This window comes from Halichoerus grypus, chromosome 7, assembly GCF_964656455.1.
Source record: "Halichoerus grypus chromosome 7, mHalGry1.hap1.1, whole genome shotgun sequence".
Lineage (NCBI taxonomy): Eukaryota > Metazoa > Chordata > Mammalia > Carnivora > Phocidae > Halichoerus > Halichoerus grypus.
In genome coordinates, this window is record NC_135718.1 from 115706701 (window position 1) to 115850879 (window position 144179).

The following is a 144179-nucleotide window of genomic DNA, read 5'->3' on the forward strand; positions in this document are numbered from 1 at the left end:
GTATTTTTCCTAATATTCAATTAACCACACCTTGTCATTTCTACCTAAGTATTTTTTCTTATCCGTCTTCTCTCCACACCTATAGCCATCTCTTATTTGGGACTATACTACCCTCTTAGGCAATATGAGATGTAAGGAAACTTGCTTTTTAAAGAAAACTCAAATTCCAGATCTCAGCGTAAAGACCTCATGGCCTCCCAGTTTTGTCTCTTACCATTCACCTTGCCCTTGGGGATCCCCCACTAATAATCCTTGCTTCTACAAGAAGTAGAAGTGCCAGTATCCCATGGCATCAGTCCTCTACCTTAAATTACTCATAGCACTACTGAATTGAGGTTGAAGTAGTTATATAGCTTTAGAAAAAGGCTCAGGAATAACAGGAAAAAGCAAGTAAAGTACTAAGATGCAACTTCCCTATTTTAGCTAGCTAGGTAGTGTGTGCAGTTTTTACTCAACAAGTATTTGAGCAGGCTGTGGTTACCACTGTGCATATACTGATGACAGTCTCTTGCTCTCAAGAGGCATACGGTAGTGCAGTGAGCTAACTGCTCTGTCAGGGGGAATATACGATGAATGAGAGCATAAAAAAGAGGCACCTAAATCAGTATTGGGGGAAGGAGACTAGTGAAGGTTTCAGTGAAGTTCTGCCTAAAAAACTGAGCCCTGAAGAAAAAACAAGTAAGAATTAGCAAAGCATAAAATTGGGGAAAGGGAGAGGGCAGGAAAGGAGGAAATATTCCAGACGTGTCTAAGAATGGGCAAAAGACAAGGGTACAATATGTAAATGGTGAGAGGTTTCTGCCTATTTATGCTCAGGTGCAGGCTATCTTCCCTACAATCCCCAAGAGCCTGCCTGCAAGCAAACCAGGACTTCTCTGAACCTAGGCCAAAGAGAGAAAGATATTCAAGGCAGGAGTTTCCTTTTAGTCGATGGCAACCTTCTCGGCTTGTTTTCCAGCTCAGGACTCACATCTTCTTTCCAGGTGGCTAATGCCAGTAGAATCCTCTGTAAGATCTTACTCTATGACACTCTATGACCTTGATAGAGACAGTATAGCAGAACAGTCCATTATCTGTTCAATAGGACATAAAGGCCACTTTCCAAAGACCTAAGATCAAAGGGAAACTGGATTTTGTATCTTTAGGCATTAACTAATGGCATGAACTATGCAAACAAGTTACAGTTCTCTTCATAGAATGAAAATCAAGTTTACTTCCAACCCTTCTTTTGAGAATTGGAGGTTTAGAAAACTTCCCTAAAGATAATATAAGAAAGTCATCAAAGGAAGGGAAGCAAATTAAGTTTCTAGAAATCTGTAAGACCAGTACTGTGTTGTGGTTTTCCCTGGGCCAGTGTTGCCACCCAAAGTCACAATGTGCCTGATTTCTAGAAACCCTAGCTCCTATTTTCAAGCTGATGACTTATTAAATTTTCCCTTCCAAAAGGGTAATAACATAAACCAAAAATAGAATGTTTTAGGCAGCATCAAAAATACAGACGTTCTCAGGGTGCCTGGGTGGCTCAGTCGGTTAAGCGTCCAATTCTTAATCTCAGCTCAGGTCTTGATCTCAGGGTTCTGAGTTCAAGCCTGACATTGGGCTCCACACTGGGCATGGAGTCTAGTTAATGAATAGATAAGTACATACATAAATACATACATACATACATAAATTAAGTATAGATAGACAGATGTTCTTGAGCATGCATTCTCAGTGGCAACAAATACTGGTTCTTGGAGGGCAAAAAATCTTACTCTTCTTATGTATAAAGGACAAAAATATAGTCCATAAACAGATATATAGTATATGTGTGGTATTAGAATTTCAAGGGGGTAGACAATTAGTAAAAAAATTATCTAAAAAGGCTCTTTAGCAAGGTGAGAAGGAAAAATTTGAGAAACACTGCTGTAGATACTTTTGCCAAGTCAGGAAAACCTAAGTTAATTCCAATATAGTGGTAATTCAAATACCAGCATGAAACAGAAAACCATGGTGATTATATCTTTAAACAATGTATTTGTGAATGGCTCCAGTCCTTTGGCCTTTGTTTCTCTTAGCAGAAGTTACTAAAATTGGGGGCGCCTGGGTGGCTCAGTCGGTTAAGCGTCTGCCTTCGGCTCAGGTCATGATCCCAGGGTCCTGGGATCAAGCCCCGCATCGGGCTCCCAGCTCCACGGGAAGCCTGCTTCTCCCTCTCCCACTCCCCCTGCTTGTGTTCCCTCTCTCACTGTCTCTCTCTCTCTGTGTCAAATAAATAAATAAAATCTTAAAAAAAAAAAAAAAAAGAAGTTACTAAAATTGTTCAAGTGTAAAGAAAACTCTAGGATTAACTGGAAAAAAAAAAAGGTTTATGAATCATTAAGTTCACAACAGAGTACAAACCAAGAAAGTAAATTTATTTAAATTACTAAAATAGCTTCTAAAGTCATTTACAGATCAGCTGCTACAATTATTTTTTCCTGAAAGATATAAGTAACATTAATTTCTTTAAAATTATTTTGGTCAGCGAAACATTTAATAAAAACATTTGTTTCTCCATATAATATATGTGTATAAAATAAGCCTTTTCAAAAACTCTTGTTTTAGAATCCTCTATAAATCAGATGGCCTGACTTGTGACAGTCAGGAGCAAATTTCAATAAAGGGTATAAATTTATGAACAGTGGTTGTTCTAGTTGGAAGAAACCAGACCACACTCCACTACCAGGCATGGGATCCTCAAAAGGTAAAGCGTAAAGCCAATGACTGCCTCTCTTATTCTAAAAACAGTATTTTCATTTAAAAACAAAACATGGTAGATCCAGAATCTTAAGATTTTAAGAAAAACAACGCAGGCGACAGATTTTGAGAAAGCTCAGTTACAGAAGCAAAGTGACACCTGAAATGCAACAGTAGTACAGGAATGCACAATAGTACATTTCAACATTCTTCACATATGGTCAAGTTCATTTCCTTTTGGCTTGAGGCACTCTTAATAAAATTTATCACATGCATAGTAAATCTTTACATTTGTCATAAGAGTGTCATTAAAGGACTTAAGACTGCACGCAGAAAACCAAATCCTTCTTCGACAGTCCAGGACAGACAGTCCTGGCTGACTGATGGTTTACCAATTCCTGCAACTATATTTTCTGAATTCAAAACAAAGGCTTCAGGATATGTCCAAAATAAAATGCTCTGAATTGACCACACCCTTCAGAGTCAAATGAACAAATACGCTAAACCTTGTAATATACATGCTTCAAAATCCTTGGGAGGACCAAAAATTTCTTAAAGGAAAAAAAGGACATGTGAAAAACAAACCCCAACAGAATTCACTGAGCATGGAGTTCATATGGCTATGCCTGAGTGACCTAAGTCTCAGTGGCTTATTTTAAATTTCATCTTGAAGACTTTTTTTCCCCCTTTCCTTCCTTATTCCACAATTTCTCTTTTCCCTAGCCCCCTTCTCCTGCCCTCCAAAAACAAAGAAAAAAAAAAAATCCAAACACACACTCAGGTGACCTTTCATTACTCTTATTCCTATGAGGGGAAGCTGACTAAGGAACTCGCACCTAAATGATGTAAAAGAGAACAAAATGGGAAAACCCACAGTTGCATTTAGAGAGCTGCCTTACTAATAGCAAACTCTGAAAAATCTAACTTAAAAAATTGAGAGGATTCATAGGAAGGAGCCCAATCCCCCCCAACCTGGTCTGGTCATACCATAGCAATAATGTTTCAACCCCGAATCTAAACAGATCCTCTATGGGACTGCATATAATTTATAGTCCTCAGAGATCATTAACACAGATCTCAATGGAAACAGGGAAATGATTCTCTCAAGTAACAGATACTTAGGTTGAATAAATGATTTAGATGTTCTATGTTTAGATAAGAACTTAATTTCCTTTAAAAAGAAACCAGTTCTTTCAAAAAGAGCTCTGAATCCCGTCTCTGGCTAGAAAGTCTGAAAAATTCTGAGAACTTGAGACATGATTTTGTCGTCTGTCACCCTTTATAAGCAGATGCCACTTTTCAGGGCATTTTCAGGTTGGACAGGCAGGACCAAGTGAGAAATACGGCTCCAGAGCCCGCTCAATTTGTCTGGGTCCATATGTTTGCTGGAGTTGGGTGTGTCAGAGTTGATGAACTTGACTTTGAGGAAATCTCTCACTTTTTCTTCAATTTCCTTTAGGCCTAGACTGGTTCCCAGTGTCTCTTCCTCCAACAATACAGTCAGGACTAAGGCTACGTCTTTGAAGGCTGCATTTTCATGGTCACAATATTTATAGAAGATCAAAGTAGAGCCTGCAGGCAGGGACTCAAAGCGGTGTACCACAGCAGCATTCTGGCCATTGTTGAATCCATTGCTCAGTTCCTGATCTACCTCTTGTTTGACAATATCGCTGTCTTGAGTAGCTTTGCCCGCCCCATCAATCCGGATGGCACGGACGCTCCGGAAAGAAGAGTAGGCGTCAGCAATTTGTTCGCTCAGACACCTGAGCGCTTCTTCAGCATCCCGAGCAGCGGCGAGCAGCAAGATAGCAGGCTGAGGCCGAGGTTGGGAGCTATTAAGATGTTTTTCCAGGAATGTAAGGCTCCTTTTCCACAGCTTCTCATCTTGACTTTGATACTTAGTCATTAGTTGTCTCATCTGGTTCTGGAACTCTTGAACAGCAGTGGTTTCTACCTCAGGATTGCGAGGGAACAAAAAACTCCCAACAGCCAATGAAACTATGAGAACAGATAGCCACCACCACCTCTTGATAAAAGATGCACTTTTGGGTTGTCCAGTCACTTCTGCTCAGGACAAAAAGAAAAAAAAAAAAGACAGATTCAAATACCATTTTCTTAGATTCAAGGACAAGTGACTTTTAAAATCAGTATTAATCTTCACAAACATTAGATAAAAGAGGAAGGAATTTAAAGAATGGAGCTGGTAATTTACTTTCTTAAAGAAATGTTCATCACATGTATTTAAGAAAATCTCACACCCATAGGTTTTAGGTGTATTATAAGTATGCATGTGTCTCTTCAATGTCAAAATGATAAAAAGCCTTAGAGGAAAAAGTAGAATTCAAAGATATGAAGTGGCATAAGCAAGTCAGAAATAATATAATTTATAAAGCAAAACTATTATTACTACTGCTAATATTTGGGAGGCAAGCAATAATAAAAGTCACTTGATAAAATATTTTTAAATTTAGACACTGAGAATTCATACAGCTTATTATCCAAGGTGGAATGTTTCTGAAGTATGTAAAGGGATTGAAAAAGGATGCACTGTAAGTTGAACATCTTCCATATATTATAATAGCTAACTGTCCCTTTAATTGCACTGATGCCCACCTTTTGTGGAATGCAAGTTAATACCAGTAAAATTGAGTATGCATTTCATCCCTAATTATTATTAGCAATAATGATACCAATTTACATTTACCTAGTGCTTTTCAGTTTATAAGCACGTTGTCACATACCACTTCATTTAATAGGATAGCAACAATAATACTTTTACACCTTCTATTTTATTTGTACTATGGACCTTTTAGAGCAATAGTTCTCAAAGTGTAATTGCTGGGTACCTCAGGATCCTTCCAAGAGGGTCCTTGAGGTTAAAGCTAGTCTCTTAACACTAGGATGTTATCTAACTTCTCCCAGCATGTTGACATTTGCATTGATGGTGCAAAGCCACAGTGGGAAAAACAAATGATACCTTAGCATGGACCACAGGGCAGTGCTAATGTAGTCTTTGTATTCACAGCCATGCATTTAAGGCTATCAGTGAAACTGTTTCATAAAGCAGTTAAAATTATTCACCTTATTAAAATTCAACCCTTGAGTACAAATCCAGTAGAGTATATGAAGAACTGAGAAATATACATAAAGCACTTCTGATACCTAGCACAGTACAGTTTTCTCAAGGAAAGGAATTTTGTGCAACTCAGTTGAGCTGAACTAGTACTTTTAAGAACAAGTGACAAACTATGGTTAGACTTGAGTATTTGGCAGACATTTTCTTGAAAATGAACAAAGTGAGTCTGTGTTTCTAGGAAAACAACTGACAATATTTGTTGCCAATTATAAAATTCACGGTTTAAAGTGAAAATTAGGATTGTGGAAATACTGTATCTGCCACTATAAGCTTGACAGCTCCTGAATCCTTAAAGACTTTTTGTCTTGAGATTAGTGGTGATATTAACAAATGTGATCTTTTTATACTGTATTAGAAATGTGTCAAAATTTGGAAGATCTACATAACTTAGTGAACCTTTATTTTCCAAATGATCAGTGCATGATATTCCATTCAAAGTACAAGAAAGACCAATGGATTTGAATGTAATAGAACAAAAAAGTTCATTAATTTGGTTTCAGATCTCACATTTTAAGTAACTTGTTGAGTTTTGGACAGTATCAAAAGAGAATATCCAAAATTATCTTTAGACTATTAAAAAAATCTATATTATCTGTATAAAGCTGGATTTTTGTATATACTACAACCAAAACAATATATTGTAACAGATTGAATACAGAAGCAGATGCGAATCCAGCTCTATTTTATTAAGCCAGACATTAAAGAGATTAGAAAATATAAGTAATTTGTTACTATTCTTACTAAATTTTTAAAAAATAAATAGGTATTTTTAAAATGTTTCAATTTTAATTTCTAGGTAAACATGGATAGGTATAGCCCATATTAAAAAAAAAAAAACAACGCTCTTTTAGGTACTAATTTTGCTAGTAGAAAGTGGTATTGAGACCAAAGTGAGAGTCACTGTGAAGTTATTTTCTTAGTACTCATTTGGGATAATAAACAGGCTTAGAGAATTAAAAAAGCTTGCTGCAAGGCTGTAACAGAAGGTTAAGTGGTCCAATCTAATCTAAATACAGGTCTGTGGACTCTAAAACCCACAGTAAACATATTACATCATGCTATGTGCCATCTTTCTTTTGACTCAGCAAGGTTCACCTGGTTATTGGTATTAGTAGTTCTGCTTATTAACTTTTACTTTTGGTCTTACGGCTAATTAAGCGAAGGGGAAAACCAGATGTTGTTTCATACAGTTTGTCCTTAAAGAATTTCACTGCTAGTAAAATATATACTTTTTCCTCTTAAGTGCTTAAAATACAATTTTTCAAATGGCATTGTTTATTTGTGGTCAAAAAAATTTAAAACAATTATGAATGACCAATTTTAGAAACTCACTTAATAAAAACTGAACAGACAAACTTACGTTGGCTGGAGGTTGATGGAGACCAGTTTCCAAGCTCTGATTTCTGACTGCTGTCATCTAATGATAGGAGTAATAAAGACTATCAATTTATGGTTCATAATTTAAGTATTTCCAACAGAGAAAGAAAATACAAATTCCACCAAGAGAATATAAGGCAGAAATCAGCCAGAAATAGAAGAAAAAGTAAAAGATCTAAGTGCCCATTAGACTGACAGCTCCTTGTGACTTAAGAGTTATTTCTTTCATAATTATTCACAGCATGCCATGGGGTCTAGTATAAAGCATACTCTTAATACATTTGTTTTGTGAGAAAGCCTTAAAGTATTTGACCCAAATTATTTAATGGAACTAGTGAAACTTACGGCACAAAGTTAAGAGAAGAAAATAAGCACAACTAAAAGAAAAGAAAACATGTTATACCATCGGAAAAACTGCCATATATTGAACTCTTGCTTGGTGATGATGCTGTAAGAAGGAAAAAAGGACAAAATATGGATTATGGATTACAGAGCTACCTGGCTAAGGGGTTTTAAGGTAAAATGCAATGTTAATCCTATTCTCTACCTCAGACTGATACAAATATTTACTCTGGTGCCTCTGATCATTTCAAATATCAGTAATATTTTTTAAATTATATTAAAAACTCTTCACCATTTTTATTAATAGACAATTCTGTTTTATTTAGGTTTGTGGTTAAACCACAGATTTCAAAAATAATTTTCTCTCATGAATCCACCAAATCTCTATTTCTATCATTATTTTAGCAAACAAAAACTATCCTAACTCTTTACTTTTCCCGTTCATCCTTCTTGGCATGACCACAGATTTTACTATAAAAGAAAGAAGAAATGGAAGGACAGGGTTCAGAAGGTGGAGAGGCTGAATTACTAATTCGTATGACCTACTTTTACCAATTCTGCCATCTATTATTTGCCTGGAGTTTTATAACTTATGTATCTATAAATGACCTTCCTGGTGTTTAGCAAGAGCTTTCATTTGAGAAACACTGGACTAAACTAGAGGTATAAAATTAGCACTGCTAAGATATAAAAATAGTCTTATTTTTGGTCATATGACAAAAAAAACCTCAAATGAAACAAAATGACATCAACCTTCATTCTAAAGGCATACTGTTTTATAATTACTGCTTTAGCCTAGGAAATTACATTATTTAGAAACTTCTAAGTTAGGTCACCAAAGTTAACATGTATATTACTAAAACAAACAAATTCCATCAAATGATGTTTATCTTGAATACTTTACTCTATGGTTGCAAAGATCAAATGAAATAATATATGATATTATAATAATACATAACTATAATAATATAAAACTATAATATGGTAGTTATTATATATAAAGATCAAATGAGGTAATTTTTTATACTATATCTAACTACAATATATAACTATAATAATATATACTATACTTATATAACATTAGTTATACACTTATTATGTAACAAATGTAATATTTACATAACTCAGAAAACATTTTAAATTTTAAAATTAAATTAAGAAAATAATCCCATTTACAATAGTATCAAAAAGAATAAGATATTTAGGAATAAACTTAACCAAGGAGGTGAAAACCTTGTACACTGAAAACTATAAAACACCAATAAAAAATTAAAGCAGACACAACTAAATGGAAAGATACCCACATTCGTGGACTGGAGAATTAATATTCTTATAATGTCTATACTATCCAAAGCCATCTACAGATTCAGTACAATCCCAATCAAAACTCCAATGGCATTTTTTACAGAAATAGAAAACAATCCTAAAATTTGTATGGAAACACAGATTCCGTAAGATTCCAAATAGTCAAAGAAATTTTGAATAAGAAGAACAAAGCTGGGGGCATCACACTTCCTGACTTCAAAATACTTTATAAAGCTAGAGTAATCAAAACAGTATGGTACTGGCATAAAAAAAGACATAGAGACCAAGAGAAGAGAACAGAGTTCAGAAATAAATCCATGGAGATACGGTCAGCTGATCTCTAACAAGGGTACCAAGAAAAAACAATGGGGAAAGGACAGTATCCTGAATAAATGGTGCTGGGAAAACTGGATATCCACAAGCAAAAAAATGAAATTGGACTCAGACCATACACAAAAAAATCAAAATGGATTAAAGACATAAACATAAGAACCAAAAGTATAGGGGGCGCCTTGATGGCTCAGTTGAGGAGCATGTGACAACTGATTTTGGGGTCGTGAGTTCGAGCCCCATGTTGGGTGTGGAGATTACTTAAATAAATAAAACTAAAAAAAAAAAAAAAAAAGAACCCAAACCATAAAACTCCCAGAAAAAAAAACAGGGAAAAAGCTTCCTGATATTGGTCTTGGCAATGATTTCCCATATATGACACCAAAAACATAGGCAACAAAAGCAAAAATAGACCATGGGATTATAGCACACTTAAAAAACATGATGAGCTACATGATCAAAATCATAGTAAGATTCACCTCACACCTCTTAAGATGGCTATTATCCAAAAAACCAGAGCAAGTTATGTACAGAGGATGTAGAGAAAAGGGAACCCTTGTACACTGTAGGTAGGAATTTAAATTGCTATAGCCACTATGGAAAAGAGTATGAAGGCTCCTCAGAAACTGAAGAATGAAACTACCATATGATCCAGCAATCCCACTTTTGGATATATACCCAAAGGAAATGAAATTAAGATCTTGAAGAGATATCCGTGTGCCCATGTTCACTGCAGTAATATTCACAACAGCCAAGACATGGAAGCAACCTAAATGTCCAGTGATGGACGAATGGATAAAAAAATGTAGCATATACAGTTAATCCTTGAACAATATAGGTTTGAACTGTGCAGGTCCACTTATATGTGGATTTTTTTAAAAAAAGATTTTATTTATTTATTTGAAAGAGAGAGACAGCAACAGAGAGCACAAGCAGGGAGGAGAGGGAGAAGCAGGCTCCCTGCTGAGTAGGGAGCCCAATGTGGGGCTGGATCCCAGGACTCTGGGATCATGACCTGAGCCCAAGGCGACGCTTAACTGACTGAGCCACCCAGGCGCCCCATATGTGAATTTTTAAAAATAAATACATTGGAAAATTTTTAAAGATTTGCAACAATTTGAAAAAACTCAGTCGAACTGCATAGCCTAGAAATATTTTAAAATATTAAGAAAAAGTTAGATATTTCATGAATGCATAAAATATATATAGATACTATTTTATCATTTGCTACCATAAAATACACACAAACTACAAAAAGTTAAAATTTATCAGAATTTACGCACAGACTGTACATGGTACCATTTGCAACTGAAAGAAATGTAAACAAACATAAAGATGCAGTATTAAATAATAATTGCATAAAATTAATGGTAGTACATACTTTAATAATGCCATAGTTGTTACAGAAAGAGCCATCAAACCCAAAACAATAATTCCTGCTGGAGAAAACTGTCCAGATGTGTATGACCTCACAGGATTTACAAAACAGCCAATCAAAGAAATCATGAAAGAGATCATGATTATGGCAAAAAAGGTAGGGGATGAAGGGTTTCAAGATATGGATCTTAGATTTCAAGATATACTAAAAAGCTGTAGTAATCAAAACAGTATGGTACTGACACGAAAACAGACATATAGATCAACAGAACAGAATAAAAAGCCTGGAAATAAACTCATGATTATATAGTCAATCTTCGACAAAGGAGGCAAGAATATGCAATGGGAAAAAGTCTCTTCAACAAACAGTGTTGGGAAAACTGGACAGCTACATGCAAAAGAATAAAACTGGACCACTTTCTTATACCATATACAAAAATAAGTTCAAAATGAATTAAGGACCTAAATGTAAGAGCTGACACCATAAAAATCCTAAGAAAGAGCACAGGCAGTAACGTCTCTGACATCAGCCGTAGCAACATTTTTTCTAGATAGGTCTCCTGAGGCAAGGGAAACAAAAGCAAAAATAAATTATTGGGACTCCACCAAAATAAAAAGCTTCTGCACAGCAAAGGAAATCATTAACAAACTAAAAGACAAACTAAAAGACAGAATAAGGGAAAATATTTGCAAATGACATATTTGATAAAGGATTAGTATCCAAAATAGAGAAAGAACTTCTACAACTCAACACACAAAAACAAATAATCCAACTAAAAATGGGAGAATGACCTAGATATTTCTATAAAGAAGACACACAGATGGCAAACAGACACATGAAAAGATGCTCAGTATCACTCATCACTAAGAAAATGCAAATCAAAACCACAGTGAGGTATTACTTCACACCTGTCAGAATGGTGAAAATAAAAAACACAAGAAGCAAGTGTTGGCACAGATGTGGAGAAAAATAATCCTCACTGAACTGATGGTAGGAATGCAAACTGGTGCAGCCACTGTGGAAAACAGTATGGAGGTTCCTCCAAAAATTAAAAATAGAACTACCCTATGATCCAGTAATTCCACCATTGGGTATTTACCCAATGAATATGAAAACACTAATTTGAAAAGATACACGTACCCCTATGTTTATTGCAGCGTTATTTACAATAGCCAAATTATGGAAGCAATCTAAGTGTCCACTGATAGATGAAATGGATAAAGAAGATGTGGTATATATGTGTGTGTGTGTATGTGTGTAAAAGAATGAAATCTTGCCATCTGCACAACATGGATGAATCTAGAGGGTGCAATGCTAAGTGAAATAAATAAGTCAGTCGGAGAAAGACAAGTACCATATGACTTCACTCATATGTGGAATTTAACAAAGAAAGCAAACAAAGAAAAAAGAACAAACAAAAAACCAGACTCTTAAATATAGAGAACTGATGGTTACCAGAGGGGAGGTGGGTGGGGGGATGGGTGAAATAGGTGAAGGGGATTAAGAGCACACTTATTGTGATAAGCTCTGAGTAATTGCTGAGTCACTATACTGTACATGTGAAACTAATATCACACTGTATGTTAATTATACTGGAATTAAAAAAAAAAAAGATAACGAATCTTAGAGAAACTTTAGAGCAAATAGACCCAGCAGAAGAATTAAAAGACCATGACTTGATTGAGATGAGTGCTCCCAAACTGAGGAAGAAGGCAGAAGACCTAGAAGAAGTGCCAGAAAACAAACCGACATTAGATAATCTGGCAAGAAGGGTTCCAATTATTCAAGACTGCCTTCTACTTCTTTTACGACATGGACCCTTTTATGATAGAGGCACTGAAACTAAAGAAAATGGTGGAATAAAGTTGGTACCATATAGACACATTTTTCGAGACATGAGAAGGCAACAAAGTCAGACAGAAATTACGTTATTTTGGAATGTGCCTGCCTCCCCTTCCACATTCTCCACCTTTTCAGCCTCTGCCACCCTTAAGACAGCAAGACCAACCCTCCCTCTTCCTCCTCAGCCTACTCAATACAAAGAAGATGAGGTTGAAGACCTTTATGATGATGCACTTCCACCTAATGAACAGTAAATAACCATCATGCTGTACAGTTAAGGAGCTTATCTGTTGGATGTGTATGAGTGTCTTTGTGTGAAAATCTAATTAACTGTCTGGCAAGAACTGTAGGAGATGTTTTTGTGTCATCATCGTCTCCTAAGTACTCACTGTGTAGAACATTGTGTACAAGACTTGTATGGAAGAGGATAGCCTATCCTTATATAGGCATAAGATGAGTGATACTTAACATAAAATTAATAATGTCAGTTTTCTTACTATTTCATTACTTTGCTTTCAAGGAAATAGGATACTGTATACCTCTCTCTCTAGTAACTGGAGAAACTGCCTATTGGCCTATCTTCACAGGTAAAAATTTTTTTTAAGTAACAATGTTTCCAATACTGTATTATGAATATGACTGTAATACTTACTGCATGCTATAGAAATGTTATAATGATCCATTTATTAGTGTATAGGTTAGGCTACTATGAAGCAATCAATTACACTAGGCTACCATAAAACAACCATACTGCTGCTTCTTCATTATCAATTTATGAATCATTATACCTGTAAATAAATACAAATTTCTTTTTCATATTATCTTCTCATTTTTAATGGTTAGTGTCAATAATACATATAAAATCTACAATGTTTTGCATCATATAAGACAATAGAGTTGTAGGTTCTGACAGACAATTCATTTTATGAGGAATCTAAAATAGTCAAATTCATAGAAGCAGAGAGTAGAATGGTGGTTGCTGGGGGAAGGGGAAAATGAGGAGGTATTAAAGGGCACAAAGTTTCGGTTATACAAGATGAGTAAGTCCTAGAAATCTCTGTAAAGCCTAGTACCTATAGTTAACAATACTGTACTGTATATTTAAAAATTTGCCAAGAGGGTAGATCTTATATTAAGTGCTCTTATCATACACACACATAATAATAAATGAAGAGGGTGGGAGGAAACTTTTGGAGGTGATATGCTTATGGCATAGTTTCCCACACGGTCATGCTTTCCAGATGTATACTTATCTCCAAGCACATTGAGTTGTATACATTAAATGCATGCCAACCATACTTTAATAAAATGACTAAAAAAGTTATTATATGAGGATGGCAAGTAGAGGAACCTGCAGTGAAAGAGCATGTGAAACATAATACAATTGTCTTAGAAAAAACAATCCATCAAGATAATGTTTATCTTGAATATTTTACTCCACGGTTGCAAAGTTCAAATGAGATAATATATGAAAATTCTGTTAAGTGCTCTTCTATGATGATTTTAATGATGAAGGATAGCTAAGTAAGTTATTATATAACATGTAATATTTATAAAATTCACAGAACACAAACTTAGCAAGGTATCTACTGCTCCGGCAGAGCATTCTCTAAGATAATCTCTACCCCTCTTATTAAAAATATTATTAGAAATAGAGACAGAAATTCCTCAAAAACACACATACAAAAGATAAAACTCAAGATTTTCCAGTTTGAAGACTACGATAACAATCAATCACTCTATAAAAGTCAAGAGCAGAGGGCATGAATCTTTCAGAGTAGTTATTATTGATTACTACACAATATATTGTTAACAATAAACACTAGTAATTATTCATTTGTTATTTAGACTTAAGCTAATTAGAATAACTTAATTATAGGCACTATTGTCTCTACTTTAAAGGTAAGAAAATTGAGGTTCACAAAGGTTAAGTAGCTTTACCAGTATCACTCAATTACTAAGTAGGAGAGGTTGGGACTGGAGCTCTAACTCCAAATTCTCTTTCGTGTCTCTGCACTACTTTTAGAGATAGGTTCCAAAGCATATGTATTGATGAAGCACTGACTCAGAGGTCTGACCTCTCCATAGAAACTCTTCCCTATTCTCATCGTTTTATCCCCTGGGAAATAGGAAATATAAAGACAGTGGTACCATCTTCCCCTAAAGGTTAGGACACAGGCAGAAACCCAAACTGGGACCTGTCTACCCAGGAAACTGGTGCTAACATGGGATAACAATAAGGATCTAAAATTCCAGGTTCTTGAACACCTAAATCTAAAAATTAATTTTTTCTCACTAAAGCAGGCAGAAATGTAAACTTAATGAAATATGAAATTCAGAATGCTAAGCGACCAATTTTTTTTAAATGATCTTGGATTGAAAAGGAATCTGTAAGGCTGTATGACAATCACTGCAGTCTTGCACTTTTTTTTTTTTTTTAAAGATTTTATTTATTTGACAGAGAGAGAGATAGCGAGAGCAGGAACACAAGCAGGGGGAGTGGGAGAGGGAGAAGCAGGCTTCCCGCCAAGCAGGGAGCCCGATGCAGGGCTCGATCCCAGGACCCTGGGATCATGACCTGAGCCGAAGGCAGACGCTTAACGACTGAGCCACCCAGGCGCCCCTGCAGTCTTGCACTTTTATTGAAAATATTTTCTTCGTGTTCACTGTTCTTATCTTAAAGTCCTCATGTGGTTAAAGGTCTAAAAAATTCTGTTATCTGCACCTTACTGCACAAACTTCTGGTATATAATTTCTATATAACTCTCAAAACTACATATGGTAGATGGCTACTAATCAGTATACCCGTTGTTTAAGCCATAATAATTGCACTAAGTTAAGACAAAGTAGGGATGCAAAAAGATAAAGTACTAAGACTTAGCTATCAATTTAGCAACTAAAAAGATCTATTTCTACATTCCAATCAGATCTTTAATATAATTATTTTCCCTTCTGCATTGCATTTGCACAGTGTCTTATCAGAGGAAATAAAAATTATACAAACATTTTTTGGTAACAATGTGTACTACACTTCACTTACTTGGAAGAAATGTATCTGTTATAAATTACCCAGAATATATAGTTAAGAACTAAGAAACAACATAACAAGTCCCTGAGATTTACATAGTGTATATACTTAAACTCATCCATTTTTACTTCTAAGAGTATATATCTCAGATCTATAAAGTAAGTCTTAATTTTTTTTTTTTTTTTTAGAGAAAGAGAGAGAGGGAGGGAGAGAGGGGGGGCGGGGAGGAGCAGAGGGAGAGAGAGAAGCAGGCTCCACACCCAGCATGGAGCCTGACGTGGGGCTTCATCTCACAACCCTGAGATCATGCCCTGAGCCGAACAGTCAGACACTTAACGAGCCACTTAGGTGCCCCATAGGTTTTAATTTTTGATACTTGCTATAAACACAACCCTAGTAAGCTAAATAACGAATATTTGCCTTCCTAATTATAATAGGTCAGAAAGAGCAAACTGTAAGAAGAAATGGTTTTCTGATAGCAAGGTACATACAACAATAAGGAATGACAGTCAACAATAAAGCAAGGACAGAATGTTATTTCAGTTTTAGACAGCTGAAGAACTCACATGTGGGATAAAACTTCACTAGTGGGAAAGAATGAATTGTGACCATCACTACTTTGCTGATGGAAAAACAAAGCCACAGAGGTTTGTTTACCACAAGGTAATCTTGTCCTATTACAGTTCATCATTTCCTTTTCTTTTCTTTTTTTGTTAAGATTTTATTTTTAAGTAATCTCTACATCCAACACGGGGCTTGATCTCACAACCCCGAGATCAAGAGTCACACACTCTACCGACTGAGCCAGCCAGGCACCCCCCTATAGTTAAGTCATTTCTTGAGCAAGAGATATGTGATGGGGATTTTTATATTATCTAAATAAAAGTAAGGGAGTACCTAATGACTTTGAGATTTATTGTGGTTAGATGAATAAAGAAGGGATAAAAGGTTAAGGGTGACTTAGTTTTTTTTTTAAAACAGTCAAGATTTAATGTGGACACAACTACAGAAATTATGACAGACACTGAATTCAAAGCATGATTATTTCATCACATCTATCTATGGTATTTCTCAAATTCTGTGACATTTAATCCACCCTAAACCTAAACATGAATATACTACTTGTAGGTTTCAACCTTTATTACTTAATATAATAGGCAGGCAGAGTTGCTCTAAGTGGTTATTTAAATAAAAGTAAACAAAATCCGCTACAAATAAAAAACAGGTGCTGTCAAGAGAGTAGAATTTCATGATCATGTACAGACTGGACTGCTGCTAGATAGAGCTGACAATTTGTTAAGTCTAGACCCACCATCCGCAGGCTTTCTCACACCACTATTTACACTTTACATCCAGACCATCTCCTGCTCCTCCAAGCAGCTGGAAATAACTAGTAATCATAGCTGTTCTTTATTAATGAAATTACAGTCTAAATGTCTATCTGAAGAACTAAATATTTTTGTATGTTGAACAATAAAGAAAAACAGCAAATAAACTTAAAATTACCTCAATAATAGGTAGAGATTTATCAACTTACTTTGCATCCTAGCCCTTGTTCTTGTGGTTTGTTCAAACCATTCCTGAGGTTTTTTTTGATATCCCGAGCCTGAAGCAAATACATATATCAAAATATCATTTCACATACTTTGAAAATGTATACCATACAAATTTACAAGGTAAATTTATCAGAAAGGCAAAACAAATTTGGGGAGGAAAACAACAAAAGCAACAGGTTCAGAAGTAAAAGATAATGTTAAAGGATCATACCAGGGAAGGATGAACCACTACTTACAGCAAAATAGGCAGCAAATAAATATATAATCACCTAATAGACAAAACTATGTACAAGTCCTTTGTTCTGGTCTGAGAATGACTGAATTCAGTAATATTTGAACTTGATTTCAATATTAAGAAGAAAAAAGTTAACCTTTTTTTTTTTTTAAAGATTTTATTTATTCACTTGAGACACAGAGATAACAGAGAGAGAGCGAGAGAGAGAGAGAGCATGAGCAGGGAGAGAGGCAGAGGGAGAGGGAGAAGCAGGCTCCCCGCTGAGCCAGGAGCCTGACGCGGGCCTCGATCCCAGGACCCCAGGATCACGACCAGAGCCGAAGGCAGACACCCAACCATTTGAGCCACCCAGGCGCCCATTTATTCTTGTAAATAAGTTACTTTAGGTAAAATAGTCCTAAACACATTTCCACATCACAGAATAATTACACATTTGGTACCAATGTGTGGTGGGATTAAAAGGCAAAGAGGGTAAAATAACTTGAAACCCTATTCAAAGCCAAATTTGACAAAGTCAGAATTACTTGACTGATAAAAGAACAGACAACCAACCACTTACTTAGCACAGAAGGTTGCTTCTCAAGAGTTATGAAGTCTCGACCTAAAACAGAAAACAAAGATAAGGTCATACAATGCTTGGAAATAAGAACAGTGAAGATATTGCATAGATATTCTACTTGTATAATATGGATACTATAAACCAAAAAAATCCCCACAAAAATCAAACCCTTCTTTCATCAGTCCCAAACATGCGATATATCCATTTTTTTCCCTTTTCTAAACTTTCAAAGTATTCAAGAATTGGATAATAATAAGTCAACTTTAGGATCAATACCATCAAAATAATGGCTGCATGTACTGAATGCTTACCAGGTATGAAGTATAATTTTACTTAATTCTCAAACTTTATGTGGTTGATATACCATTATTCCTATTTACAAATCAGGACACTGAAACTGATCATTTTCCCAAGATTACATATCTAAAGGTAGTAGGGCTGAGATACAAACCCAGGCAGTCCACATATGTTAATATATAGTATGTAAGCAATGTGGGCATTGCAAAGTAGTTACGAAGAGAAAGATGCTATTTTTTGTTTTGGGATGGTATCTAACAACTGTAAAATGATACAATGGGATGATGAGAAATGTATTTCAAACAATTATAACAAAGTAAATTTCCAAATCTGCCCTAAAGAAATGAGTTATTTCTACCCATTGCTACAAGAATCACTGTAAATTTTTCCATTTTTTTTCTGCATACAAATGCAATATATGCTAGCTGTAAACGAAATAAAACATTCTAGAAATGTACAACTTAAAAATTCATAAATATTTATTAAGTGCCTACTATGTGCAGGAATACCATGGTGAATAAGACATATGAATATTCTTTTAGATTTGTTTTCAGTCTATACCAACAAAATACTTAAAAAAAAATAGACACATGCTTTTTAAAATGTCTTTCATCATTGATTTTAAGAAGTACTTTTTATTTTTTTTTAAAAGATTTTATTTGACAGAGAGAGACACAGTGAGAGAGGGAACACAAGCAGGGGGAGTGGGAGACAGAGAAGCAGGCTTCCGGTTGAGCAGGGAGCCCGACACGGGGCTTGATCCCAGGACCCTGGGATCATGACCTGAGCTGAAGGCAGACACTTAACGACTGAGCCACCCAGGCACCTCTAGAAGTACTTTTTTTTTTTTTTTTAAAGATTTTTATTTATTTATTGAGAGAGATAGTGATAGAGAGAGAGCATGAGAGGGGGAGAGTCAGAGGGAGAAGCAGACTCCCCGCTGAGCAGGGAGCCCGATGCGGGACTCGATCCCGGGACTCCAGGATCATGACCTGAGCCGAAGGCAGTCGCTTAAACAACTGAGCCACCCAGGCGCCCTAGAAGTACTTTTTTTTTTTAAGATTTATTTATTTGAGAGCGTGTGTACATGTGAGGGGGCAGGGAGGGAGTGGCGTGGGAGGGGGGAGGGCAGAAGGGATGGAGGGGGAGAGGGAGAGGGAAAGAATCTCAAACAAACTCTGTGCTGAGTGCAGAGCCCAACACGGGGCTCAATCCCACAACCCTGAGATGATGACCTGAGCTGAAACCAACATCAGACCCTTAACCAACTGAGCCACCCAGGCACCCCAAGAAGTACTTTTTAAAAAACACCTCTGACCTAGGTCTGTATCTTATAATCAAGGATATGTCATAGTTTAACTGGATGGTTTATCTTTCTCAGTGACACATAAAATAATGGCATCTTAGATTTAAGGATATATATCTTGATCACCTATTCATTAGTATACAAAGTACTAATTTTTCATAACTAAAAAGTATTCCACTGTATGCATGTAGCATAATTTATATAGGGAGATACTTTTAAGAGCTTCCAAAAATCAAAGATGTAGAATAACAAAGGGCAAAGATATAAGATGATTCAGCAAGTAATTTTCCACTTAGTGGAAAATTAGTCTTAGTGGGTTTTGTTTTATTGCAGTTTTAAGTTCAAACCCAGAACCTTCTAAAAACTAAATATATATAAAGTGAAATAAAGTGGAATTCTATAAACAGTAATTACAAAACAGATTTCTAAAGACTTTTTCCTTAAAAACAGTCTCATGGGATGCCTGGGTGGCTAGTCAGTTTAAGTGTCTGCCTTTGGCTCAGGTCATGATCCCAGGGTCCTGGAATCGAGCCCTGAATCGGGCTCCCTGCTCAGCAGGGGAGTCTGCTTCTCCCTCTCCCTCTGCCTGCCGCTCCCCCTGCTTGTGCTGTCTCTCTCTCTGTCAAATAAAGAAATAAAATCTTTATAAATAAATAAGTAAATAAATAAATACAGTCTCGTATTTCAAAAAAGGTGATGTGGAAAGAAAAATAAGTCCTTGAAGATTTTATATACAAGGATATTTTAGGTTGATTAATAACTAACTCAAAGTCTGGGACTTGGTTTAAAAATGGAAAAGAAAAAACAGATCATTTCTGCTTAACCTAAGAAATACATATCCACTGTAGATAATCTGCAAAATACAGAAGAAAAGGAAAAGAAAAATGTCACCAGTTATTCTACCATCCTCAACAAATCGTTATTAGCATTTTAGTATATTACTTTCCAATCTTTTCTTTTGTTAAAATTGCTCAACACATTGTGAAAATTTTCAAGATTGTAAGCGAGGTTCTAAGATTTTTATATACCTACCACCTAGCTTATCATTAACTTTTTACTATACCTTGGTTTATTACTTATTCAACCTTCCAAACTTTTGCAATAGAGCTCAAATCATACTACATATAAAATTTTATATTCTTATTAGAAAATGTCCATATAAGTACGTTCAAACTACATTAGTTAAATTAAACTAAAACAGTCAACAAATTTATATGGGAAGCAAGGACATTCAACAAGTCACGGAATGCAGATTCTTGTTTTTTAAAATAAAATTCAAGCTTGAGTACAGAGCTGAAGCAAATTCAAGACGCTGGGTGAGTTTTTTAGCATTCACTAGACCTCTTTTTCAACACTTCATGTTAAACTGGAAAAGAGGATCTTCAAAAATAAAAACATTTAACCACACATACAGGTAGATTTTTAAGAGTTGAAGACATGGTTTTACTTACTTCGTGATGACTGCCAAAATGATTCTGGATATTGAGCTGATGATCTGGGGGTTTGATCTAAAAAAACAACAAAAATAAATATAGTACACTGTAAAGTATATTATACTTTTTAAATGCATATTTTATAAGAGAACAATGAGTAATCAAAGGAGCAAAGATATTCAGTAATACCCCAGGGAATTCAACACTTGGGCTCACAATTTATTTTTAAAAAGTTTCTAAAGAGTCATGTTGTATTTAAAAAATTAACTAATTATCTCTTTCCTTAACCACTTCCTAAAGAAAAAGATGTAAGATATAGAACATGGCATGAGGTAAGGGAGATAATAAAAAGCTTTGAGTTGGGGAACATTTTGAAAGTTTATAATGGATCTTCTTGAAATCATTAATACCCATTTTGCCTCATTAATACCCATTTTGCCTCAAATTTTTCTTGTAAGTGGCCAATACATTACATATTTTAGTCTACTCTCTTTAAAATCTTGTTTTCATATAAAAATGGAAATCATACCTAAACCTGTTCAAAAGCGATCAGAAGCAGGAGCATTTGACATATTCAGGGTGGTTTGCTACCGTATTCCCATTACTAAAAAAATTTGAGCATCTATCTCCCAAACATTTACATGTATTACCGAAATAATGTATTAACTAATGTGTTGCATTTATTATAAAATAAAAATAGACATTTTAAATGAAATAAAATACAAATATACATGAGATTCTAGTATTTTCTTCCTGCACTCCAATGGATCTTTGTTTTGTTTTTATTTAAATTCTAGTTAGTTAACATATGGTATAATATTAGTTTCAGATGTACAATTAAGTTATTTAACATTTCCACACAATCCCTGGTGCTCATCACAGTAAGTGCACTCCTTAATCCCCATCACCTGTTTCACCCATTCCAACCGCCCCCCCGCACCTCCCCTCTGGTCAGTTTGTTCTCTACAGTTAAGAGTCTGTTTCTTGGTTTGCCTCTCTCTCTCTCTTTTTATCCCCTTTGCTCATTTGTTTATTCTTGTACCTCTTCGGTGATAATAGCCCAGAAAATAATCTAGGGAGATCTGTAGTCTTAATATGCTCCCCTTTTTGTTCTTTAGCTAGAGTTCTCTTCTGCATGTGGGTCTGTGCTTCATTAAGAATTTATTAGAGTTCTAAAGGGATCACAGAGCCTGCGGTTTATGTAGTTTTGAAGAGCTATATGCTAGTGGCAATGGCATCAAATTACTGGCTATATGAATGGCTTAATCCGTCTCTAATTTTTAGAGCTTTGTGTATACACATACCAAAACTAATAAGAACACTTAATTTAAGTGTTTACTACGTGACAGGTACTTTCTAGGTGCTTGCACATGTGAATTAATTTAACCTCTTAACAACCCAGATGAGGAAACTGAGGAACACAGAAGTTAAACAATGGCCTGAGGGCACCAACCTAGTAGTGGAGGAGTGGAAGGAACCCAGGGATTCTGGCTCCAGAGCCCATGTTCTTAACCACTATGCTAGAATGGTGCATATCTCCTTTGGGATTTCTGTATCAAGAAAGAATGGGGGAAAATGAGGAAGGTTGGGAAATATAGAGAATACCAAATGCCCATAAACCAGCTTATGAGCTTATTTTTAAAATGGAATGATGAGGTAAAACTGGAATTACGGAAATTCTCAAAAGGTGGTGAGGGAAAGTGGAGAATTACTCTTTCAGAGGACTAAAATACAAATTATTCATTATTTACAGAGTTTACAAATTGGTTCAGCACTCTCTTAAGCCTCAATTGGTATTTTTTTTCTCTTCAGTCAATTCTTTCCTTTAATAAAACACAAATTCATGTGAACAATCATAAACTATTATTATTGACCTGGTTGAATTTGAACAATCCAGAGATAAAAGCAATTACCTAGGTATATTAAAACTTCATGTATCATATGATCTCACTGATATGAGGAATTCTTAATCTCAGGAAACTGAGGGTTGCTGGAGTGGGGGGGGTGGGAGGGATGGGGTGGCTGGGTGATAGACACTGGGGAGGGTATGTGCTATGGTGAGCGCTCTGAATTGTGTAAGACTATTGAATCACAGACTTGTACTTCTGAAACAAATAATACATTATATGTTAAAAAAAAAAAGATAGTAGGAAGGGAAAAATGAAGGGTGGGAAATCGGAGGGGGAGACGAACCATAAGAGACTATGGACTCTGAGAAACAAACTGAGGGTTCTAGAGGGGCGGAGTGTGGGTGGCTGGGTTAGCCTGGTGATGGGTATTAAAGAGGGTACATATTGAATGGAGCACTGGGTGTTATACGCAAACAATGGATCATGGAACACTACATCAAAAACTAATGATGTAATGTATGGTGATTAACACGACATAATAAAATAAAACTAAAAACAAAAACAAAAACAAAACTTCCTAAAAGCTAACTAACATTCCTGATAGTGTAATGAGTACCACTGCCAATGAGATCAGTTTCTCCAAAACATTTTTAAAATTTTTTAACGATTTTATTTGAGAGGGAGAGAGCAAGGGCGTGCATACACACATACACACACACATACACACACACACACACACACACACGCATAAGTACACAAGAGGAGGGAGGGGCAGAGGGACAGGGACAATAGACTCCCTGCTAAGAGGGGAACCCAACATGGGGCTCAATTCCAGGACCCTGGATCATGACCACAGCCTAAGTTAGATGCTTAACTGACTGAACCACCCAGGCGTCCCTCTCTACAATGTTTTTTTAAAAAACTATTTCTTTTGAGCACAAAAAATATCTTCTATTTCATCAATATCAAAGTAGGCTAAAAAGTGACTTATTTGTTTAGATGTTACATGGCACTACATTACTGATTAGATGCACACATGAAATCAATAATTTTAATAAATATTAAAAAGTACACAACTTTTTAAAAAGTAGTTTTTATAAAATACTTTGAAGTATTTTTTTAAAAAGCAGATTCACAAATACCTTTATATTTTAACTAAAAAGACAGCTCCTAAAATACAGTCATATGTATATAAAGCAATGTTACCTCCAGAATCAAGAGAATCCCCGGATATGACCTTAACCGTAGTGATATCACTGTCAGAGCTGTCTTGATCATCCTGTTCAGTTTCTCCTAAAAAGAAGTAAATAATACACTAGTATAGTCTTTATTCTAATGCTCTAAAGATCTAGAAAAATAAGTAATTCAACATTAAAATGAAGCTTCTCTAAATATCAGATACAGAATTGCTATTTATTATGCTTACTATTCTGGATCACAAATTTTCATATAAGCTAAAATCGAGCACATTAATGTTCTCTGAGGTACATAATTATATCTCAAATATTCAGAGTAGTATCTACACGATGATATTCTGATTATATTTACTGTAGAGTCAGAGAGTAAGCAAATGAGCATTAAATAGTGGAAAAATTCTACCTTATGGGAGGAACTACATACAGTCAGTGTGCAAATTCAGACAAGATTAGTATGTGCACACACATGTGTTTACATATGTCCATCTGTGTTTCTGAAAGGGGGATGTACACATACACCCATAACAAACATTTCAGTATGCAGGTAACCTTAGATTATGGTGGGTTCTAAAATGGATTAAATTTTACTGTACTATTCACAGACTGATTTTGAAAAAATGATTATTTTAATACCATAGTCATAGGTCAGCATATGCCAGAACCTTTTTTTTTACTAACTTTGCTTAAAATTAATAACTCAGAAAAAAGATGCTTAAAATGCATATAAAGACTATCATTGCTCACACTATCCTATTTTACTGGCCCATCAGATAAGCATGGATTTTTTTCTTTTTTTGTGAAGAAAAATACACGATTTTCTGCTCTCCAATACCTGTCAAAATTGCACCTCATGTTAATGGGGGAAAAAAAGATTTAGAATATTTTAAAAGAAAATACCTCCTTCAGAAAAATTGACCTTCTGTTGGACACCGGTGGCTTCTAGAAAAGAAAAGCAGACATGTCATACATAGTATCAGAAGCTAAAGCTCAGGAATAAACAAGAGCATATAATTTAGGAAAGTGAACATAAAGACAGACCAACTAAGCTTTTTTTTCTATTAAATCTTAAAAATATATATATTATATCCCTCTAGGTTATTTCAGAAATAAGTCTGATACAAACTAGAATCAGGAAGAGTTTATTTTTCCTTTAGCCGCAGGTCCATTTGTACTCTAAATGTACCCTGTTTGCAGAAAACATTAAATTCTCCGTTGACAAATATTCCAGTCCCTATAAAGGTTAACTGTATTCTCGTTCTCCTATTTGCCAGATTCCCTACACTCTCTTAAGAAACCCACCATCCTGGCAGAACTGATGAACCAGTTCTTTTATTGCACTGATACATCCAAAAAGGAAGAAAGAGGGAAAGAAACTGTCTAGCTCCAGCAAGTTCATGAACACCACTATTTCTCAGAGCCAGAGAATTTGGACAAAGATAAATGAGAAAATGTATCAAACAAATTTTAAATGTAGGGCTATTCTGAAAGATTTTTATTAAAGGGAGATAAACCCAAATGTGGCATTGCATAATTGGGCTAAAACATTGCTGAGTGATCATTTGAGAAGTAGCATGAATCAGACTGCTCACAAAGCTGAAATCTGTTTCTTTTTAGCTTTTCCTTCTAATGATTTTAATCCCTATTTGCTTTTCAAAAGGGAAAACCACTGTGGAAGGCAAGTGCCAACACATTATATGGTGAATTTGGGAATCTTTTCTTCAGATCAGTTTAATAATATTAATATAACACTAGTCAAACTACTCCTACTACAATAGTGGCAAGTGTAAATCAACATGTAAATATTTTTGCCAGTATTTTTGGTAGAAGAAAAAAACTAACCGTAACTACACATACTATGTACTCTTAAAAAGCTAGAATCTGGTATATTATATTGCATTTTAATCTAGGATCTTTAGGGAGACTGTCTTTTCAATTTTCTTTTCCAAGCAGAAAAATGGAAAGTCAAACTTGCCTTAGTGCTATTCTCTTAAAATTTTTTCATAAATACTTCCATTCATACAAAAAGATATCATTCCCCTTTTGGAGTTTTCTAAGCACGTAACTATTATTGTACTTGTCTTTTGTACAGCAGTTTACATTCTTTATTCATATAACTAATCTCATAGCACGCAAACAAAAGATGTTTTCTTAAGAATCAATGGTTACAGGGTGCCTGGGTGGCTCAGATGGTTAAACGTCTGCCTTCGGCTCAGGTCATGATCCCAGGGTCCTGGGATCGAGCCCCACATGGGGCTCCTGACTCAGCGGGGAGCCTGCTTCTCCCTCTGCCTCTCCCCCTGCTCATGCTCTCTCTCTGTATCTCTGTGTCTCAAATGAATAAAATAAAATCTTTAAAAAAAAAGAAGAATCAATGGTTACGCCTTAAGTCGTTATCTTAAAAACAGTTAAGCCCTTGATATTTGCATGCTGCTAGTTTTCAAAAAAAACCTTCATGTCTGCAATCTGATTCCCATAACGTCATAAGGAAATACTCTCCTAGGTAAGGCTCATTGATATTAAGTGACTTTTCTAAGGGTGTCTGAACAAATGATGAAAAAAGGACCTGAACACAAGCTCTTTTGATTTCTAGTCTACTACCCATCTACCACTGCATCAGTCTCATTTATAATGGCGTAATTACTTTTTTAATTAATTCTTTTTAAAGAGCAGTTTAAATTCACAGCAAAATTGAGGGGAAGGCAGATAGATTTCCTATATGGTCCCTGTCCTACACGTGGCCTAGCCTCCTCCATTATCAACATCTCTCACCAGTGTTCTATTTGTTGAAAAGTGGTGTCATTGATGGATCTATATTTACACATCACCCAAAGACCCTAATTTACATTACAATTCACTCTTGGTGTTGCATATTCTGTGGGTTTAGACAAATGTACAATGACATGTACCCATCATTATGGTATCATACAGAGTATTTTTATGCCCTAAAAAATCCTCTGTGCTCTATCCTATTCATCCTTCCCCTACCACCACCACCACCACCAAATCCTTGATGACCACTATCTTTTTACTGTCTCAATAGGTTTGCCTTTTCCAGAATGTCATATAGGTTCCTGCATGTCTTTTCATGGCTTGATAGCTCATTTCTTTTTAGCACTGAATAATACTCCGTTGTCTGGATGTGCCAGTTTATTTATCCATTCACCTACTGAAAGACATGTTGGTTGCTTCCAAGTTTTGGCAATTATGAATAAAGCTGCTATTAATGTGTGTGCAGGTTTTTTTTTTTGTAAACATTAAGTTTTCAACTCCTTTGGGTAAATATCAAGGAGTGTAATTGCTGGATCATATAGTAAGAATGTGGTTAGTTTTGTAAGAAATTATCCAACTGTCTTCAAAGTGTACCATTTTACATGCCCACTAACAATGAATGACTTCCTCTTGTTCCACATTCTTGTTAGCATTTGGTGCTGCCAGTCTTCTGGATTTTGGCTATTCTAATAGGTATGTAGTGGTATCTTGTTTTAAACTGCATTTCCCTGATGACATTTAATGTAGACCATCTTTTCATATGCTTATTTGCCATCTGTGTATCTGTTGTTGAGGTGTCAATGTTAAGTCTTTGGCTCATTTTTCAATCGGGTTGTTTTCTTATTGTTGAGTTCTAAGAGTTCTTTGTATATTTGGATAACCGTCCTTTATTAGATGTGTCATTTGCAAGTATTTGCTCTCAGTCTGTGGCTTGTGTTATTCTCTCGTCATTGTCTTTTGCAGAGCAGAAGTTTTTAACTTCAGTGAAGTTCAGCTTACCAATTCTTCCATGGGTTGTGTTTTTGGTTTATATCTAAAGAGGCATCACCACATCCAAAGTCCTCTAGGTTTTCTCCTGGTATCTTCCAGTTGTTTTCTAGTTTTTTAAAATTTATATTTAAGTCTGTGATACATTTTAATTTTTGCAAAGAGTTTAAGGTCTGTGTCTACATTCATTTTTTTACCTGTAGATCCAGTTGTTCCAGCACTCTTTAATAAAGACTCTCTTTGCCTCTATTCTATTGCCTTCACTCCTCTGTCAAAGATCAGCTGACTACACGTGGGTCTATTTATGAGTTCTCTATTCTATTCTATTGATCTATTTGTCTACTGTTTCACCAATACCACACTGTCTCGATTACTGGAGGTTGAGCCCTCCTACTTTGTTCTTTAATACTGTGCTGGCTATTCTGGATCTTTCAACTCTCTATATAAACTTAATCATTTTTTCAATATCTGCAAAATAAGCTGTTGGGATTTTCATTGGGAATGCACTGAATCTATAGATTAAGTTGAAAAGAACTGACACCTTGACAACACTGAGTCGTCCTATCCATAAATGAGGAATCTCCCTCCTTTTTTTAAGTAAATTCTTTGATTTTATTCATCAGTTTTGTAGTTTTTCTCATACAGATTTTGTACATAACTTCTTAGATTTATACCTAAGTATTTCATTTGGGGAAGGGATGCTATTGTAAATTGTATTGTTTTTTATTTCAAATTTCTCTTGTTCATTGCTGGTATGTACAACAGTGATTAGCTTTGGTATATTAAACTTGCATCCTGTAACCTTGCTATAATTGCTTATTAGTTCCTATTTTTTATCCATTCTTTTAGATTTCTACACTGATGATCATGTTACCAGTGAACAGTTTTATTTTTTCTTCCCAACCTGTATACCTTTTGTTTCCTTTTGTCTTACGGCATTAGCTAGAACTTCCAGCACAATGTTGATAAGGAATGGTGAGCAGGGCCATCTCTGCCTAAATATGGATTTAGGTTCCTTTATGTCTTTTCATAGCTTGATAGCTTATTTATTTTTAGCAGTGATACTAATACAAAAGCTTCCAGTTTCTCACTATTATGAGGTTAGCTGTTAAGATTTTTTGTAGTCTTATAAAGTTGAGAATGATCCCCTCTATTCCTAGTTTACTGATAGAGTCTTTATCATGAATGGGTGGTGGATTCTGTCACATGCTTTTTCTGCATCTATCAACATGATCATGTGACTTTTCTTTTTTAGTTAGTTGATGTGATAGATTTTCAAATGTTGAACCAGCCTTGCGTACCTGGGACAAATCCTACTTGGTTCTAGTGTGCCTTTTTTTTTCTTAAGGTTTAAAAAAAATTTTTAAGTGATCTTTACACCCAATGTGGAGCTCGAATTCACAATCCCTAGATCAAGGTCCCATGCTCTACTGACTGTGCCAGCCAGGTGCCCCTAATTCTTTTTGTAGTTTGGATTCATTTTGCTGGTATTTTGTGGAAGACTGTTGCATCTATGTTCATAAGATATTGATCTGTAGTTTTGTTTTCTTGTATTTGTCTGGTTTTGGTGTTAGGGGAATGCTGGCTTCACAGAATGAGTTGGGAAGTATTTCCTCTGCTTCTATCTATAGTAATTTGTGTCGTTTTTTTCTTAGTTTCTCTTTTTTCTTTTTTCCTTGGTTAGCCTGGCTAAAGGCTTTACCTTTGAAAGATAATTTTGCAAGGTACAGAATTCTAGCTTGGTCATTTTTTTTTTTTTATCTCAACACTTAAAATCATTCACTCCACTCTCTTCTTGCTTGTATGGTTTCTGAAGAAAAGTTGGATGTCATTCTTATCTTTGTTCCTTTATAGGTCAGGTGTTTTCTTCCTCTAGCTTCTTTCAGGTTTTATCTTTGATTTTCTGTAGTTTGAAAATGATAAACACCCACGTGTATTTTTTTTAGCATTTATTCTGCTTGGTGTTCTCTGAGCTTCCTGAATCTGTGATTTGGTGTCTGACATTAACTTGGGGAAATTCTTAATCATTATTGTTTCAAGTATTTCTTCTGTTCCTTTTTTCTTCTTTTGGCACTCTGATTATGTGTGTTACACATTTTATAGCTGTATAGTCCTTGGATGTTTTTTTTTTAGTCCTTGTTTCTTCTGCTTTTTGGTTGAGAATTCTAGTTTTTAAAATTAAGGTATAACTGACACATAACATTGTGTAAGTTTGTATACAACATGCTGACTTGATACATTTATATACTGCATTACCACCACCACAGTGTTAGTTAACACCTCTAACACATCACATTATCATTTGAGAATTCTATCGATACGCCCTCTAGCACAGTCCAATCTAGTATGTCCATCAAAGGCAGGCTTCATTTCTATTAGAGTGTTTGTTTTTGTTTTTATTTTTAATCTCTAGCATTTCTTTCTGATTCTTTGGATTTCTTTATTTCTGTTTACATTGTCCATCTGTGCATGCTGTCTACTTTATCCGTTAGAATCTCTAACATATTAATCATAGTTGTTTTAAATTTCTGGTCTTGTAACTCCAACATTCCTGCCATATCTGGTTCTGATGTTGGCTGTCTCTTCAAATTGTTTTTTGCCTTTTGGTATCTTTTTCTTTTGAGAGAGAGAGAACAAATGCATGCACACACACACGTGAGGGGAAGAGGGAGAGAGACAATCTTAAGCAGGCTCCATGCCCAGCGCAGAGCCTGACACAGGGCTCCTCCATCTCACGACCCTGAGATTATGACCTGAGCCGAAATCAGGAACCCCGCCTTTTGGTATGTCTTGATACCAAATCTTAATCTCAAGATTATGTCCTGATGGCTGAACATGATGTACTGGGTAAAAGAACTGCTGTAAACAGGCCTTTAGTAATGTGGTGATGAGGTCTGAGGGGAAGGAAAGGGCTCCATAGTCCTATAATTCTTAGTTTTTCAGTGACTTTATGCCTCTGAACTGTGAACTTTGGTTCTCAATGTTTTTCTTTCCTCCTTAGGTGGCACAGGATGTCTAGAGTGGCCCAAAGTAGGGTATTTCCTTCCCCTAGCTCAGCTGGGCTCTGATAATACTCCAGTAGGTCAGGCTCTGGTTAACTAGACTGCCCTGAAGGCAGGCCTTGTTAAGAACAGAGTGCTCTGACATATTTCAAAATGATTCCTTTCCCCTCTCCCTGCCAAAGCATGACGGGATTTTTCTCTGATATATACTACGGGGATTTGGCTGAGCTCCTGGAGGTAAATCTCACGGTACAGTGAGGGCCCCATGAGACTGGGTCTCCTTGGCATTTTTCACTCTCAGACTTCTCCACATGGAGCCTCCTGCAATTCATCAGTTACAGCTCAGGTTTTTCTACCCCAGAACTGGTACCTGCAGAAATCTCCACTTTTGAGTCAGCTCTTGAGAAGCCATGATATCCTGTATTTGTCTCTCTACTCTGGGAGGCAGGGGTTTGCCCTGTGTTCTCTCCTTTCTCACAGATCCAAAAAGAGCTTTTGATTTTTCAGTTGTGTTTATTTGTTGTTAGGTTGGTGTGGTGACTTCCAAGCTTCTTACATGTGGAATGGGAGGGAAACCAGAAATCTCTCTCAATAATTTTTTTAATAAATTGATGAAGAAAAGACAGAGGGGCTGAACTCTTCTGAGGTTCCAACAAACAATAACTTCTAAGGGTAACTCATTTACAACAGCAGCTTTGCTAAAGTCACATTTATATTAGGGCATTATGTTTTATATAATTTAAAAATTACTTGGTATAGCAAAACTTAAGGCCGAATTGATTTTAGAATCTATATACTCCTTCATTGAGCTACCAGTAAAAAAAAAATGAATAGTGTAGTTATCCCTCTCTTTTTGATCCTAATTTATTTCCGCATACTTTTTAAACTCCAGGTCAATTTGTTCAGAGCCAATTCACCTAATAATCAATCCCTCATATAAAGGTGGCCTAAAATTCAGTTTCTTTTGTCTTGTTTATGTATGTATTGTCTAATTAGCCTGGGAGAGAATTTAAGAATTATTTTTTTAATCAACTTATATAAGGGAGCTCCCCATTTATTTTTTATACCATTATTTTTGAAGTATTCACTATTTCATGGATTTTATCTATTTTTGAACACTTTTAAAGATTTGATTCTAGTCTTTAAGTCCTTTCTTTAGAATTTTATGTTTCTAACAATATTTATCAATAGTATTCAAGACATGAACAGTAACTTGTTAAACAAGGTTGTCTTGATGATATCACTAATATCATTGTGCCTATGCATAATCCAATGATATCTTATGAATTAGATGTTCTAATAATAAATCCTATAGGTTTATTTGATTTTATAATAACCATCATTGTATCAGTCTACCCACTGTCTTGCCTATATTTACAATTTTTTAAAACATGATTTTCATTTTAGTAAATGAAGGTCAAGAATTCCAAATCTACTATTAGAATGTCATCCTAAAAGTTATTTAACATATCTCAGAGTCACAGCTAATCAGAGACTGTTGTCTCTAATGCAGAAGAGTTTAATTTCTCATATTGCACAGACTCTAAAGATAAATAGTGATGTCTATTACAAGACATTTACAAGTACCTGCAAATCTCTTTCCCCGTTCTGCTTGCTACTCATTCTTCAAAATTCAGGTCAAATGCCATTTCCTCCATGAAACCTTCCCAACCTCTCCTGCAGCATGGGGCACTTCTCCTCCAGGCTATCACATACACATACCACCATTTCAACACTTACAACATTACAATAATTTTTCTAACTTGTTTTTCTTTTCCATTAGATCATGTACTATAAGAGCTACAGAAAAAAAAAGTCATAGCTCTTTATGGTTCTAGCATTTAGGCCAGTCACTGATATATATATATATAGAAGGTTGTTAAAAATAAATGTTTGTTTAATAAATGAATAGATTTTTATATCACAGAATAAAGATTTTTAAGTTAAGGCTTTCATTAATATTTCTCATACCATGACAACATTACTTAACCACTCAAGAGTGTGAAATTAGTGCTTAATAATTAGGTTTCATGCAAGGTTTTAAACATTCCGGTTTCATCTTTTCAACCTAAGCTGCAAAGAATGTATAAATACTTAAATACAATCTGATTATGAATCAGCAGGATCTAGGACTATATGAAAGTTTTAATTCCATTTCCCTCTTTTGTATTCATCTTCCTTTATTTTAAACTCCTTGGCTTCTACATGTAGAAGGTTAAAACACTTATTTTTTAAAAAGGTATTATTCTTCCCCATGCTTATGCAGAAGCTTTGAGAAATTAAATTCTTATTTGGAGCAGTAATACCCTTCATTTTTAAAGAAAGTTAAAATATTATAAAGCTATGGCAAAGCAGAGAGAATAGGCTGGGTCAGAGTACATCCGCCCACAGCTGGGGACATCCCTGGCTGAGGGGGGTAGAGCTTGGGCCTGGGGCTGGCAGCTTCACCACCCAGGGTCCCCAGGACTCACCATTCCCCCCCCCACTAGTGTCCCCCAGATTCACTGTGAGAACACAGCACAGGTCTTAGTCCGGACATTCTGGCCACTGACCTCACCTACTACCTGGTCTGCAAAGGGATGCCATTCCACCAGGACCACAAGATCTCCAAGAAGGCAGTGTTCATGGCCATGACCAAGGGGGTCGCCCTCAACCAGTTATCGCTGAAGGAGCTACGCGCCATCAGCCCCGTTCGTGGGCGACACGAGCGGCCCGTGGTACTACAGACACGGCATGGAGCAGTACGCTGCCCTGAGGGCAGAGTGGGCTCCAGCGTCGACTGGAGATCAGCCAGGTGCGAGCACTGCTGCGGGCCCAGCGAGCCTAGAGCCCTTCCCACCCTGATTCCAAATAAAGTGGGTCCAAGAGGAAAAAATAATTATAAAAGCTGTGGCATTTAGTAGCTAAATGGCAATAATTAAAGGAGCTGTGAAGGAGGTACTGCTTTTCCAATAATCTCAACCAATTAGGAAAAGGTACTTTCAGAAGTCCTAGGAACTTGTTTGTTGTAAGAACAGATCACTTACAACCATCTCTCCTGGTGGAAACCAACCACTAATTGTATCACTTTCTTTTGCCTGGTTACAGAGTTTAAGGAAAATACAAAGTTCCAGGTATATCTTTATTATAGAGTCTCTATTCCGAGAGACTTATTGAGTGCTGGTGTGAGAAGTGAAGGATATTCAAGGAAATAAAACTCTGCTTATTTTGTGCTCTTGTCTGGGGACAAAGATAGGAAGATTTCGTAAATGAGATTCTGGTGCTTTCTCAAAGAGAAGACTAGATAGAATATAGAAGTCATCTTGCCTCCTGTCTTCTTGTGCTGTCCATACAGGCTAATGTGGAGTGCTACAATAAATCTACGTCCAGGCAAGTGTTTAACTCTCTGAATTTACTCTTAGAACAAACAAATGTCACTTTGAGTAATTTGTGGTCTTTATTCCTGCCACTGGTATAAACCAGGGATTGGTAAACTTTTTCTATACAGGGCCAAATAGTAAATATTTGAGACTTTGCCAGCCACATGAGGTCTCTTTTCTTAGCTCATAGGCTGTATAAAAACAGGATTGCGGGTCAGATTTTACTCAGAGGCCGACTCCCCAAATAGATACCTTTAAGAGCGGTACCTGTCAGATTATTCAATGCCAATCACGCTTTTGAGAAGAGTTAGAATGGGGTTGCAGGAAGGAGCGTGTAAAGAATAGTTTGGGGATATCAATAATATTCAAGCTCCATGAATAGCCACTTTTAATACTCTAAGAAGGTACTAACATTACTATAAAAAAGAATGAGAGGATGCCATTCTCTATTAATCCTGTAGAAATTTTTCTTTAAACAGGAAAGCAGTTTTTAAAAAGTTGGTTCTTATTATAAAGTACTTATAAAAATAATTTCTAAATCTACAATAGGAAGTAAAAGTACTGGATTATTTCAGCTCCAACTTCTCTTCCAATTAAGAGACTGTAACTTAAAAACATTTTTTTTTTAAGTTTTTAAATAGAACACTTGAGAAACTCTGGTGGGTATGAGTACACATGATGAGTTGCATACCGCAAGGAACATTTTCAGTACCCAGACACTAAATCCTGAAGTCTCTAAGAAATCAGCCTGAACTTAAGTGAAAGATGAATTTCAAAGAAGTTGCAACATTAAAAAAAAAAAAAAAAAAAAAGGAAGCTTCCTTCCTTTTGACTCATCTCTAAATTTAGAAAAATACTGTAACTTAAAACTAAGTCCAACCACAATCAATGTAGGTTCATTCTTGGTATCTCATGTCCTACACCCAGGCAAACACTGGAAAGCATTTAAACCAATTCAACAAACATGGCAAAGGACACTGAACTTACTATGAAAAACATCTAGAATTTACTTTCTAAATCAAGAAAAAATGTGAACATGTAAGTTGAGATCCCCTTTTCTCTCAGCAGTGTGAATTTAACGAAGTCTAATTAATAAAAATTAAAATGTATTTCTTATTACACATTCATATACAAATTTAAATAACATGACAAAAGACATAATTTCAGATAGAATAAAAACCAGGGCGATTAAGAAAGATCATGGCCATAGGGACAGTGTCCCACAAGCTGAGATAATGAACAAAGTAATATTCTCAAGCCCATGACTAAATGTGTATATTCCTGTATTCTGATAATCAAAACCCTCAAGAAGAACCTATAAGAATTAGAGATAAACAAACCTAATTCACTCATTTTAGTATTTCCATTTGTTTTGTATGCCGAATCTGCAAGAGAGATAGCAAGAAAATGATTAGAGCTTAAAAGGAAATGCATCATATGGTTCTTTTTACCACAAGTTCATCATCAAAACCTTAACAGATCTTTATCATTATAATACTTAAAATAACAGTTATCCATCCATCAAAAAAACCCATCCTAATTCTTTCTTAAAGAAAAGGACTGAGGAGTAGAAACCTAATGTGAAGATAAATAAGGTTCTTTTTTAGTTTCCATGAGAAAGCACCCCTAATAAACTCTGAAAATGAAGCAGGAGTAGACTGCTTGGAATGACTTTACTAGTTTTCTTTTATAGTCATGAAATCAACTTAAGGGCAACATTTTTTAGAGGTTTTAGTCAAAAAGAAATATAAATGAGGCAGAAAAATTTTATAGCCCTGAGCTATTAAAGCCTCAGTCTTGGTTTTTTTAGTAGCATTATGCTGGGAACAATAAAAAGTCCCTGATCCTAGTTTAAAATCATCATGCTAACAAAAAGAATCACAGCAACATATAAGAACAGCCTCCTAGAATGAAGAAGCCCTTTATATATGTATACGGAAAGATGTGTTAATATATTAAATAGAAATAAAAACAGACAATAGGAAGGTGCAGAAAAGAGTGTTTATTGGGCTAACATTTGTGTTAAGAAGGGAGGAAAATATTTATACATGAATTTCCTTGTATCTCCATAAAATATCTCTAAAAAAATATCTAAGAAACTGAAAACATTGGTTGCCTCTGATGAGGAGACTGCGTAAAGGACAGAGAGGGCAGGGAGACTTTTCATTGTATACTTATAATAACTTTTAAATTCTGAACCATATGAATACATGTGCTAACCTATTTAAAAATAAAACTGTGTTTATAAAACAGTTAAACCAAGAGACAAAACAATCTCTTACCAGATCTTGGACTTCTTAGAGGGGGTCTACACAGGCTGATTATAGGATCTTCACTCACCACTAATATAGGAAAACATTTTTAAAAATATGAAATGAACAAATAAACAAGTAAACAATAAACAAATAAACAAGTAAACATATAAATTATTGTTGTCTCCAAAACAGAACAGATAGTGAGGGAATGATTTCCATTTCAGTGAAAATGATCAGGCACTATATGAATGGATGTTGACAAAGGGATATCTGCACTGATAGAAACTTTGAGTAGATGACTTCCCTAAATCTTTCAGCTCTTAAGATTTTATGAAATATCTACCTTAGTTGCTAGTACTTCACACATCAGGTATTTAAAACTTAAAGAATTACCTTTAAAAATAAATCTTGTACATGTTCATAATCCCATCATTACAACTTCCTTCTTTTCCTCTTCTGCATTCCCACCCTTTTCAGATTTAGTTAAAACCTAAAGCTCAACTTAATCTATAGACATCAATTACTGTTTCAGTTCCATCTTTTAAGAAGCATTTCCTGTATGCTCTATGATCTACATAACCTTATATAAAATACTTGAAAGAGTACCAAAGAGAGGTATTAGAGAATAAAATAGCAAGTACCCTTCTTTTGTAGCAATCTTTGTCCCTTGCCTGCTTTTACTCGCCACTGCACCCCCAGCATCTAGCATGGGGACTGGCATAAAGTAGGTGCTCGATAAATATCTGGAGAATGAATGAATGCTCCAAAGAATCAAATGTTCAGCAGCCAAAGAATCAAATGTTTGTGACAAAATAGTAGGCATTAAAAAATAATTATCTATGATTATTTAGCTAGGAACCACAACTATTAGAACAAAAATATCTATTTAACTATAGGAAAAATAAATGAAATTCTCCTAATATATTTCATTTTGTAAATTAGCTTCATGATTTCCAGAAAAGAATGAATCTGATCACAGAACAGTCATATTAAGTATACATGGACTGAACTGAATGAACAACCCAATGGCTATTTTAATGTGAAAATGATTCAATTCTGGAACTTCGAACAATAAGAAAAGTTCAAACTGTATCCCTCTTCTAAGCTAATCAACATTTAACATGACTTACAAAAACAGGATGACAAATGATGTAGTTGTCTTTATTAGGTTGTTTTAGAAGGTGGCCCCTTGGTTTAGGTCTTTATTTTTTAAAGATTTATTTATTTATCTGAGAGAGAGAGACCATGCGTGCAAGTGAGGGAAAGGACAGAAGAAGAGAAGCTTTAAGCAGACTCCCCACTGAGCAGGGAGCCCTATTTGGGGCTCGATCTTATCACCCAAGAGATCATGACCCAAGGTGAAACCAAGAGTTGGACGCTTGACTGAGCCACCCAGGCGCCCCTCAAAGTATTTTTCTAAGAGAGTTTATAATCTTTTTTTTTTTAATTAATTTATTTATTTGACAGTGAGAGAGATAGCGACAGCAGGAACACAAGCAGGGGGAGTGGGAGAGGGAGAAGCAGGCTTCCTGCTGAGCACGGAGCCTGACGAGGGGCTCGATCCTAGGACCCTGGGATCATGACCTGAGCCGAAGGCAGACGCTTAACGACTGAGCCACCCAGGCGCCCCGAAGAGAGTTCATAATCTTAACACAGTAATATAGGCATTAAATATAAAGGGTGTGTTTATCTGGAACTAAACTTGAACTTTATTCTAAATTGAGAACAGAATAAGTCAAATTATAAAGCATAACCTTTTTTTTTTTAAGATTTATTTGAGAGTGAGAGAGGAAGAGAGAGTGTGTGCGCAGGTGCATGCACAGGAGGAGGAGCAGAGGGAGAGAGTCTCAAGCAGACTCCATGTTGAGCAGCGAGCCCAATGTGGGGCTCGATCCCAGGACCCTGAGATCATGACCTGAGCTGAAATCAAGAGTCTGACGCTTAAATGACTGAGACATCCAGGCACCCCAAAGCATAATCTTATCAGAAGCAATGGATAAGGAAACAAGTCAAGATATGAGTTTAAAAAAAAAAAAGTCAGGGATGGTCAGTTTCATAGTTACCATTATTTACGGTTGTGGGACTTTCCTAATATCAAAAAAAGCAAACTGAAAATAAATGGAACTAAAAACTAAAGGATACTAAGCATTAATAACTGAACTAAATCCTTTCCCCTGCTTTTCAAAATAGTTTAAACGGTTTTTAAAACTCAAGTAGACTATCAATGTAGCCTACTTCTATGTTACATTGATACTAAGATACAAATATTTCTACACTTTAACATCTCTGAAATTGGGATGCATCATACCATCTATGGCATATTACAGTTTAGTTGGCAGCATTTCTTCTTTCTAGGTGGTACATAAAACAATGATGGTAGATCTTACAACTGATGACATTTTAGATTTGATGAAACACTGACCATATCATGTCATGATTTTACTATCCAGACTACTTAATTCATTTTATTTTATTTTGTTTATTTTTTTTAAGTAGGCACCATGCCCAAAATGGGGCTTGAATTCATGACCCTGAGATCAAGAGTCCCATGCTTTACTGCTGAGCCAGCCAGGTGCCTGCCACTTAATCCATTTTAAACGGAAAGTAGTGTGATAATCATGCATACCACACTTAACGAACTTCACTGAGTATCTAATTATTACACAGGAGAGTGACAATGAGGTGCTTGGGGAAAATGAAAAGGCTTTGGAGAAGACAAACCTGGGTATGAATTTTGGTTCCATCATATATCATGTAATCGTAGGGAAGAGTCTTAGCTTCTCTGAGTTCCAGTTTCCTCACCTATAAAATGGGTACATCTATCCTGCAGAGTTATGTGAATGAATGACCATACACAAAGTGGCAGGTAATTAGTAGTTACTGAAGTATCCATCCCATCTTTTCTTGACATATGCCTATATGGCTTAATCCAATAAACAATCTATAGAGAAGATTCACTGAGCCTCTGAGTAAGTTATGATTTGGGACCCTTGATGAACCAAGCTATTATGCGTACATAAAAAAAAGTTGGCAGATAAGGCAAAAAACAAAATCACTTTTCTTACCTGGAGTTTCTTGTGTTCTCTGGATAGTTTTCTTTGGGACTGTTTGGCTTAAAACAGTTTGTGAAGCTGGTTCATCCTCTAAAGAACAGACATGACTTTTGTCAAAATTCAGAATATATGACATGGGTACAGATTATGCACCTTAACAGCAATATACAAGCAGAAACGCAAGTAATTCATTTCTTTAGAAATGTGTAATTAGATCTACCAAAACCTAGGAATTTGGGTATAACTACTCAAGGCAATATAAAAAATAAACTACTCACCTTTGATGCTTTACAATAAAAGTATATTAATTTAGAAATTTAAAAGATGGGCCAGAGTTTCAGAAATGATGTGGAAGAAAGCAGAAGTGTGAAAAATGTTTAGAACCTTACAGATTTACTAAAATAGAAATAAATTCTTTATGTATTAAAAAAAAGTTAGCTTATATAACTGCACTAGGCTCTGTGGCAGAGTCAATACAATGTAACCTATTTATTGCCTACCATGTGCAAAGAGGTCTTCAGATATAGGAGATAACTAACTTCACCAAGATGATGGGATCTTTGTCTTTAGGAAGTTTCTAATCTTAAAAGAGATAAAACTAAGTGGGCTAAACTGTCTTGAGTAGCTACAGCCAACAGCAACTTACATCTCTTTAACATAGTTTTCAAAATCAACGCATCTTCAAATGTGTCAGCACTTCATGTGTCAGCAGGTACAAGCGTTGCCTATTACTCTGCTCTGAGCTGAAAATCCACCTCTTCATACCTATCAATGGGCTACCACTAACTGTGTAATCCCATTGTGATTAAAACCCCCGGATTTTTAGCTCATAGGTGCCTTACATGGGGCTAACACGAAACTTTACCTGTGACTCAGTGTTAGATGAGGGAGGAGGAGGAGGATGGGAGAGGATGGCTTAAGGGAGTTGCTTCACCTGTGACTTACCTAAAACTATACACTCGCTTTGCCAATATCCTCTCGGCCCATTTAGTGGAAAACTAATTAAGAATCTCGTTTTGTCGAGCTACTTAACCAATGAGATCACACGGAGGCGAAGTTTTACAGAGACCACCCTACTTGAGAAAGAGCTCAAGTTTATCAGGCATTAGGGATCCTCAAGCTCAGGATAACTGCCTTACCCCACCTCAGTGTAAGTATTTGGGTGGGGTCTCCAGTCAACTCACCAACGAAGCTCTCTCTCGAAACGCCCACTCACCAAATTTCCCCTCCCTCTCCCCCGACCTGGGTGGCGATGTAAAAGGACTGGAAGGTTACATTGGAACCGTAACTCTCAGCCGGGGTCTTCTGGCCTCCGAGAGTTAGAGGAAATGGAAGTGGCTTTGGTAGCAACATCCGCAGGACAGAGGGAACCGAAGTGAAACCGAGCCTGAAGTGTTTCCCTGTCCCGCCAGCCACCCAACTCGCCACCCCCTCCCCGTGAAGGCCTGCAGAAAGAGGCAATTCGGAGCCCCTTGGGTCGATGCCCAGGGATGCGCAGAGCTCCCCGCTAGGGTCGCTCCGCCCGACCGCCTTTCCAGCCCTCCCGCCTCGGGTCGAGGCGGGCCCGGCGTAGGGGCGCCAGTCCATCCACGCCGCGGAGCCACCCGAGCCCGGGCGCGGATGAGCTGGGCGGGGATGAGCTGCGCGGGGACGCACGCCCGCCCGGCACGCGCAACACTCCGCTTGCGCCCGCGCGCTGCGCTCGTTCCCCGACTCACCGCTGAGACTGTTACCTCCGGCGGCCTCACCTTCAGGGGAATGAGAGTCCCGTAACCCTCTCCTGGTCGTAACCGGAGACGGCTGGAGCAGGGGCTGGTGTGACTGCTGCTGCTGCTGCTGCTGCAGGCGGGTAGTCCTTCGTGTGTTCATCTCCTCGGCTCCCTGGAGTCGCGGCTGCCTCCGCTGCCGAGACCGAAGGTAGTAGGCGCTTTCCCTCACTTCCTCTTTCGCAGAATCAGGCCGGAACTCTTCTAGCGGGACTCGTCTTCTCGCCGGGGACTTTTCTTTGGCCATTCGGGGCTCGAAGTCGCCGTACACTTCTGGCGGTTCTTCTGAGAACCTCACTTCCCGCCGGCCGTGGCGCGACGGCGAAGGAGTCCCGTACGCAGGCGCGTCACTGCCGCCGCCATTTTGAGGGGCGAGCCGGCGCTTTCCTTCCCGTAGGGGGGCCCGGGGTGTGACGTACATCCCCCATCCTTCCCTCCATCCTTCTCTCCCCGGCTCCGCCCGCCGCCCGTCCCCCGCCATGGTTGTTGACGTAGCTTGAGTCGATCGCGAAGGTGGTTTTGGGGTCCTTAGATTCTCCTGCCGTTGCTGGCGACGACTCTTCGGGGTGTTGGGCGGTGGTCGCGGCGGTCAGGGAGGCAGTTGAGAGTCGCCGGGGCCGCCGCCTGCGTCGTCGCTGCTGTGCTGCAAACCCGCCTCTGGGCCCATGGTGTGTCCTGAGGGCTGTGGGAGAGGCAGTGCCTCTGCCGGGTCAGCTGTTGCGGGTCACTCCCGCCTCCTGGCTGAAGGCACCAAAGAGGAGGAGAAGAGGGAGGACGACGTCGCTGTCCTTGGCCTTGGGGGAAGGAGGGAGGGAGGGGACGACGGAGAAGGGACCATTGGCTGGGCAGATTGCTTTTTCTAAACCGAGCTGCTTGTGGCAACTGTTGCCCGCACGCAGGAGACGCCGGTCCTGGCCCCCGGTTCCGAGTCTCTTGGAAAGGCCGAGCGAAAGTCGGTTGGAGAAGTTTCTTTCCTCGCCCCCAGGCTGTTGCGCAGTTTTCCTGGAACCTTTTTGATCGACTGCTAGCTTAGCCATGCCTTTCTGAGTGTTTCTAGTAGGAGTGATGGTTTAAAGATACTTCTGCAAGTGCCATCTTTTCTTGGAAAAATTTTTAGTTTTAAGGTCCTTATGAACGCAGCCAGTTTTAATTTTTAAGTCACCTGTTGAGAGTGCAAAATCGTATCTACAGACACACACTCGGGTGGATTTACATTTGCAGAATTTATGCAAACAGTCATTCCTGGCTTTCGTATAAAAACTCTCACTTCAGAAACCTTACTAGTGCTGTGTTACGGACTTTGAGAAATAAGCAAATACTTTGATTAAATAAGAGCAATGTAATTTAACTTGTGATCCATTATTTTGATTTTGATTTTGGGTATGATTTGATCTACTGAATTTTACTTAGGGTTCCCTGCCTTTAGTTTACCGAATAAGAAAACATGGGTAGGGCGCCTGGGTGGCTCAGATGGTTAAGCATCTGCCTTCGGCTAAGGTCATAATCTCAGGGTCCTGGAATCGAGTTCCACATTGGGCTTCCTGCTCCTTGGGGAGCCTGCTTCTCCCTCTGCACCGCCCCCCCCCCCCCCGTCTCTCATGAATAAATAAAATCTTTAAAAAACAAAAAAAGAAAACATGGTAAGAGCTATTTGTTTCACCTCTCTATACCATATTTACAGATGTGGCTAATCTGCAGTTATTTAGCCAAATTTAGACATGGAGAAGGTCAATATTTGGGAGAAAGATTAATATTTACCTCAAATATACACATTTGTCTTTTTTTTTTTTTCCAGATTTTATTTCTTTGACAGAGACACAGCGAGAGAGGGAACACAAGCGGGGGGAGTGGGAGAGGGAGAAGCAGGCTTCCCGCTGACCAGGGAGCCCTGTATGGGGCTTGATCCCGGCAGTCTGGGATCATGATCTGAGCCCAAGGCAGACGCTTTAAGGACTGAGCCACCCAGGTGCCCCCACACTTGTCTTCTTGAAGGGCTTTCTAGAATTGATTTTAGTGAGTAGATTTAAGAAATTGTAATTTTGGGAACCAACTACAATGAATGATTCTGAAAACTTTGAAGATGTTTATTTCAGGTATTTAAAATCATCTTAGAATGTTTTTCTGCGACTCATTTGCTTAAACTGGGCAAAAATTTCAATTTAATGAAATCTTCAGGTGTCTTTTTTTTTTTTTTAAAGATTTTATTTATTTGACAGAGAGAGACACAGCGAGAGAGGGAACACAAGCAGGGGGAGTGGGAGAGGGAGAAGCAGGTTTCCCGCGGAGCAGGGAGCCCTATGTGGGGCTCGATCCCAGGACCCTGGGATCACGACCTGAGCCGAAGGCAGACGCTTAACGACTGAGCCACCCAGGCGCCCCAAGAAATCTTCAGGTGTCTTATGTTTTCACTAATAGTTCATAAATTTGGCCGCAGACACAATTACATGCTTTAGAGTCACCCAGATTTTAGCCTGTCAGGAGCTTAGTTTTTGTTTATAATATACAACATAGCCAAAGAAACTGGAGGAAGAGTGACAAAGGAGATGCTACTAATTTTTTAATTTTTCATTTTAAGGGAAAATTAAAAGCGTATTCTCCTTTGCCAGCTTGGGTTAAATGATACAGTGTTTGGAAAATTTGTGGGACTTAATTCTTCTCTGATAAAATGCTGAAAAGATTGATACTTGGTAATATCTGGCTTTGATTTTATTTAAATAATGATTTCTCTATAAGGTGCCTATTGCTCATTATTAACATAATAAAAGTTTCATAATGTAATTATTTAAAGGATATAAAACTATAGTATTAGTATACAAAGTTCATGTTATGAACATTAATGCATATTTAAGTACCTCTTTAAAACATTTACCTGTACAGTTTTTTGGGTTTTGTTTTTTTTTTAAGATTTTTTATTTTTTTGACCGAGAGAGACACAGTGAGAGAGGGAACACAAGCAGGGGGAGCGGGAGAGGGAGAAGCAGGCTTCCCGCCGAGCAGGGAGCCCGAAGCAGGGCTCGATCCCAGGACCCTGGGATCATGACCTGAGCCGAAGGCAGACGCTTAACGACTGAGCCACCCACGTGCCCCACCAGTACAGTTTCCATGTAGAAACTTGGACACAGACTTTTAAACTTAGGTTTGGGGACTTATTAAAAAAAGAAAGGACAAGAAGTTCTATATATTAGATGATCTTCATATTATTGAATAATCAGTACTGTGTTATACAAAATCCTTGTAAAGGCTTAGGAAAGAAACTAATGGCTTTGGCTTTCCAAAGAAACAAATCAGGAATCTTAAAATCAGAGGCGCATAGTAGCTTTAACACATATATTTGCTTAGGATTTTCCCTCTTTTGTCTAGGTAATAAGAATACATATTCCTAGCTCTGCCATACCTGTCTCCCACATCTAGCAACCTTACAAATAACTTTCGTCACTAACTGTGAGGTAAAGCTAAACTCTTGTCAAACCAGATTTTCTACTGTAGATGTTTTCCAAACTACAAGGGTGGCCCAAAAGAGGTGACATTAGAGGCAGTAGATTCATAGCCAATAGTATAAGGGACTTGCTGGGTCACCAATACCAAGAAGGGGCATGAGCTCTGGATGTTAGACAATTCGGGAATTTGAGATATATAGAGGAATTCAGTGGATCACGAGAGAAGACAGGTAAGAGAAGAAATGATTATAAGAAGGAATTTAATTCATATATTTATCAAACATCTGTGTTGCCACAGCATAGATGTTTGATAAATGTATGGATTAAATTAATGTGTATTCTTTACCTTTAGGGAATTTGCCATTTATTAGGGGAAAGATATACACAAAAAATTATAATTCAGATTAAATAACTGGCATCAATTTATATACCTAGCTGTTATCCCTAGGTCTAGAAATCCAGTGTCAACAACACTGGATTTCTAAAGTAGCTATTCTAAAGGAAACATTTTATTTTAAAATAACGTAATTTTTGTACATGAGTTTGTTTAGGGTAAGCAGAAATCCATTTATTTACTGAGAAGGCATCTATCAATTCTTTGTGCATACATTTCTGGTCAGGTAGGGAAAGAACTTTATATCTTAGTAGAAAGGCAACCTTGTTATTAATAAGTTAAAGATAATTAAAATATTAAGAGAAAGTAAAGAAATAGTAGCTAACTCCATTTATTCCCCATTCTCATGAGTGATAGGAAAAATATTTTAAAGACTGTTAATACAAATAAAAGCGTCTAGCTAGAAATGTTATACTGAACTTTAAAAAAGTTAAATTCAACAAAGTGAATGGGATATAATATTCTTCCACTTATTCTTTGTTGAATTAGAAATTGCAGTCAATTATTAAGCATCTAGGAGTGTTCCCAAATTCTGTGATTTCTGCAGAAAGAATGAGAAGATGAAGGCACCAAAAATCACCACTACATGAAGAATCATTAACCAAATAAATATTTGAGCTTCTGCTATGTACTAGACAAACCCTGTTCTAGGTGCTGAGGATATAGCAGTGATAGAATAGACCAAAATACAACCGTCCCTGCCTTGGAATTTACATTCTATGGGAGTCAGATAAAAATCAAAGTAAGTAAAATAGTGTATTGGTCAGAAATGTTACAGAAAAAATGAGGAAAGGAAAAGTGAGCTTTAAGAGGGATTTCTTCTGTGTTGTTTTGTGTTGGTGTTGGTCAGGAACAGGAATTTTAGACTTACTTGATTGCCTATGACCGATCATGTGTTCTAGGGTAAATTCCTTGCCCTCTCTCAATCTTCACATTTATAGAATTAATCAAAATAATAGCTATTTTTAATTCATCATTTACTACTATCATTTAGCAGATACCCTTACGTTCATTAATCAGCACGTTTACTCACAATAACCTTATGAGGTATGTAAGAGCCTTGCTCCCATTTGACGCGAGCAAACTGAGGTTTGGATTAAGCAACTCGTTTGGGGACACACACGTAGTAGAAGTAGAGGCTGAGTTCCAAGTCACGTCTGACTGGGGCGTGCTATTACTGGGTAGTGCCCCTCACTGAGTTGGTTCCACGGGTTCCAGCTGTAAATTTGTAAGTGCTAGAGTTGGTGGTTGTCTTGCAGTGGTGCGTACCTTCCTGTGGGTCTGCAGGGGAACTGGACCCGGGCGCTTCTGCTGCGCGTACTTACCACGCCCCTCGCCTGGGCTCTGGCGGGTGGGTGGGGAGTAGAGGGAGGGGAGTGTGCACTGGGAAGGAGGAGGGGTGGGCCGACTACCAGTCCCAGCATTCCGCGGGCTCCTCCCCTCCCCACGGAGGTCGTATCACGTGGACAGGGACTGGGACGACATTCTGATCGGCCGCGTCCGAGGAGGGGTGCAGCCCGCGTCGTGGAGCAGAAAGAACACCCGAGGGGCTCCCCTGACGTTGACAGTTGACGGTTTAAGACCCTGCTAGAATTTGTAAGTAGATAAAATATATATACAACTTTTCCATGTGCTAATATTTGCTCAGATATCTTCTTTGGAAAGATTTTTCCAAAATGATTCCTCCCCACCCCCACCTCCCTACCGCAAAAAACCTTAAACGGAACAGTTTGGGGGCATATTTTTGTTTTGGAGTAAAAAGAGAAATCAAATCCTATAAACATTAAACAGATTAAGGTGGGAATAAATGTTTGGTTTGGACTTTGAGACGAGCAGCAGAATTCCTATAAGGCTCAAAATATAAACGGGTAATCGGCCAGTGTAGGTGGCGATTACTCCCTTTACCTGCGTGCCTAACAGGATCTCGTTATTCGTCTTCTTTATCCTTATAAAATAGTACTCTACCCCCACCTTTTTTAGCCTTAATGGTGCTAAAAAGGGCTAAGTTTGAAGTTTTGGTAAGACCCTACAATTATTACTTTGTTTACATATTATATATATATTCTCAGTTGCATTTCATACCCGTTGTGAAAGTTTACCTCTTTTTCCTTCAAGAAAGTGTATAGTACTCTATCAGTAGTGCTTGTTAGACTTTCTACATAGATACAGGAGTTATCTTAATCTAATTCTACATACTGCTTTTGTTTCAGTTTTACTTGTCTCTAGGTTTTAGAACATTTTATTTTGGATCTGTATGAGAAATCCTTGTCTCTCTTTTTTTAACGAATTGGGGCTGTGGTGGGGGGCGGGGAAAAGAATTAGGGCCGTGGAATCTATCCATATTTATCAGTTTCATTTTTTAAAGCACATGATTAGCCTATATATGGCCAGTGGAAAATCATTTAATGAAAAAAGGAACTTCATGGTAGAAGAACTAAGAATGTTCTTGGAAGTACCTGTGTGGATTACAACAGTTTGAAGACTGACATTTGCTATGGAAACTTCAAGTGAGATCCTCTCCTCAGTAATTTTTATTACGTTGAAGGCAGAGTCCACAACTTGATTACCACTTTTACTGCTTGTTCATCACATAATGATGAGTGACTCACTTAAGCTCTGTTTCATTTATCTTCCTTACCAGCATAGAGAAAATACTCGCCTGAGAGCCGAGTAACTTACAAATTTAGCTAATAATATTGAGGATTTGGGGGTATTTTTTTTTTTTTAAGATTTTATTTATTTATTCACCAGAGAGAGAGAGAGAGGCAGAGGGAGAAGCAGGCTGCCAAAGAGCAGGGAGCCCGATATGGGACTCGATCCTAGGACCCTGGGATCATGACCTGAGCCGAAGGCAGGCGCTTAACCATCTGAGCCACCCAGGCGCCCGATTTGGGGGTATTTTAATAATGTATTGTGTTTTGTATGTAATTTGTTTTTGCCTAAGAAGTTATTTTAAACTGTATACCATGGAAATCCACGTTCCTCTGAAGTGCCACTTAAATTTCCTGAAGGGAAGTTTGCTCAGAGAGGCCTTATCTGCTTTCTGTTTCTCATTTTGTATATGGAATTTAATTGTGTTAAGGGGCGCCTGGGTGTCTCAGTTGTTGAGAATCAGCCTTCGGCTCAGGTCATGATCCCAGGGTCCTGGGATTGAGCCCCACATCTGGCCCCCTGCTCCGCGGAAGCCTGCTTCTCCCTCTCCCACTCCCCCTGCTTGTGTTCTCTCTTCTCGCTGTCTCTCTCTCTCTCTCTGTCAAATAAATAAATAAAATCTTAAAAAAAAAGAAGAATTTGTGTTAAAATTTTGTTAGTATTCTACATCTTATGGCTACTATTGTGTCCCAGAAGACGTAAGTCCACATAGTGACCATACTTTAAGTTTTGCACAGCAAATCAAGCTTTTTGTGAATAAAGATGATGGCCTCAACATTCGTCATGAGTATAGAGTTTGGAGTCAGAGCTGAGTTTGAATTCCTGTTCTGTCACTGTGTGACTTGGGCAGTCTGCTGTATTGTTCTGAGCTCCTTTTCTCATCTGCGAAGTGGAGAGTCATAGGGTTATTTGGAGTATTAAATGGGACAGTTTAAGAACTCAATAGATGGGAACTGTTAATACTAATTGGGCTAGGGGCGCCTGGGTGGCTCAGTCGTTAAGCGTCTGCCTTCGGCTCAAGTCATGATCCCAGCGTCCTGGGATCAAGCCCCGCATCGGGCTCTCTGCTCCACGGGAGGCCTGCTTCTCCCTCCCCACTCCCCCTGCTTGTGTTCCTGCTCTCCGCTCTCTCTCTCTGTCAAATAAATAAAATCTTAAAAACAAAAACAAAAAAACCTAAAAAAAAATACTAATTATGCTACTTTGCTCTTTACTAACACTAAAGGAGTTGGTCCATGATTTTGATAATCAAAATAGAAAGGAAGAAAATTCACCTATAATTTCAACAGATCAAAATTTTTTTTAAATGTACTCATTTAGCCCTTGACTGTAGGTATACATAATGTAAATGTAATAACCTTTTTGCAAAAAGTCAAAAATTTAAAAGATTGGTTTGTTAATTTCTGAGAGTTTTGTTTTGATTATATAAATAGAGCTGTCTGGGTCTGCCTTTATTCTGATCTACTAGTGAAGAACCAGCAGAACTTTCCTTTAGCACAGTTTCCACTTGCTCTCCCCATTCCAAAAAATAAAACCTCTAGTGGCACTGTTATTTAGTAGTTCAAATAATAATAGTTTTTGAGGGCTTCTTTTGTGCCCTCATAGTGGCAAGTGTAGCACGTTCTCTCTTTAACCCTCACAGTGCCTCTTTTATCTAGGTAGCGTTATTCCTTTTTGTGGTTAAGAAAACGAAGGCATAGAGACGAGTTCACCAACAACTGCTCAGGCCCAGGCAGTCTGACTTTAGAGGACAGTGCTGCAAGGGATTTATCTTTGCAGCTTCAGTGTATGGTTGTTAGGTCATATATGTAGGCAGGAATTGATCCTGGAGGCTGAACTTACAACTTCTTTGTATAAAAGTATAACAGTATCTGTAACTACTGTAACCACTTCAAAAAAATTTTTATAGGAAAATAGTGAAGAATAGGGAAGTATTGACTGAACAGATGAGGCATTCACCTATAGTTTTATTAGTTGTGTCAGTGAAAGTATGATTTATATACAAGATGAGTTATTAAAGTTTTCTTTTTTTATTAAACATAGGGTCTACAGTGAAGGAAAACTTCTTCAAAGCAGTGTTTCTCAAACTTTATAGTGAAGCCTTAGAATCATTTGACAAATCTCTTAAAACATAGCCTGCACCAGCCTCTCAAAAGATTCTGGTTAAAGGAGGTCTGGGGTCGGGCCCAAGAATTTGCATCTCTAATACGCTCCAAGATGACGCTAATGATTTCCAGCTAATGAGTTTAGTAGACAAATATTAGTGGTGGCTCTCTAGATTGTTGGTTTGACAGTGAAACTTTGGTTTTTAAGCACTATCCTTTGCTAAAAGGACCGAGGAAATTTTTTGAAACATAGTTGACTCCAGAGCTGAAGCAGGGAGCCTGGAACATCTTGCAGTGCTTGAAATTAAGGAAATGCTCAAAAAAGTTTAGGGGCTTGTTGAAAGGACACAGGAACCAACTTGAAGGAGCTTCTAATGGCCAAAGTTGGAACAATTTGAGCAACAGAATGAATAATGGTAGTATTGGATTTTAAGGCATGGAACAAAGTAAGTATCCATTTGAATGGATATAGTCTAATAAACAAATGGAAGAAGGGACAACTCTTACTGAAGAAGTCCAGTGAATGAATGAAAAGCAAGAAGTAGAAAATCATCAGACAAACAGCACTGTAGTAATTATTGCAGACAAAATCCAACTGTAATGCTAGCGGATGGAAGTTTGAGGAAAATCAGGGTATTTGCATGGTTTGAAAATATCTCTTCTAAGATAATTGTTAGCTGCAAAGGAAAAATAGTAACTTCGCAGTGGAGATACCATATTAACCCAATGATTGAAGTTAACATCACCTGTAGTAGGACATGGACATCATGAACTCAGTGATATGATGCAGTTAGAAGGATACAACGTCATTTCTGTGGTGTTATTCCTGCCAAAAATGCAATCTGGTTATTTTTCTGATCATGAGAAAACATTATACAAACCCAGATTGAGGATCATTCTACAAAATAAGTGACCATTACTTTCCAGAAGTGTCAAGGTCACAAAGACTAAGTAAGTTCACAAAAGACAAAAGAAACTGTAAAGACTAAGAGACTGTCAACAGTTTAGAGATTCAGGAGAATTAACAACTAAATGCAATATGAGATCCCAGATTGGATCTGGAATAGAAAAAGGACATTAATGGAGAAACTGGTGAAATTTGAAGTCTGTAGTTTAGCTCTGATTTGTACCAATGTTTCTTTTTTTTTTTCTAAGATTTTATTTATGAGAGAAAATAATACTGGCATTTTTTTTTTCAAGATTTTATTTATTTATTTGACAGAGACATAGCGAGAGAAGGAATACAAGCAGAGGGAGTGGGAGAGGGAGAAGCAGGCTTCTCTGAGCAGGGAGCCCAATGCGGGGCTCGATCCCAGGACCCTGGGACCGTGACCCGAGCTGAAGGCAGACGCTTAATGACTAAGCCACCCAGGCACCCCAATTCTGGCATATTATGACATAAATGTGGTGCAGAGGAGGGGGCAAGACTTAGAAACTTAGTTTTAAATACAGCTACAAATAGCTGTGTATTAACCTTAAAGGTTTTACTGCTGGTGTTTGAAATTGAAACTGTAGATAGACTTTGAACCATGACTTTTGGTCCATTAGAGCAAGGTCAATTGAACTGTACGAATAAATGTCTAAAGCAGTTGTTCCCTTTTAGGGTATGCTAGCAGTCCACACATACACCTGTTTTGTCTGTCCGTTCCTGGAGTGAGAGGGGAACATTCAGCAGCTGTTTCCTAACTCAGGATCATTTTTTTTTGTTTGGCTCGTGTGTTCTTCATAAGAGGGAACAGTATATGTGGTAAGTCATGCTGAAGATTGTTATCCATATGTCTTCTCTAACTGATTTCAAGACTACCAAATTAGAAGTAGTTCCTCACAAAATAGTCTGAAGACTTTCTAAGGAGCATTTATTTTCATAGTATATTTTTAACAAAATTATTTTAGATTATGTGAATTTAAAAAGAAGGTTCCTGTTTATCCCCATGCTCCTGAATTTCCTCTCATATAAATTCCAAACTACTTAACAAAATACGAAACTTGAATGGTTTGACTTTGTGTATGAAACTTATCAGAGAAATTGTCTCATAAAAAAATAGGTATTTTTGATTATTGGTTAACCTTAGAATATAATACTCCATGGAAGAAAATAATTAAAATGGGAACTCACAGTTTAAAGCATTTATACTTTTTCTGTGCGTCTGTCTTCTGATTTTATATATTATATGAGGAGTTAGCAGAGGCTGAATTCTAAGGGATATGTTTGCCTGGAGAAGTCACCCCAATCCTGACTCAGTCTGAGACTTACATTATCCTACCATAAAAAGAACAAGAGAATTTTTGTCTGTCAAAGGCAGATTTGAGCTTGCTTACTAACATCCATTCAGGAAATAGCAAAGAATGTAGAATCAGGATATTTAGAGAAGATAATTATTTAATATGTATTAAGCTGCCATTATTAGTAGATACAAATTGCAGTGGATTAGAGTTGCATTTTCATTTTGCAGTTAAAGTGCTGTTTTCTAAATTTTCTCCTAAGTTTCAGGAAGAATCTTAAATTTACTGTAGTTCTTACACAAAAACCTGATTTATGTTTTCCTTTTGTAAAGCATTTGTGCAGTAGAGAAACTCTTTAAACTTTCGTTTTTACCCACTGTTGGCAGGTTCAGAGGTTTGAAAACGTTGCTTCTTCTGTGGGCCTTCCAGAATTTCCTAGGAACTCTACATGCAGTCTTTTAGTATCTATCTGAAGGCCTTTAGCCTTTACCCAAAGCATCGCTTCCAATCTGGATTCCCTGGACATCTGGAAGTCCTGTAAGATTTTTCTCTCTGTATCCGTAGTACTTGGCATTGAGCCAACTACGCAGTGGCTCAATGGTCCTACCAACTAAATGGTTGGTTTTCTCAGTAATGTAAACAATTATGTTTAATGATCAATAGAGAAATGGTGGTTCTCAAGGTATTTTCAGCATTTCTACAAGCCTAACAGTAATCATATATTTACTTTAAATCAACTGCTTTTAACATAAGCTGACAACAACTTAAGAAACAAATCCAGAATATCTAAATCTTTCCAACTTTATGATAGAGGCATTTTGAATATTTACCTGTAATTTAAAATAGTGAAAATTTCTAAACCAGGGCTAGTAACAATAATTATCTTTCTTTCTTAGTTTTGATTGGCAGATTGACATTGGCAGACGTCTGATTAATAAAAATGAGAAAATGAAATTATTACAAGAATGCTGGTTGTTTAGACATCCTTCCAAAATGAGATCTGAGGAGGGGTGTGCTGGGATAAAAATTACATTTGGTAGTAAAATGATTAGGAACCATTAACAACCTAATGGTTTTGGGGAGTCTAAAAGTATTCTCTTTCCAGAAAAAAGCACAACTGTACATAAAAAATCTCGATGTAATTTCAGGGGATTCAGGACTCCCTAAACCTATCCTAGATCTTTTTCTGTGGTTGTGGAAAATTGTGGTAGGTGATTTTCTCAGTATATACACACCACTGAAGAGTAGCAAACAGCTTGTGAAGGGGCTTTTTAAAGCTTTTAACTGTTGCTGTTTCAAAAAGGCGGTATCTTTAGTAGCTAAGAGTACAGGGTCTGGAACCATTCTGCCTGGATTCAGATACTGATTTCTCTGCAGTGACCTGTGACCTTCGCAAGTTGCTCAACCTCTCTGTTTCCTTAACTATAAAATTGATTATTGTAAGGATTACATGAGTTAATACATGTAAAGTACTTAGAACTGGTAGTGGTACTTGATGTTAGTTATTGTTAGTAAGCATAATTATCTCACAGACAAAGGATTACTGTGGAATACCTGGCCACGTGAGGTTCTCTGGGCTACTGCTTACTTGGAGGAAGGGTTCCTTTTTCTAATTTAGCACAAAGGCACCATGTGAAATAAAATCCTTGCACACAGATGCAGGCCTTGATGGGAATATGCCTAGATAAACTTTCTTTTCCATACCAGCATTAGGTAGGCTTCTTTTATTTTTATTTTTTTAAGATTTTATTTATTAGAGCGAGAGAGCGAGCGAGCACGCACAAGCAGGGGGAACAGCAGGCAGAGGCAGAGGGAGAAGCAGGCTCCCCGAGGAGCAGGGAGCCCGATGCAGGACTCGATCCGAGGGCCCTGGGATCATGACCTGAGCCGAAGGCAGATGCTTAACCGACTGAACCACCCAGGCGCCCCAGGCTTCTTTGATTTCTATGAAGAGATAGTTGCTTACAATTTTATGAGAAAAATGAAGATCTATATCCTTCCTTTTAAAAAAAAAAAAAAAAAAAAGATTTTATTTATTTGAGAGAGGGAGGGAGCACAACCGGGGGAGGGGGGTGTCAGAGGGAGAGGAGAAGCAGGCTCCCCACTGAGCAGGAAGCGCAATGCGGGGCTCCATCCCAGGACCCTGGGATCATGACCTGAGCTGAAGGCAGACGCTTACCCGACTGAGTCACCCAGGCATCCCGATCTATTTCTTCTGTAGTCTCTTTTTTTCCTCCATATATTAGTCATCCTCTGGGCAAAGTAACTACTGCTGCTCCTCTTGGCCACAAAGTGGAATTTTGGTTTTGCTAAACCTGTTTTTCTAGCCCATTGCTATTTCCACTCTACTCTTTTTTAAAATTATAACATATTGAATAGAGATTTTGTAAGCTGTTAGGACTTAGGATACAGTGAACCTTGTACCTCCACTGAGTTAAAAAAATTTTTTGTTTTTTTAGATTTTTTAAATTTAAATTCAATTAACTAACTTATAGTGTATTATTAGTTTCAGAGGTAGAGTTTAGTGACTCATCAGTCTTATATAACACCAGTGCTCATTGTATTGTGTGCTCTCCTAAATGTCGCATCACCCAGTTACCCCATCAGCCCACCTCCCAAAATTATTATCTTTGAAATAGTTTGTATGCCCTCCCCAATCATATCCCCTTTCTTCTCCCATCAAAGGTAATGGTCATCCTTGTGCTTATCTTTCTTTTCTTTATAGTTTTATTGAATATTCCTAAATAATATATTAAAACTCTATATAAATGGAGACTGTATAAGTGTGTGTGTGTGGAAGGGGACGTTCCACTTTTTATTTTTTTAGCTTAATATTCTTGAGTTTCATCTGTGTCTGTATGTGCAATATTCCATTGTACAGCCATAATGACGGTTTTTTCCCCACCACTATAGTAAAGCAAATATCTCAATAAAGGGAGTCAAGTCAATTTTTTGGTTTCCAGTGCATAAAAGCTATATTTACACTATACTATAGTGCATTAATCGTGCAATAGCATTATGTTTTTTAAAAATGTATATACTCTAATTAAAAAATAACTTATTGCTAAAAAAAATGCTAACCATTATTTGAGCTTTTAGTGAGTCATAATCTTTTTGCTGGTAGAGGGTCTTAGCTCGATGTTGATGGCTGCTGATGGCCGGGATGGCTGTGGCGATTTCCTAAAATAAGACAACAGTGAAGTTTGCTGCATCAGTTGAGCCTTCCTTTCATGAATGATTTCTCTGTAGCATGTGATCCTGTTTGATAGCATTTTACCCACAGTAGAACTTCATTTAAAATTGGAGTCAGTCCTCTTAAACCCTGCCACTGCTTTATCAACAGTTATATAATACTCTAATTTTCTGTTGTCATTTCAACAGTCTCCACAGCGTCTTCACCAGGAATAAATTCCATCTCAAGAAACTACTTTCTTTGCTCATCCAAAAGAACCAATTCCACATCATTTAGGTTTTATTATGAGATTACAGCAATTCACTCAAATCTTCAGATTTGACTCTTAATTCTAGTTCTCTGGCGATTTCCACCACATCGGCAGTTACTTGCTCCACGGAAGTCTTGAAACCCCTCAGTCATCTATAAAGATTGGAATCAGTTTCTTCCAGAATCCTGTTAATGTTGATTTTAGCCTTTCCCCGTGAATCAGGAATGTTCTTAATAGCATCTAAAATGGTGACTCATTTCCAGAAAGTTTTCAATTTACTTAGCCCAGATCCATCAGAGGAATCATTCTCTATGGCAGTCATAGCCATATTTCTGAAATAATAAGACTTGAAAGTCTAAATTACTCCTTGATTCGTGGGCTGCAGAATGAGCATTGTGTTAGCAGGCACAAAAGCAACATTAATCTCATTGTACATCTTCCTCAGAGCCCTTGGGTGACCAGGTGCATTGTCAGTGAGCAGTAATATTCTGAAAGAAATCTCTTTTTGAGCAATAGGTCTCAACAGTGGGCTTAAAATATTCAGTAAACCATGTTGTAAACAGATGTGCTGTCATTCAGGGTTTGTTTTTCCATTTAGAGAGCACAGGCAGAGTAGATTTAGCATCATTCTTAAGGACCCTAGGATTTTTGGAATGGTCAGTGTACAACGGCTTCAACTTCAACCTCTAACAAGAGTTGGCCTGTCCTTTGAAGCCAGGCATTGATTTCTCCTCTCTAGCTCTGAAAGTCCCAGATGGCATCTTCTTCCAATAGAAGGCTGCTGTAATCTACATTGCAAATTTGCTGTTAGTGTAACCACCTTCATTAGGGAAGTTAGCTAGATCTTCCGGATAACTTGCTGCAGCTTCTCCATCAGCACTTGCTGCTTCACCTTGCACTGTTATGTTATGGAGACGGCTTCTTTCTTTAACCTCATGAACCAACCTCTGCTGGCTTCAGACTTCTGCTGCTGCTTCCTCACGTCTCTCAGACTGCATAGAATTCAAGAGAGTGAGGATTTTGCTCTGGATTAGGCTTAGGCTTAAGGGAATGTTGTGGCTGGTTTGATCTTCATTCCAGACCATCCGTATCAGCAGTAAGGCTGTTTCACTTTTTATCATTTGTGTGTTCACTGGAGCAGCACTTTTAATTTCCCTCAAGAACTTTTCCTTCACATTCACAACTCAGCTATTTGGTATAAGAGGCCTTGTTTTCAGCCTGTCAGCTTTGGACATGCCTTTTGCACTATGCGTAATCATTTCTAGCTTTTGATTTAAAGTGAGAGGCGTGCAGCCCTTCCTCTCACTTGAACATTTCGGGGCCATCGTGGGGTTATTAATTGGCCTAATTTCAGTATTGTTGTGTCTCCGAATAGGGAGGCCCGGGGAGAGGGCAAGAGACGGAGGAACAGCCAGTCAGTGGGGCAGTCAGAACACACACAACATTCATCACGTTCACTGTCTTACATGGGCATGGTCGCAGACACCCTAAAACAGTAACAGTCGGGACATCAAAGATCACTGATCATAGATTACCATGGAAAATATAATTAATAATGGCAAAGTTTGAAATACTGTGAGAATTTCCAAAATGTAACACAGAGACACAAAGCGAGCAAATGCTGTTGGAAAAATGGTGCCAACAGACTTGCTTGATGCGGGGTGGCCACAAGCCTTCAGTTTTTAAAAATGCAGTATCTGAGGGGCACCTGGGTGGCTCAGTTGGTTAAGCGTCTGCCTTCGGCTCAGGTCATGGTCCCAGGGTCCTGGGATCGAGCCCTGCATCGGGCTCCCTGCTTGGCGGGAAGCCTGCTTCTCCCTCTCCCACTCCCCCTGCTTGTGTTCCCTCTCTCGCTGTCTCTCTCTGTCAAATAAATAAATAAAATCTTTAAAAAAAAAAAAATGCAGTATCTGAGAAGCATAGTAAAGGAAAGTGCAATAAAACGAGGTATGCCTGTACCTCGATTTATTTATCCATTTTACTGTTCGTGGCCATTTTTCCTGTTTGGTTATTGCATGCAGTACTACCATGAATATTTTCATTCATGTGTTTAAGCACAAATGTGCAAATTTTCTAGGGTATATACTTAAGAGTGGAATTACCGAGTTGTAGGAAACGCATATCTTTAGCTTTACTAGGTAATGCCAAATTAATTCCAAAAGTGGTTGTACTAATTTATGCTTCTATGGTATAAGGATTCAAATTACTTTTTGTTCTTTTGTTTATTGGGCATGTACAGCAGTAAATAAAGACAAAAAACCTTGTTCTCAAGGAGTGTATATTTTTATAGAAACAAATAGCTAGAATATTTAATATATCAAAATGGAAAATGTAAAGCAAGAAGGGGATGTTATCTTGGCTGCTGTTGGATCCATATGGGGATTAGAGATTAAGGCGATGAAGTACAACCAGGAAGCCCTGGGCTTGGTTTAGTGGTCACCATAAACAGAGCTACAGGTATGATGAGATTGGTCGGTCCTGATTCTTTCAAGCCAAAATGGTAGTGAAGCTATGAGTGGGGCAGGGGGGCAGTGAAGTTTGAGAATCATGCTGGGAGCATTTTCAGGAGGCCCTCTTTACTCATTTATTAGTGGTAAGGCTATCCTCCTGAGCGAGGAGGCTGGTGGATAAGTAATCTTATTCTGAGCACTTAGTGCTTTGGGGTCCCCTTTTGATTCTTGCCCATGGTGGTTTAGGAGGACCAGGGGAGGGGCTGTCTTGTCTGAAACATAAGGAACACTAAAGTTCTCTTAATTCGGGAATACTTGGAGCTCTAATGCTTTGTTGACTGTTGAAGTTGGAGAAATGAAGGTTGGGGGAGGGTGGATTTATTCTGAGTATTTGGAGCTTTAGGGCTCTGACACTGCCTGGGGGTGGTGGGGTGGTTTTGCCTAGAGTATATACAACCCCAGTTTCCAAACTTGTTAATTTTTGCCAGTCTGGTGGATGTGAAATAGTATCTTGTTGTGATTTCAATTGCATATCTCCTTCTCACTCTAAAAACCCCAAATTCTTTATCTCTTCAATGTTATACTTAGCCGTATAACTTTATTATTAACTTTTATGTTGAACCCCATGGTTGTGTGGGTTTTATTCATTATCTGTTCCATGTACTAAACATGCAAGATTTCCTAATTCAACAACTGAAACTTTTGTGGTGGCTCTTGTCAGTAGACGCTCAGGGAAATCTGTCATGCCCTGTATTGTCACTACAAAGGTTACTGAGTCAGGAACCCTGCCATACCTTCTGTTAACTTTGCCTGAGGAGCTGAGTTGGTAGCCCACACCCGTACAGTGTTACCTAACCTCAAAAAGTACTTCAGTGTACCGTCACTGACCTGTCGCCCCTCATCCTGGGCTCTCAGAATAGGAGCCCTGTGTTTGCAGCACTGTCAGAGGCTCTTCGGTTGCCTTTTAAACTTGCCATTTTATTTTTTATTTTTTTTTTTTTTTTTAAAGATTTTTTATTTATTTATTTGACAGAGAGAGACATAGCGAGAGCAGGAACACAAGCAGGGGGAGTGGGAGAGGGAGAAGCAGGCTTCCTCCGAGCAGGGAGCCCGATGTGGGACTCGATCCCAGGACCCTGGGATCATGACCTGAGCCAAAGGCAGACGCTTAACGACTGAGCCACCCAGGCGCCCTAAACTTGCCATTTTAAAATCTGAGAATCACAGCTGCTGTTGACAGTCTGTAAGGAAAATGCTTTGTCTGACCACAACTAAGGCTGTCACTCCTCTGCTTTTCAGGCCAAATCTTTATACAGTTCTAGCACTCACGCCTTCCCCAGTGTTTCTACGTGCTCTCACAGGATCAAGCCTCAGATTTCACAAAGAGAACACTGGAGAAAAGCAAGGTATATGTCGTATTCTGATATGTAGCACTTCCTCGGTGGCTATGTAGTTGTTCATACATCCTAGGACCCCACCTTTTTTACTTGTTATATTTAGTGTTGTGAAGGAGTATAAAAATGATAGTATCTGCAAATTCCAACTGATTTCTAAATATTTTCCAAGAATTGCTCAGAACTATTGCTCAAGACTATACCTTACTTGCTTTCTTAAACATGTAATGTGCATAAACCTATTAAGATAGATGTGGATAATGAGATATGCCCCTCTTGGTTTCTTTTTCAGCCTTCAAAAGGATTTCCTCCCAACTTCCTAGAGTTAGCTATTAAGATTTCCTGATGATTTTGTAATCCATTTTCCTGGATGGATTAAAGTCTGTTATAGAAAAGCTGTCACCATTGTTAATGTTATCCCACACATTACAGGAATACCATATATGGTACCCATTTCACAGAAAAGATACACGGGAAATCTCAGAGTTTTACTAGATTAAACATGATGATACAGACTTTACTATTACTAGAGTGCAGAAGGAGTTAGAAAAAAGAAACATAATCCTAAAAATATTAAGCTAGTACAAAAATTTTTTTAAAGATTTTTATGAGCAGGGAGAGGGAGAAGCAGATTCTCCGCTGAGCAGGGTTTCCGACGTGGGGCTCGATCCCGGGACCCTGGGATCATGATCTGAGCTGAAGGCAGAGGCTTAACTGACTGAGCCGTCCAGGCGTCCCAAGCTAGTATGAATCTTAAGTGAACCAAAACCCTTCCTAGTGCCCAAAATAAGCATAAGAATAACTCCCAATGGATAAATTGGTGTGATCCCCTATGAAATTGTCATAAAGAGACCCACAAGACAATTTTCATCCACCTTGACTGGCCCAAATGATTTCCAAGTGCATGTTTCTAATATTGTGAGCAACTCAAAGCCTATATGAGTCGTCTGAAGTTTTATCATTTACAGGTGTGTGAAGCATTCCCAGACGCTTCAACCAACTCAGCATCGACTACTTCTCTGTGACTGGGTCTTGATTAAGGTCCTCCCAAGAAAGACTTCATTGGATCCACGCTCAAGAGGACTCTACTAGGTTTTCCTGACCCCTTACATCATTGTAAAGTGCCAAGGCCTTAAGACTTGGGTACGTGTATTACAACGGCGAGTGCCAGCGCCCACAAAAGACCCATTGGACCTGTCAGCTCCTTTGTTTCACCAAGCAGACATAATAACTTACCAGCAAAGCAGAGTAAGCCACGTGCCTCTGCATGACACCACCAGCTGATAACACACAAGAAAAATAACCAATTTAGACTAGAGCCCTATCTTTTCTTGAGAAGCTGGGATTTGAAGGAGCTATTCTGAGATCTGTGCTGCTAGTGAGTGACTGATAACATTATAGACTGGATCGGTCCCTGAGTTCAGAGACTGAGTTGCAATTGAGTGAAAAATAGACAACGACATCTTGAAGAATTGCACGGAGGTGCAAGCCAAATTTAACTCTGGTCGCCAAGTATTGTTGGTTGGACTGAGAAATTGCTAAACCAGACCTGTAATAGGACTGGTTATTTGGGTATCTCTCTTTGTCATTGTTGCCTTTTACTGTTACATTGCTTTCTGTGTTATCTCTCTAAGCCCAGATGTTCTCAGATAATTCACATTGCCCGGACTGTGGACAACAGTGGTTCCCTAGTTTAGAACTAGGCCATTGGTTGTACCAAACTGAACTTGTTGAAAATGAGTGTTACCAAGTATTCTTAGACCGTATTAACAGAGCGGATTATTGCCCTGAGTGTTACCCTGATAATCCTGCTAATAGAAGCCTTGTTCTTCCTTGGTCTTTCCCACTTGAGTGGGCGCCCCAAAATCTTACTAGATGGACCTTTGAAAAAGCTTGCCACCCGTTTCTTCTGGGTCCTCCACTGGTTAGAAAAAGGATACACGACTCTAGAGTAGCTGGCTTTAACCCTGCATTGCAATTAATCTTGACCAGAACAGACAAAACCTTGAACAAAAAACTTGGCCAAAACAAGTAACTTCTTAAACAGTCAAAATTATGGAGACTCTAGAGTTTGTACTAGTAGCTCAAGGAAGACTGGGAAAATGAATCCTTTCTAAATCTGATCTGGACTGTCACTGCCTTGGGGAATTGCTTAAATTGTTGGATCTGCTCCCATCGGCTACACATACTTTGTTCAGCATGAATTTAATCAGTATTCCAGTCAGACTGTTCATCTAGAACCAGTCTAATCTACGTTCCCTATGTTTTGGAATTAGCTTACCCGTCCTAAGAAGCTCCACAGCCTTATTACGGATGTATGACAGGATAGTCCTGGAGGAGAGGCCCTGTACTCTGTGTACCATAATGATACTTTTAGTGATAACTTTTGTGGGAAAGCATCTTTGTAGCTGGATTATAGATTATTCCAGTAAAACAGCTAGATAGTTTAGTAAGAAACTGCATTGTTCTCCATTCCACCTCTTACACGTTAACCAGTGGTAATATCTACACAGGATACACACAAACATGCAGAAATGCCACTATCTTTACTTGACTCTACATAGCAAAGGCTGTCCTGTTTTTGTGGTGACTGAATTTCGAATGTCCTCCTCTGGAAATGGAAAAGTACTTATACTATGAGATACGTGACAAAAGGAGTTACCAAGCTTGACTCCATAGACACTATGCAGAAGCATCTTTCTGAGAACTAACAGTGTCTTGCTGGACATTGACCACATTCTGGCCTTCACCTGTTGATGAGAATCATGGAACTAGAGTAAAGGAGAAACTTAGAAAAATCTGCTGAAAACATCTCAGAGGCCATTGCACAATTTTTAAATTCCACTTAAGATACTAGATAATCCAGTGCTTGTGTAGCAGCTGAACAATGTTCCTAAGGTCCCAGGCTCTTCTGTTCTTCCCCACTGGGATCCTTATCGTGGTGGCTTTTTGTCCTCATAGTTGTTTCTTCAGTGAGTATAGTGTGGCTGTTACTGTTCCAGATATTTCATTCCCAATCAAAGGCTGGAAATACGAAGCAAAAGCTTTTTCCTTTCAAGTCTGTGTCTTTTATTTGGGAAAAAAGTCTTTCTCAAAAGTGCCTCACAGATTTCTTCTTACATCTCCTTAGAAGGTACTGGTTCACAAGCCTGGGAAGCCCAGCAAAGGGGAAGGGGGTTAGCAGTGCCTGGGTAGGGCCCATTGTCTCCCTAATAAAATCATGGCTCTTTTAGGAAGGGAGAAGGGGGGAATGAATAGCTGTTGGTATACAACAAATCATGCCTGCCACATGTTGTGAAACCTAAGTTATTTGTTCGTCTGTATAAAGGATGTACCCCAGAGATCTACCCTGTGTCTGCCTTATGTCTGTCACAATGGAAGTTCTCTCCTGTTACATTGCTGAATAAACTGTGTGGACTGCTAAATTGAGTGAAGACTAGTTAGTTAATCATTGACCCTTGGTTAAGAACTCCCTTTACTGTCCTAAAGCTCTTTCTGCAAAGTGAAAATTTACTTAGAGCTATTGCTTTTGATCACTATTATTGGTCCCTAAATTTTTTCAAACACATACTGACAAACACTCTACATACATGCAATTTTAAGTATCAGCAAAATGTTTTAACCAAAGATTGTTTTAACCAGTTTCTCCTTTAAATAGTTAAGAAAAAGTAAATGGATTTGTACTGTTGATTTCCAAATCAGTACCTGGATGAGCTTGTCAGAACATGCACATTTCTTGATCTTAGAAAAATTTTGATTCCTTAGGTTGCTCACAGGCCCCGGGAATCTGCATTTCTAAGTAGTGGTGCAGGAGATTCTTAACGCAGGTGCTCTGTGGATACTTTGAGAAGTACAATAGCAGCACCTCCATGGTGTTTAATTACCTGGCTTCAAAGGATGGGAACTGAGTAGTCATAATACCGCAAGGTAGTGATAGTTATTTACTTTGCTAGTGCCATATGAAGAGGTTTCATGTCAGACTGCAGGTAGGTCACTATGGATATTTCAGATTATAACTCAGTCACATTTTTCTCATTAAAAAAATCAGGACTGTTGTAGTTCTGTGTGGTGTCATTATACGCTTTGTGAGTATATGGGCAGGAGAAAGGAATCAAAAGTATTACCTTAAGTATTACATTAAGAATACTTTGCCTTCAAACATGGTTATATTATCACATACCTGTTATATGGTCAGCTCTCAGAAATAACATGTGGCAGAGTTCATAAAATTGAGCAAAGAAGAAAATTTAGAGAACTTTGTAGCTCTTCAGCTTAAGTCTTCTTAATAAGATTTTACTTGGTTTAAATATTCTAGAATGCTCCAATTCATAATTATGAATAGTGAATTATAAAGTATAAATATATTCCTAAAATTTAAGTCTCACAACAAATGATCTGGAGGGTTATCCCCTACTTTAGATTGTGTGAGCCATATTAATCATCTTTATACTGTGGCAGAGTTGATACTATTATATATATTGGTGGCCATTTTTAAAATGATTGTTAAAACTACTTCCAGTTATTTTATGGCAGACCTGGGAGTAGAAGGTTAAGAGACACATGCTGGGGTAGCCTGGGAAGGAAATAATCTGCTAAAGAGGAGGCTCTCCTGGGTTGGGGGTGACTGAGTTATGATTCATCTCTAAGTGATAGGAGAAACAAGCCCAGGCAAGCAGGCAGGCATAAAAGAATTCCATGGAATCCAAAGAGTATGTGGCAATCAGCATGATACACTTACCTGTAAGAGTGAGATGAGCCATACCCCTTCTGTTTCTTCAGTCTTCCCTGACAGCCCTGGATTCTCCATGGAATCCTGAGAACACAGCTTGAAAACTGCTTAGTATACAGGAAAAATAATGGCATTGCAGCCAGCTGACCTGTGTTTGTCTTCAAATTCTGGTACTATTAGATGACTTTGGGCATTTTAACCTCTCTCTATCCAGTTTCTTTATCTGTCACAAAGGTAGTGCAGTAATAACCTATCTCATCCTGTGTGGGGTTTGAATGTGATAATATATGCCAATCATATGGCACATATTAAGTCTTTAGGACTAGAAAAGGTACAGGAGAACGAGGCAGAAGTTAGAACTAGGAATAAGAGTTTTAGTTTTAGGGGATTAAAGCCAATTGTTAGAGCTTGATGCTGAATTATCGAAAACTTAAGTCCCTTCCAATGAAGGACCAGATTAATCTTGGTACTGAGGTTGAGTCTGTAGTTGAGTTGAGTCAAATGGTCTTAGGTGTAAAGATTAAGAAATCTACAGGGATGCATGACCCCAAGCAGGTCCTTGTCACATTTTTTAGGCCCATTTACAGTCATAATGGTGGTAGGTGTAATTGCTGTGTGATTTACTATCTCACCTGAGACTTTCCACAACACCAAAATAAGCAGTTTGAGAAAAGTTGAAGGTTAGGTTATGTGTAGATTCAACCAGGTCATATGTGCTAGAGTCACAATTGAAAACTACATACAGGTCGCTTTGTAGTATGTTTACTATAGGTGGTTTTTTTGTTTGTTTTTTGTTTTTGTTTTTTTTAGTGTCATGGTTAAAAGCTTGGGTCCCACGGTCAGATTGAGTTCCAATCCCGACTCTGCCTTTACTAGTTGTGTGTTTTTGAGTAAGGTTCTTAACCTCTTGTGTATGTCAGTTTCCTTGTCTGTAAAATAGTAAGAATATTAATGGTTCAGACATAAGACGATTGTGAAGATTAAATGAGTTAATACATAAAGTGCTTTGGATGCTGCTTGGCATAAACAAGGCAATAAATGTTACCTATTATTTTTGTTGTGTATGTTTTGTATGTTGTCTCTATAGCAGACTTATAAATTGCTTGAGGGCCAGGATACCTGCTTTTTATCCCTAGAGTCTAAATTGACACCATTCACTAAAATAAAAGTGTTTAAAAATAGAAAAAAGATATATGTACTTACTGGGCTCTGACTGCCATACATTTGTCATGATGGCATTTATATCTAAATTACCATCTTGGATTGACTTGATTCTGTTTTGTCCTTAGCTGCTAAACTTCTGATTCCCTCCCTCTCTCTCTCTCTCTTTTTTTTAAATTCACCGCTTAGGGGTGCGTGGGTGGCTCAGTTGGTTCAGCGTCTGACTCTTCGTTTGGCTCAGGTCACGATCTCAGAATCGTGAGATCGAGCCCAACGTTGGGATTCTCTCTCTCCCTCCCCCGCTTATGCTCACTCATGCTCACTCTTGCTCTCCCTCTTTCTAAAATAAATAAATAAATAAAATCCTTAAAAAAAATGATCACTTAGTGTTGCAGATTCCAGTGCTTCCTGGTACCTGCCCCTTCTCTCTTCCCCAGGTCTCCTCTGGGTCTCCGCCTCCTCCCTCCCTCCTACCTGGTCCCCATGGTGAGACCAGAGGTTTTCAGGATGAGCAGAGGTTGGGTGAAGTCCTGCTGTTCTCCCAGCCCTGATTTTGTTCTCAGGGACAGCTTTTTCGTGTCCTGTCTCCTCCCAGCTGGTTGTGACAAAATGCATGGGAGGCTGTGGTTGGAGTGTGCCCCTGTAACAGAAATGCATTGCTTGTGAGCTCAAAGAGTTAGCATTGCAGGCCCTTGCCTTTTGATTCTTACTTTCCCTCACAGAGGCTGATACCTTTTATTACTCATTTTAGAAAGTATTAACTACATCAAACATATAGAAAAGTCCAGAGAATAACATTCACCAGGTACCCAGATCTAAAATATATTAACGTTTTGCTACATTTGCCTCAGTTTTTTTTTTTTTAAGATACTTGACAGAGTTGGAACCCATTCTTGTCCTCATCCTCTTCCTGTCCTTCCATCAGCAGAAGCAAGCACCAAATGGAAGTTGATGTGTATCCTTTCTGCTCATGTGTTTGATTTTTTTATTTTACATGTATTTAAACAATGGTACAGAGCAATAAAAGAGAATTGACTGCTTCCGAAATGTTATTACTCAGTAACGTATCAGTAACATTTGTACATAAAGATGTAATATGCACCAATTTGTAGAGTTTCCCTTATGACACTTCATTTTGTATGTTGGGAGTCTGCTAAACTTGGTTGTATTGCTGCCGTGCAAAGGTCTGGCAGCGTACCAATCAGCGAACACATACCAAGTTGTCAAAGCATTACCATTGGTACAGTGAGATGGAACAGAAAGGATGCATCTTAAAAGAGCACGAGGTAATCACATTGGCAGAGGAAGTAGGCAAATTTGTGTCCCTCTTTAGAAAAGTCCCAGGATGTGGAGATGAAGGAAGGCATCCCTCAGAGTACCATCTGTTGCATTCTCATATACTGTTAAAGTAAAATGACACAAGTTTTGCTGCAGGGTCCTAGGGAAGTGCAAATAGCTGCCAGTAGTGATGAGGCTGTGTTTTACTTGAAGTGGCAAAATGAATCTTAACCTCCATAAATGGGGCACTGAAAACCAACATTTCACAATTAAACTTGTAAGGGGTTTGCTGAAAGTAAATATCTTTAGTGCCATATGAAGCACATGGGTCTTCATCAGTTCCTTTGTGCAAAAGATACCATCAAAGGGATCTTTTTTTGGACATGATTATGGAACGGTTTTTCCTACAGTTGCAAAACGTCTCCAGCGTTCCCATTTTCCATCAGGATGAGGCTCTGCCTCACTTCCATTAATCAGTCCAGAGGTTCCTAATGCACACATTTCCTCGTATGGATTGGACACTGCTCAAAAGGTTGACCTGCTTTGGGAATAGTGGCCTCAAGATCTCCCAGCTGCCCCACCATGTGACTTCTTGTGAGGATGTGTCAAGAACCTCCGTGTTTATACCACTTCTTCCCTGTAGCCTTGAGGGAATACCATTTCAGCTATGAACAGTGATATGTTACAAAGGGCCTGAATGAAATGGGCTGCAGGAATGTGTGCCTCCTGACAAGAAAGGTATATACTGAGCATTTAATAGAGAAAGATCTGTGATGGTTTCTTTTGTTTTAATTGCCATATCTAATATTACATTGTAAGAATATACCACAGTTTTTTAAAATCCACTTCCTTATTAACGGACATATAGGTGGTTTTCTCATTTGTTCCTCATTTTAAGCAATGCTGCCACGAACATCGGTGAGCACTTGAGGGAAAGTTTCTCTAAGGCATATATCTAAAAGTGCAATTGACTATTTGTAGAACATGCACATCTTAACTTTACCATATATTGCCATATTGCTCTCCAAAGTTGTAGTAACAGTTTACCTCATTGCCAGTAGGATTTAAGAACTCTGTATATCCAAATCCTCACCAACACCTGGTATTGCCCGACTTGTAAATTTTTGCCAATAGATGGTTGTAAAACACTGTTGTATGTCATCATTAATTTGTCTTGCATTTCCTTGGCCACTCTTCTTTTTGATTCATAAGAACGTTAGGTTTCCTTTTGTTTTAACAATTTGTTAAAACTGTTCAACTCTTTTGCCCACTTATTTTTTCATAGCATTATCTGTCTTTTAGGAGTCTTTATGTATTCTGGATATTAATCCCCTGCTGATTATACGTGTTGCTGATATTTTTCTAGTCAGTGAATTTATGTTTTAACTTTGATTTTGATGATTTGTATAGAAATTAATATTTAAAATGTGATCAAATTTGTCAAATTTTCCCTTTATGGTTTGTGTATTTTATATCTTGTTTAAGAAAACCTTGAGATTATAAAGATATTCAATATTTTCTTCTAAAAATTCAAAATTTTTCTCTTTACACTTAGGTCTTTAATCTGGAATTGATTTTTGTGTCGGGTGACAGGTTGAAATCTAATTTTTTATTCCCATTTAAATTGTCACTTGTCCTCAAACTACTCATTAATCCATTCTTTCCCTCTTGTCGCTTACCCAGTTTCCTTTATGTATGTGTGCGTGTATTTCCTTCTCTCTCTTCTCTATATTCTCTTTGTTCTTGTACCATTGCCCTATCGTCTTTATTTACTGTAAGTTTATAATAAGTCTTGATATATCTGGCAAAGATAGGCCCCCCCCCCCTCAGAATTATCTTTTTATTTTTCTTTCAGAATTATCTTAACTCTTTTTAATCATTTACTGCTCTGTGTGAATTTTAGAGTCAGCTGTCCATTCTCTAAGAAACATACAACAATCCAAAAATTATCTTGCAATTTTTGTTTCAATTTACAATGAATCTATAGATTGATTTGGAAAGAATTGGTTTAGAGTCTTACTGTCTATGCACATGATGTATTTCTCTACTTAGGTCTTTTTTATGTCCTTCAATAAAGTTTTATGCTTTTCTTCCTATGTATTTTTTTTAATACAGCTTTATTGAGGTGTAATTTACATACCATAAAATTCATCCCACTCTAAAGTTCTTGCATATATGTTGTTAGATTTATTACCAGCTATCTTTTAGTTTTTATTATGAGATTCCTTATAGTTATTATGAATAGCATCTTTGCTTTCTAAAATTTTTGTCACTGGTGCATAAGAAAGTTCTACCCATTGTTTTCTTGGTTTGGGCTAGCAGGAAATAAGTGTTTTAAGAAATCTGAAAAAGACTGGGGACTTTTTATTTTCTATCATGAACTAGGATAGGAGAGAAACCCTCATTGCAACATATGGTGGTAATGAAAAGGAGAGTTGGAAGCCCAGTCTCAGGAGATTGAAGAAGATAAAAGGGTGACCAGGAACTCTTCAAATCTGAGACATGTTCCTGAATGTTTACACCAGCAGAAAGGAGGCCTGTCTCTAACTCCTCCCTTCCCTTCACATTTATAATTGGCACCACTCTTTACATTCATAGATTTATTCATATTCTTTTTTTTTTAAGATTTTATTTATTTATTTGAGAGAGAAAATGAGATAGAGCATGAGAGGGGGGAGGGTGAGAGGGAGAAGCAGGCTTCCTGCTGAGCAGGGAGCCCAATGGGGACTCCAGGATCATGACCTGAGCCGAAGGCAGTCGCTTAACCAACTGAGCCACCCAGGCGCCCCATATTCTTTTTAATTAAAATAGGGAGTTCTGCTTTACACTAGGCATTATGCCAGACATTTGGGATTAAAATTTTTAACTTGTAAAATTGAATTTTACAAAAGAGTGCTGTGAAAAAGACATAAAGTTAACTGGCTAGCCTCTCAACTAGGCCATCAAAAATGTAACCCTTTCCAAACCTCTTTCACATATACTTTTGTATTTAATCCTCATAGCACTTCTTAATCATTTTTACAGATAAGGAAAGTTAAGTAAAATTAGCTATTATTGTTCCTGACAAAAAATGGGATTTAACTATAAAATGATAGAATATTTTATTATGAATTGCCTCTGATTTTGATTCCTTTTGTATATAGTTCATAATAATTTATACATCAGTCTTCTTTGAGCACCACATGGAAAGGCATTGAAGAGATCTAAAAAGAATACTGTGAGAGAATCACTAAGAAGGCAGTGACAAAATTCCAGATGTGTATTTCCTACTCCTGATACCAAGGCAGCTACCTTAGTTTGTAGGGTACTCTCTGTGCATTGTTAGTAATGATAAGTGAAAGCTGCTGAGAGATTTATATGGGACAGAAATTGGAGACATAAAGGAAATATGCAGTGATTAACTGAGCAGTGACTTAAATTTCTACTCTAAGAATCACTTTTTATTCCATTTTCAAAGAGATTCTCTTTAAGATTCTGGTCATTCAGCTTTTTCCATCCTTTCAACACACTGGAATGTATTAAGAGATTATGGCATCCATGCAAGGTTAATAATCTGAAGCTTTTTTCTATTTGTAGTCAAGGATTTGAAGATCCTCACCAACGCCAGAAAACATTTCTCCTTCACTAGAAAAGTTTCAAAGGGGAACTATTACTCAAACTAAACAGATTGAATAAATAAAGCTGAAATTGGCATTTCTTCCATGTATGAATAAAAAGTCATTTAATTTTTTTCATTTTATTTTAGTCACTGTATAAATGCCTTGTTTCCTGGGTCCACGGGAAGCATGAGTCTGTTGGGACTTGGGATAAGAAGAAAACAAGACATCTTCACAAGAAAAACCAGACACTAACAGAAAGTATCCCAAAGTCTGAAGAGCTAGAACACAAACATGGCCGACAGAGGACTTAGGGATCCTGCAGAGGGTAAGACTAGTCTGTAGAGCACTGGTTTGTCCAGGTTTGTGCTGTAGGAGTCTAGATCTATGCCGAGAGAAGATCTCAGATGATGGAAACCTGAAGTTTGGAAGTAAAAAAGAAGTTAGCTTAATTGATTAGTTTGTTATGATTATTCTTATTCTTTTGTATTTACTGAAGTCCACCATAATATCAGACCCGAATTATAAGGAAGATTAATGTTTTAGAGACTCCAGGAGTAGAAACCTGTAGTATTGGAAAAATACATGCACCTTAGGGAAAACAGACCAATTTTTAGAGCTATATTTTTAAAAATCAAGAAAACTGATGTGCCATCTACTTTCAATTATAGGGAAAGATGAAATTTAAATTCTTGCTTGTATATATATATAGGAGATATAAAATAGGCAAAATATGAAGTAGATATTTCAGAAGAGGGCATATTTACCTAAACCTTTTATTGAGGATATTTTAAAATATATAAAAGTAGAGCGCTATAATGAATTTGCACGTACTCAACATTTAATTCCTTTTTTTTTAAGTTTTTATTTAAATTCCAGTTAGTTAAAATACAATGTAATATTAATTTCAGACATACAATATAGTGATTTCAACATCTAACTTTCAATTATAACCTATATAATGCTGATCTTTTTTTTTTTTAAGATTTTATTTATTTATTTGTCTGAGAGGGAGCCTGCACGCAAGCATAAGCAGGGGGATTGGCAGGCAGAGGGAGAAGCAAGCTTCCCGCCGAGCAGGGAGCCCGATGCGGGGCTCGATCCCAGGACCCTGGGATCATGACCTGAGCCGAAGGCAGATGCCTAACTGACTGAGCCACCCAGGCATCCCTATAATGCTGATCTTGTTGCCTGCCTTGGAATATTTAAATGCAAATCCAAGGCATTTTATAATTTTGTTTGTACATACTTTGCATCTCTTAAAGATAGATTTTAAAAAAAAAAGTAACCAAAATAGTATATCACACCTGAAAAATATATTAATAGTTGTTCTTTAATAATATCATAACATATTTAATCAGTATGTACATTTCCCCACTTTGTCTCAAATCTTTTTTTTCTCCCTAATCTTTTTTTTTTTTTCCACAGTTGGGGTTTTGGTTTTTTGTGTTTTTTTTTCTTTATAGTGGGCTACTCACTGCATTTGATTGATATATCTTTTAGGTTGCTTTCTTTTTAAGCTTTATTATACAAAATGTCAGACATACGTAAGAGTAGAGAAGGAGATGAGATGAATCCCATGTACCCATCAAATGGCTTCATCTGCTGTCAATATATTATTTCATCTATAGTCTTGCTGCTTTCACCCGTATTCTTGAATTGAGGCAAATTCTAGATACCATGTAATTTTAGCCATAAATACGTGATTCTTATCTCTAAAAAGGATGCTTTAAAAAATTATCACAATATATTGTACTTAAAAGATGAACAGTGTAATTCCTTAGTATTAGCAAATATCTGGCATTCAGATTATCTGATTATCTCATAAATATTTCTTCAACAATTTGTTCAACACTAGATCTGAACAGTGTGGTCACATACTGCGTTTGGCCGATATATTTCTTCTCTTTAAGTTTCTATTAATAGGTCACCCCTCCTTTTTTTTCTTCTTGCCATTTATTTTTATTTCTTGCTGTTATTAAAGAAACAAAGTCTCTTGTCCCTGTGAATTTCTCACATTTTGGGTTTTACCGATTATATGTCTGAGACATGATTTAATATATTCCTCTATCTGTGTTTTTCATGGAAACTGGTAATTAACTCTAGAATCTTGGTCAGATACCAGTTCATTTGTTTGGCAAGAATACTTCATGGGTGGTATAGTGTACTTCCCATTGCACTGAATTGGGAGGTTAATGATGTGTGGTTTTCCCTCTTTCTGTGATGTTAAGATTGGTCAGTTGGTTCAGCAGTTCTGTCAGTCTGGTTCACTCATTATAAAATTTCTCATCAGCTTTTTGCATACTGGTTTTAGTTGCTGTTGATGATTATTGCGTAGATGCATTATTTCACTAGGGAAGAGGATGTATTTAATACAACCAAAAATTGGTTCTGTCATTCAGAATAGTTTTACATTAGTATTACTAGATTTATTAACACATAATAAGTTTGTCTTAATCACCTTTAGTGGAAATCAAGAGAAATAATGTTTAGGAAGAGTGCCTTGTAAACCATCAAATCTATATACATTAAATAATAATACTTATTAATCAGGGACCTTGTTAAACTACAAAAAAATAGAGAATTTTTTTCAAGAAAAATTATAAATTTTTATCTCAATAGCCTCTCAAAAGGATTTGGAAAATGACCCATCAGTAAGTTCTCAGGCACAGGAGACCTCAGTCCCAGCAAGTACCACTGAAGAAGCTCAGACCCCAGACCCCACCTCTGGTCTTAACAAAGTCCACCAAGAGGTAGAAACAAGAGTTCCAGGAAGTGCAGACACAGACGATCAATCAGATGGGACAGATTATGGGAACTATCCGAAGGACAAAACAGAACATGAGAACAACCAGAGTTTTCAGGAAGAACAGAACCCACCAGAACCCACCTGTTCTCCAAGTGGCAGGGTAGGAAGAGAAGAGGCACTCCTAAGGAGCGGCTCTGCAGCCCTGCCTGAGGAAGTGAGCAGCGGACCTGGAGTTTCACCCGAGCCACCTGCCACAGACTCTCAGGATGCCCAGAGCCCTGAGCATCCTCCCGCAGTGCTGGAGAGCCAGGATACCGTGAGGAGGCGACTGCTGGCACCAGGTGAGGGAGCCCGCTGGACTTCTGCTTTGTATTGCTCTTTACTGAGGACACAGCATAGGTCAGGGTCCTTCTTTTTAGAGAAGTTCTCTTCATAGGATCAAGGCCTTTCAGCCTTGCTCAAGGTCACTTAAAGAGATATGACTGAGCTGAGATTAGAGTGAGGTTTCTCATCTCCTTGCCTAGCTCATTACACTACTTAAGTAGCTTCCAGCATACAAACTGTATTTTTAAACTATTTTTATTTACTTACTGTTTGATGTAGTATTTTTTTTTTTTTTTTTTTTTATTTCTTTATTTGAGAGAGAGAGAATGAGAGAGAAAGCACATGAGAGGGGGGAGGGTCAGAGGGAGAAGCAGACTCCCCGCCGAGCAGGGAGCCCGATGCGGGACTCGATCCAGGGACTCCAGGATCATGACCTGAGCCGAAGGCAGTCGCTTAACCAACTGAGCCACCCAGGCGCCCTTGATGTAGTATTTTAAAAAAGGGATTGACTTTTTAAAACTTCACCTCTGGCTTTTCATTTATTTCTTAGGAGCATGTTTTTACTTAACGTTTTTTAAATCTTTTATTTATTTTTTTTTGTAAACTTAAATGCTACACAAATCAAGAGATGGGTGCATATATATATATATATATATATATTTTTTTTTTTTTTAAAGATTTTATTTATTTATTTGACAGAGACACAGCGAGAGAGGGAGCACAAGCAGGGGGAGTGGGAGAGGGAGAAGCAGGCTTCCCGCCGAGCAGGGAGCCCGATGCGGGGCTCGATCCCAGGACCCTGGGATCATGACCTGAGCCGAAGGCAGATGCCTAACTGACTGAGCCACCCAGGCATCCCTATAATGCTGATCTTGTTGCCTGCCTTGGAATATTTAAATGCAAATCCAAGGCATTTTATAATTTTGTTTGTACATACTTTGCATCTCTTAAAGATAGATTTAAAAAAAAAAAGTAACCAAAATAGTATATCACACCTGAAAAATATATTAATAGTTGTTCTTTAATAATATCATAACATATTTAATCAGTATGTACATTTCCCCACTTTGTCTCAAATCTTTTTTTTCTCCCTAATCTTTTTTTTTTTTTTCCACAGTTGGGGTTTTGGTTTTTTGTGTTTTTTTTTTCTTTATAGTGGGCTACTCACTGCATTTGATTGATATATCTTTTAGGTTGCTTTCTTTTTAAGCTTTATTATACAAAATGTCAGACATACGTAAGAGTAGAGAAGGAGATGAGATGAATCCCATGTACCCATCAAATGGCTTCATCTGCTGTCAATATATTATTTCATCTATAGTCTTGCTGCTTTCACCCGTATTCTTGAATTGAGGCAAATTCTAGATACCATGTAATTTTAGCCATAAATACGTGATTCTTATCTCTAAAAAGGATGCTTTAAAAAATTATCACAATATATTGTACTTAAAAGATGAACAGTGTAATTCCTTAGTATTAGCAAATATCTGGCATTCAGATTATCTGATTATCTCATAAATATTTCTTCAACAATTTGTTCAACACTAGATCTGAACAGTGTGGTCACATACTGCGTTTGGCCGATATATTTCTTCTCTTTAAGTTTCTATTAATAGGTCACCCCTCCTTTTTTTTTCTTCTTGCCATTTATTTTTATTTCTTGCTGTTATTAAAGAAACAAAGTCTCTTGTCCCTGTGAATTTCTCACATTTTGGGTTTTACCGATTATATGTCTGAGACATGATTTAATATATTCCTCTATCTGTGTTTTTCATGGAAACTGGTAATTAACTCTAGAATCTTGGTCAGATACCAGTTCATTTGTTTGGCAAGAATACTTCATGGGTGGTATAGTGTACTTCCCATTGCACTGAATTGGGAGGTTAATGATGTGTGGTTTTCCCTCTTTCTGTGATGTTAAGATTGATCAGTTGGTTCAGCAGTTCTGTCAGTCTGGTTCACTCATTATAAAATTTCTCATCAGCTTTTTGCATACTGGTTTTAGTTGCTGTTGATGATTATTGCGTAGATGCATTATTTCACTAGGGAAGAGGATGTATTTAATACAACCAAAAATTGGTTCTGTCATTCAGAATAGTTTTACATTAGTATTACTAGATTTATTAACACATAATAAGTTTGTCTTAATCACCTTTAGTGGAAATCAAGAGAAATAATGTTTAGGAAGAGTGCCTTGTAAACCATCAAATCTATATACATTAAATAATAATACTTATTAATCAGGGACCTTGTTAAACTACAAAAAAATAGAGAATTTTTTTCAAGAAAAATTATAAATTTTTATCTCAATAGCCTCTCAAAAGGATTTGGAAAATGACCCATCAGTAAGTTCTCAGGCACAGGAGACCTCAGTCCCAGCAAGTACCACTGAAGAAGCTCAGACCCCAGACCCCACCTCTGGTCTTAACAAAGTCCACCAAGAGGTAGAAACAAGAGTTCCAGGAAGTGCAGACACAGACGATCAATCAGATGGGACAGATTATGGGAACTATCCGAAGGACAAAACAGAACATGAGAACAACCAGAGTTTTCAGGAAGAACAGAACCCACCAGAACCCACCTGTTCTCCAAGTGGCAGGGTAGGAAGAGAAGAGGCACTCCTAAGGAGCGGCTCTGCAGCCCTGCCTGAGGAAGTGAGCAGCGGACCTGGAGTTTCACCCGAGCCACCTGCCACAGACTCTCAGGATGCCCAGAGCCCTGAGCATCCCCCCGCAGTGCTGGAGAGCCAGGATACCGTGAGGAGGCGACTGCTGGCACCAGGTGAGGGAGCCCGCTGGACTTCTGCTTTGTATTGCTCTTTACTGAGGACACAGCATAGGTCAGGGTCCTTCTTTTTAGAGAAGTTCTCTTCATAGGATCAAGGCCTTTCAGCCTTGCTCAAGGTCACTTAAAGAGATATGACTGAGCTGAGATTAGAGTGAGGTTTCTCATCTCCTTGCCTAGCTCATTACACTACTTAAGTAGCTTCCAGCATACAAACTGTATTTTTAAACTATTTTTATTTACTTACTGTTTGATGTAGTATTTTTTTTTTTTTTTTTTATTTCTTTATTTGAGAGAGAGAGAATGAGAGAGAAAGCACATGAGAGGGGGGAGGGTCAGAGGGAGAAGCAGACTCCCCGCCGAGCAGGGAGCCCGATGCGGGACTCGATCCAGGGACTCCAGGATCATGACCTGAGCCGAAGGCAGTCGCTTAACCAACTGAGCCACCCAGGCGCCCTTGATGTAGTATTTTAAAAAAGGGATTGACTTTTTAAAACTTCACCTCTGGCTTTTCATTTATTTCTTAGGAGCATGTTTTTACTTAACGTTTTTTAAATCTTTTATTTATTTTTTTTTGTAAACTTAAATGCTACACAAATCAAGAGATGGGTGCATATATATATATATATATATATTTTTTTTTTTTTTTAAAGATTTTATTTATTTATTTGACAGAGACACAGCGAGAGAGGGAGCACAAGCAGGGGGAGTGGGAGAGGGAGAAGCAGGCTTCCCGCCGAGCAGGGAGCCCGATGCGGGGCTCGATCCCAGGACCCTGGGATCATGACCTGAGCCGAAGGCAGATGCCTAACTGACTGAGCCACCCAGGCATCCCTATAATGCTGATCTTGTTGCCTGCCTTGGAATATTTAAATGCAAATCCAAGGCATTTTATAATTTTGTTTGTACATACTTTGCATCTCTTAAAGATAGATTTAAAAAAAAAAAGTAACCAAAATAGTATATCACACCTGAAAAATATATTAATAGTTGTTCTTTAATAATATCATAACATATTTAATCAGTATGTACATTTCCCCACTTTGTCTCAAATCTTTTTTTTCTCCCTAATCTTTTTTTTTTTTTTCCACAGTTGGGGTTTTGGTTTTTTGTGTTTTTTTTTTCTTTATAGTGGGCTACTCACTGCATTTGATTGATATATCTTTTAGGTTGCTTTCTTTTTAAGCTTTATTATACAAAATGTCAGACATACGTAAGAGTAGAGAAGGAGATGAGATGAATCCCATGTACCCATCAAATGGCTTCATCTGCTGTCAATATATTATTTCATCTATAGTCTTGCTGCTTTCACCCGTATTCTTGAATTGAGGCAAATTCTAGATACCATGTAATTTTAGCCATAAATACGTGATTCTTATCTCTAAAAAGGATGCTTTAAAAAATTATCACAATATATTGTACTTAAAAGATGAACAGTGTAATTCCTTAGTATTAGCAAATATCTGGCATTCAGATTATCTGATTATCTCATAAATATTTCTTCAACAATTTGTTCAACACTAGATCTGAACAGTGTGGTCACATACTGCGTTTGGCCGATATATTTCTTCTCTTTAAGTTTCTATTAATAGGTCACCCCTCCTTTTTTTTTCTTCTTGCCATTTATTTTTATTTCTTGCTGTTATTAAAGAAACAAAGTCTCTTGTCCCTGTGAATTTCTCACATTTTGGGTTTTACCGATTATATGTCTGAGACATGATTTAATATATTCCTCTATCTGTGTTTTTCATGGAAACTGGTAATTAACTCTAGAATCTTGGTCAGATACCAGTTCATTTGTTTGGCAAGAATACTTCATGGGTGGTATAGTGTACTTCCCATTGCACTGAATTGGGAGGTTAATGATGTGTGGTTTTCCCTCTTTCTGTGATGTTAAGATTGATCAGTTGGTTCAGCAGTTCTGTCAGTCTGGTTCACTCATTATAAAATTTCTCATCAGCTTTTTGCATACTGGTTTTAGTTGCTGTTGATGATTATTGCGTAGATGCATTATTTCACTAGGGAAGAGGATGTATTTAATACAACCAAAAATTGGTTCTGTCATTCAGAATAGTTTTACATTAGTATTACTAGATTTATTAACACATAATAAGTTTGTCTTAATCACCTTTAGTGGAAATCAAGAGAAATAATGTTTAGGAAGAGTGCCTTGTAAACCATCAAATCTATATACATTAAATAATAATACTTATTAATCAGGGACCTTGTTAAACTACAAAAAAATAGAGAATTTTTTTCAAGAAAAATTATAAATTTTTATCTCAATAGCCTCTCAAAAGGATTTGGAAAATGACCCATCAGTAAGTTCTCAGGCACAGGAGACCTCAGTCCCAGCAAGTACCACTGAAGAAGCTCAGACCCCAGACCCCACCTCTGGTCTTAACAAAGTCCACCAAGAGGTAGAAACAAGAGTTCCAGGAAGTGCAGACACAGACGATCAATCAGATGGGACAGATTATGGGAACTATCCGAAGGACAAAACAGAACATGAGAACAACCAGAGTTTTCAGGAAGAACAGAACCCACCAGAACCCACCTGTTCTCCAAGTGGCAGGGTAGGAAGAGAAGAGGCACTCCTAAGGAGCGGCTCTGCAGCCCTGCCTGAGGAAGTGAGCAGCGGACCTGGAGTTTCACCCGAGCCACCTGCCACAGACTCTCAGGATGCCCAGAGCCCTGAGCATCCCCCCGCAGTGCTGGAGAGCCAGGATACCGTGAGGAGGCGACTGCTGGCACCAGGTGAGGGAGCCCGCTGGACTTCTGCTTTGTATTGCTCTTTACTGAGGACACAGCATAGGTCAGGGTCCTTCTTTTTAGAGAAGTTCTCTTCATAGGATCAAGGCCTTTCAGCCTTGCTCAAGGTCACTTAAAGAGATATGACTGAGCTGAGATTAGAGTGAGGTTTCTCATCTCCTTGCCTAGCTCATTACACTACTTAAGTAGCTTCCAGCATACAAACTGCATTTTTAAACTATTTTTATTTACTTACGGTTTGATGTAGTATGATTTTAAAAAAGGGATTGACTTTTTAAAACTTCACCTCTGGCTTTTCATTTATTTCTTAGGAACATATTTTTACTTAACATTTTTTAAATCTTTTATTTATTTTTTTTTGTAAACTTAAATGCTACACAAATCAAGAGATGGGTGTATATATATAGATATATATATATATATATCTATATATATATATATATTTTAAAGATTTTATTTATTTATTTGACAGAGACACAGCGAGAGAGGGAGCACAAGCAGGGGGAGTGGGAGAGGGAGAAGCAGGCTTCCCGCCAAGCAGGGAGCCCGTTGCGGGGCTCAATCCCAGGACCCTGGGATCATGACCTGAGCCGAAGGCAGACGCTTAACGACTGAGCCACCCAGGCACCCCGAGATGCGTATATTTAAAAACTACCATCAATGGCCCAGTGCCCTTAACTCAGTCATATTTTATCGGACTTTGAGCAAATCAGTTAATTTCTCTTTACATGATTTTCCCCACTTCTATATTAAGGAGAGTAAGCACCCTATCTTCTCTTATGAAGATAGTAGTTGCAGTGGCTAAGTCCTTAACTGGAACACAAAAGAGACATGAATTCCAGTTGTGGCCCTACCATTTGCTAACTTGGGTGACCCTGGGCAAGTGTCTTAACTCTCTGGTACTTCAGTTTCCTATTTGTAGAATGAAAAAGTTGGATAAGAGCTATCCAGCTGGTCTCTCCAGCTCTGTCTATAATTGCATGTGTGGATTTGTATTTTATAAGTACACGAAGAGCTCAGTCTAAAATGCCTATTTGCCAAATGCAAAGGGATATAAAATGTTAAGACATTCTGTTCATCAGGGACTCGACTAAGGGCTGGAAATTCATGCTTCACTATAAATCAGTGGCTGGGGGCGCCTGGGTGGCTCAGTCGTTAAGCGTCTGCCTTCGGCTCAGGTCATGATCCCAGGGTCCTGGGATCGAGCCCCGCATCGGGCTCCCTGCTCTGCAGGAAGCCTGCTTCTCCCTCTCCCACTCCCCCTGCTCGTGTTCCCTCTCTCGCTGTGTCTCTCTCTGTCAAATAAATAAATAAAATCTTTAAAAAAAAAAAAAATATAAATCAGTGGCTGATCTCAAATAATGTTTCATTCACTAATCATTAAGAATAGTCTGTAACTTCAGTGAAGGCAAGGACTATGTCTCTGTCATTCATTGTGTTTCTGTGGCACCTGGCACAGAGAAGCAACTTTATGAATAGTAGTTACATAAATGAATGAATGTGACTTGTATGAACTATTAATTTTCCATCAGATTTTCACCAGTATGCAGGTTCACTGAGTAGAGGAAGAAAATATTGTTTTAAAAATGCAGGCTGTGTATGGGAAGCAACTTAATAGAATGGAATGAGCTGACCTAGCAGATGAGAAACCTTGGTTTTTTTTTAAGATTTTATTTATTTATTTGAGAGAGAGAGAGAGAATGAGAGAGAGAGAGCACGAGAGGGGGGAGGGTCAGAGGGAGAAGCAGACTCCCTGCTGAGCAGGGAGCCCCATGTGGGACTCGATCCTGGGACTCCAGGATCATGACCTGAGCCGAAGGCAGTTGCTTAACCAACTGAGCCACCCAGGCACCCGAGAAACCTTGTTTTAATTTCAGCTTAGCCACATCTCTTTATGTGACCTTGGGCAAAGCCCTTCACATCCCTAGACCTTTTGCCATGATAGGTAAGGTGGGGGCTACAGTACGGGATCATTAAAGATCCTTTCATATTCTGTGATATGATATTTTAAAGTCCTGTTTTTTGGGGTGTGCTGTGACTAAATGCATGACCCTTTATCGGTGGAGATGATCTTATTTCTTTATGTTAATAGAGTTTGAATTATTTTTCCAGTAAGCACACATCTCGACTGTAGAGTGACTTAGAGTGCTACAAAATACTGCCCTCCTTTTTACCCACACATTTTAAGATTGATATCTCACCCCACACGTACATTTTATGTAGTTCATAAATTTTCTTAACTTTGTATTCCTTGCTTTTTATACTGCCTTCACTAAGAGGTTCACACTTGCTTTTGTAAGCTGTTTTGTAACTGTACAGTAATCTCTCCTATCTCTAAACTTAGGAGTCTCTGTTTTTATATACTTGGGGTCTTGAGAAGCCAAATGACTTGAACCCTGGAATTAGAGTGCCATCGCCCTGTGATGTTGAGTCTTGTGTTCAGCTTACATTTCTGTTTTTTGAAAAAGTGTTTCATTATGTGTGCTTTATTTATTTTTAATAACTTTTATTTATTTATTTATTTAATTTATTTAAAGTAAGCTCCACTGCGCCCAGTGTAGGGCTTGAACTCAACGACCCTGAGATCCAGAGTTGCATGCTCTCCCAGCTGAGCCAGCCAGTGCCCACAGCTAACACTGCTTAAATCCCTTTTTAATTTTGTACGTTTTCTCGAAACACGTTGTAGATAGGTTTGGCTACAATATTAGGATGCTTGTTTCTTTGTCCTTGATGTGAGGGCCAGTGAGGAATAGTGAATGTAGCAACAGTAACCTTGCATGAATTTCACAGCCCTTCATTTGATTCTTCTAAGTAGAATAAAAGTAATAGTTAGCCTTAAGGAAAAGACAGAAAAAAAGTTAGTTTTGTATAAGAAGATCTTACAAAGTATAGAAGTCCTCTCAATCTAATAATTCTTTAAAGTATATGATAATTCTTTAAAGTATATGATACCCCATTAGTGTATTGTCTGAAAATAATATTCCTTTTCTCCCCAGAGGCTGAAAGTCATCATCAAGAAACACAGGAGTTGGAAGAAAACAAAGAGAATGCACTTGATACCGTAAGAAAGACGACTAAAAAGGATATTTTGACTTATGGTGAGAACAAAACTGGTTTTATTGCCATGTTGATTGACATTCAGAAATCTCAGAGAAAACACCTAGAAAACTAGCAGATTTAAACAATTTTAACATTGTTTTATGTTGTATTGTTTTAATTCCAGTACAGTTAACTTACAGTGTTATATTAGTCTCAGGTGTACAATATAGTGATTCAGCAACTCCATACATCACCCGGTGCTCATCACAGCAAGTGCACTCCTTAATCCCCAGCACCTATGTAACCCATCCCCCCACCCCCTCCCCTCTGGTAATCATCAGTTTGTTCTCTATAGTTAAGAGTCTGTGATTTTGGTTTGTCTCTTTTTTTCGTCCTTGCTCATTTGTCTTGTTTCTTAAATTCCACATATGACTGAAATCATATGGTATTTGTCTCTGACTGACTTATTTCAGTTAGCATTATACTTTGTAGCTCCATCCATGTTGTTGCAAGTGGCAAGATTTCATTTTTTTTGGCTGAATAATATTCCATTGGATATATATGCACCACATCTTCATCCATTCATCTATTGATGGATGCTTGGGCTGCTTCTATAATTTGGCTATTGTAAATAATACTGCAATAAACATAGGGGTGAGTGTATCTCTTTGAGTTAGTGTTTTTGTATTTTTTGTGTAAATACCCAGTAGCACAATTACTGGATGGTAGGGTAGCTCTATTTTTAACTTCTTGAGGAACCTCCATACTGTTTCCAGAGTGGCTGCACCAGCTTGCATTCCTACCAACAGTTTAAGAGGGTTCCCCTTTCTCCACATCCTCACCATCCTCACCATCCTGTTGTTTCTTATGTTGTTGATCTTAGCCATTCTGACAGGTGTGAGGTGATACCTATTTGTACTTTTGATTTGCATTTCTCTGATAAATGATGTTGAACATCTTTTCATGTGTCTCTTGGCCTTCTGGATGTCTTCTTTGGAGAAATGGCTGTTCATTTCTTCTGCCCATTTTTAATTTGATTATTTGTTTTTTGGGTGTTGATTTGTGTAAGCCCTTAATAAATTTTTGATACTGACCCTTTATCAGATATGTCATTTGCAGATATCTTCTCCCATTCAGTAGGTTGCCTTTTAGTTTTGTTGATTGTCGAAGACTAATTGACCATATAGTCATGGGTTTATTTCTGGGTTTTCTATTCTGTTCCATTGATCTGTGTGGCTGTTTTAGTGCCAGTACCATACTGTTTGATCACTACCACTTTGTAATATACCTGAAAGTCTGGAATTGTAATACCTCCAGCTTTGCTTTGCTTTTTCAAATTTGCTTTGGCTATTCAGGGCCTTTTGTGGTTCCATGTATATTTTAGGATTATTCTAGTTCCCTGAAAAATACTATTGATATTATGATAGGGATTGCATTAAATCTGTAGATTGCTTTGGGTAGTATAGCCATTTTATTTATTTATTTTTTTTAAAGATTTTATTTATTTGTTCATAAGAGACAGAGAGAGGCAGAGGGAGAAGCAGGCTCCCCGCAGAGCAGGGAGCCCACTGCGGGACTCGATCCCAGGACCCCGGGATCATGACCTCAGCCGAAGGCAGACACTTAACCATCTGAGCCACCCAGGTGCCTTAGTATAGCCATTTTAATAATATTTGTTCTTCCAATCCATGTGCATGAAATGTCTTTCCATTTCTTGGTGTCATCTTCAGTTTCTTTCATCAGTGTTCCTTAGTTTTCAGAGTACAGGTCTTTCACCTCTTTGGTTAGGTTTATTCCAAAGTATCTTACTATTTTTGGTGTGTAAATGGGATTATTTTCTTGATTTTTCTTTCTGCTGCTTCATTATTAGTGTATAAAAATGCAACAGATTTCTGCACATTGATTTTGTATCCAGCAACTTTAGTGAATTCATTTATGAGTTCTAGTAGTTTTTTGGGGGTGTCTTTAAGGTTTTCTGTATAGAGTATCATGTCATCTGCAAATAGTGAACATTTTACTTCTTCCTTACCGATTTGGAAGCCTTTTGTTTCTTTTTTGTGTCTAATTACTGTGGCTTGTTTTAATATGTTTTTTAAAAATGTTTGATAATAAGTAATAGTGAAATAGAGCAGTAGAGTTTTAAGGATTTTTCCTTTAGGGGCCCTGGCAGATACTTTGCCATCCTTAACAAAATGGGAATTCCCATAGGAGGAAAAGCTTTTCGTGAATAAGAAACTAAAACTGCTTTTTTTTTTTTCTTTTTATCGTTCTGTTAATCACCATACATTACATCATTAGTTTTTGATGTAGTGTTCCATGATTCATTGTTTGTGTATAACACCCAGTGCTCCATGTAATACGTGCCCTCTTGAATACCCATCACCAGGCTAACCCATCCTCCCACCCCCTCCCCTCTAGAACCCTCAGTTTGTTTTTCAGAGTCCATCGTCTCTCATGGTTCGTCTCCCCCTCCGATTTCTCCCCCTTCATTCTTTCCCTCCTGCTATCTTCTTTTTTTTTTTTTTTAACATATATTGCATTATTTGTTTCAGAGGTACAGATCTGTGATTCAACAGTCTTGCACAATTCACAGCACTCACCATAGCACATACCCTCCCCAGTGTCTATCACCCAGCCACCCCATCCCTCCCACCACCCACCACTCTAGCAACCCTCAGTTTGTTTCCTGAGATTAAGAATTCCTCATATCTAAAACTGCTTTTTAATTGCAGAGTATTTATTAATTTCTCAAGTGGCATTTTTACATTTTGACCCTTAAGGAAAGAATGGCTTATTGTAGGTAATAGGTACTTTGAGAAGGTGGAAGACTATCCTGATAGTTCATTTCCAAATCACATCATTATAATGTTGTAGCAACAAATACATAAACTTAGCTTTCACCTTTTAACAAAAATATTATATCTTCAAATAATTAAATCTAAGAAATTAGAGAATAAGTATTTCTGGTAGACCTTAATATCTCAAACTTTAAAGGATATAGGCAAAAGAAACTCACCACAACTAATAAAATCTGACAGTATCTCTAACTCGTTTCAGTTTGCCCCAGGTTTTATTTCTGATCCACGTTCTAATTTTGTGTTTTGTTTTCCCATTTTCTGACAGGCTCCATCCTTCTTGTCTTCCTGGTTATGATTATTATTTCAGTAAGTTGTGTTAATAGCTACTATTCCTCTCCAGCCCAGCAAGTGCCCAAAAATCCAGCTTTGGAGGCCTTTTTGGCTCAGTTCAGCCAATTGAAGGATAAATTCCCAGGCCAGAGTTCCTTCTTGTGGCAGAGAGGACGTAAATTTCTCCAGAGGCACCTCAATGCTTCAAACCCCACTGAGCCGGCCACCATCATATTTACAGCAGCTCAAGAGGGAAGAGAGACCCTGAAGTGCCTGAGTTACCTCGTTGCGGATGCCTACACCTCCTCCCAGAAAGTCTCCGCCATTCAGATTGATGGGGCTGGAAGAACCTTGGAGGACAGTGACACGGTCAAGCACTTGGTTGACCTGCAGCTGAGCTCGGGATTTGAGAATGGCCAGAAGGCTGCTGTGGTACACCACTTTGAATCCCTTCCTGCGGGCTCTACCTTGATCTTCTACAAGTATTGTGACCACGAGAATGCCGCCTTCAAAGATGTGGCCCTGGTCCTGACTGTTCTCCTGGAGGAGGAGACATTAGAAGCAAGTGTTGGCCCAAGGGAAACTGAGGAAAAAGTGAGAGATTTACTCTGGGCCAGGTTTACCAACTCTGACACTCCCCGCTCCTTCAACCACATGGACTCGGACAAACTGAGTGGGCTCTGGAGCCGCATTTCACACCTGGTGCTGCCCGTCCAGCCTGTGAGGAACATAGAGGAACAGGGGTGCCTTTTATAATTGGTTTCTGAAGGCGTGGATTTATTAAAAAATCAGTTTAAAAACCTGTTTCTGTGGAAGGAGGTTGATGAAAAGCCTGGAAAGCACAAATGAGCTTATTTTAGAAAAGAATTTTCATTTTTTTAACTTTTGTACTATCTTCCTAAGTTTGACAAAACTTGACCTTTTTTTCCTGGCCTTTCAAGCAAATCAGGTTTAAAATATGCATAGAATATGTAACTGAAGCTTTTTTTTTTTAATCCAAAAATATAACCACAGAATCATTGCATGAGAAGATAAAATCTTCTCAGAATGACTACAGAGTGATTTTTGTTTCCTTGATAAGGAGCCTTTTGGCTAGTGTTTGGCCTCGGACTAGAGCAGTTACAGTTATGAAGCAATGGTAATTTAAAAAATGTTTTTTCTATCACATATTATATATTTTTAAAACTGATTTTAATAACTTAGTCATAGGATTACATCTTATACTAATTTGCATTTTTTAATAGTGTGAAAAGAAGTATGAATTAAAATACTTAGCTATATGTAAGGCACTGTGCTTTTATTCCGTTAATGGGCTGAGGTAAAAGCTGCTGTCCTCAAGAAATGTTCTTCAAAATTAGAAACAAGGGGGAAATTGTTTATAATCATTGGAAATGAAGAAATTCCAACGGCCCATATCTTTTCTTCAGCTTTCTTGAATGTTTTAGAGCAGTGGTTTCTAAGCTGTGTCTACTGACAACCCCCTCCTCTTTATCAGAGCAGTTCTGCTTTTGACTGCTTTATGTAGTGGGAGTCTCCATAAGATTTCATTGGAACAAAGAGTTCCACTGATAATGAAATTTGAAAATCGCTGATTAAGTGAAAAAAAATCTTAGAAGATAGGAAAATGGGTAGGAAAATAATGAATGTATTAAAGCTTATGAGTTGGAAGAAGATGAAATATAGGTTTATTGTACAGACATGCTATTTATGAAAGATAAAGACCTACAGATGAAAAGAAGAATGTATAAGCGAGTATTTGCTAAGCATATTTCTGATGCTGTTGTTAATTTCTGTTAGTCATCATTTCTATTTCCCCTGAATGGAATTTTATAGTTATCTAGGATGAGAGTTTGAGTGCCGTTTAAGCAGAACAGAGTTTAATAACTAATTGAATAGTGGGTTTTATATGGGTGTAGTCACATAACTGTGCACCGGGCTGTTCACTTGTTACACGGTGACGGCACATTACATAATGCAGCTCATTTCTCGACTAGATGGTTAGAAATACCATTAGGTTAACAATTAAAGAAATGTAAGAGATCTTATACTTTGCAAAAGGAAGCAGACATGGTAAATAGATTCTAAGAGGTTTTAATGACCAGTATTAGTTGTTGAGCCATGTTCTGTGATTATAAGAAAGATTGAGAACAGTGTTTATGGAGATAGTAGTTGTTGATTTGCATTGCAGCTCTGAAGGTAGAACACTACTAAAATTATCTTGACCTAATGAAGGGTCTGTTCCATGACATGGCATACCTGGGAACCATCACCATGATCCTGGAATACTGCAACTAGGTTTTGGCCTCTCTGCTGTTGTGGGAGCAGAATATATATGTATATATATCTTCCTAGTGTTTCTAAAACCCCTCCATCCTTAAATCATGTGACTTCCTTCATGCTTTAAGCATTTTGACGATTAAAGCATGAATCAAGTCACATGATTAAAACATGGAAGGATTTTTGGAAACACTAGGAAGATACAGGGATCTTTATTGATCCCTAAAAGATTACAGAGACATGGGAGAAGAGAATCTATTGGAAAATATCTGTCACAGGAAAAACATATAAATCTGTTCTAACCAGGGCCTTAAGCAGTGTTCAGTTGAGTGTAGGGACATACCTGAAAGAACTAGTTACATTTGCGACTTTGTGAAGGAATCTCTCAAATAGATTTGAGGAGAGACCTTCCTGAACAAAAAGACAAAGCATAGTGACTATCCTATCAGTATCAATCCAATATAAAATCAGAGAAAAGTGAAGAAAAATTTATATACTATATTTGAATTTTTTTCTGTATTTGTAGGTCTCAGGTGCCAGCTAGCGTTCTGTCACACAAAACCAATGGTGCCTTGTAGAATTATTCTGTTGGCCTGCTCACCTGTGCTACCTCAGATCTATAAGGAACCAGTATGAAATGTGCACATCTATCTCATCTACCAGTGATTCGGATCACCGACGAAACAAAAATTTTTGTCTCTTCATTCAGTTGAATATGGTTTTTCATCATTTCCTTCCAATATAATTTAGAAAAAGATTTTAAAGTGGCATTTTTTTTTAATGTTTAGCCTTTGTTAAAAAAAAAACTTTCCTTTCCATGTGTAAGTGCAATCAGTGGAAATTATTGTCAGTTTTCTATCCACTATTTCAAAACTTACTTTAAAAAGGAGCAGTATATTAGCTTTGGGTCTATTCATGAATAAAATGATTATTTTTAAACATAAAACTTTGTATTTTTTAAATGTAAAATAATTAAAATGTATTATCTAATGTCCTCTTCAGTTAATTTTTATTCAGTTGTTTTGTTTTTTCAAGTTTCCAGGTTTTCTTTTGTGTATCTGGTAGTTCATCTTTCATTACTTTCACAGTTTATTTTTTTGACTTAGAACAGGGACTTGTGGGCATATGATACCATACATGATACCATACATCTTTACTTCTTATCACAGAAAAACTCTAATTACATTCTGCATTAAGATGAATTGCTTCTTGAGTGATACCAGACTTCTAGAAGAAGCTGGTGTAGAATCAGAAACTGTCTGTGGACTTTGGAGGTTTTTCTCCTGTGAGGTAAATTTAAGTTTCCCAGTTCGTTTTCAAGGGTTGGCAGAGAAGTTCCAGGGACTTCCTATCACTAAAGGTGGTAATGCTATTGTTTCTATTTGTATTTTTTAAATTAATAAAATAGTTTAAACGTATTTCATTTGAAAGCCTCCGAGCTTTGTGGTAAGGCTCAGCAAGCCTGTGACCTATCATCCTCCAGCTGATGACCCCGTTGAACCTGCAGAGCTGGCCCGGGTTATGTTCCGAGTACAGACACCCGAGGGGCTTGATCTCTGTAGGAGCCTCGTACCACATCAGGCAGCACATCAAAACGGGGATTGACTGTTGGCAGCTGTAAGCTACAGCCTCAACGACTTCGTGGGTGGACTCCCACCAGACAAGGCCATACAGGTGGTCGGAGACCAGCCTGAGCTCCATAGGTCTACAGGACCGCGGCTGCCAGAGGTCAGCTGACGGGGTGTAGGGTGCATACGTGGGCCATGCAGGTCCTGGTAGGCAGGGGCATGGAGCAGGCCAAGAGTAGGAGAGGCCAGATACCACAAATGGGCCATGGGTGTCCCTGGCATTTGCCTTATTTCAAGCCCTCACCTCGACAAATATGCATACTCCCCCTGAAGGCAAAGCTGGAGGAATCTGAACATTCTTGCCAGAGCAGGGCCAGGCAGGCAAGCTGGGAGGTCCTCCATTAAGCGACGCCTGGGAGCTTAGGTTCTGGATAAGCCCTGGATCCCATCAAGCAGACAGTAAAAATGATGACTTGATGTTACCAGGTTAGAGCTGCTGGTGGGGGATGGGCCTGAACTCCACAGGCCCGAGGGCTCTAGCTGCCTCGAGTTTGGCCAACAGTGTGCACTCTGCGTGTGTGGGCAGTGCAGGTCAAGGAAGCCAGGGAACTTGCAGCTGGCGAGTGTCAGGAGAGGCCAGCTCTAAAATGCAGGCTCTTGGGGTACCATGGCATCTGCCTAATTCTAAGTCCTAACCTACACAGTTGCACATAGTTGCCCTGAAGGCAAAGCTGGAGGACTCCGTACTGCCTTGCCAAGGCAGGCCCGATGGCTGGCCCCCTTATCCTCCATAAGAGAGACATGGGAGCCTGGATTGCTGGAGAAACCTAAAACCACATCAGGCAGCCAGCAAATGGGGACTTTGTCCAGTATGAAGCAACCAGTTAGGAGATTTTAGGGGGTGGGCTCTCTCCACCATGGAGGCCATACAGATGGTTAGAGACCAGCAGGCGCTCCGCAGGGCTGGAGGGCCTCCGGTGCCCCAGGCAGGCTGCGGTGCATGTAAGGGCCAAGCGCAGTGCCCCAGTCAGATGGCTGCTCCCACAGTGGGTTGTTGAGAGCACAAGGTCTCTGCCTAATTCTAAGCCTTAATCTATGCATACGCACATATTGCCCTGAGGGCAAAGCTGGAGGAACCTGGGCTGCCTTGCCAAGGTGGGATGGGCACACTGGCTGGGATAGCCTTCGCTAAGAGACACCTGGGAGCTTTGATTGCTGCAGAAACTAGGATACCTAAGGGTACTTAGGCATCCAGTCCAAATGGGGACTGTCGCCAGTTTCAAGCTGTCTCCTCAGGTTTCAGGGGGCACTCCCTCTGCCCTGGAGGCTGTGTAGGTGGTCAGGAAGGACTGCTGATAGGGTCTGCGCTGATTAGGGCAGCCAAGGACCTGGAACTGGGCAGTGTCAGGAGAACCAGATCTCAAGGGGGGGGGGGGGGTCTCTTGGGGATCCATGGCATCTAACTAATCTGGATAAATGTAAATATTCCCCAAGAAGGCAAAGCTGGAGGAGTGTAGATTGCCTTGCCAGGGCTGGATTTCAAGGCCTAGTCAGGGTATCTTCCAATAAGAGACACCTTGATTACAGCAGAGGCCCAGGACCCCGACAGCCAGCCAGTCCACATAGCTGATGCCTCAGAGTGATCTTTAGGTGGGTTCCCTCCACCCTTGAGGCCATGCAGGTGGCTAGGGATGGGACTGAGCTCCACAGTCCCGGAGAGTTCTGGCTGCCCAAGTTTGGCTGGCAGGGCACATACTGTGCACACGCAGTTCATAGCTGTCAGGGTCGCCGGGGACCTGGCACAGGGTAAGTGTAAGGATAGGCCAGGCACGGTAGCGGGCTACCATGGATCCAAGACATCTGCCTAATTCCAAACCCTAACCTACACAGATGTATATATTCCCTGCAAAGGCTGCACTGGGGATTCTGGACTGCTTTGTCAGGGCTGGCGGTGGGGCGGAGTGGGAAGTGGGGCTGGTCTGTGTATCCTCCAATAAGAGACACCTGGGAGCCTTGATTGTTGCAGAAGCCTGGGGCCCCAGCAGATAGTAAGTCCAAACGGGACAGGCTCACCCATTTCAGCAGCTATGTCAGAGTGCTAAATGGTGGGCGGGCTCACTCCATACCTGAAACTACATAAAGGTGGTTGGGGAGGGGCCATGGCTCCTAGAGGCCCAGGATGCCTAAGGGTGGCTGATGGGGTGTATACTTCATACATGCAGATCAGACAGATCAGCGAATCCAGGGACTGGGATTGGGCAATGTCAAGAGAATCTAGGGTCCGGAGTTGGCTCTTGGGGATCCATGGTATCTTCCTACTTCCAAGCTCTAACAGGCACAAATGGGCATACTTCCCTTGAAGATAAAACTGTCAGAATCTGGACTGCCTCACCAGAATGGGGATCTGGGGGTCTGGGGGCCTGGGGTCCGACTCGCTGGGGGGTCTCCTTCACTAAGGGACACCTGGAGCCTTGATAGCTGGAAAAGCCAGGGACTCCATCCTGCGGCCAGTGTGAATGACGACAGAACGTTGCCAGTATAAAGCTGCCTCCTCCCAAGGATTTTCAAAGGGTGGTCTCCCTCCAACCAGGTTGTTACATACGTGGTTGGGGACCAGTTAGAGCTCCACTGAGCAGGAGGGGCCCCCACTTGCTCAAGACTGCTGAAAGAGGGCAGACTGCCCAAGTGTGGGCCCTGTAGGTCAGGGAAGCCTGGCCCTTGACGGGCAACGTTGGGAGAAGCCTGGTAACGAGAGCAGGCTGTTGGGAACGCAAGGCCTCCGTCTAACTGCAAGCCTCAACTCACACAAGTTCCCATATTACCCCTGATGGCAGAGCTCGAGGAATCTGGACTGCCTTACCAGGGTGTGGCAGTGGGCGCGGGATGGCCTGGGTGTCCTTCACTAAGGGACACCTGTGAACTTTGATGACGGATCCACTCAGTACCCCAAAAGGCATAATAAAGTGCATATAGGGGCTTCCTGTTGCCAGTGTAATGCTCCAACTCCGATTTTGGAGGGTGGGCTCCTTACGCCCTAGAGGCAACACAGATGGTTGGGGCCTGGCCTAAGCTCCACAGGCCCGGAGTGCGAAGGCTGCCAAAGGCCAACTGACAGTGTGCGTGTGCGCATGCACGGATCACAATGGTCAGTGTAGCCAACGAGCCGGCAATGCGAGAATTCAGGGATTAAGAGCAGGCTCTTGGGGTTACAGTGCAACTGCTTGACTCCGAGCCCTAACCTATGCAAATGCACCTATTCCCACTGAAGGCCTGACTGGAGTCATCTGTAGTGCCTTGCTGGGGTCGGATCAGCCGAACTGGCCAGGAGAGCTTCCACTAAGAGCCGCCTGGGAGCCCTGATTGCTGCAGAAGCCCGGGAACCCAGCGGACAGGAAGTCCATGTGGGCACTGACTGTTGCTCATTTCAGCAGCCACCACAGAGCGATGTCCCGAGGGGGGCGGTGGGCTCCCTCCATCCTTGAGACTGCAGGTAGTTGGGGACGGGCTCTAGCTCCACAGGCCTGGGGGGCCCCAGCCGCCCAAGAGTGGCTGATGTGATATGAAATGTGCATGCCTAGGATGAGTAGATCATCGTTGTCAGGGACCTGGGACAGGGCAAGTGTCAGGAGAGGCCGGGTCACGAGAGAGGGCCCTTGGGTTTCGGAACTTCGGCCTCATAGCAAGGCTTACCTACCATTGTGGAATATTGCCCCCCACCCCTCCCCAAGTCACAGCTGGAGGCTTTTAACTCCCTTGTGAGGAAGAAGCTGGCCAGGCAGGACAGGGTATCCGTTGATTAGGAGTCACCCGGGAGTCCTGGTTCCTTATGTAGCCAGGGATCCCATCGGGCAGCAAGACTGCTTGGGGACCGACTGTTACCCATTTTTTTGCTGCTGCCACCCCAGAGCAATTTTCGCTAGGGGGGCTGCCTCCATGCAGGGGTGAGTGAGGCCTGGCCGGAGTGCACCGGCTTGCAGGGCGGGGTTGCTAGGCCAGCTTACAGGGGTGGACTACACAAATGCTGGTGGTGCAGATCAGCGTAGCTAAGGATCCGAACGAGGCGAGAGCACGGGAGTGGGCTCTTGGGGTGACAGGGCAACTGCCTGATGCTCAGCCCTAACCTACACGAATGTGCATGTTCCTACTGAGGACCTAACTGGGGTCATCTGAGCTGCCCTGCCAGGGCTGGTTTGGACAAGCCAGGGTTGCCTCCAACGAGGGACGCCTGGAGCCCTGGTTGCTACAGAACCCCGGGACCCCAGCGGACAGTAAGACTACATGACATTGATTTTCACCCATTTCAGGGGCTGCCACAGTGAGGACTGGGGGGTGGGTTCTCTCCATCCTTGCAGCTATGCACATGTTTGGGGGTGGGCCCTACTCCACAAGCATGGAGAGCCCCGCTTGCCTGAGAGTGGCTGACAGATTTGAACGGCACATGCACGGACACGCAGGTCAGGGTGGCCAAGGACCTGGACCAGGGTGAGTGTTGGGAGAGGCTTGGTCACAGGACCAAGTGACTGGTAGTACCTGGCATCTGCCTAATTCCAAGTCCCACTCTACACAAATGTGTATATTCCCTCTGGAGGCCGAGCTGGAGGAATGTGAGCTGCGGGCCCAGGCGGCAGGGCGGGAGTGCTGGCTACCTTCCAGTCAGAGCCCCCAGGGGGCCCTACTTGCTGTTGGAGCCTCATCTCATCAGCCAGCCAGTCTAAACGGGAACCGACTGTGGCTGGCTTAAAGCTGCCGCCTCACAAAGATTTTCAGGTGGTGGGCTTTCTGCACCCTGAGGCCGATGAGGTGGTTGAGGTCAGGCTGGAACTGCACAGGCCTGGAGTGGCCCTGTAGGCCAAGGCCAGCTGAGAGACGTCGGACCGCACGTGAGTAAACCTCCAAGGTCAGAGAGCCAGGCGTCTGGAACAGTGCAATGTTGGGAGAGGCCTGGACAGGCAGCGCTATGGGGGTAACTGGCAACCTCCTGATCCTAATCCCTAACCTACACAAACAGGTATATTCCCCTGAAAGCAGAGCTGGACTCATCTGGGCTGCCTTGCCAGGGCTGGATCTGGTGGGCTGGCTGGGGCATCCAGCAATAAGAGGCCCCTGGGAGCCTAACTGCCACTGTAGCCCGGGCCCCACCAGGCAGCCAGTCCTCCAGGGCCTGACTATAGCCCATTACAGCCCCCCCTGATTTTCAGGAGTGTGGTCTACCTCCACCCTTGAGGCAATGCAGGTGATTGGGCCTGGGCCCTAGCTCCACAGGCCTGGAGGGCCCTGACTACCCCAATGGTGGGTGAAGGGACGTGCAGGTCAGGCTTGCCAGGGACCTGGAACAGAGCAAGCATCAGGAGAGGCCAAGATCTAGGAGAGAGCTTATGGGGGTCGAGAACACTGGCCTAATTGCAACTTACCTACCGTTGTGTAATATTCCTCCAAAGGCCGAGATGGAGGTTTTACAACTCCCTCGTGAAGGAGGGGCTGGGCAGGCAGGACAGAGTAGCTCTTGACTGGGAGACAGCTGGGAGGCCTGGTTTCTTGTGAAGCCTGAGACCCCATCAGGCAGCAAGTCCATATGGAGATTTACTGTCTTGCATTTGTTGCTGTTTGCTAGGAGCAATTTTCCGAAGGTGGGCTACCTCCCCGCCGCGGGCTGTGCAGGTGCTTGGGGCCTGGTGGTAGTTTCATAAGCGGGGAGGGCCAGGTCAGCCCAAGAGCAACTTTCCGGGTGTTTACTGTACATGTGTGGAGGTCAGTGGAGCCAGTGACGTGGGTCAGGGCAGGGGTGGGTGACGCCAGGGCAGAGGATGAGGCTGTCGGGGGTAGAAGGCATCGGCCTGACGCACAAGGCCTATGTACCCATGGTGGAATATTTCCCTCGAAGGCAGAGCTGGAAGTTTCTCAACTGGGCCAGCTGGGGGCCCAGGCTGGCAGGAAAGTCTGTTTTCCATTCGGGGACACCTGAGAATCCTGGGTTTTAGGGAAGCTTGGAACCCCATCAGGCAGCAAGTCCACATAGGGACCGACTGTCGCCCTTTTGCAACTATGGGCTCGGAGTGGTTGTCTTAAGGTGGGCTTCCTCCACCCTGGAGTCTACTCAGATGGTGCGCATCCTGCCTGAGCTCCGGAGGCCGGAGGGCCTTGGCAGCCAGAGTGTGGACTGCACAGGAGCAGGCGGTGCTGGGCTGGAGAGCCAGTGACCTGGGACAGGGCCAGGTGGGGTGAGGCCAGGTCACAAGAGAGGGGATTGGGAGTACATGGCATCGGATTAATTTTAAGGCTTAACCTACACAAACGTGCATATTTCCCCGAGGCAGTGCCGGAGGAACCCAGACCGCCTTGCCACGGCGAGGCCAGGTAGGATGGCCGCCCTCTGATAAGGGACACCTGGGAGCCTTGAATGCTGGAGAAGCCTGGGACCCTAACAAGCGGCCAGTTCATAAGGGGACTGACTGTCACCGGTTTAAAGCTGTCGCCTCAAAAGGATTTCAGAGCGTGGGTTCCCTCTACCGTGAGGCTGACCAGGTGGTTGGGGTCCAGGTGTAGCCCCACCGGCCTCGAGTGCCCCCTGCAGCCCAAGGCCCGATGACACAGGGTGGGCTGTGCACGCATGGTTTGCACAGGTCAGGATAGCCAGGGACCTAGAATAGGGTGGGAGGCAGATTCCCCGGGTGGGGCTTTGGGGTCCCTGGCCAAATCCCAAACCTTCATCTACACACATGCACATACCCCCTCTGAAGGCAGAGCTGGGGTAATCTGGCCTGCCCGGCCAGCACTGCATCCTGAGGGCACCTCAGAAACACCTAGAACCTCGACTGCAGCAGAAGCCCGAACCCCCATTAAGCAGCCAGGCCACATGGGGCCTGACTGCCGCCACTTTAAAGCTGCTGCTTAGGGGCTCCTGGGCGGCTCAGTCAGCTGAGCATCTGCCTTCAGCTCAGGTCAGGATCCCAGGGTCCTGGGATCGAGTCCCACGTCCCTCTGCCCCTCCCCCTGCTGGTGCGCGCGCGCTCTCTCTCTCAAATAAATAAATAGAATCTTTAAAAAAAAAAATAAAGCTTCTGCTTTAGGAAGATATTCAGTGGGTGGGCTACCTCTGCCATGGAGGCCCCACAGAGGGTTGGGACTGGCCGAGTTCCATAGGCTTGAGGGCCTTCGCTGCCCAAATCTGGTTAATGGGATGTGTATTGCTCATAGGTAAGCTATGCAGGACAGGAAAGGCGGGATTTTGGAACTGGGGAAGTGTAAGGAGAGTCTAGCACTCAAAGTGGGCTCTTGGTTCTCTGTGACATCGGCCTGGTTCCAAGCCCCAAGCTGCACAAATGCTCCTGTCTTTTTCGGAAGCCTGAGCTGGAAGAATCTGGACCACCTGGCCAGGGTGGAGCCTTGTGGGCTGCTCTGGGCATCCTTCGCTAAAAGATACCTGGGAGTCTAGGGGCATCTGGGTGGCTCAGTTGGTTGAGCATCTGACTCTTGATTTTGGCTCGGGTCATGGTCTTGGGGTCGTGGGGTCGAGCTCCATGTTCAGCGAGGTGTCTGTTTCAGATTCTCTCTCTCCTTGCCCCTCCCTGCTCTCTCTCAAATAAATAAATAAATAAAAGCTTTTAAAAAAAAGACACCTGGGCATCTTGATTATTGGTAAGTCTGGGACCCCATCAGGCAGCCAGTCCAAACGGGGTCTGTCACCAGTTAAAAGGTGCTGCCTCAGAAAGACTTTTGGGGGGTGGGATCCCTTGTCCTGCAGGTTATGCACATGGTTAGGGACGGTCCAAGCTCCACAGGCTTGGGAGAGTCTGACCGCCCTTGGCCGGCCAAGGGGGCACATCCGGTACATGAATGGGCCTCGAAGTTCATAGTAGCCAGAAACCTATTATAGGAAAAGTGTTGAGTGAGGGCAGGCCACTGAGGCAGCTGGTGGTAATTCCGGGCCCTAAACACAAATGCACATATTCCTTCTGAAGACTGTTTGCTTTGGGGAGGCAAATTAATGCTCAGGCTGAGTTTGTCTTCCTCAACAATTTAACACAAAACAATGTATTTGCAAATGTCACAAGCATATAGGATGTCTTCTCATAGACCATAATGACATAATCCAAACCAATGATCGATTAATCACACCATCATTCCAGTAAAGGGGAGACGAAAGGAATAAAGTCCAACTTTAGCTGAGGTGCGCCTTTATGAGTGGGCTTGGGAAAGCCAGCATGGCGTGTGCAAAAGTAGACGTCCTGCGTCGACGGAGCACGGGGGGCATTGCTAGGGAACAAGGGGGATGGTGTTGACGGGCAAGAGTCTTCCGGCAGCTGCAGCGTGGCTTTTGCCACTGCTGGTAAAAGAGCCACCTTTATTGCCACAGAACCCAACTGGCCCATGGTGTTCAGGTCGCTGTTTCAGATCAGCAAATGGTAGCCTTGCCCAGACCAAACACTGTTGGACTGTCCTCACAAACTCCCAGTGTTTGCAGTCCAAATGTCCCCTTGCCATAGTTACTTCTTCATCTGTTTTTGACAAACCCTGGCGGAGCCCCTCAGCAGCTGATCAACTGAACTCTTATCCATGAGGACAGATGAGAGATGACATCCTGACGCAACTGACTTCGTGTTTGTATTGTTGATGCAAAATGAACAAACCTTCTAGAATTCCTTAAAAAAAAGAAGAAGAAGAGAGTTTTATTGGAGCCCAAGTGAGGACAGCTGCCGCTCAGGATACACAATCTCCACAAAGATCCGGGAAAGGAACATTTGGCGTAGGGTTATATACATTTTTTACATAGAAAGTTACAAATTATTAGACAAAGGACATTTTGTAAAGTTGCAGACCTTACATTTCTAGTATACGTAGGGCTGAATGACTTTAATCTTGTGGAAACCAGGGAACTTTCTTCCTTTTTCTTATCTTCCGTGTTCAGAACGTTCCTTTTTGGTTACTTTCTTTAATGAAGTAGATGAACAATGTGTGCTCAGGGGAGACATTAGAGCCCATGCTTTGAGGTTTTGCCAAGTCATTGTGATCTTGTTAAATGTTAAAGTATAGCCTCCCTGGGGGCCTAGGAGCACAGCCGCAAACATTAAAAGTTGAAAATTTCAGGGTGCCTGGGTGGTGTAGTCAGTTAAGCACCCGACTCTTGGTTTCAGCTCAGGTCACCATTTCAGGGTCATGGGATCAAGCCCTTCATTGGGCTCCCTGCTCAACGGGGCGTCTGCTTCTCCCTCTGCCTGCCACTTCCCCTGCTTGTGTTTTCTCTCTCTCTGTCAAATAAATAAAAAAAAAAATTAAAAAAAAATAAAAATTAAAAAGTTGAAGGTTTCCTTAATATCAAAACAATTTTACTTCTAATGTATGATTTACATTTATTAGATTTTTTAAAAACAAAATATCTTTCTTCCTTCCTTTCTTCCTTCTTCCTTTCTTCCTTAATCTCTACACCCAATGTGGGGCTCAAACTCATGACCCTGCGGTCAAGAGCCACATACTCCACCGACACCCAGCCAGGCACCCCTATATTTATTAGATTAACTTTAGGAGGTCTAATGTGAAATATTTCTCTGGTTATTTTAATAGTTCCTTTATCATCCATTGACCTCAAATCTCTTTTTCCTTCTGTTGACACATTCATTACCTGTTCTATTTTTACACATCCTATCATGTTGTGTTCCTTATTTTTTCCTGACTCCAACAGGCTAGCATGAGATTTGGCTTAGAGCATACTATCCTGTTCCAGTTTCCATGTTTTATATAACTGCTGGAGGAGGCACCAAGACCATAATCACAGGTCCTTGTATCATAGGTATGTATATCCAAAGGTCCAGCAGTCATAAAGGTATTTGGGTTCCATTCCAACAACATATCCTTAGGAATGTGTTTTCCTTCTATCATAAGGGAGCTTTTTGTGGCCTGTAAACTCTACTCTCCCTTTCAATATTGGGGAACTGCAAAAGTGTGGTACCCAATGTCATGTTTCATCCGTCAGATGTCAATATCTGATTTCACAGTTGCCCAAGGAATCACAACCACTAGGGAAATGTGGTATCTACTCTACTTCTGGTTGGGTTGTCTGTAATCTCAGGCGACCAATATTGCCCTGAGATTATAGCTTTTTTTAAGATTTCATATACCAACCAAACTTAACTTCCACATTGACAATCTACACGTAGAGAAATATTTAATGGAGTTTTTTTTTAGTGTTTCATTATTTTTAGCATTTTGTCCAACTGCTTTATGTCAAATTTCCATTGCTCTATTTACTTCCATGTGAAATTAATTTATGTTTTGTAATGTATTGCTAATTTTATCCATCTGCATTTACAACGTTGACAAAACTGCCATGCATATGTATTCAACTGAGATTGTTTGGTTTCAAAATTTTTACTTATTTATTATTTTTATTATTTATTTATTTATTTATTTGTTATTATGTTATGTTAGTCACCATACAGTACTTCATTAGTTTTTGTTGTTGTTGTTTTTAATATTTTATTTATTTATTTGACAGAGAGAGACACAGTGAGAGAGGGAACACAAGCAGGGGGAGTGGGAGAGGGAGAAGCAGGCTTCCTGCTGAGCAGGGAGCCCAATGCGGGGCTGGATCCCAGGACCCTGGGACCATGACCTGAGCCGAAGGCAGACACTTAACGACTGAGCCACCCAGGTGCCACATTACTTCATTAGTTTTTGATGTAGTGTTCCATGATTCATTGTTTGCATATAACACTCAGTGCTCATTGTAATACGTGCCCTCCTTAATACCCATCGCCAGGCTAACCCATCGCCTCACCCCCTCCCCTCTGAAACTCTCAGTTTGTTTCCCAGAGTCCATAGTCTCTCATGGTTGAGGTATCCAAGTCCACATCATCCTGACTGTTTAGGTGGGAACTCTGTTTATACTTGATTGCTACATAAGATAAAAAGACTAGTGTGGATTACAGAAGGTTAGGTTGAAACCTATAATCTTCAAGGTCTAGAGCATTCCATGACCTTTTCCATTGATAATGTTAACATCCATACATCTCCTTTTTTCATGTGCTTCTGTCAATCTGGTGAGAGCAGAACCAGTTGTGAAATAGCTGATGTAGGAGGCCTGTGGTTCAGTTCAGGCAGCTACACAGCTTGGTTCTGTCACCTGGCAAGTCAGTCCAGAATTTTGATCCACCCAAATATAATCATTGGCATTGGGCCGTCTAACAAGGACATAGCTGAGATACCCCATGTTGTACGGGGATGATCTTTAAAATAGTTGGTGATTTGGCAAACTTCTATGCTACAGTTACTTTTACTCTTGTCAAAGTTGAACGTGCCATTTTTAGCATCTATTGGGATGGCTAAAATAAAAAAGACAAGAAACAATAAGTGTTGGCAAAATGTGGAGAAAAAGGAACTCTCATGAACTATTGGTGGGAATGTATATTGGTATAGCCACTGTGAAAAACAGTATGGAGGTTCCCCAAAATATTAAAAATAGAAGTATCATATGATCCAGTAATTACATCATTTGATATTTATGCAGGGAAAATGAACACACTAACTCAAAAAGATAAATGTACCCCTATGTTTATTGCAGCATTATTTACAATAGCCAAGACATGGAAGAAACCTAAGTGTCCATCAATAGACAATTGGATAAGGAAAATGTGTGTGTGTATGTGTGTAAAATATTACATAGCCATAAAAAAGGATGAGATTGTGCCATTTGGGACAACATGGATGGACCTAGAGGTATTATGCTAAGTGAAATAAATCAGACTGAGAAAGACAAATACCATATAAGCCCACTCATAAATGGAATCTTTAAAAAATGAATAAACAAACAAAAAGAAGAATTAGAACTAGAACAGAGAATAAACTGATGGTGGCCAGAGGGGAGGAGGATGGAATATTGGGCAAAATGGATGAAAGGGAGAGGGAAATACAGGTCTCCAGTTATGGAATGAGTAAGTCACAGGAATAAAAAGCAGAGCATAAGGGATATAGTCAATGGTATCATATTAGAAATGTAATGGGACGGATAGTAGTTAAACTTGTGCTACACATAGCATAATGGATAAACTTGCCGGATCGCTAAGTTGTAAACCTAAAACTAATGTAACACTGTGTGGCAACCATACCTAATTTTTTTTTTTAAGATTTTATTTATTTATTTGACAGAGAGACACAGAGAGAGAGGGAACACAAGCAGGGGGAGTGGGAGAGGGAAAAGCAGGCTTCCCACCGAGCAGGGAGCCTGATGCGGGGCTCGATCCCAGAACCCCGGGACCATGACCCAAGCTGAAGGCAGACACTTAATGACGGAGCCACCCAGGTGCTCTATACCCAAAATTTTAAAACCTAATTTTTAAAAAAATTGAAGATGCCATTTTTAGCATCAAACCACAGAGTTTGGTTGCAATATGGTCTTGGTGTATCACCCAGGAGAGGTCGAATGGCATGTCTGTTTTCAATGCAAAGAGGAAAAAAAATTCAGCTGTTGTCTTTATTCAGACAAGGGATAACCCTTGGGCTTCTGTAGAGATTGTCTAAAGCCCAGGTAACTCATCAGAGGAAATGTTCTTCTGGTCATGGAAACCATACCTTGTTGTTTATCCATCTTCTATACTGCATCTACCGGGTATTCACAATGGCAGGAACATCTACCAGGTGTTCAAGTTCTTTTGCACTGTCTGGGTGTTGACATAGCCAACAGCTGGACTGCTTAGTTAATGTGGCCAGGATTTGGTAATCTGGCACAAGGGGTATTTGGTCCGTGCCTGACCTGTTGAAAAAGAGAGGATCAGTAAGAGCAAGGTAGGCTGAAAAAGAGCCCATAGTGGAAACCTAGGGGGAGTAAGACAGATAGAGACAAGTACTCTCCAGTCAGCCTTTTAAAAAATGATTTTAAATGTGGAAAAAGTATTGATAAAAAAAGGGTTTTAAAACATGTATATATAGGAAGTTTTAAAAAGTGGGGGTAGGTGAAAGAAAAATTTCTTGATCTGTGATCTTGGGAAAAGCTGTCTACTTCACAATGCCATGTGCTTCCGGGGCCAGGAAGTTGGCCCTGGAAATCCTTAATTTAAGGTCGCCTGTAGGGGTCAGTTCCCACTTGTCTTGAAGCCAATGGTCTGGATCTGTTTTGATGTGGCTTGCACCCATCCAGAAGGATCGTTCTTTTATTTTGATGGCAGTGTAGGTGGTGAGTAGTACCTCATGAGGTCCTTCCCAGTGAAGTGCAGCTCACATTTTTTTCTAAAGACCTTGATGTACATCTGGACTCCTGATCAAAAGGAGTGGCAACACTCATCGGTTGATGGAGACCATGCCTCTTTTACTTGTTGGTATGCTTCAACTATACCAGTTAGTCCTTGTATATAGCAAGTAACAGCACCAAATGTTGACTTGAATTCCTGTTATGTTCCCTTAACTCATGAATGGAAGGTTCAGCCATGTCAGTAGGTATTGGGAGGGCCAAACACTGTTTCAAAATAGTGTCTCCTGTTTGGAGTATTCTGGATCTTAATAAGGGCCAAGGGCAATGCTTCTGGCCACTTAAGTGCAATTTTTTGACAGAACTTCCCTGAGGTCCCTTTTATGTCTAGATTTTTATGTTCTACTTGTCATAATGATTGAGGATGATATGGAGTATAAAATTTTCATGAGGACCCCAGAGTTTTTGTAAGCAAGTGGTTTATCTCTGCCATAAAGTGAGTCTCTTGGTCTAATTCAATCCATAAAGGAATGCCAACATGAGGAATAATCTCAGTTATTAACTTCTTTACCATTGCTGTGGCTCAAGCACATCCAGTTGGATAGCATCAGACCATCCACTAAACATGCAGACAATATCCAGACGGTGAGAATAGCCTTGAGACTGCGGGCAAATCTATCAAATCCATTGGGAGTGCCGCAAAGGGCAGTGTGGACCTAGGAAAACTTCCTGAAGTATGCTGATTTCTTCCAGAACTTTGGTGAGATTTACTAGTTGTACAAAGCCTGACAAGTAATTTGGTCAGAAATTGTGTGGATGCCAGACTAAACCAATTGTCTTTTAGTTCCTTAACTATCCCCTATCAGTCCTTGTGTCCCATTTGGTGACAAGCCAACAGGTGAACAGAAACGGGGCTACAGGGATTCTGCTTGGCCCAGTGTGTGATCCATCTGATAACTATGTGATCCATCTGGTAACTGGACACTCTTTTGTATCCAGCTGTCTTTCTCAGATTGTGGGGCATCTGCCTAATAATTAATAGTATCAGTCAGGGATAAAGGTAGGTTTGAAAATTGAATGGAGAAAGGATAAGGGGGTCCATTCGGGGCTGCATATTTAGCAGCTCTCTCAGCCCTATTGTTTCCTAAAGATTTAGCATCAGTTTCCTTTGTATGGGCTGAACAGTGAACAACAGTGATTTTTAGAATGGTGATTTTAGAAGGGAGGTGAATAGCAATTATATGCCCATTAGCAATAGAAGTACCTGCAGAATTTAAGAATCCATGGGATTTCCAAATGGTGCCATGGCATGGCAGACCCCAAAAGCATATTTGGAGTCTGTGTAATTAGTAGCAGTTTTCCCTTCCAACAATGTGCAAGCTCTAACAAGAGCTATGAGTTCAGCAGCTTGGGCTGATTTTACAGTGGGCAAAGAATGTCTCCATTGTTTTCTGTGGGGAAACTATGGCATAGACAGTTATGTTTTCCCCAGAAACGTTATCAAAGGGAGCCATTACAAAATAGAAGTAAGTCTGGGTTGTCTAAAGGGATGTCTGAGAGATCCCCTCTTGGCTTTGAGACCATTTCTATAGTTGTAAGAATAGAATAGAGTGGACTCTCCATCATCAGGGAAGTATAGTAAGGTAGCTGGATTTAAAGTGTTATGACCATATAAGATGATGGGAGGGATAGTCAAAAGAGCTTGTTCGCAAGTGGTCTGTTGCCATTGTTAAAAAAGAAAATTCAACTGAATAAATTTGAAGATCTAATTGGCTTTACTAAATGATTCATGAATTGGGCAGCATCCCATCTTGTAAGTAAAAGGGAACTCTGAGGAGTTGTACAAAATGGAAGGTTTTTATAGAAGATAGGTGGGGCATGAAAGTTATTAACATTATACTATTTGCAAAAGAAAAGGATTATTCCAAGCAATGTTGCTTTCCCTGAGGGGGAAGAGCAGAGGGTCTTATCACTTCACCAACCTTTGGGCGATCCATCGATCCGTGGATCCATCGGGAGGTCCCATGTGGCAGACTCATTGGCACTGATTAAAAAATTCCTGACTAACCAGTTCAAACTACATTTCTGGGGGAGGTTGAGACTGCGATGAGATGATGTATTAAGCCCCAGTTTGGAGTCTCAGCCTAAGTGACTCCATGTTGGGCCTGTGATTTTCTTTTTAAGAATTCACACCTTTTGATCAGACTCTCTGCTTACCTGAAAGATGTGGTCAAAATTTAAGGCATAGTGCCCCTCTTGGCTACCACTGAAATTCTCACTGTTTCTGTTGTTCTTTTGTGTGGTATTGATGGGAGGAAATGGAACAAAGGCCAGACTTTGCTTTGGATCATAATCTCCAGGCAGGACTCTTGTAACACTCCCACAGCTCCTTCAAGGACTTCCTTTCATGTTTTACCACTATAGCTTTGCTCTGGTTAATGTAACTTCCCTGTGATAACTGTAAACCTCTCCCAGCCCCAAACACCAAGATAAATGTTAGCAATCATCCTCCAAGCATATGGCCGCCTGATACACATTTGAAGGTTCTCATGATTAATGTTTCACTAGACAGTAGTAAATAACCTTATCTTAGCAACCTCTCAAGGTCCTCGAAGCCCTACTTCCAAATTCCTTAGACACTTAGGCTGTCCCTAACCCCCACTAACTAAAAAGTATATAATTAGTCATTCCTCACAATCCCTGTGCATCTGTTTCTGCCACGGGTCCTGTCCCCATGCTTTAATGAAACCACCCTTTTGCACCGAAACCGTCTCCAGAATTCTTTCTTGACCGTGCGCCCTCGGACCCCAATATCAAATCCCATCAGAATCATGACGTTTTTGCTTCACCTCTGATATTCACAGCTCATGGCTTCAGTTTCATATTAAGTAGGTCATTTTCTTTGTTCCTTATACCTTGCAGTCTTAGAGAGATCATTTACTTGGTGGTTAGTGACAGCAAACATGCGTTTACAGCTTTTGAGAGAATGCAATGAACGAGGGGGATTATTATGATTACTATAAGCAGGATAACTCCTAATATTTGGAGTGCACTTTATTTTTTTTTAATTAAAAAAAAGATTTTATTTATTCATTTGTTGTTTGTCAGAGAGAGAGAGAGCACAAGCAGGGGAAGCGGCAGGCAGAGGGAGAAGCAGGCCCCCCACTGAATAAGGAGCCAGATGCGGGACTCAATCCCAGGACCCTGGGATCATGACCTGAGCTGAAGGCAGACGCTTAACTGACTAGCCACCCAGGTGCCCCTGGGGTGCACTTTATTTTATTTTATTTTTTTTTTAAAGATTTTATTTATTTATTCATGAGAAACAGAGAGAGAGAGAGGCAGAGGGAGAAGCAGGCTCCCAAGGAGCAGGGAGCCTGATGCGGGACTCGATTCCAGGACCCTGGGATCATGACCTGAGCCGAAGGCAGACGCTTAACCATCTGAGCCACCCAGGCGCCGCATGGGGTGCACTTTAGAGCCATGGTCTCAAGACCCAAACAAATCAAAATCAAATAGTCAAAGAAAGACTCAAGGAAGGTGTCATGAGCGTCCTATAAAGGCACACACATGAGTTGTGTCTTTGCACAATGTCAATTTTATTCATTCATAAAGCAAAATGAATCACAATTATAAAGCAGGATCTGGATTCCAAACTCTATGGCATTTCACCATGCAATTAAACTTGACTTCTTCTTCTTTTTTTTTTTTTAATTATTTGTTTCAGGGGTACAGGTCTGTGATTCATCAGTCTTACACAACACACAGAGCTCACCACAATACATATCCTCCCCAGTGTCCGTCACCCAGCCACCCCATTCCCTCCTGATATGTGGAATTTGAGAAACAAGGCAGAAGATCATAGGGAAGAGAGGAAAAAAAATGAAACAGGAGGAAACCAGAGAGGAAGACAAACCATAAGAGACTCTTAATCTCAGGAAACAAACTGAGGGTTGCTGGAGTGGAGGGGGATTGGGAGGGATGGGGTGGCTGGGTGATAAACTTGACTTCTTACACAGCACACAGAGCAGAACATAAGATGAGCCGGGCAACAAACGAGGCAACAGAAGGGTGTAGAAGTTAATGAAGCAAACGCGAAGTCCGGCTGTGAGCGCGCAGTTGAGATGAGGCTTCGGTCCGGTCCGGGTCAGCTCTGGCCACTGACTGCTTCTGACGTTCAAGCGGTGAGGGGTCTCAGCTCTGTTCGGAGACCAGTGGGGCAGAGCCTTCAGCGGCGGAGGCCTTTTCTAAGTGGTCAGACATGCAGGGGTCAGTGTCTGGAGAACCTGACAGTTTGCTGCAAAAATCCTCCCCTTTTTAAAGGGATTGACTCGGTGTTGGGCCCCTGCAGCCCTGCTCTGCCTCTGCTTGGGATCAGCTCTGGGGTGTCGTCAGCTGGTGCTGGTCTCTGCGATAATGTCTCGTGGCTGCAGTGCCCTTAAATGCTGGCGTCCTTGCTTGACGCAGGCCCCTGCTGGACGTGAGAGGCTCCATCTTGCCCTCTATGGGAGTCACCTTTTTAGACCAAGTGACTTATTCTGTGGTTTTCTGTGCTCACATTTTAACTTGCTCTGAAGTGTTAATCCAAGCACAGAAGGTACTAGCCATGGCACAGATAGCTTCTTGCTTAGCTAGAAGATAATCAAGACTATTCTATTAACAGAGATGGCTTTGGCTAGAGAGTATAAGGATCTTTGTTGGGTGGCTATTGCTTTAGCAGTAGATTTTGCAATAATTTTAGGAGTTAAGGAGAAGTTCTTGATCATAGCCTCATCTACATTTATCTCTAACCAGGGACAGAAGGACCTGCCAAAAGGAGTGACTCCTGAATCAGGAAAGCCTCCTGGTAGGTCCTTTTAAACTCAACAGTGTAAATTTAGAGTAGCTGACCAATGAGATGTCTTATTTTGCTTGTGAAAAGTTAGGGGCACAGTTAGATTTTCTCCTAGGCTAAAATAAACGGTTGTTTTAAATTCTAGAGGTCACCCACTTTCTCCCCCCTCCCTACCCCCCAGCAACGGCTTGGGAGATAGAGATAAGGGTATTATGTTTTCAGGGCAATGTCAGAGTAAAGGAAAGGAAAAGAAAGTGAAAGGGTTTTATGTTTAAAGTATGAAGACTTCAAAAAAATTAAAAATAACAGTAATTTAAAAAATCAAGTATGAAGTCTTGATGTGTCATCTTGGAAGCAGTCTACCTCGATGTCAGCTTCTTCTCTTCCTCATCAATTTAATTTAGAGGGCTCCAGCATCTTTTCATTTCGCAACTGTGTCCATGGTCAGGAGCACTTAGTAAAGTCCCTTCTTAGTGGGCTTAAAGGCTGTCTTCCTTTGATGATATTTCTAGAATACCCAGTCACCAGACTCCAGACTGTGACCAACAGGTTCCTTTGAATAGGGATCCAGAGAGGCTTCTTTGACCTGTGGATGACAGGCTTGAGTGTAAGACCTTAGAGACTTATGGGAGCTGGTCATCACAGCATGAGACAAGAAGGGTCACCAGAAGCTTGTACACTGATAGAATTTCCAGAAGTTTGCAAGGTTTTTGTTAAAGTTCATATGATTTTTCCAGTGGAGTGGGTGCTTGGATCACAGAAGATCATTTCCCCAAGTGGGAAATATACTTTTTAAGTTTGGTTTTGGGTTTTTGTTTTTTTTTTTTTTTTGCTACTGTGGGGGCATCAGCCTTGCATCAGGGGAAAGCTTTAATCTATCCAGAAAACACACATATCATAACAGGAGCATATTGATAACCCATACTAAGTGGCAACTGAATTAAGTCCAGCTGTAGGTATTTTAGGGGGCCAGAGCGGGGAGGGGGCCAGTGGGAGGAGGCCTCTGGGAACAAACAAAAATCATTTTGCCAGGACTGTGGGCCAGACAGATCAGACATTGCTTGTAGACTATTTTTGTAGTTTTATAGAAGGCTCTTTACCAATGTCAATTCATAATTTGAGTTCATCTTCAATGCCCAGTGGAAGGTAAAGTAATGCAAAAACTGGAAAATGGTATTTGCCAGGGAGCCAGGAAGAACCAAGTAGCCGTCTTGGGGTTCCCATAGCTCCAAATATTTGTTGAATTTGTAGCTATTGTTTACCCACCTTAATTTTTCTAATTTAGCAGTAGACTGTTACAGGTGATGAGGGGCCATTTTTTGCAGAAGCGGAATGGACTTTATCCACATGTGCCACATCTTAAAAATACAATACAAAGAAGGCTTAATATTACTTATTTGACAATGTTTCCATGTAATTTACATATCATATCTGATTAGTTTATGGGGCATCTGGCTGGCCCAGTCAGTACAGCACACAACTCTTGATGGCGGGGTCATGAATTCAAGCCCACTTTGGGCCTAGAGCCTACTTAAAAGAAAAAGTAGCATGTGTGCATGTGCGTGTGTGTGTGTGTGTGTGTGTCTGTCTGATTAGTTTAACATGTAGGGAAGGAAAAATTCTTTCTGTACCCTTCGAGGTCTTCCGGTTGGACTAAGAAATGTACAGAAGAGTAACAGGATAAAGAACCAAAGTTTTATTACATGCCCACGGAGGCCTGTAATGAAATTGAGAACTAAAGAAATGACCAAGGTAGGCAGTTTTTATACATTTTAGACAAAGAGACAATAAATTTGTGAGAAATTAGCAGGATAAAGAAAACAGGTGTTTGGGAGCTTTTATTAGTAGGGAATTCTAAGCAGAATTTGGGCTGAGGTAGTAGATTAGAAAAAAGGTAATAAAGTTTTTTTTCTATAGCTTTCTTAGCTTTCAAGTCCCTATCTCTGGTGAGAAGGATGTCTTTTTACTTCTTAGTACAAGGAGTGTATTTTTCTTTCCTTTTTTTTTTTTTTAATTTTTTTATTGTTATGTTAATCCCCATACATTACATCATTAGTTTTAGATATAGTGTTCCATGATTCATTGTTTGTGCATAACACCCAGTGCTCCATGCAGAACGTGCCCTCCTCAATACCCATCACCAGGCTAACCCATCCTCCCAACCCCCTCCCCTCTAGAACCCTCAGTTTGTTTTTCAGAGCCCATTGTCTCTCATGGTTCTTCTCCCCCTCCGATTTCCCCCCCTTCATTCTTCCCCTCCTGCTACATTCTTCTTCTTCTTTTTTTCTTTCTTAACATATATTGCATTATTTGTTTCAGAGGTACAGATCTGAGATTCAACAGTCTTGCACAATTCACAGCGCTTACCAGAACACATACCCTCCCCAGTGTCCATCACCCAGTCACCCCATCCCTCCCACCCCACCCCCCACTCCAGCAACCCTCAGTTTGTTTCCTGAGATTAAGAATTCCTCATATCAGTGAGGTCATATGATACATGTCTTTCTCTGTTTGACTTATTTCGCTCAGCATAATACCCTCCAGTTCCATCCACGTCGTTGCAAATGGCAAGATCTTATTCCTTTTGATGGCTGCATAATATTCCATTGTATATATATACCACATCTTCGTTATCCATTCATCTGTTGATGGACATCTTGGCTCTTTCCACAGTTTGGCTATTGTGGACATTGCTGCTATAAACATCGGGGTGCACGTAGCCTTTCGGGTCCCTACTTTTGTATCTTTGGGGTAAATACCCAGTAGTGCAATTGCTGGATCATATGGTAGCTCTATTTTCAACTTTTTGAGGAACCTCCATACTGTTTTCCAGAGTGGCTGCACCAGCTTGCATTCCCACCAACAGTGTAGGAGGGTTCCCCTTTCTCCGCATCCCCGCCAACATCTGTCATTTCCTGACTTGTTAATTTTAGCCATTCTGACTGGTGTGAGGTGGTATCTCATTGAGGTTTTGATTTGGATTTCCCTGATGCCGAGCGATATTGAACACTTTTTCATGTGTCTGTTGGCCATTTGGATGTCTTCTTTGGAAAAATGTCTGTTCATGTCTTCTGCCCATTTCTTGATTGGATTCTTTGTTCTTTTGGTGTTGAGTTTGATGAGTTCTTTATAGATTTTGGATACTAGCCCTTTATCTGATATGTCATTTGCAAATATCTTCTCCCATTCTGTCAGTTGTCTTTTGGTTTTGTTGACTGTTTCCTTTGCTTTGCAAAAGCTTTTTATCTTGATGAAGTCCCAATAGTTCATTTTTGCCCTTGCTTCCCTTCCCTTTGGCGATGTTTCTAGGAAGAAGTTGCTGCGGCTGAGGTCGAAGAGGTTGCTGCCTGTGTTCTCCTTTAGGATTTTGATGGACTCCTGTCTAACATTGAGGTCTTTCAACCATTTGGAGTCTATTTTTGTGTGTGGTGTAAGGAAATAGTCCAGTTTCCTTCTTCTGCATGTGGCTGTCCAATTTTCCCAACACCATTTATTGAAGAGACTGTCTTTTTTCCATTGGACATTCTTTCCTGCTTTGTCAAAGATTAGTTGACCATATAGTTGAGGGTCCATTTCTGGGCTCTCTATTCTGTTCCATTGATCTATGTGTCTGTTTTTGTGCCAGTACCATACTGTCTTGATGATGACAGCTTTGTAGTAGAGCTGGAAGTCTGGAATTGTGATGCCGCCAGCTTTGCTTTTCTTTTTCAACATTCCTCTGGCTATGCGAGGTCTTTTCTGGTTCCATACAAATTTTAGGATTATTTGTTCCATTTCTTTGAAGAAAGTGGATGGTATTTTGATGGGGATTTTTTTTTTTTTTTTAAGATTTTATTTATTTGAGAGAGAGAGAGCGATAACAAGCAGGAGGGAATGGCAGAGGAAGAGGGAGAAGCAGGCTTCCTGCTCAGCAGGGAGCCCGACACAGGGCTCAATCCCAGGACCCTGAGACCTGAGCTGAAGGCAGACGCTTAACGGGCTGAGCCACCCAGGCACCCCAGTAGTATATTTTTCATATAGGAGATTTGTCTACTGCTTTCAGGGGGATGGAGGAGGATCTGAGTGTCTTTGTACCATCTGCCTCTTAAATAACTTTCATTTAAAGTAATCAGTATTTTCAAGTGGCACATTTTGGGGTGACCTGCCCTTGGCCCCTACAAACAGATCCCTTGGAATATTCCAGGTAAAAAGAGGATTCATTTAGAATTTGATTTTGGGAAGATCCTCAAAAAGATCAAAAAAAGGTTTTAAAGTACTTATCTAGGGATGCCTGGGTGGCTCAGTTAGTTAAGTGTCTGCCTTCGGCTCAGGTCATGATCCCAGGATCCTAGGATTGAGCCCTGAGTCAGGCTCCTTGCTCTGCAGGGAGCCTGCTTCTCTCTCTCTCCCTCTGTCTGCATCTTCCCCTGCTTGTGCTCTCTCTCTCTGTCCAATAAATAAATAAAATCTTTAAAAAAAAATAAAGTACTTATCTAAGTAGGATCACAGATCATTATGAAACTTAAAAGGTAAAGAAATTTTTACAATCTTATCAAAAGCAGACCAAAAGTCCAAGAAAACTGTTCTTTTAACAGAGAGAAAATCAAATTCTAATTTTGTGCCAGCTTACTTTTGATATTAAAACTCATTAAAAAAATAAATTTATTTTAATCTTAACCAGCTTGACCACACATTAAAATTTCTTTTTAAAGATTCATTTTCCAAAAAATTCATCTCCATTTCTCATACCTTTTCTTTTGTTCCTCACCCTGAAAACACAACTTCCTTTTCTGGCATGTGGAGATGGTTCTGTTATTATTTATTTTTAGTAGCTTTAATTACACATATTAATTAGAATTCTTAACCCTTCAAAAACTTAATTTCTAGTGAAAGCTAAGAAGCAATTGTAAATTGTCATACCAGCATTTAAAACTTTTTTCAAATATATGTATACATTGAAAAATTTTTCAAAGCATATGTCTTTTAAAGTTTTCCAATGTATCATTAACACATCCAAATATATTTTAGTTTCTGTGAGATAAGAAGCCCAAAGTTGATAAACCTATGCTTAGTAATTAATGTTTTAGTATTTTGTCTTATTTGGAAATGATCTATGTAAGGCGTCCTGATTGGATGGGGGCCGAGGCTCAGGCAGTGAAAGAATTCACCCAGGGCTGAACAAAAGAGAAGTTTATTGAATACACCACAAAGGAGGGAAGGGCAGGATAGCAAAGGAGAGACTGCGGTGGTGAGGGACTATAGGTATAGGATGGAGGGAAGGAGTATGGGCCCTATGGAATTTTCCCTTTTTTGGTAACTGTGCCTTGTTATAAGTAGCCCATTGGTCAGTTCGGGTCAATGACTTAATGAGCCTGTTTGCATCAGCCTGGTGGTCACTTTGGACGCTTTTGCCTTGCTCACATTTCTATTGCTCAAGCCTATTGCCTAAAAGTGGCCTCTACAGTCTAGATACTTAACAAATTTAACTTAACTCCCCATTTAACTTAGCAAAACTTCAATGTTTCAGGTTACCAAAAAGATTTAGGAAAACTATTTTAAAAGTTCACCTAAAACTTTTTATGTAATTTACTTGTTCTTAACAATTGTTTGGTTTACCTACAAAAACTTTATTAAACAAAGTCAGCCATTATTTTGGGCTATTGTATTTATTCGTGGACAGATCTTGTAAGAGATACCATGAACCTAGTTGGCTAGTAAACTCAAGTAGAATCGAAGTTTTATATTTAATGTTGATAACTCTAAAGACATGTTTGTTTTAATTAAACTGTCAACCTTAAACTAGTTTTCTTTTTTTAAAAGATTTTATTTATTTATTTGACAGAGAGAGACACAGTGAGAGAGGGAACACAAGCAGGGGGAGTGGGAGAGGGAGAAGCAGGCTTTCCGCGGAGCAGGGAGCCCGACGTGGGGCTCGATCCCAGGACCCTGGGATCATGACCTGAGCCGAAGGCAGATGCCCAACGACAGCCACCCAGGCGCCCCTAAACTAGCTTTTATATCAGATATTTTTCCAGATCACATGAACTTGAAAAACATTTGGGTTAGCTTCTATCTTTTTGAGAGTTTTATTTTAATTAATTAATTAATTAATTAATAAAGATTTTTTATTTACTTATTTGAGAGAGAGACAGAGAGAGCACAAGCAGGGAGAGAGGCAGAGCGAGAGGGAGAAGCAGACTCCCTGCTGAGCAGGGAGTGCGACGTGGGACTCAATCCCAGGACCTGGAGGGAGATCATGACCTGAGCTGCAGTCAGACGCTCAACCATCTGAGCCATGCAGGTGCCCTGGGAGTTTTGTTTTTTTTTTTGAGAGAGAGCACGTGCCTGTGAGCCTTCAAATGAGGGAGGAGCAGAGGAAGAAGGAGAATCTCAAGCAGACTCCCCACTGAGTGGGGAGCCTCCTGACACTTGGCTCTATCTCAGGACCCTGAGATCGTGACCTGAGCCAAAATCAAGAGTCAGACACTTAACGGACTGAGCCACCCAGGCATCCCTCTGAGAGATTTAAATGCCCAATCCTTAAAATCTTTGGCCTCTAAACCAACTAAATAGAACTCTTTTACAAATTAATCTTAGCCATACCATCTAGAGGTAGAAAATACCACATAACTACAATGCATATAGAGAGAGAGACACAGGTGAACACACAGATACAGAGAACTTACAGCTTCTGTTGTAAAGTTACTGCCATACTGAAATAGGTACAAAACTTACTAGTTACAAAAGTTGGATCTGAGTTTGTTTTTCTGGTAGATGGGATAAGTTAAGGTTATCTGTTTAGATGGCTAGAGCTTTTTTATTTTTCCATTTGTAGAGAAGACACTTAAGATTTGTATTTGTCGGGGCGCCTGGGTGGCTCAGTTGGTTAAGCAGCTGCCTTCGGCTAAGGTCATGATCCCAGGGTGCTGGGATCGAGCCCCGCATCGGGCTCCCTGGAGAGCCTGCTTCTACCTTTCCCTCTGCCTGCCACTCTGCCTACTTGTGCTCTCTATCTCTCTGTCAAATAAATAAAAAATATCTTTAAAAAAAAAAAAAAAGATTTGTATTTGTCCTTGACAAGTCAAGTTCCAAATGATTTTTCCCCTTGTTTGCTTTTTCTTGATAAGAATTACCTCTGTAATTTGCATTTGAAAGAGGTGGACTAGATTGAGTTCCTGGAGAGTACCAGGTAGAATATCGAACATTTACATTTTAAAGGCACAGGGGGAAAAATGCAAATTTTCCCTAGAAGGACTTGTGTTCCCTTAGGACCAGAATTTTTATACTTACAAGATTTTCAAGATTAAAAAAAGGGGAGGTTTTTGAATCCGTAAAAAGGATTTGTGGTCTTTGAATTGTTTCTGGAACCACACCTCTGATCCTGGGAAAACTAGATTTGTAAAACAAGGACAACTATTTTTTAATTCCTCAAAGAATTGGATTGCCACCTAAATGGTATCAAAGGACTGACATACCCATCCGCCTACGAAAATGCCTTCTTTCTCTCCTGGGTACATATAGCTTACGGAAGAAGACCTAAGAAAATTCCTGTAAGTCTCCTATAAGCTTCCAATTTGGCCAGATTTCTGATTATAGAATCGTTAAATCCTTTACAACATCTTATCAGGTTTCCAACCAGGACAAATAGTAAATACTTCTGGCAGTATTAAACAACCTCATGACCAAAGAGGTGTTCTTAAAGAGAGTGTAAAAGATACTATCTTTATAAGATCTAGAGGCACTCCCAAAGGTAGCCACAGATAGAACCCGTCCCAGGCAGGTAGAAACCAAGCCATGTTCTTAGGATGTAAAATGAGACAAGCAAGAAGGAAATAGCCAGGAGTGCCTGTCTGGCTCGATGGGTACGGCATGTGACTCTAGATCTCTGGGTCGTGTGTTTGAGCCCCATCTTGGGTATGGGGATTACTTAAAAATTAAAAACAAAACAAAACAAAACAACCCACAAGCTCCTGAGGTTTAAGAAATTCTTTAACTTGATCAAGGAGTGACAGAGACCTGAAGATCACCTGTAACCTGAGGGGGTTTTATTTTTATTAATTAATTAATTTTCTCTTTTGTCTTTTTTCTTCACATGATTTTATTTATTTATTTATTTATTTATATTTTAAAGATTTTATTTATTTATTTGAGAGAGAGAGAGACAGAGCACAAGCAGGGGGGAGGAGGCAGAGGGAGAGGGAGAAGGTGACTCCCAGATGAGTAGAGAGCCTGAGAGCCCGATGTGGGGCTTAATCCCAGGACTCCGAGATCATGACCTGAGCCAAAGGCAGATGCTTAGCCAACTGAGCCACCCAGGAGCCCCGACATGCTCTTATTTTAAAGGGTAACTTTAGGGTGCTTGGGTGGCTCAGTCGGTGAAGCGTCCAACTCTTAATATCAGGGTCATGAGTTCAAGCCATGTTGTGCTCCATGCTGGGCATGAAGCCTACTTATAAATAAATAAATAAATAAATAAATAAGTAAATAAAGTAACTTTAACAGTCTCTTCAGAGTGGAAAAGCAATTCAAACAGGATCCCTAGGATGAGTACTGATGAAGGATAGTTGGAGAAAGGCAGGCAGGGACAACCCCCCCCCCTTCCCCCCCCCAAGAGGAAACCACCCTTAAAAGAATTTTACATTACCCTGGAAGGAGCCTTTCCCACGTAATAGATAGATGACAAAAACCTGATTGGATGACAGGTGCGTGGAGGGTTATCAGAATAAAGCAACCTGCCAACAGGCCCAATATAAACCCCTAAACTTAGAAACCTGGGTGGCAACCCTCTCAGTTCCCCTCCCCCTTTGGGAGCTAAACTTTACTATCACTCAGTAAGCCTTGCTTTGCTGCCCTCCACTCTGTCTGGTCTACCTCTTCATTCTTTGAAGCGGTGTGCCAAAAACCACGGGCACAAAGGAGAAGGAAATCCTGGAACACTACTCAAAGGATAGAGGGGAGCAGTGGGAGTTATGTCAGTCATGTAGTCTTGTTTAGGTATCCTTTCCCTTTCTCATTTGCTTTTTACAATGAGTCTTTTAATGAAACTTTTGGAATTTTGAAACATTTGGAGGCTTCTGCTTGCCAGTTAAAACACATGTCCCATTCTGCTTCATTTGGGCATCCTTGCTTTCAAGTGCACTTTTTAAATGGTCTTATCTAATTATGTTCCCCATAATGGCCATTGTAATTCCAGGTTGTTTTCAGTACACTTTTTCTATTTTGCTAGTTATCTGCAACTTCCAGGACTAGAGTTCTGAGACATAAAACGAACAGGTGTGCCAGAAGGTAGTGTGCTCACTTCTGGATATAAAGAATCCCATTTCCTTTAGCTAGGTCTTTGGGTTTCTCAGAGCCAACCTAAAACTAAGAGAGAACTGTGGTGGGGCTGGGGATCGTGCATGTTTTACAGTGTGCCTTGTTGCATAGTAGTTTTCTTGGTTGGTGGATGACTTAGTGTCAATCTGATCCATTCCGTGACAAATTTAATCTAACATGGGAGTTTTCTGGAGGTGACAAGCCCTCTAATAGCTCCTAAGTGTTCAACCTGTGCCCACCAATTTTTGCGGCTTTTTGGCCTCTGAGATCCCAGCTAGCAATAGCCTTTATTTACACAAAACAAGACAAACATGCGCAACATACCAGCAGTAACCAAAATGTCACTGCAACTGGCCAAGAGAAGGCCATAGGCACCACCAGCAATTCCCAATGTGGACTCCACCAGCGGACTCCCTTCAGGGAGACTGCAGATGGGAATTGGGGCAAAGATTCCAAAGTGGAACTGTGGACTGAGCCAAGGGCTAAGGACTGTTACAACCTCCTGTCAGTGTAAACTGACCCATTATCCTGGACTGGAAAGCCAATTAGATGAGTAGCTTGAATGCAAAAAAAGGGAGCTGAAATAGAGAGGGGCTTACCAATAGCCCTTCGAAATGGTGAGAAAGACAGTGGACTCACAAGGGTTCTTGGGACACCACTCCTGTGTCTCTTGTTATCCCCAAATGCTGGCAGAAGTTCTCTTTGGGTCCCAATGCTGATGCCAAATCTGTTAAGAGGACAAAATGGCAACTGAGTAAATTTGAAGAACGAATGGTCTTTATTATATGATTTATGAATTGGGCAGCATCCCATCTAGCAAGCAGAAGGGAGCTCTGAGGAGTGGTACAAAATGGAAGGTTTTTATAGAAGAAGGGTGGGACAAGAAAGTTATTAAAAGAAATGTTCCTTGGACAAGGCAGAGAGAGGGCATTAGAATGAATGAATGGAGGCCAGCCTCTCGCCCACCCCGGAGCATCGGCGCCGCCCATGGCCGAGGTGCTGGAGCCCGACCCCGCGACAGCCGAGCGCGCGGCGGTCCAAGCCGTGGAGACGCCGGGCTGGACGGCCCCGGAGGACGCGGGCCCCCAGCCCGGAAGTTATGAGATCCGGCATTATGGACCAGCCAAGTGGGTGAGCACTTCCGTTGAGTCCATGGACTGGGATTCAGCCATCCAGACTGGTTTTACAAAGCTGAACGGCTACATTCAAGGCAAAAATGAGAAAGAGATGAAGATAAAGATGACAGCTCCCGTGACAAGCTATGTGGAGCCCGGTTCCGGTCCTTTCAGCGAGTCTATCATTACCATTTCCCTGTACATCCCCTCTGAACAGCAATCCGATCCGCCCAGGCCTTCAGAGTCAGATGTCTTCATTGAAGACAGAGCTGAAATGACTGTGTTTGTACGGGCTTTCGACGGATTCTCTAGTGCTCAAAAGAATCAAGAACAACTTTTGACATTAGCAAGCACTTTGAGGGAAGAAGGAAAAGTTTTCAATGAGAAGGTTTACTACACCGCAGGCTACAACAGTCCTTTCAAGTTGCTTGATAGAAATAATGAAGTGTGGTTGATTCAGAAAAATGAACCCTCCAAAGAAAATGAATGAGAAAAAAACCCGAGGAAGTTCCATTGCTTACTGTAGACATCAACACTACCTACCCGCAAAATGCAGGTCTAGTTGCTCTACCAGAGTGAACTGTGATGAACTGAGCTTATTTCCAAGGTGCCTTTTAATGCTTGAAGCTTTATCTAGATACACAGGGAACAGGGGACAGTATTCTAGAAACCTGTGAATCAGTCACAGCTCTGGGGGAGTTTATTTCTGTGAGGTTCCCGGGAAGTGTCCTGTTACTTGACCCTTCTTCACATCATGTTGCCTTTTTCGACTTGGATTTGTGTCATTTGAATATTATCCCCTCCAGATATTATCAATAAAAATGCCAAAGAGGTATCCTGTATGGTACGGCTAGGCTATGAAGCCTTGCGAGGTGAAGTTCAGTTGAAAACAAAAATCAGATTCTTTTGCACCTGACCCTGTCACATTCTTTGTGGGCTCCTCTTCCCCATCTGCCCAACCGCCCTCACCGCAACAGAAAATTCCCACCATACCCAAAAGGGTCGATAATATTTCATGGCAAAGAACAAATTTATGAAGTTAGGGACTTCTATTCCAAAACTCAATAAAGGCATGTTCTTTCCCGAAGGCATGTATACAAACATGTAATTTTAAAATTCACACCCGCTTTTAAAGTATTTCATCTAGTGGGGCGCCTCAGTGGCTCAGTCGTTAAGCGTCTGCCTTTGGCTCAGGTCATGATCCCAGGGTCCTGGGATCGAGCCCTGCATCGGGCTCCCTCATCCGCAGGAAGCCTGCTTCTCCCTCTCCCACTCCCCCTGCTTGTGTTCCCTCTCTCGCTGTGTCTCTGTCAAATAAATAAATAAAATCTTTAAAAAAAAAAAAAAAAAGAATGAATGAATGGAAGAAAGGAAGAAAGAAAGAAAGAGAGAGAGAGAAAGAAAGAAAGGAAAGAAAGAAAGAAAGAAAGAAAGAAAAAAAGAAAGGAAGAAAAAGAAAGAAAAAGGAATTTGTTAGCAAGGAATGCATTGTTTAGGAAAGGTTGTCCTCCTTGAGCAGAGTGGAAGTGCTCTATGCTGGTATTGACCAAGAATTTCCATGCTGACTGGTGAAAGGTTACACTCCTGGGGAGTGAAACTGCAGTTCTAAGTTAGGTAGTAAGTCTTGGTTTTTGGACTTGGCTTAAGTGATGTCATTTTATGTCTGTAGTTTTCTTTTTAACACAGTAAAAACAAAATTTGGGGCTTGGTCTGATGGCAAGGAAATAAAAGCACTCTTCTCATTGTGACATTTTTACGGAACAAATCTCCGCCAGGAAGGTTTGTTGGTAAACAGCTGGAAACTAGAAAGGCATGGTGAGTGTTAGGAAGGCCTAAAGGTGGTGGGGTGGGCTAAGATATGGGTAAGAAGATTGTCCTATGACTATAACAGTTCGAATAGAATCAGAGGGAACAGGCAGAGAGATATAAATCTTCCGAGAAGATGACAGAGAAAGTCACATCAGTGTCAATGAAGAAATCCAGTTCCCAGATCTTCTACTGTAAGGTTAATGGTGGGCTCCAGGGTGCAACTGAGGGTGGGCTGACACTGTCATTTAAGGGGCAATTGTCCCTCAGGAGAAAAACCAATTTTCTGAGGGTGACCAAGTTTAGGGAAATTGCTTCTTGAACTTTCTTTTTTTAAAAGTATAGGACAACTTGTCTTTCAATCACCCGGATTCTTGTAATACCTGCAATTGTCTGGAGGTGAGTACGGAGAGCTCTGTGTGGGCCTTGAGTTACTCTCAAGAGTCATGCTTTTGCCTTTCCAAAGATTCAAGCTGCAAAGCAGGAATTGTTGCTGTTAGTTCTTTTTTTTCTCTGCCTTTCCTGCAAGCTATTTTCAAAGAACTGAGTTGTTGCCCCACCCACCCACACCATTATGGATATTGATTGATCAATTGATTGAGGAATTTTCCCACTAAAGCAGAAATTAGAAGATTTTTATGTTCTGGGGCTTCTGGATTTAACACGGTGTGCCTTTGGCAAGTTTTGGAGTTTTTATAAAACATCCAACAAAGGCTTTTGGATGTTCCCCTTCTTTCTGAGTGAATATTTCAACCTTAGACCAATTTATGTGGGAAGAAAGGTGTCCAGTATCCCTCCTATTAAGCCTTGAATATCAGCTGCTAGCTGAGCCAGCTCCTGGTCATTCATAAGATGGCCTGGGAGAGGCTCTGGCCATGTTTCCCCTATGAGGGGGGTTTTCTCCAGGGGGCCAGCCTGGTAACCACAGTATAATCATTACTTAATTGGAGGAAGACCTCCTCTTAACAGCCAGTCTAAGTATCTGTGAGTGGGGTTGTGAATATTTACTAATCTTTCCAATTCCTCTAAATTTGGTAGTATCCTCTGATAGCAGAGGTAAAAGGGCTTTATCACTTAAAAGATCTGCTGTCCAGGGGACATGAATTCTTCGCAGTAGGGGTCCAGGATACATGTGCAAAGGACATTGCATAGGAATGCCTGATACTGGCAGAGCTTGATTACAAAGTTCTGGAAAACAGGGAGTTATAAGGTACAGTAAAATGAGCCTTATTGCCCCTCCCCAGGGCTTATGCTAGATTTACTTCCTGACACTCACCATTTACACAAATAACTTGTATTCCCCAGTCCTGGAGATCAGGCTGAAGTGCTTTCTGCAGCTCTTGGAAAGAAAGGGAAGTAAAAACAGGCAGCTGGTTGTTTAAGGGTTCTTCTGGGGAAGATGGAGTTTTAGGATTTAGGACTGTTGCCAATTTTAAGCTGCAGCCTCAATGATTTTCACGGGTGGCTTCCACCATCCAAGACTGTGCAGCTGGTTGGGGACCAGCCTGAGCTCTGTAGGCCTGCAAAGGTACAAATGTACCATGGCTGCCAAGGGTCAGCTGACGGTGTGTAGGGTGCATACATGGGCCATACAGGTCATGGTAGGCAGGGGCATGGAACAGGCCAAGTGTAGGGAGAGGCCAGATCTCATGAATGGGCCATGGCATTTCCCATATTTCAAGTCCTAACATCAACAAATATGCGTATTCCCCCTGAAGGCAAAGTTGGAGGAATCTGAACCATCTTGCCAGGGCAGGGCCAGGTGGGCTAGCTGGGGTACCCTTCATTAAGAGATAACTGGGAGTCTTGATTCCAGGTTTTGGGGGGGAGAAAATTTATTCTACTTTTCAAGGCTCTTTTAGTTGGTCTAAGAAATTGACATGAGACAGATTAATAGGAGGAAGAACCCCCAAAGTTTGGTTAAATATGCATGAAGGCCCAGTAATGAAATTGAGAGTGAAAGAATGATGAAGGCATGTGCTTTGTACATTTTAGACTCCAGGGATGCTCAGAAGTCAATATATAGTCTTTTCTACCTCTAACAACCTCTTGAGTAATTTTGTAGCATTAGTGAGCAAGGCATATTTGGTATTGTCCTCATGCCTTTTACAATAGTGTTCCAAATATGTTTTCTTATGAAGATTGTTAGAAGGTGGGGGAGAGACAGTAATGTATCCCCCAAACTGAGAAGGCACTTTGAGACCAGAACACGAAGCAGGTGACTCCATACACTTTACACAGAGTTTTACTCAGAGCAACTTACTGACAGGGAATCAGGCAGATGGCTCTCCATGGCAGTTGCTTAGTTATTCTCTGCAAAGTCCAGACCTTAGTCCACAGATGTTGTCAGTGGGCCCTCTTGCTCAACTATAGATCCTAGTAATTAGAACCACAAATAGACAAGACCACTGAACTCATGCTCTAACTAAAACCCATTGTGCATATTTCATATTTCACTAAAGACCTTAAGACATTGATGAAGATGTTTTGCAATGACTAGAACATTCCAACCACCAGACCATAAAATCCCTGATAGCAATGACTGAATGCCTAGAAGACCACACCCTGCATGATCCCTTCCCTGCCCATGATTATGGGCTGAACATACACTGACCCCTGCCCATGATCATGCACTCTCTGCCTGCTCTCTTGCATATACCAGCCCCCCTCCCCAAACCTATCTCTGTAAAACTCTAGGTGTCCATCTTGCTGGTGGAGGTGTTGGTTGTTAAGGCTTGAGCCTGACACCTCCCCTGGCTGCTGGCAACTGAAATAAATCTCTCCCTTTCTCTTTTCCAAGCCCTCATCTCTTGAGTTATTGGCTTCTGTTGCAATGGTTTTTCCAAGTTTGTTCAGTAACATCGTTGGCAAACCCATTCAGGAGCTATGCTTTTGATTTGTCCAGAATTTTGGGATTCTCCAGGATGGAGCGGTTGGCCAGGGCAGCATGCCAGGACTTACCATTTATTTCCTCAGTTAGTGGCTGTGATAGATCATTCAGTAACAATTTTACAGAGTGAGGGGACATGCAGAAGGGCATTATGGTGAGATTAAAGAGTTTGCATGTACCTCATTGACAGCTAACCTTTAATTTGATCTCGTGGCACCGTCTGTGCATCAGGAAGGGGGAAAGACTATGTTATCTCTAACTGATTCATGGGAGGCCAGAGCAAGCTTCCCCATCCTGGCCTTGGAGGACATTTCTAAAGTGTGTATACTAATCTCCAAGGGGCCCAGAACACATAGCCCAAAGAAAGGTCATCATGTGAACATGAGCAAGTTGGAAGGCCAAAGATGGAGTCAGTATTGTCAGCACTCCTACAGAGATTCTTAATAGAAAGTTCCAAATAGTTTATAATACAGTAAAGCAGCATTAAGATAATTTCTGTGGGTTCAACGAGGTGAAGCAATCTACCAGCTCAATTGGGTATTTGTGAAACTTCAAGGGTGTTTCCAAGTAGGGACTGTAGGGGCTAAGGGTAGGCTGCCCCAAGAAGGGCCACTTTGGTATGAAGATTATTTTGAGTTAAAAAGCAATCAAATCCCAGCAGATTCAGGAAAAGCTCTACCTCCCCCACAACTGCTAGAAAGAAATTAGATAGAGGACCTACTTCAGGAAGATAGCTATCACCATAGATAACTACATTACATTGTGAGCTAGGTGTGGTAGACAGGGAGGAAACTAGCAAGACCTGTTTGATCAAGGTCCTCTCTTTGTCCCATTGTTTCTGAGTCATCCAGCAAACATTTATTCACCATTTACTATTTTTAATTCTTTCTGAAGATTGCATTCCTTACCTTTGAAGACACAGACCCCTAACCCCTTCTCCTTAATTCAAGATGACATATATACTTCATTTTGCCTGTCTTTGGAATTTCTGTGTCTGTGTGGATTTCCTGTATGTATGCTTTTAAATTTGATTTAGTCTTGTTAAAAAAAAAGATAATTATTGTGGCCAAATTAGCATCCAAACTATGTAAGAGCTCTATCAGTTTTGCCTAGTCAAAAGCTGTTTATAATTTCTGTAGGTTGCTATAGATGTTAAACAGTATATTAAATTTAAAGTTTGTCAAACTAGTATGGGATCTAGCAGATTTTCGTCAATTACAAATTTAAGATAATTTATCATTTATGTTTATAATTTCATATTGGGCATGAGGTATGATATATCCCACACCACTGACCAATGTTAATTATTACTTTGGGTTGGGTTGCTGACATCGCCGAATGTTTTGTTTTGGGAGGCAAATTAATGCTCAGAGACTGATTTTGTCTTTGCCAAAAATGTGGTCAGCACAGGTTCACTGGAATTTTACGAGCCAATAGCATTAAGGATAATGTCTTTTAATAAGCCAACAAAGAAATAACATATTCCAAATGAATGACAGATTAATCACACTATTGTTTCAGGCAAGGGGAAATGAAAGGAGTGGAGTCCAAATTTAGTTGAGCTGTACCTTTTGTTAAACAAAATTAAACTTAGTAAATTTAAAGATCTAATTGGTTATATTAAGTGATTCATGTATCAGACAGCATCCCACCCAGCAAGTAGAGAGATGCTGGGGGGAGTTGTACAAAATGTAAGTTTTTTTGTTTTTGTTTTGTTTGTTTGTTTGTTTTTAATAGGAAGGAGGGGTTGTAAGGAAGCTATTTACAAAAGAAAAGAATGTTTCAGGCCAGGACATCTTTTGTGGGGAAGAGAATAGCTGGGTTTGCTCTCACACAGATTACCTCACTGGGTGCTAATAAGCAAATTTCAGATTGATATTTAAAAGGCCACATTCTTGGGGTGCCTGGGTGGCTCAGTTTGTTAAGTGTTGGACTCTTGATCTCGGTTCAGGTCTTGATCTTGGGGTCGTGGGTTCAAGCCCCGTGTTGGGCTCCACTACTTTAAAAAAAAAAAGGTCTCATTCTTGGGATAGTTTAGCCTTGGTCATGTCTTGGGAGGAAAAAGACTAAATTTTGTATTTTTAAAAATCACTTTATATGAATTGGTACTTGGGAGAGAGGGATTAGACCACTGAGAGCTGAAGTCCAGCTACCAGTGAAAAAGTCTGGTGTTGCTAGAGCACACTGCTAGGGAATGAAGGTGCTGGTGTTGACAAGGAAGATGATCCTCACAGGGACACTGCGTGGCTTTTGCCATTGCTGGTAAAAGAATGGCCTTTTACTCTGCAGACACTAATTGCCCCAAGGGTTTTGGAGAGCTATTTTCTATTTTATTTTTAATCTTTTTTTTAATTGAAGTAAAGTTGATACACAACGTTACATTGGTTTTAGGTGTACAACATAGTGATTGACAAATCTGTAGTTATACTATGCTCACTACAAGTGTGGTCACCGTCTGTCACCCTATGCTATTCCAGTACCATTGACTATATTCCCAATGCTGTACCTTTCATCTCCATGACTTATTCATTGTGTAACTGGAAATTCATTTTCCCCTGCTTCGCCCCCTGCTCTGGCAACCATCAGTTCTCTATAGTTACAGGTTTGTTTCTGTTTTTTGTTCATTTGTTTTGTTTTTTAGATTTTTTTTTTTTTTTTTTATTTGAGAGAGAGAGAATGAGAGAGAGCAAGCACATGAGAGGGGGGGAGGGTCAGAGGGAGAAGCAGACTCCCCGCCGAGCAGGGAGCCCGATGCGGGACTCGATCCAGGGACTCCAGGATCATGACCTGAGCCGAAGGCAGTCGCTTAACCAACTGAGCCACCCAGGCGCCCCATGTTTTTAGATTTCATATACAAGTGAAATCACATAGTATTTGTCTTTGTCTTATTTCACTTAGCATAACACTCTCTAGGTCCATCCATATCATTGCAAATGGCAAGATCTCATTCATTTTTATAGTGGAGTTGATAGTACATTGTATATATATCACCTCTTCTTTATCCATTCATCTATTGATGGACACTTGGGTGGCTTCCATATCTTGGCTACTGTAAACAATGCTGCAATAAACAATGGGGTGCACATATCTTTTTGAATTAGTGTTTTTGTTTTCTTTGTGTGAATACCAAGTAGTGGAATTATTGGATCATATGGTATTTCTATTTTTAATTTCTTGAGGAACCTCCATACTGTTTTCCACAGTGCGTATACCAACTTACATTCCCACCAACAGTGCATGAGGATTGCTTTTTCTCCACATCCTTGCCAATGCTTGTCTTTTTGAGTCTAGCCATTCTGACAGGTGTAAGTTGATATATCATTGTGGTTTTGATTTGCATTTCCCTGATGATCAGCGATGTTGAGCATCTTTTCATGTATCTGTTGGCCATCTATAGGTCTTCTTTGGAAAAATGTCTATTCAGGTCCCCACCCAACTTTTAATTGAGTTGTTTATTTTTTTGGTGTTGATTTGTATGAGTTCTTTATATATTATTGATGTTAACCCCTTATTGGATATCATTTGTAACTATCTTCTGCCATTCATTAGGTTGTCTTTTTGTTTTGTTGATGGTTCCTTCACTGTGTAAAAGCTTTTTATTTTGGTATAGTCCCAATAGTTTCCTTTTGCTTTTGTTTGTCTTACCTGAGGACACATATGTAGAAAAATGTTGCTAAGGCTGATGTCAAAGAGATTACTGCCTTATTTTCTTCTAAGATTTTTAGTTCCAGATCTCACACATTTATGTCTTTAACCCATTTTGAGTTTGTTTTATGTATGGAGTAAGTGGTCCAGTTTCATTCTTTTGGATGCAGCTGTCCAGTTTTCTCAGCACCATTTATTGATAAGACTGTCTTTTCTTCAATGTATATTATTGCCTCCTTTTATCATAGATTAATTGACCATGGGTTTATTTCTGGGCTCTTTATTCTATTCTGTTGAACTATGTGTCTGTTTTTGTGCCAGTACTACACTATTTTGATTACTACTGCTCTCTAGTATATCTTGAAATCTGGGATGATTGTGATACTTCCAGCTCTGTTCTTTCTCAAGATTGCTTTGGTTATTTGGGGTCTTTTCTGGTGCCATACAAATTTTAAGGTTATTTGTTCTAGTTCTGTGAAAAATGCTATTGGTATTTTGATAGTGATTTCATTAAATATATAGATTGCTTTGGGTAGTATGGCCATTTTTAACAGTATTCTTCTAATCCATGAGCGGGGTATATCTTCCCATTTGTTTATCTTGTCTTCAATTTCTTTCACCCATATATATTTTTAAGATTTTATTTATTTATTTATTTATTTGACACACAGAGAGAGAGAGAGAGAGAGCACAAGCAGGGGGAGCAGCAGAGGGAGAGGGAGAAACAGGCTCCCCATCAAGCAGGGAGCCTGATGTGGGGCTCGATTCCAGGACCCTTGGACCATGACCTGAGCCAAAGGCAGATGCTTAACCAACTGAGCCACCCAGGCACCCCCTTTCATCCATATTTTATAGTTTTCAAAGAACAGGTCTTTCACCTCCTTGGTTAAGTTTATTCCTTGTTATTTTATTTTTGGTATAATTGTAAATAGAATTGTATTGTTAATTTCTCTTTCTGCTACTTCATTAGTTTATGGTAATGCAACTGACTTCTGTGTATTAATTTTGTATTCTGAAACTTTACTTAATTCATTTATTTCTAATGGTTTTTTGGTGGTGTCTTTAGGGTTTTCTAAATATAGTATCACATCATCTACAAATAGCAAGAGTTTAGCTTCTTCCTTACCAATTTGGATGCCTTTTATTTGTTTTTCTTATATGATTACTGTGGTTAGGATTTCCAGTACTATGTTGAATAAAAGTACCAAGAATGAACATCTTTGTCTTGTTTCTGATCTTAGAGGAAAAGCTTTCAGTTTTTCACCATTGAGTATGATGTTAGCTGTGGGTTTATCATATATGGCCTTTATTATATTGAGTTATGTTCCTTCTGACCCTACTTTGTTGAGAGTTTTTATCATGAATGGATGTTGTACTTTGTTAAATGCTTTTTCTGCATGTATTGAAATGATCATATGGGTGGGATTTTTTTTTTTTTAGATTTTATTTATTTATTTATTTATTTATTTATTTATTTAGAGAGCATGCCTGAGTGGGGGGAGGGGCAGAGTGAGAAGGAGAAAGAATCTCAAGCAGACTCAGTGCTGAGAGCAGAGCCTGGTTCAGGGCTCGATTTCATAACCCTGAGATCATGACCTGAGCCAAAATCAAGGGTTGGGATACTTAACCAACGGAGCCATCCAGGTGCTCCTAAATGAGCATATGGTTTTTATCCTTCATTTTGTTAATGTGGTATATCACCCTGATTGATTTGCAAATACTGAACCATTTGTGTATCCCTGGAATAAGTCCCATTTGATTGTGGTGAATGATCCTTGCTAATATTTTGTTGAGCATTTTTGCATCTGTATTCATTAGGGGTATTAGCCTGTAGTTTCCTTTTTTGCAGTGTCTTTGTCAGATTCTGGTATCAGGGTAACACTGGTCTTGTAGAATGTATTTGGAAGCTTTCCTTTCTCTTCTAGTTTTTGGAATAGTTTGAGAAGAATAGGTATTAACTCTTCTTTAAATGTCTGGTAGAATTCCCCTGTGAGTCCATCTGGTCCTGAACTTTTGTTTGTTGCGAGTTTCTTTTTTAAAGATTTTATTTATTTATTTGACAGAGAGAGACAACACAAGTAGGCAGAGCGGTAAGCAGAGAGAGAGGGAGAAGCAGGCTTCCCGCTGAGCAGGGAGCCCGACGCGGGGCTTGATCCCAGGACCCTGGGATCATGACCTGAGCCGAAGGCAAACGCTTAACCAACTGAGCCACCCAGGCGTCCCTGTTGGGAGTTTTTTGATTACTGATTCAATTTTGTTATTAGTAATTGGTCTGTTTAGGTTTTCTATTTCTTCTTGATTCAATTTTAATGTTTGTTTGTTTATATATGTGTGTATGTATGTATGTATGTATGTAATCTCTACACCCAATGTGGGGCTCAAACTCATGACCCTGAGACCAAGAGTTGTATGCTGTTCCGACTGCCCATTTCTTGATTGGATCATTTGTTCTTTGGGTGTTGAGTTTGAGAAGTTCTTTATAGATTTTGGATACTAGCCCTTTATCTGATATGTCATTTGCAAATATCTTCTCCCATTCTGTCAGTTGTCTTTTGGTTTTGTTGACTGTTTCTTTTGCTGTGCAAAAGCTTTTTATCTTAATGAAGTCCCAATAGCTCATTTTTGCCCTTGCTTCCCTTGCCTTTGGCGATGTTTCTAGGAAGAAGTTGCTGCGGCTGAGGTCGAAGTGGTTGCTGCCTGTGTTCTCCTTTAGGATTTTGATGGATTCCTGTCTCACACTGAAGTCTTTCAACCATTTTGAGTCTATTTTTGTGTGTGGTGTAAGGAAATGGTCCAGTTTCATTCTTCTGCATGTGGCTGTCCAATTTTCCCAACACCATTTGTTGAAGAGACTGCCTTTTTTCCATTGGACATTCTTTCCTGCTTTGTTGAAGATGAGTTGACCATAGAGTTGAGGGTCCATTTCTGGGCTCTCTATTCTGTTCCATTGATCTATGTGTCTGTTTTTGTGCCAGTACCATACTGTCTTGATGATGACAGCTTTGTAATAGAGCTTGAAGTCTGGAATTGTGATGCCGCCAGCTTTGCTTTTCTTTTTCAACATTCCTCTGGCTATTCGGGTCTTTTCTGGTTCCATACAAATTTTAGGATTATTTGTTCCATTTCTTTGAAAAAAGTGGATGGTATTTTGATTAGGGATTGCATTGAATGTGTAGATTGCTCTAGGTAGCATTGACATCTTCACAATATTTGTTCTTCCAATCCATGAGCATGGAACATTTTTCCATTTCTTTGTGTCTTCCTCAATTTCTTTCATGAGTATTTTATAGTTTTCTGAGTACAGATTCTTTGCCTCTTTGGTTAGATTTATTCCTAGGTATCTTATGGTTTTGGGTGCAATTGTAAATGGGATCAACTCCTTAATTTCTCTTTCTTCTGTCTTGTTGTTGGTGTATAGGAATGCCACCGATTTCTGTGCATTGATTTTATATCCTGCCACTTTACTGAATTCCTGTATGAGTTCTAGCAGTTTTGGGGTGGAGTCTTTTGGGTTTTCCACATAAAGTATCATATCATCTGCATAGAGTGAGAGTTGGACTTCTTCTTTGCTGATTTGGATGCCTTTTATTTCTTTTTGTTGTCTGATTGCTGTGGCTAGGACTTCTAATACTATGTTGAATAGCAGTGGTGATAGTGGACATCCCTGCCGTGTTCCTGACCTTAGGGGGGAAGCTCTCAGTTTTTCCCCATTGAGAATGATATTAGCTGTAGGTTTTTCATAGATGACTTTTATGATATTGAGCTATATACCTTCTATCCCTATAGTCTGAAGAGTTTTGATCAAGAAAGGATGCTGTACTTTTTCAAATGCTTTTTCTGCATCTATTGAGAGGATCGTATGGTTCTTGTTCTTTCTTTTATCAATGTATTGTATCACGTTGATTGATTTGTGGATGTTGAACCAACCTTGCAGCCCAGGGATAAATCCCACTTGGTCGTGGTGAATAATCCTTTTAATGTACTGTTGTATCCTATTGGCTAGCATTTTGGTGAGAATTTTTGCATCCATGTTCATCAAGGATATTGGTCTGTCATTCTCCTTTTTGATGGGGTCTTTGTCTGGTTTGGGGATCAAGGTAATGCTGGCCTCATAAAATGAGTTTGGAAGTTTTCCTACCATTTCTATTTTTTGGAACAGTTTCAGAAGAATAGGTATTAATTCTTCTTTAAATGTTTGGTAGAATTCCCCTGGGAAGCCATGTGGCCCTGGGCTTTTGTTTTTTGGGAGATTTTTGATGAATGCTTCAATTTCCTTAGTGATTATAGGTCTGTTCAGGTTTTCTATTTCTTCCTGTTTCAGTTTTGGTAGTTGATATATCTCTAGGAATGCATCCATTTCTTCCAGATTATCTAATTTGCTGGCATAGATTTGCTCATAGTATGTCCTTATAATTGTTTGTATTTCTTTGGTGTTGGTTGTGATCTCTCCTCTTTCATTCATGATTTTATTTATTTGGGTCCTTTCTCTTTTCTTTTTCATAAGTCTGGCCAGGGGTTTATCATGTTAATTCTTTCAAAGAACCAGCTCCTAGTTTCATTGATATGTTCTACTATTCTTTTGGTTTCTATTTCATTGATTTGTGCTATGATCTTTATTATTTCTCTTCTCCTGCTTGGTTTAGGCTTTATTTGCTGTTCTTTCTCCAGCTCCTTTAGGTGTAGGGTTAGGTTGTGTATTTGAGACCTTTCCTGTTTCTTGAGAAAGGCTTGTATTGCTATATACTTTCCTCTTAGGACTGCCTTTGCTGCATCCCAAAGATTTTGAACAGTTGTGTTTTCATTTTCATTGGTTTCCATGAATTTTTTTTAATTCTTCTTTAATTTCCTGGTTGACCCATTCATTCTTTAGTAGGATGCTCTTTAGCCTCCATATATTTGAGTTCTTTCTGACTTTCCTCTTGTAATTGAGTTCTAGTTTCAAAGCATTGTGGTCTGAAAACATGCAGGGAATGATCCCAATCTTTTGGTACCGGTTGAGACATGATTTGTGACATAGGATGTGATCTATTCTGGAGAAGGTCCATGGGCACTAGAGAAGAATGTGTATTCCATTGCTTTGGGATGGAATGTTCTGAATACATATGTGAAGTCCGTCTGGTCCAGTGTGTCATTTAAAGTCTTTATTTCCTTGTTGATCTTTTACTTAGACGATCTGTCCATTTCAGTGAGGGGGGTGTTAAAGTCCCCCACTATTATTGTATTGTTGTCGATGTGTTTCTTTGCTTTTGCTATTAACTGCCTTATATAATTGGCTGCTCCCATGTTAGGGGCATAGATATTTACAATTGTTAGATCTTCTTGTTGGATAGACCCTTTAGTAGGACATAGTGTCCTTCCTCATCTCTTATTACAGTCTTTGGTTTAAAATCTAATTTGTCTGATATAAGTATTGCCACCCCAGCTTTCTTTTGGTGTCCATTAGCATGGTAAATGGTTTTCCACCCCCTCACTTTCAATCTGGGGGTGTCTTTGGTTCTAAAATGAGTCTCTTGCAGACAGCATATCGATGGGTCTTGTTTTTTAATCCAATCTGATAGCCTGTGTCTTTTGATTGGGGCATGTAGCCCATTTACATTCAGGGTAACTATTGAAAGATATGAATTTAGTGCCATTGTATTGCCTGTAAGGTGACTGTTACTGTATATTGTCTGTGTTCCTTTCTGGTCTATGTTACTTTAAGGCTCTCTCTTTGCTTAGAGGACCCCTTTCAATATTTCTAGTAGGGCTGGTTTCATGTTTGCAAATTCCTTTAGTTTTTGTTTGTCCTTATCTCTCCCTCTATTTTCAATGACAGCCTAGCTGGATATAGTATTCTTGGCTGCATATTTTTCTCATAAAGTGCTCTGAATATATCATGCCACTCCTTTCTTGCCTGCCAGGTCTCTGTGGATAGGTCTGTTGCCAATCTAATGTTTCTACCATTGTAGGTTACAGATCTCTTCACCCAAGCTGCTTTCAGGATTTTCTCTTTGTCTCTGAGACTTGTAAGTTTTACTATTAGATGTCGGGGTGTTGACTTATGTTTATTGATTTTGAGTGGGGTTCTCTGTGCCTCCTGGATTTTGATGCCTGTTTCCTTCCCCAAATTAGGGAAGTTCTCTGCTATAATTTGCTCCAATATACCTTCTGCCCCCCTCTCTCTTTCTTCTTCTTCTGGGATCCCAATTATTCTAATGTTGTTTTGTCTTATGGTATCACTTATCTCGAATTCTGCCCTCGTGATCCAGTAGTTGTTTATCTCTCTTTTTCTCAGCTTCTTTCTTTTCTTTTTTTTTTTTTAAAGATTTTTTAATTTATTTATCTGAGAGAGAGAATGGGAGACAGAGAGCATGAGAGGGGGAGGGTCAGAGGGAGAAGCAGACCCCCCGCTGAGCAGGGAGCCCGATGCGGGACTCGATCCCGGGACTCCAGGATCATGACCTGAGCCGAAGGCAGTTGCTTAACCAACTGAGCCACCCAGGCGCCCCATCAGCTTCTTTATTTTCCATCATTTGGTCTTCTATATCACTAATTCTCTCTTCTGCCTCATTTATCTTAGCAGTTAGTGCCCCCATTTTTGATTGTACCTCATTAGTAGCCTTTTTGATTTTGACTTGGTTAGATTTTAGTTCTTTTATTTCTCCAGAAAGGGTTTCTCTAATATCTTCCATGCTTTTTTCAAGCCCAGCTAGTCTCTTTAAAATCATCATTCTAAACTCTAGTTCCGACATCGTACTCATGTCCGTATTGACTAGGTCCCTGGCAGTCGGTACTGCCTCTTGTTCTTTTTGTTGAGGTGATTTTTTCCGTCTTGTCATTTTGTCCAGAGGAGAATAGATGAATGAGAGAACAAAATGCTAACAGGGTACCCACGTCCCCAGAAAATATACTCTAAACCAATCAGAGAAGACCTGAAACCGGGGTAAAAGAAAGGGAAAGAAAGAAAAAAAGAAAAAGAAAAAAATAAAGGAAAAGAAAAAGATAAAAACAAAAACAGTCAAAACAAAAAAAACAGAATAGGATCAAATATGATCAGGCTGGTGCATAGATCAGTGCCACACACTAGATTGTGGGTGTATTTTGGTCTGTTAGAAGAAAGTGCCTCCCAAAATTTAAAAGAAAGTAAAACTTATATATGTACAAAACTAAGGGTTAATACAATGAAGGGATGGAATATGACTGTAAAGATGAAAATTATAAAAGATTTTATAAAAGGAATTGATAAGATAAGAAGTTGTTTGAAAAAAGAAAGAAGAGGATTAAAAAAAAAAAAAAAGGGAGAGAATATGATCAGGCACGAGACTAGAACAAAGCCATACACTAGAGATTTAGGGTATATTTTGTTCTGTTACAAGAAACTGTATCCCAAAATTTTAAAGAGAGAACAACTTATATATATATACCAAAAATAAGGTTAACTACTATGAAGGGATAGCATATGACTCTAAAAATGAAAAATAAAAAAGATTTTTTAAAAAATGGACTGAGAAGATGTTGGTTGAAAAGGGAAAAAGGAAAATTAAAAAAAAAGAAAAAGAAAGTTAAAAAAAATTTAATTTTGAAACACTAAAGAATTATAGGAAAAAAGCCATGAATTCTATGTGCAGTATTCCCCTAGCGCCGGAGTTCTGCTGTTCTCATTGACGGTAAACTTGGTCTTGGCTGGCTGTTCTCACCGATCCTCTGTGGGAGGGGCCTGTTGCCGTGGTTCCCAAATGTCTTTGCCGGAGGCGGAATTGCCATGCCCTTGCCCAGTGCGGGCTAAGTAATCCGCTGGGGTTTGCCCTTGGGAGCTTTTGTTCCCTGCAAGCTTTCCGTACAGCTTTGGAGGCCGAGATTGAAAATGGCGGCCTCCCAATCTCCTCCCCGGAGGAGCCGAGAACTTGGGGCCCCACTCCTCAGTGCGCCCCCAGAGAAAAGCAGTCAGTCACTCCCGTCTCCCCAGTCTCCGGCTGCACTCTGTGCTCACCCGGCCTGTGACCAAGCGTTTCTATCTCTGGCATCCGACTCGGTGTGGAGTCTCCAAACCCAGCAGATTCCTGCGGTGCGCTCCCGCGCCGCTTCTCCCGGGGGAGGAAGGGGAGTCTCCCCGGATCTGCCGCTTGTTGGGTCCCTGCTGGAAGAGCAGTGGCCCGACTGTGCCGCGGATCATGGTTTATGGCAACCCCGAGCTGAGAGCCCGCGCCTCGGCTCCGTCTCTGCAGCCAGCTTCCCTGCTCCGATCCCTGGGAGCTCTGCCACAATCAGGCACCCCCGGTCTTCCTGTGACCCTGAGGGTCCTGAGACCACACTGTCCCACGAGGGTTCCACCCCCACTTAGCCACTGGAGCGACGTCCCTCAGCGGAGCTGACTTCTAAAAGTTCCGATTTTGTGCTCCGTGGCTCTATCACTTGCCAGAAGCTGCTGACGGAGGCCCCCTCCCCCGCCGTCTATCCTCCCGAATATCGCCTCGGATTCCCTTCTCCGCACGTCCTACCTTCCAGAAAGTGGTCGCTTTTCTGTTCAGAGAGTTGCTGCTATTCTTTTCTTTGATCTCCTGTTGAGTTCGTAGGTGTTCAGAATGGTTTGATCCCTATCCAGCTGAATTCCTGGGACCAGACGAAATTTAGGTCTCCTACTCCTCTGCCATCTTGCTCCTCCCCCCTCAGTTGTAATTAAAAAAAAATTTGTTATCTTTATTTTCAAGTGAAAATGAGGAAGCAGGTAATTATTAACTACCCTATATTAGCATCCTGTAGTAGATCAGCAAATTTTAAAGACGTTTAAACATTTTTTTGAAACATATTTTTCCTTATGACACATTTTTCTCCATGTGGCATAAATAATTAATAGATTAATTAATTGATCCAAATATTTTTGTTCTCTCTGTAAAAACTAAAAAGCCTGTAGAGGGCAAGATGGAGTCTCTCACGTCAAGCAAGGACGCCAGCATTTAAGGGCACTGCAGCCATGAGACATTATCGCAGAGACCAGCACCAGCTGACGACACCCCAGAGCTGATCCCAAGCAGAGGCAGAGCAGGGCTGCAGGGGCCCAACACCGAGTCAATCCCTTTAAAAAGGGGAGGATTTTTGCAGCAAACTGTCAGGTTCTCCAGACCCTGACCCCTCCATGTCTGACCACTTAGAAAAGGCCTCTGCCGCTGAAGGCTCTGCCCCACTGGTCTCTGAACAGAGCTGAGACCCTTCACTGCTTGAACATCGGAAGCAGTCAGTGGCCAGAGCTGACCCGGACCGGACCGAAGCCTCATCTCAACTGCGTGCCCACAGCTGGACTTCGCGTTTGCTTCATTAACTTCTACACCCTTCTGTTGCTTCGTTTGTTGCTCGGCTCGTCTTATGTTCTGCTCTGTGTGCTGTGTAAGAAGTCAAGTTTATCACCCAGCCACCCCACCCCTCCCAACCCCCCTCCACTCCAGCAACCCTCAGTTTGTTTCCTGAGATTAAGAGTCTCTTATGGTTTGTCTTCCTCTCTGGTTTCCTCTTGTTTCATTTTTTTCCTCTCTTCCCTATGATCCTCTGCCTTGTTTCTCAAATTCCACGTATCAGGAGGGAATGGGGTGGCTGGGTGATGGACACTGGGGAGGGTATGTATTGGGTGAGCTCTGTGTATTGTGTAAGACTGATGAATCACAGACCTGTACCCCTGAAACAAATAATTAAAAAAAAAAAAGTCAAGTTTAATTGCATGGTGAAATGCCATGGAGTTTGGAATCCAGATCCTGCTTTATAATTGATTCATTTTGCTTTATGAATGAATAAAATTGACATTGTGGAAATACACAACTCCTGTGTGTGCCTTTATAGGATGCTCATGACAAAGCCAAAAGTAGATAAACGTATGTTTAGCCTTTAATGTTTGTCTTATTTGGAAACAAGTTAGATATTCAATGGGTATCCTTTATTTAGTTCAATTTAATATAAACTGTGATCTTATTTACATTTATTTAAATTATTTGCTTTCGATTTTTATAGTTGGATTATTCATTAAACAGCTAACCATCATCTTATTTCTCTTATTGACAAATTTTGTAACATATAGTATGAGCTTATTTGATTTGTAAACCCAGGTAGAAAAAGTTGTTTATCTACATTAAGTATAATAAACCTAATATAATAACCCTGAAGACATGCCTGTTTTTATTAAACCAACATTTTAAATTTAGGTTTATTTATGAAAGATTATCTAAGATCATATGAACTTGAAAAGCATTTGGGTTAGTTTCTATATTTCTTTAGAGTATATTTGATTTCTATAAATTCTTAATTTTCTTTAAGCCAATTACTTAGAGCTCTTTACAAATTAATAATTAAATTTTATATCATCTAGAGGCAGAAAAATATGATGTATCTAAAACATATATAGTATAGACATATATAACATGTAGGTAGGCATAGAGATTTTATAGCTTTTGTTTAGAAATGTTAACCATGTCAGGGAACCTGGGTGGCTCAGTCAGTTAAGTGGCCAGCTCTTGATTTTGGCTAAGGTCCTGATCTCAGGGTCCTGGGATGGAGCCCTGTGTTGAGCTCTGCGCTTAGTAGGGAGTTGCTTGTCCCTCTGCCCCTACCCCCTACGTGTGTGTGCGCGCGTGTAGGGGAAGGGGCAAATAAATAAATAAATAAAAATCTTAAAAAAAAAAAAAAGAAATGTTAACCATATCTCAGGTATATAAATCAAAAGAAAATAGTTGGATCCAGACTGTGTTTCTGGCAGATGGACTAAGTTAAGTTTATGAGCTCCATGGCCGAAGTTTGCATGCTGTAAGGATTCTTTTAACTGTCGTTAGAGTCATTTTATCTTTTAGAAGATTCTACATATCAATCAAAGAATGCATTCTGTTGTGTCTGAAAGGTATGGAATCCTCTCTTTTCAGGGTGCCCCTTGAGATGGAGATGGACTTAATCTAAAACAGGGTTTCGCCAGAATGGCCATTATAATTTTAAAATATCCAAACGTTCACCTATTTTTCCAGGAAAGCACAAGAGCCTGGTCCAAGGAACAGGTGGGACCTATTTTGCCTTTGGAGTTCCTCAAATGTCTTAACTTTAACTACAAGTGGCCGTGTTTCCCAGCAGCTATGCTAAAACACTGGATAGGATGGGTAATTTACCAGTAAGCTTCAATAAACAAACCAAAGAGTACTCAACGGGAGGGCGATGCATTCATAAAAAACAGATCCTGAATAAAGCCTGAGAGCTCCAAAAGCTGAAGCCCAGGAAAGATTTACCCTCAAACTCCAGGGTCAGCAATAAAGCAGTGAGCCAAACAGGCTCTGTGGGCATCTCTGTGGGCACCTGTCTGCTCACCAGCCTTGGAGTTGTTGGGGGTTTTTTCTGGATCTCATTTCTTGTGACACCATTTAATGTCAACCTTCAATATAAAATAGCCAGTTATTTTCCTAGCAAATTTAGTTTATTTGGGAATAGCAGAGGAATTATGATTTGGGACAAGCAAACTACGGCAAGCCACAGGCAAGTATGAAGAGACAAAGGGAAGGTCCGCTTTTGTTAGGTTTTAGGAAACTGTGGAAGGTTTTTTGAATAACAGTTCATTGGAGAAAAAGAGCTCGAGGTGTGGTGTCCCATTGGCCGCAAATGGGGTTCAGTGCCTTATTGCTGGGGCAGGGAGGGATCTTCTTTTCTTAAAAGTAGGAGGTAGGGCGCCTGGGTGGCTCAGTCGTTAAGCGTCTGCCTTCGGCTCAGGTCATGATCCCAGGGTCCTGGGATCGAGTCCCACATCGGGCTCCCTGCTCGGCGGGAGGCCTGCTTCTCCCTCTCCCACTCCCCCTGCTTGTGTTCCTGCTCTCGCTACCTCTCTGTCAAATAAATAAATAAAATCTTTAAAAAAAAAAAAAATAAAATAAAAGTAGGAGGTAAATTTCTATGTGAAAAGTGTCCTCTCTGGTTGAGAATTACCTTCCCGCTACCTGTAAGAACATGACAGCTCCCTCTTCCGGGCTTCTGATTCTGGTGGTTTTTTTTTTTTTTTTTTTTTAAGAGAGAGAGAGAGAGCACGCGGGGCGCATGAGCTGGGTGTGAGCCAGGGGGCAGTTAGGGGCAAAGGGAGAGGGAGAGAGAGAGAATCCCAAGCAGGCTTCACGCTCAGCTGGAGCCTGACGAGGGCCTCGATCTCATGACCCTGGGATCATGGCCTGAGCCGAAATCAAGAGTGGGACACTTAACCGACTATGTACCCCTCTGATTTTTTTTTAATGAGGTGTCCTTTACTCATTTTTATAGGAGTACCTAGCATGTCCCCAGTTCCAAGCCCTAACCTACACCAATGCACATATTACCATTGAAGTCAGAGCTGGAGTAATTGGAATGCCCTGCAGGACTGGTCCAGGTGGGCAGGCTGGGCCATCCTCCAGTAGGAGACCCCTGGGAGCCTGGAGTTATAGCAGAAGCCTGGGACCCCAGCAAACAGCAACTCCTCGTGGAGGCAGACTATCGCCCATCCCCCTGGTGCCTCCGGGGGATTTTTGATTTTCAGGGTTGGGCTTCTTCCACCCTGGAGGCAACGTAGGTGGGTGGGGACCTGCCATAGCTTCAAAAGCCTGGAGGGCCCTGGTAGCCCAAGGGCGGTTGAAGGGGTGTGAACTGCATAAGCATGGGTAGAGAAGATTTGGATAGCTGGGTTCCTAGAACAGGGTATTGACCAAGACAAGGCTGTAAAACAACCAAAACGTTTATTTGGGATCTTAGGGATTGCAATCTGGAAGGCACTGAATTGACCAATATTAAAAGCCTGCTCTGAAGAGCGACTAGGGAGAGCAGGTTTACCAAGGCCAAATCGTCAAGGTTATAGAGCTTGTTTTGAAAGAATGCTTGGTGCCGCAGAATTAAACTATCTAATACACAATTGGCTATTTAGCTAACAAGTGTTACATGGTCTCTATTTCAGTCCAAAGAAGGATGTGATCCAGAAGGTAATGGAGTTGCAACTGACTACTTGGAATTGACAAAAGTCAAAAGTTCATGGTGTTCTGAGAATTGAAACAGGAAACATGCATTGCATAGGCCTTTCTTCCTCAGTATCCTCCAGACCCTGTTTGGAATGACTTAGCAATGTTTACTTCACTTTGGAATCTTCTTTCACATGGTTGAGCATCAGGAAAGGCTGGGTCACAGGAAGGAGCTCTTGGGGGTACCAAAGGTCAGCCTGATTGCAAGGCCTGCTCACCCACTGTGGAATATTCCTCCTACAGGGAGTGCTGCAGGTTTTTAAACTGCTTTTCCAGGCCGGGGCCAGCCAGGTGGGCAGGATAGGGTATCCTCCATGAGGAGACACCAGAAGTCTGGTTCCTGGAGGAGCTTGGGACCCCATCAGGCAGCTTCTCTAAATGGGGACTGAATGTTGACTGTTTAAAGCTGCTGCCTCAAAGATTTTTCTGGAGAGAGCTCGTTCTAGCCTGAGGTTACTCAGGTTGGTTGGAGTCAGCTGGAGCTCCATAGGCCTGACTGCCCCTATAACTCAAGGCTAGCTGATGGGGGAAGCTGCAAATGTGTGTGCCCGTGTAGGTCAGGCTAGGCAGGGACCTAAAACAGGGCAAGTGTTGGGAAAGGTTGGGGCATGGGGCAGGCTCTTGGAGGCCCACAGCCTGTGCCTGATTCTAAGCCCTAACCTACAGCAATATGCACATTCCCCCTGAAGGTAAAGCTGGAGGATTCTAGACGCCCTTGCCAGGACGGCCGGGCAGGCTGGCTGGAGTATCTATCCTTGACTAAGAGAGGCCTGGGGGCCTTGAACTGGTAAGCTGGGACCCCAGCAGGCAGCCAGTCTAAATTTGGACTCTTTCCCTGTTAAAACCTGCCGCTGCAGAATGATTTTCGTGGCTGGGCTCCCTCTGCCCTGGAGGCTATGCAGTTGGTTGGGGACCTGCAGGAGCTCCACAGGCCTGGAGGATCCAGGTCGCCCCAGGACGGCTGATGGGGCGCTTAATGCACATGCGCTGGCTGCTCACTTCAGGGAAGCCAGAGACCTGGAAATGGGCGAAATCGGGAGAATCCAGGTCTCAAGAGTGGACTCTTGGTGTCTATGACATCAAACTAATTCCAAGCCCTAACGTACACTAAGGCACTTACTTTTTTTTTTTGAAAGTAATGCTAGAAGAATCTGGATTACCAAGCCGAGGCAGGGCTGGGAGGAGGCTTGGCTGGGGTATCCTTGGGTAACGACGCCTGGGAACCTTGATTGCTGGAGAAGCCCAGCCTCCCATCAGGCAGCGAGTCTCAACGGGGACGGATTACCACCTCAGAAAGATTTTCAGGTGCTGGGCCCTGCCCACCCTGGAGCCTAAGCAGGTAGTTAGGAATAGCCTGAACCCCACAGGCCTGCAGGACCCCCACAGCCGGAGGGCAGCGGTCAAGGTGAGAACTGCGCATGCACGGGAGACGGGCAGCCAGGGGCCTGGAACAGGGCAGTGTTGGGTGAGGCCAGATCACAGACGAGGGTTTTGGAGGTACCTCGGGTCTGCCTCATTCCAACCCCTAACCTACACATAAACCGTATTCCCTTGAAGGCAGAGCGGGAGGAGTCTGTACTGCTTGCTGGGGCTGGATTTCATGAGCTGGCTGAGATACTTTCCAGTAAGAGACAGTTGGGAGCCTTGACTGCCGCAGAAGCCTGAGTCGACCCAGCAAACAGTAAGTACACATGGGGACTGACTGTCACCCATTTCAGTGGCCTCCTCAGAGCAATCATGGGAGTGGGGTGGGCTTCCTCCACCCTTGACGCAATGCAGGAGGTTCGGCATGAGCCGTAGCTCCACAGGCCTGGAGGGCCCGTACTGGCCAAGGGTGTCTGACGGTGCCGACTGCCAGCGCCAGGTGGCGCAGGTGAGGGTAGCCAGGGACCTGGAACAGGGCAAGGTTGGGGGAGGCCAGGTCCTAGGAGCCTGGTCCGGGGAGTACGTGGTATCTGCCTAATTCCAAGGCTTAATTTACACAAAGGTACATATCATGTCTGATGGCTGTTTTGTTTAGGCAAACAAGTATTGCTCAGAGGTTTTCTTTGCAACAATCTATTTAACACTGGGGCAGTCTGTGAATTTCACATGCCATTTGCATACAGGATGTCTTTTAATTAGCCAATAAAGAGATAATACACTCCAAACCAATGCTGAATAAATCATACTATTGTTCTTGGCAAGGGGAGATGAAAGGACTAAAGTCCAAATATAGTTGAGGTCTGCCTTTTATAGCAGCTGGTACTTGGGAGAGGTGGCTTAGCCAACTGGGAGCTGAAGTCCAGGTGGGAGGGCAAAAGTTAGTCCTGTGTCGCTAGAGCACGTGGCTAGGAAACAAGGGCACCCAAACTTCCATTGCTCTATTTACTTCCACGGGAAGTGTGCTTAGTAATAAACTGCTAATTTTATCCATCTGTGTACACAGTGATTACAAAGCTGTCATTGCTTGTGTATTAAATTGAGATTGTTTGCTTTCAAAATTTTTAAAATTTAATGTGATTTGATTGTTAATTGAGAAGAAGTGGCTCCCGTGGTTTTTTAATTAAACTTCTTATCAGTCCAACCAGGAACCGCAAGGGTTTCCTTCCTCTTAGTGAATCTGTTTTTGGCATAAGTGAAGGTGGATAAAACCGAGCAGAATTTGGGGATCTATATCTGACTTGAAGGTCCTATACATTAAATTTCAAGTCAGGCTACTATTGTGAGTTACAATGACTGGGAGAGGTTTTATGAACATAGTTTCCCATATTCTTGGGTAGAAATCTGTGGTGTGAGATAGAAGCCCGTTGTATATGTTGTGATAACCGTATGCGTTCTATGCTATGTTTCCTATGTGTCCTTTTTACACCTTACAAGGTGTCCCTGTTCTTTTGAAGTCTGGACATAGTGTCCATGGATCTACTGTTATTTTTCTTATAGGTGAATATGGATTAAACAGTAAGTTGGGAGTGTGGTAAATGAACAATTTTTTTTTGTCTATTTAAAGAAATAATTGCCCATTTTGCATATTCGGCAGCTGCTGTTTTATAATAAAATGCTAACACACAAAGTGAATCAGGGATTAAATTGAGATTATTTTCACAGAGACTCTGCCACGTGTCCAGGGCTGCACTCAGTTCAGTAAGAGAAGGGAAAAGTAGAAAAGTCAGTACCTAGTTTCTTGGTATCAGCGCTGGGTTATGCTGCCACAAGTCAGTTGGCAGTTCAGGCCAATCTTTATCCTCCAAGTCAGTATCTGTTAGGGAGTGTTGTTCATGATCCTTGTTGATTCTTGTGGAGATTGAAGTGGAGATTTCTACTGGCTTGGTAGAAGGTAGCTTAGCTTCCCTAATTATTTGGGAGGTAAGGGTAGAAGGTAGAGGTTTGGTTTCTCCATTGGCGGAAGGCTTCCTGTGGATAGATGGTGCTGATAAGGAAGGGTAGAGTGGGGAGTTTGGGCTTGGTGATGCTGCTGATGTGGGTGATGCTGATGAGTCCTCATTTGCAATAAGGTGACCAGGATGGTGATCTGTGAAGGATGTAGCGGCTGTCACAGACAGTGGACTTGTATCTGGACCAGAAGGTGGCATTTCACTTTGGAACAGTGGTGCAGTGGTGTTGCTGTCCGAAGAGTATCCATAGCTGCAATGCGTGTGGTAACCAATAGTGAGCCGTAGGCAGAACCTTGCACTGACCCACTTAGTAATCTTGGTAGGGTTAAAGATGCATAGCAGACTTTTACCTGCAAAATAAAGGTAATGTCCTACAGATTTTTAGTTCTTTCTTGTTGTTGTTCTTGCTACTCAAGGAAATCTGTCGTTGTTATGGTCATTATTGCCAATATTTCCCTAAGCATGCTCACCCTGCATCATGGTTGGTTAAGATGAAGCATCTAGTATGGACAGTGTTGTTTGTCATGCCTGAAATTTTTATAGATGCATCATGTTATTTTCTTTAATTTGATGTAATATGCCTTTTCTTTCAGTCACCCAATAGGTATATTAGTGACAGGTGCTATCATTTCCCCAGGTTAATATAGTATACTGATGAATATATTCATATGTAAGTGAAATTCTCAATTTGACCACTAGATGGAAGCATTCTTCCAAAAATTGTTCAACAGCGGCACTTCTCAGTTGGTCATTTACTACAAATAATAGTTCTCCAATGACATAGCTTCAGGATGTATCTTCCACTGAGGAACACACATATAATATTATGTAATTATAGGAATGTAACACGTATTTTAAAAAAAGTGATTCAAGCATTCTTTGTTTTCTGCTGCAAAGCAGTGTAAAGATACATAGGAATAAACTGGAGTAATGAGAAAGAATGAAAACCTAAACATGAATGATCTACCTAACACACTAGAGAGAGAGAATCCCCTCCCAATTTCTAACACTTTCTCAACCTTGCATTTATACATGTTGTCCTTGGCCTGGAATTTCTTCAAAATCCTAGCTTTTTCAGGTATTACCTGCTCTCGCACTTCACCCCCCCCCCGCCCCCCTTGATCCCACGGGCGGAGAAGACCGTCTCTCCTGAGTGGTTCTTGCTGCATCTGCACTTCCCTGTACTTCCGGTATAGAACTCTCCCATTGTCCAGTGGTTTGTTTATTCATCTGTCTCTCCCCTCACCATGAACTTCTGAGCACAGGAACTGGGCCATGAGCCTGGCAGAGGCACGTGTCACGTGCTGGGAACCAATGATTGCTGAATGAACGCTACACTTACCTCGCTGTGTGTAAACCCTGCTATCCGTTGTACCAGATGTTATTTGGCCAAAAAAATCCATCAGATCAAATTGTCTTCTCCATACATTTCCAATACCGGCCATACCCGTACAGATTCAAGCGCTGAAGCAAAACTTAATGACAGAGTTTCAGACTCCCACAGTTTAAGTTTTTTTGTGAAAGGGAAAAACCTCTTTAGTTTAAAGACGCTATATTAATTTTATGGCAATGATGTACATAAAAAGATGTATCTTATTTCAGAACTTTCTTGAACCCATTTTATAATTAATAACTAGTGTTATGAATAAAACCAAAGACTGCTAGTCAAAGAATTTGAAGGGGGTCTGAACAACGTATAGGAAATACAGCCCTTGGCAATACTACTAAGAACCTTTTCAGGAAATTAGTGTTGTTACCTTTTCCCAAAGAGATAGGCTTCTTCTCTTCCAGCTGCTTAAAAAAGGAAACTAATCTAAACTTATTATAATGTTGGGGCACCGGGGGGCTCAGTCAGTTAAGCAACCGACTCTTGATTTTGGCTCAGGCCATGATCTCAGGGTCCTGAGATGGAGCCCTGCCTTAGGCGTGGTGCTTAGGGTGAAGTCTCCTTGAGATTCTCTCTCTCCCTCCCCCTCTGCCTTTCCCCCGACTTGCACTCTCTGGCTAAAATAAATAAAAATCTTAAAAAAAATAAGATTTTATTTATTTATTTATTTAATTTATTCTATTTTTTAAAGATTTTATTTATTTATTTGACAGAGAGAGAGATAGCAAGAGCAGGAACACAAGCAGGGGGAGTGGGAGAGGGAGAAGCAGGCTTCCCGCCGAGCAGGGAGCCCGATGTGGGACTCGATCTCAGGACCCTGGGATCATGACCTGAGCCGAAGGCAGATGCTTAACGACTGAGCCACCCAGGCGCCCAAGATTTTATTTATTGAGAGAGAATCTCAAGCAGATTTTGTGTTGAGCATGGAGCTTATTTTGGGCCTTGATCTCCTGAACCTGAGCTGAAATCAAGAGTTAGACGCTTAACCAACTGAACCACCCAAGTGCTCCAGATAAATAAAATCTTTAAACTTATTATGTTAGGTCCCATGAGAAGTGAGCTATGTTGATCTGATTTGTGTACTGCATTTGGATTTTGGGGAAGTTTATC

At 40.1% G+C, this 144179-nt stretch overlaps 4 protein-coding genes across 12 annotated transcripts; 3 read left to right on the forward strand and 1 right to left on the reverse strand.

The window, feature by feature from the left end:
- Nucleotides 1-2375: 2375 nt before the first annotated feature.
- On the reverse strand, nt 2376-41868 carry TOR1AIP1 (torsin 1A interacting protein 1). Of its 6 annotated transcripts, none has more exons than XM_036099992.2 (12): nt 41032-41862; nt 39326-39403; nt 36288-36347; nt 35346-35390; nt 24786-24827; nt 23899-23985; nt 20861-20917; nt 17807-17848; nt 16994-17062; nt 7635-7679; nt 7215-7271; nt 2376-4782 (listed from the first exon to the last, which is right to left on the reverse strand). In XM_036099992.2, exons 1-12 carry the CDS (start codon nt 41558-41560, stop codon nt 3998-4000), a joined length of 1896 nt encoding a protein of 631 aa, XP_035955885.1. In that variant the 5' UTR covers nt 41561-41862; the 3' UTR covers nt 2376-3997. The 6 variants fall into 6 exon arrangements, with proteins under 6 accessions (XP_035955885.1, XP_035955886.1, XP_035955887.1 ...); XM_036099993.2 differs by having other exon boundaries at nt 41062-41856; XM_036099994.2 differs by lacking the exon at nt 7635-7679.
- LOC118540711 (torsin-1A-interacting protein 2-like) lies at nt 41135-88004 on the forward strand. Of its 4 annotated transcripts, XM_036099998.2 has the most exons (8): nt 46373-46506; nt 51271-51414; nt 70091-70269; nt 72564-73031; nt 75328-75795; nt 78088-78555; nt 81567-81668; nt 84733-88004. In XM_036099998.2, the coding sequence occupies exons 3-8, from the start codon at nt 70236-70238 to the stop codon at nt 85491-85493; spliced, it is 2301 nt and encodes a 766-aa protein (XP_035955891.2). In that variant the 5' UTR covers nt 46373-46506; nt 51271-51414; nt 70091-70235; the 3' UTR covers nt 85494-88004. The 4 variants fall into 4 exon arrangements, with proteins under 4 accessions (XP_035955892.2, XP_035955891.2, XP_035955890.2 ...); XM_036099999.2 differs by lacking the exons at nt 46373-46506; nt 51271-51414 and adding an exon at nt 41135-41230; XM_036099997.2 differs by lacking the exon at nt 51271-51414 and having other exon boundaries at nt 46399-46506.
- On the forward strand, nt 60320-64957 carry LOC118540713 (torsin-1A-interacting protein 2). The gene has a single exon (XM_036100000.2). The coding sequence runs from the start codon at nt 60817-60819 to the stop codon at nt 61210-61212; it is 396 nt and encodes a 131-aa protein (XP_035955893.1). The 5' UTR covers nt 60320-60816; the 3' UTR covers nt 61213-64957.
- A 28867-nt stretch (nt 88005-116871) lies between the features above and the next one.
- Nucleotides 116872-118410, forward strand: LOC118540709 (heme-binding protein 2). The gene has a single exon (XM_036099991.2). It carries the CDS (start codon nt 116872-116874, stop codon nt 117487-117489), a length of 618 nt encoding a protein of 205 aa, XP_035955884.1. The 3' UTR covers nt 117490-118410.
- The last annotated feature ends 25769 nt before the right edge of the window (nt 118411-144179 follow it).

Excerpts from the sequence above, each read along its gene's own strand:
- LOC118540711 (XM_036099999.2), top strand. The coding sequence starts at position 70,236 with ATGGCCGACAGAGGACTTAGGGATCCTGCAGAGG. Across the intron at positions 70,270-72,563 it reads ACTTAGGGATCCTGCAGAGG|CCTCTCAAAAGGATTTGGAA; the intron begins GTAAGACTAGTC and ends TTATCTCAATAG. Across the intron at positions 78,556-81,566 it reads GAGGCGACTGCTGGCACCAG|AGGCTGAAAGTCATCATCAA; the intron begins GTGAGGGAGCCC and ends TTTTCTCCCCAG.
- LOC118540709 (XM_036099991.2), top strand. The coding sequence starts at position 116,872 with ATGGCCGAGGTGCTGGAGCCCGACCCCGCGACAGCCGAGCGCGCGGCG.
- TOR1AIP1 (XM_036099992.2), bottom strand. The coding sequence starts at position 41,560 with ATGGCGGGGGACGGGCGGCGGGCGGAGCCGGGGAGAGAAGGATGGAGG. Across the intron at positions 39,404-41,031 it reads CGGAGGTAACAGTCTCAGCG|AGGATGAACCAGCTTCACAA; the intron begins GTGAGTCGGGGA and ends TCTGTTCTTTAG. Across the intron at positions 7,272-7,634 it reads ATATGGCAGTTTTTCCGATG|ATGACAGCAGTCAGAAATCA; the intron begins GTATAACATGTT and ends TCCTATCATTAG.
- LOC118540713 (XM_036100000.2), top strand. The coding sequence starts at position 60,817 with ATGTTCTCAGATAATTCACATTGCCCGGACTGTGGACAACAGTGGTTC.